Source organism: Salmo trutta, chromosome 21 (assembly GCF_901001165.1).
Source record: "Salmo trutta chromosome 21, fSalTru1.1, whole genome shotgun sequence".
NCBI classification, from domain to species: domain Eukaryota; kingdom Metazoa; phylum Chordata; class Actinopteri; order Salmoniformes; family Salmonidae; genus Salmo; species Salmo trutta.
In genome coordinates, this window is record NC_042977.1 from 26,669,914 (window position 1) to 26,781,860 (window position 111,947).

The 111,947-nt window shown below is 40.5% G+C and overlaps 3 protein-coding genes and 2 long non-coding RNA genes across 11 annotated transcripts; 3 read left to right on the plus strand and 2 right to left on the minus strand.

Annotated features, from left to right (window-relative positions):
- The first annotated feature begins 4,560 nt into the window (after positions 1-4,560).
- LOC115157062 (retinol dehydrogenase 12) lies at positions 4,561-7,571 on the plus strand. The gene is made up of 7 exons (XM_029704959.1): positions 4,561-4,801; positions 5,040-5,155; positions 5,298-5,453; positions 5,603-5,707; positions 5,867-6,076; positions 6,457-6,649; positions 6,783-7,571. Exons 1-7 carry the CDS (start codon positions 4,779-4,781, stop codon positions 6,883-6,885), a joined length of 906 nt encoding a protein of 301 aa, XP_029560819.1. The 5' UTR covers positions 4,561-4,778; the 3' UTR covers positions 6,886-7,571.
- Positions 5,564-6,281, minus strand: LOC115157063 (uncharacterized). The gene is made up of 2 exons (XR_003868377.1): positions 5,883-6,281; positions 5,564-5,722 (listed from the first exon to the last, which is right to left on the minus strand). It is a non-coding gene; the product is annotated as an uncharacterized LOC115157063 (long non-coding RNA).
- Positions 7,572-19,267: 11,696 nt separating the features above from the next.
- Positions 19,268-21,460, plus strand: LOC115157064 (protein transport protein Sec61 subunit gamma). Of its 4 annotated transcripts, none has more exons than XM_029704961.1 (4): positions 19,268-19,433; positions 20,356-20,470; positions 20,881-20,983; positions 21,122-21,460. In XM_029704961.1, exons 2-4 carry the CDS (start codon positions 20,377-20,379, stop codon positions 21,129-21,131), a joined length of 207 nt encoding a protein of 68 aa, XP_029560821.1. In that variant the 5' UTR covers positions 19,268-19,433; positions 20,356-20,376; the 3' UTR covers positions 21,132-21,460. The 4 variants fall into 4 exon arrangements, with proteins under 4 accessions (XP_029560821.1, XP_029560823.1, XP_029560820.1 ...); XM_029704963.1 differs by having other exon boundaries at positions 19,269-19,433; positions 20,359-20,470; XM_029704960.1 differs by lacking the exon at positions 19,268-19,433 and adding an exon at positions 19,808-19,959.
- A 13,328-nt stretch (positions 21,461-34,788) lies between these two features.
- On the plus strand, positions 34,789-108,612 carry LOC115157065 (contactin-associated protein-like 2). 4 transcript variants are annotated; one of them, XM_029704964.1, is made up of 25 exons: positions 34,789-36,012; positions 62,755-62,865; positions 63,027-63,220; positions 64,726-64,873; positions 67,318-67,521; positions 67,974-68,158; positions 68,998-69,141; positions 75,461-75,719; positions 88,443-88,592; positions 90,433-90,595; positions 92,055-92,161; positions 92,399-92,518; positions 92,760-92,875; positions 93,216-93,300; positions 96,324-96,480; positions 96,685-96,812; positions 96,948-97,118; positions 99,350-99,568; positions 99,916-100,152; positions 100,344-100,574; positions 100,981-101,114; positions 101,859-101,952; positions 104,023-104,253; positions 107,257-107,331; positions 107,423-108,612. In XM_029704964.1, exons 1-25 carry the CDS (start codon positions 35,931-35,933, stop codon positions 107,620-107,622), a joined length of 3,945 nt encoding a protein of 1,314 aa, XP_029560824.1. In that variant the 5' UTR covers positions 34,789-35,930; the 3' UTR covers positions 107,623-108,612. The 4 variants fall into 4 exon arrangements, with proteins under 4 accessions (XP_029560824.1, XP_029560826.1, XP_029560827.1 ...); XM_029704966.1 differs by lacking the exons at positions 34,789-36,012; positions 62,755-62,865; positions 63,027-63,220; positions 64,726-64,873 and adding an exon at positions 65,778-65,914; XM_029704967.1 differs by lacking the exons at positions 34,789-36,012; positions 62,755-62,865; positions 63,027-63,220; positions 64,726-64,873 and adding an exon at positions 65,947-66,483.
- Positions 47,083-47,755, minus strand: LOC115157066 (uncharacterized). The gene is made up of 2 exons (XR_003868378.1): positions 47,688-47,755; positions 47,083-47,193 (listed from the first exon to the last, which is right to left on the minus strand). It is a non-coding gene; the product is annotated as an uncharacterized LOC115157066 (long non-coding RNA).
- Positions 108,613-111,947: the final 3,335 nt, after the last annotated feature.

A 111,947-nucleotide genomic window follows, 5' to 3' on the forward strand; every position in this document is an offset into this window, starting at 1 on the left:
GTTGAATCTTGTTTTGTTCATACAAATATTTACACGTTAACTTTTATGAAAATGAACGCAGTTGACAGTGAGAGGACATTTCTTTTTTTGATGAGTTTACTACTACTACTACTACTACTACTACTACTACTACTACTACTACTGAAGGAGGAGAGATTACTAGAAACTATTAGTTTTAAAAATTTAAAAATTATATAAAGATCCAGGAAAAAATGGACCTTGTGCATTTCAGGTAAAATAACAACCCAATATTTATTTCAACCCGCATGTCCTGATTGCAACTGGTGTGGATGGACAAAATCAACATGCGTGCGATGGAGCATGTGGACACACACGTGCCCGGTCTAGTCACCATGTAACATGCTGAACACACCGCTCGCGTTGAGTGCGCAAGTTCTGCAAAATAAATTGACACATGTTATTCAATTATTTCATCTAAACTGCTCACGAGCGTCTGTGTAGCCAGGCGCTAGATGCTTGACACGCTGCAAGTCCCACCTCTCCCATCTCCTCATTGGTTTTTAGGAGCATATACCCAATCACATGGGTGATTGGAAGATGAACTGAGGTCCACACTACAGTCCAGTTTGTGGTGGTAATGCACCTTAAAGTTGGTTGCCAACCGACATATAAAGTCCACAGAAGAAGAACACTACTACTACTACTACTACTACTTCTACTACTACTGAAGGAGAAGAGATTACTAGAAACTAACTAGGTTTCCCCTTGTCAAATTCTATAAAGATCCAGAAAAAAAGGACCTTGTACATTTTGGGTAAAATAACAACCCATTCTTTATATCCCAGGACAAATAGCTAGCAACAGTAAGCTAGCTAGCTAAATGACCATGAATGTTCCATGTGTTTCGACCTGTCCCCAAATTAATATAGTTGGTTCAAAGTTGTTTTTTATATTTCAACCTGTGTGTCCGGATCTGGTCTGGTGTGGATGGACAAAATAAACATGCTCACGATGGCGCAAGTGGACACACGCGCAAGCCCGGTCTAGTCAGCATGTAATAGAACGAATGACTGGGTGCCTTCTCTAGTAAGCTAAAGATGACAGAGTATGAATTAGTTTATACACAGTGGCTTGTTAGCTTATACACAGTGGCTTGTATTCATGGATTCAAGGGAAGCAAGGCTCCCCCCAAAAAAATCTAACATAAAATAATTGATTCTCTCTGTGTTTCATAATTTTCCTTTAATTTGCAAGAGGCTGAATGTGTCTCACAGGAGAAAACGCGTTGCGTTGAGTGGGCAAGTTCTGCAAAATATATTGACACATGATCGAGCGAAACCGCGCCCCTCTGTCTCTCTACGTGTAGGCCATCTATCTGATGCTGTCTGGTCCAAACGAGTATGACATTGTTGCCACCCGTAGCATTGAATGTAACGGAAGCCAGCGAGCAATTGGCCTCGCTTGATAATAACAATAAATAAAAAAAATGCTAAACTGAGCGAGCTCAACTGTGAATGGTCCTGGCGCACCAAAGAAAAGTGTCAAGGGAAGCCAGCTTGGATTTTGGCGTCACTCCTATCAAATCGCATTGAGAGCATACATAATTGATATAAACAACTTGAATTGTTGCATCTCGTTGTGTTGTCCTCCGGTGGCTAGCTGAAATTGGCACTTTCCTAAATTAGCCATGGATGGAGCTAGGGATTTGGACTTGTGGTTTTACTTAATTCTTCGTACTGGCCAATGATTATAATGGTGATTCTGATCCAACCATTAATTCCTACATTGTTGTGCCCCCGACCTGAGAGGATGGAAGTTCAATATGTAGCTAGATGGAGAAGGCTAATGGCAGTTAGGCTAGCGAACAAGCATTTTAGCCAGGTAGACTAGGACAACAAAAATTGTTGTCATTCTAGAGCGTGCATTATTTCCCTATAACGCACAGTATTTTTGCACGGTATAATTCAATGGCTGTAGTTAATTTTTACATGCTATCTCTTTCAGTATTTTTCTCTGCTAGCATGTGGTAGAACACACCTTCCACGTCGTGCATTACTTCCCAGAGAACACATATAGCCCTTCGTTGACTATCCCTTACTTAAAGTATTTTCTAGAATGCCCTTATAGCCAATCAGAAACGTGTATTCTACAGCGCATGTGTTAATCAACGAGGAGCTATGCGTTCTATGGGAAATAATGCAGTGTGTTCCACGACGGGTTAGCATTATTTTCCAGAGAACGTATAGAGCCCCGAGTTGATTATCCCTTTTATACCATGGCTATAATTTAACACATTTGCAGCTCGAAATGTGTTTATTTGTGGGTAATTGTGTTCAACATCCACTGAAGTGGCTAGCAAGATACGAGAGCTACAGTAGTTGCCGTGGTAACCAAACAAACAGACTTGCTAGTTTGGCTAACCAAACCATCAGTCCTAGCTTCTTGCCATATGAAAACCAAATTCAACAATGCCAATAACGTATTCAATTCGACTTTTGCTTTCAAAAGCAGCATTACAATTATACCGTGCGTTTTAGGGAAATAATGCACGCTCCAGTCAAGAATGTCCTTCAAGACAATCAGAAACAAGTATTCAGCATGATGCAACGCGAAGCGCCTGGATACAGCCCTTAGCCGTGGCATATTGGCAATATACCACAAACTTCCAAGGTGCCTTCTTGCTATTATAAACTGCTTACCAATGTAATTACAGCAGCATAAATACATGTTTTGTCATACCTGCAGTATGAGATGGCTTTCAGCCAATCATTATTCAGGGCTCGAACCACCCAGTTTATAATGAGGTGTAAAAGCATATTTATTACTTATTTGTTTCTTTGGGATTCATTTAACTCAGGAAACAGCAGAGGGAGCAGCCCCCTATCCACATCGACGGGACATTAGTGGAGGTGGAAAGTTTGAAATTCCTCGGCGTACACATCACGGCCAAACTGAAATGGTCCACCCATACAGCAGCAGCGCCTCTTCAACCTCAGGAGGCTGAAGAAATTTGGTTTGTCACCAAAAACACTCACAAACTTTTACAGATGCACAATCACCGCCTGGTACGGCAACTGCTCCGCCCACAACCGTAAAGCTCTCTAGAGGGTAGTGAGGTCTGCACAACGCACCACCGGGGGCAAACTACCTGCCCTCCAGGACACCTACACCACCCAATGTCACAGGAAGGCCAAAAAGATCATCAAGGACAACAACCACCTGAGCCACTGCCTGTTCACCCCGCTATCATACAGAAGGCGAGGTCAGTACAGGTGCATCAAAGCTGGGACTGAGAGACTGAAAAACAGCTTCTATGTCAAGGCCATCAGACTGTTAAACAGCCATCACTAACATTGAGTGGCTGCTGCCAACATACTGACTCATCACTAGCCACTTTAAACAATGCCACTTTATATAATGTTTACATACCCTACATTACTCATCTCATATGTATATACTGTATTCTATACCATCTACTGCATCTTGCCTATGCCGTTCGGCCATCGCTCATTCATATATTTTTATGTACATATTCTTATTCATTACTTTACACTTGTGTGTGTATATGGTAGTTGTGAAATTGTTAGGTTAGATTACTTGTTAGATATTACTGCATGGTCGGAACTATAAGCACAAGCATTTTGCTACACTCGCATTAACATCTGCTAACCATGTGTATGTGACAAATAAAATTTGATTTGAACTATAACTATGATCTTGATTTGAGAAAAAAAAACACTATAGCTATTATGTTAACCACTAGATGGTGTTCTTGGTCAGGTTTTTAACTAAACTAGGGAAGTCCAGATATTATTTATTTAATATTTTGTCTACAATAGGCTAGATCTAATACAATTTTTTATTGGATGCTGTAATAGTCTTGTTTGTCATCAAAAGACATGGAGAGACAAACCTACAAAATAATAACATTGGAAAGTAATAGCACTATCTTCTGATCAATTTAATCAGTTTATTAATCATATTTTGTACTTATTCAACTATCCAACAATAAGAAGCATGTTTATTTAAATAGTTAATGCCCTAAACTTCAGCTCAAACTACATAACTCTCATAAATAATGACAAATATTCCTACATACAAATATATGTTTATTGTCCCTCTGCATTCCTGACTGTAATAAAAAGTTATTGTTTTGCCTCTACTTCTTTTGAGGTTGGTCTCAGGATTAGTACAACCCTAATCTCGGTTAACCTAGAAGTAAAATCCTGCGTAAATTGGTCAGCTGTACATGCAGAGTCTGCCCACGGGATATTAGTACAAATCTCTTCATTCAAATAACCATTCCTTCTAGCTGGTATTCACTTGAACCTTTCCAGTTTTAAGAGTGTTGCGTTTATAGGTCGAAACAATATTAATTAACTTTTGTCATTCGTAGTACGTTATCAATGGTACAATATGTTACGTTGTGAAAAAAAAAAATTCAGTATCATTGTCATCTCAATGTTCTCAAAATAGTATTTTTTTGCTTTCTTTAAAAAAAAAATATATTGATTCAGCATGCAGTCTAAAATCAGAGCTCAGTAGTTTTCAAGAATTACTGATTATATATTGAAATGGTTATATGCACAGGCTCCTGCTGATCCTGATTGGATCATGTGACAGAACTTTAGCAGATTATCTAGGATTAGTTGTTACAACCCCAATCCGACCCACTACAATAATCCAGTTCTCAACTCTAACATAGCATACACTACACACTTACTCGATCAGCAATTCAACTAGTGTAATTCTTTTGAGAAAGGACATGCTGTGAGACAACACGGTAGGGAGTCTGTGTGGCGGCCATCAGCTCTAGAATGTCAAACATTTATACAATAAGGTAGGCTGTGCATGCTCTACTATCTACTCATTCTGTTGTTTACTTGGCTCAAGTTGCTGCATTGATTGTACATCATCAGCCAGCTCAGTATGTAGGATAGTGATCCAACATAATTAAGGGGGGTTACACCTCCAAAGTATTATTTGAAATGTATCAAAACCATTTAAAAAGCTTTACTTATTCCAGGTCTGATTTACTGTATCTGCTCACAATCACACGTGTTTCTATGTTTCTCTAGAGATATTCTCTGTGGTCAGTGGTCATCTAGTGAAAGACTAGATGGCAAAACAGTTATCATTACTGGAGCCAATGCTGGCATTGGCAAAGAGACAGCACTGGACCTGGCAAAGAGAGGTAAGTACACTTGCACCACCATGTTATTATACAGTACATGTACCACCATGTTGTGGTGAAAGGATGGGTAGCATGATGCATGTTTGTTGACATATACTGTACATACTTGACATATACTCTGACATTTTTCTATAATCATCAGGGGGCAGGATAATCTTGGCCTGCAGAGACTTGGGCAGAGCTGAGGCGGCACAGAGAGAGATCATTGAGAACTCTGGAAACCCCAACATTGTGACCAGAAAGATAGATTTGTCCGACACAAAGTCCATTAGAGAATTTGCAGAGTTAATCAACAGGGGTTAGTAGAGAATTGTCACTCGTCCAATCTCTTTATAATCTCAATGTGAGGACTTTGTCTAATGTAGAAATACGATATGGAATATAATACAAAACACAATCAGTCTTAACTTCAGTGATTACTTTTTTTATTTGGAAATACTCTTTCAGAGGAGAAACAAGTGAACATTCTTATCAACAATGCTGGGATCATGATGTGTCCATACTCTAAGACCGCAGATGGCTTTGAGATGCAGTTTGGAGTGAACCATTTGGGTGAGACAGAGCAACCTAACACAAATGAAGAGATTCAAATAGGCTATAGGGTGAAATTATATATTATCTATAGTTCTTAACCTATGAAAATATTAGTCAGTAATACATTGTACAAGTAATCTACTGTAGAGTAGCATGTTAGAATGTCATGTATTTTAGGTCACTTCCTGCTCACCTTCCTGCTGATTGATCTGATAAAGAGATCCAGACCAGCCAGAATCATCAACCTGTCCTCCATGGCTCACAAATGGGGTAGGATCCAGCTAGAGGACATCAACAGTGAGAGGATCTACCACTCCAGAAGAGCATATGGACAAAGCAAATTAGCCAACATCCTGAGTATACGGTCCCTGGCTAAGAGACTAAAGGGTTTGTGTTACAATTTTTTTCTCCCATATTGGTGTTGACATTATCAGTGGACCTGGGCAAGCAAAACAAACTGCATTGGAAACACTGTGGTTTATGATAGAAGCTTTGCAAGATTGGCTGGCTTTGCATCATAGAAGTTTTGCAGCATTGGCTAGCTTAAAGATAATACTTTTCTTAAAACGCCTTATCTTGTTCACTAATAAACTTTCTAGTACTGCTGTTCTTTTTCAAACATCTAAGAATGACCTTTTTATGAGATTGTCGATCCATTCCCCTAAATCTTGTTATTTTGTGCTTATTCAGTAAGATAAAAGGTAATATGTGATGCCTGCACTATTTAGAAGAGGTTTGATTCTCTACTTCCATTTTTCCTTTGTTAGACACTGGAGTGACAGTTTATGCAGTCCACCCAGGTATAGTGAGGACTGAGCTAAAGAGACACATGAATTTAGCCCTGCTCATATCCTGGAAGATTGTCAGACCTTTCACCAAAACTATTGTACAAGGTGCCCAGACCTCCATCTACTGTGCTGTGGAGCCAGAGCTGGAGACAGAGAGCGGTGGATATTACAGGTGAAATCACACAATGAAGTGAATTGTTTTTTAGACCACAGTGACATTTTAGATAAATCATAGGTTTACATAAGATATTTAGTATATGATACACATTTTATTTGTTACTGAATTGTATTTGCATTGTTCACAGTGACTGTAAACCCTCCAGCTGTACCAGGGCTGCCAGGGATGATGAGATGGCTCAGAAACTATGGGAACTCAGCTGCCAAATGCTTGGGATAACATGGGACTGAACATCATCCTTGAATATCATTATAGATAGGCTAGAATATGTCAATTGTTTGAAAAGTGCTTGCCTTGAATGCTTACACAGTAGGTTATACTATGGTATCTATAGTTATACTATTGTTATGCTATGCATACTATGAATATGAATGCTGTATACGCAGAGCTTGACTTGGGATGAAATTGGTCCATTAGACTATGTTCACAGAAATTCCCAAATGGCATTAGCCTATGCTATAGAGACCTGATGATTCAGTGTTAAGGGTTCATACTCAGTTTGACAGATGGAATTTCATGACTTTTCCGTTACTTTTAACCAAATTACCATGACCAATAATTGCTGGTATCTCTATGTAGCCTACATGAGCATTTGGACAGAACAAATTAGCCAACATTCTCCATCTGGAAAGCAACTGGGTGTGCAGGCTTTTGATCCAGCCCTGAAACACACTCGCGTCTGCTTATCAAGGTCCTGTTGAGCAGCTGATGTTTAGGCTACAATCTCACTGGACACAGACGTCAATTCAACATCTGTTCAACATCATTTAATTGAACTGACGTGGAAACAACGTTGATTCAAGTCTGTGCCCAGTGGGAATGTGGTGTGTTAGAGTGGGGCTCGAACAAAAGCCTGCACAAGACATTAACCTATACAAGATCGGTGCCCCCCCCCGCAGGACGGTTGAGCTAACGTGCACTAATGTGATTAGTATGACGTTGTAAGTAACAAGAACATTTCCCAGGACATAGACATATCTGATATGGGCAGAAAGCTTACATTTGTGTTAATATAACTGCACTGTCCAATTTACAGTAGCTATTACAGTGAAATAATACCATGCTATTGTTTGAGGAGAGCGCACAGTTATGTCCTTGAAAATGTATCAATAAACTAATTAGGCACATTTGGGCAAACTTGATACAACATTTTGAACCATAATGCAATGGTTCATTGGATCCGTCTAAAACTTTGCACATACAATGCTGCCATCTAGTGGCCAAAATCTAAATTGTACCTAAACTGGAATAATACATTGTGGCCTTTCTCTTGCATTTCAAAAATGATGGAACAAAAAAACAAATGTTTTTTTCTTTGTATTATCTTTTGTGTTATATTCTCCTATATTAATTACAGTAGCTATCACATTTCCACAAACTTCAAAGTATTTCCTTTCAAATGGTATCAAGAATATGCATATCCTTGCTTGGGTATGTCATTTTATGCGAAAATTGAAAAAAGGGTCCGATCCTTTTTTAAGCCTTGAAACATTTCAGACATGAGCTGTGTTCAAATACCCATACTAACATACTGTATACTACATACTTAATGAGTATATACTACATACTATATACTATTGGTTCATTTTAGTATACTGTAAACGAACAGTATCCTTTCAGTGGAGCTTACTAGAGCTACGCCTGTCTACCTGAAGTTGATGCTGTTGCTTTGCAACCTCTTGTTAGAATAACAAATTACTAGGTAGATACTTTATGACTTCGGGTGTGTTCGTAAATTCAGTCTGGAGTGCCAGAGTGCGCTCATAGTGCGCTCTGGGCGTTCGTAAATTCAGAGCTTGTCAGATTGTCAGTTCATAAATTCAGAGCATTTTGCTCTTGGATCGTTCTGAGTGCGCACTGGACGCTCTGGCCAACAGTAGGGTTGATCCAAGCGTTCAGACCTCACAACAGCAGTCAAGCACCTAAACTAGCTGGCTAACGTTGGTTAGCTTGCTAGCTACTTCCAGACATAAATGAGAGAACACCTCACTCTGACCATTTTACTCGCCCTAGCAGAGCTGTTTAGCCTGTTTTCATGTTATCCAGAGCGTTGGTGACTGTAACTGTGCTGCTGGCAACAATTTAATTACGATTTTTTTTTGCCGAAGTTAACTGACACTGGCCATATTCAACGGGTGTTGAGCGTTCGTAAATGTACCAGTTATTCTGATGAACGCACCCAAATTAACAATGTCCATTGAGAATGCACAACGTCTATACCATTTAGCTAAGCATGACGTGCATAATCAAGTGAATACAAGTTGGGTAGTTAGTTAGCATGCATGTTAATATACTGTCAACGTTAGGTAGCTAGCAAACATACCGGTACATACTGCTGTAATGATATGCTAAACTCAGAAAAAAAAGAAACAGCCTTTTTTCAGGACCCTGTCTTTGAAAGATAATTAGTACAAATCCAAATAACTTCACAGATCTTCATTGTAAAGGGTTTAAACACTGTTTCCCATTCTTGTTCAATGAACCATAAACAATTCATGAACATGCACCTGTGGAACGGTCGTTAAGACACTAACAGCTTACAGACGGTAGGCAATTAAGGTCACAGTTATGAAAACTTAGGACACTAAAGAGGCCTTTCTACTGACTCTGAAAAACACCAAACAAAAGATGCCCAGGGTCCCTGCTCATCTGTGTGAATGTGCCTTAGGCATGCTGCAAGGAGGCATGTTGACTGCAGATGTGGCCAGGGCAATAAATTGCAATGTCCGTACTGTGAGACACCTAAGACAGCGCTACAGGGAGACAGGATGGACAGCTAATCGTCCTCGCAGTGGCAGACCACGTGTAACAACAGCTGTACAGGATCGGTACATCCGAACGTCACACCTGCGAGACAGGTACAGGATGGCAACAACAACTGCCCGAGTTACACCAGGAATGCACAATCCCTCCATCAGTGCTCAGACTGTCCGCAATAGGCTGAGAGAGGCTGGACTGAGGGCTTGTAGGCCTGTTGTAAGGCAGGTCCTCACCAGACATCACCGGCAACAACGTCGCCTATGGGCACAAACCCACTGTCGCTGGGCCAGACAGGACTGGCAAAAAGTGCTCTTCACTGATGAGTCACGGTTTTGTCTCAGCAGGTGTGATGGTCGGATTCGCGTTTATCGTTGAAGGAATGAGCATTACACCGAGGCCTGTACCCTTGAGCGGGATCGATTTGGAGTTGGAGGGTCCGTCATGGTCTGGGGCGGTGTCTCACAGCATCATTGGACTGAGCTTGTTGTCATTGCAGGAAATCTCAATGCTGTGCGTTACAGGGAAGACATCCTCCTCCCTCGTGGTACCCTTCCTGCAGGCTCATCCTGTAATGATCCTCCAGCATGACAATGCCACCAGCCATACTGCTTGTTCTGTGTGTGATTTCCTGCAAGACAGGAATGTCAATGTTCTGCCATGGCCAGCAAAGAGCCCGGATCTCAATCCCATTGAGCACGTTTGGGACCTGTTGGATCGGAGGGTGAGGGCTAAGGCCATTCCCTTAAAAAATGTCTGGGAACTTGCAGGTGCCTTGGTGGAAGAGTGGGGTAACATCTCATAGCATGCAGCTGGTAGCCACACCAGATACTGACTGTTACTTTTGATTTTGAACCCCCCCCCCTTCCCCTTTGTTCAGGGACACATTATTCCATTTGTTAGTCACATGTTTGTGGAACTTGTTCAGTTTATGTCTCAGTTGTTGAATCTTGTTATGTTCTTACAAATATTTAGACATGTTAAGTTTGCTGAAAATAAACACAGCTGACAGTGAGGACATTTCTTTTTTTGATGAGTTTATGTGGTTCGTAAGGATAGCGTAGTAAAATTGTCAGCAAAGATAACGTGTAATGTAGCTTATTTGAAAAGTCATTACTTTATTACATTGCTCAACATGTTCTTAACATTTTTCATAATTAGTTAACACAATGAATTTGTATCTGCTGTTGTCGGACTTCGGCTGCATATTTTCCGCCATTTTCTTCAAATCTGAAAACATTGTGAAGCCACGCCCATTTTCTGAAGAATTTAATTATGGGCCCTAAAAGCACGGAAATAGTATCCACTGCTTGTATACTTCGTATTTTGGCGAATGTAGTACGACATCCGGGAACTTTTGACATACTGACTTTATCCATACTATGACCAATAAGCATACTACATACTCAATTTAAGTCATAAATAGTATGGTTAGTATGAGTATTCGAACACGGCTATGGATTATGTGTGCCATTCCGAGGGTGAATGGACAAGACAAAATATTTAAGTGCCCTTGAAAGGGATATGGTAGTAGGTGCCAGGCGCACTGGTTTGAGTGGTAAAGAACTGCAACGATGCTGGGGGTTTTCACACACAGTTTCCCGTGTGCATCAAGAATTGTCCACCCCCCAAAGGACATCCAGCCAACTTGACACAACTTTGGGAAGGATTGGAGTCAACATGGGCCAGCATGCCTGTGGAACGCTTTTGACACCTTGTAGTCCATGCCCTGACGAATTGAGGCTGTTCTGAGGGCAAAAGGGGTTGCAACTCAATGTTAGGACAGTGTTCCTAATGTTTTGTACACTCAGTGTAGTTAGTCTATCATTATTTTATAGCAGGGGTGCTCAACTACTATTTGAGAAGGTCCAGTGACACAAATATGCTAGGTGGCAAAGGTCCGGAGGGATATCGTCCTCTATCAGCTCTGTGGTATGGCGTAGTCACAAACATAGTTGTCTACGACTTAGGAAACATGTCGGTATATAAAATGTTCATTAAATACATTAAATCAATAAATGAGACTAATAACTTGAATTAATTACAACTTATTTTGAATTTAAACGTTTAACATTGCATCAACATTGCTAAAGAATAAAAGTGGTTGGATAATTGTCTATGCAAAAAGTGCACTCTGAACCATTGTACATAGGCCTTGAATGAACTTGTATTATTATTATAACAAAGGCATGTTTCCTGGAGAACAAAGGAGGGTTTAACAAACATAATCTGAATGCACAGAATACCACTGTGGGCCATGCAATATTTATATATAAGTCACTCTGGGCCTTGCATCAATGAGAGAAATGACACTTTCTGTCTCCTGCCAATGCATTGAACTTTGGCACAAATGGTGTGAGAGCCACTCTGAGACACTGGTGCAGGTGTTTATTGGTGAGCCAGGTGCGGTATTTGTTTTTAATAAAGTTCATTGTGGAGAAGGCTGATTCACAGCTGTATGTGGAGCCAAATGGTCAGGATGTATAGTGCCAGTCTCTTGAGCACAGGGACATCAGCTGCAGGCACCATCTTTCCCCAGAAAATGACAGGGTCACAATCACCAGCCTGCACGTTCAGTCACATTTTCTTGCAGCTCTATCAACTTCATTTCTGTGATGTAACATCTACCCATCTGAAGATCTGTTTTGCTTCTTCTGACAACTTTGTCACATTTGTCACATGCATTTCATTAGCTGTGGATGAATCAACAGATAACACTGATAATGCCCAGCTTCTGTGATGCAAGGTAAAGGAGCAATAAAGGGTTTATTGTTGCTCCAACCAACAGCGTTGTGATTAATGCCTTTTTAATTAAACCATCTCACCCAGCATAGCCGGCTGCAGCACCCCCTGATAAATCAGAATAAATAGAAAAATGTAATAACAGGCAGCAGCAGTTCTCTTCCAACAGTGAAGTCATCAAAGCGAGCCTTGAAGTTATCAATCAGCTTCTGGGTGAAATCTACATAGTTGGGAACGTCTTTGTCTCCCTGCGTTTGCACCAGAAGATTGGGGAAGTGGACAAGTTCTCCCTGGAGATCATTCTTGAAAAGCTCAAATTTATTCTGGAAAGCCTGGACTGCTCTTATTATATCACACACTGTGTTTAACCGTCCCTGCAGCTTAACATTCAGTTGATTAAGATGTGATGTAATCTCTGTCAGAAAAGCAACTGTTTTAATCTTCTCCTCATCTTCCAAAAAGTCAGAAAACTGAGTTGCCTCTTTTGCTCTGATAAGAAAGTTTTGATTTCCTCCTAAATGGTCTATAAAGTGTTTCAAAACCCTGCCTTTGCTGAGCCATCTGACATTATTGCTAGTAGTAAGTCATCAAAACTGGCATTGGCCTCTGTCAGAATGCCTCGTAGCAGGCGATGTTGTAGGGATGATGTTGCTCTCAAAAAGTTGATCAGTTTCATCATCGTTGTCATGACCGCAGAATACTATTTTCCCAGACTGGCATTCAGGACAGATTGATGGATGATGCAGTGATTTAATGTCAGGTCAGGGTGGTCATCTTTAAAACGTGCAACCAGTCCCCTCCCTCTTCCTATTGTGGCTGGAACTCCATCTGTGGTGATGGAGACCACTGACTTCAGATCTCTCCCCATTTTTGTCAGCATCCCTTTGATGGCCTCATGGATATCCTCTCCCCGTGTGTGCTTCTAGATGTGTTAAGCCCAACAGCTCCTCACAGAATTCCTTTGTTTCATTATAAAATCTGACAAACACCAGAAGCTGGGCATTATCAGTGTTATCTGTTGATTCATCCACAGCTAAGGAAATGCATGGTGCATTCTGAATGGCCTCATGAATTGTGAAGTTTAATCTTCAGCCAATATTTCAGTTCTCCTCATTGCTGTGGAATCTGACAGTGGCATCTGTTTGATCTTTTCCCTTATCTAATCTCTTTATTTACCTTCAAGGAAGTTGTCAGCAACTCCACACATGCATCATTTTACCATCTCAGCATCTGAAAATGTTTTTTGGTGTTTTCCCAAAACCCAAGCTATCCTCAGTGAACACTCCATTGCATGTTGTTGGGCTGTCACGGAATTGGCAAGGACCTCTCATACTGTGATTTGAGTTGGTTAGTCTTGTATCCCCTGAACACGGAGGTGTTAACAAACATCTGATTTAATATGCCTGGTGTCATAATGGCGCTTAACATTGGCACTTTTCACAAGAGCTACAATCTCGCTGCATATCAGGCACATTGGTTTTGTGCTAATTGTGGGGAGAATGAATAAATACTGTTCCGTCCACTCGTCTTTGAATATACGGTTTTCAGAGTTAACTTTTTTATTTTTTAACAAAGATACTGGTAACGAAGCTCCTTCTATGTCTGATATTAACAGTTGAACAGCGGTCAAATCTTTCTGTTTCTTACTGCCTGCTTGTCCCAAGGTTCCGCAGAGGATATTTGGATTGATGTGATTGGGTAAGACGCGGCCTCTGGTATTTGCATATAACCATGCGATTGGATTAGACGGGGCACTAGAAGGTGGGCGTTTCTTCGAGAGAGAAAGAGTGAAAAAGAGAGGTTGCTGAGTTATATCGGATGGCTAAATTAGACCGCTGCGCCAGGTTGATTTTTTTTAAAGCTGTCTAAAAAATAATGTACTTTTATATAGCAAAATGCAATGTTGTCCGGTCCGGATTGACCCTTCTCTGGGTCCAGACCCGGACCACGGTCCGCCAGTTGATTTTGGCTGTTTTATAGGTTACCTCATGCTGAAATGTCTCTTTCTCTCAATTAAATTCAATTTAAGGGCTTTATTGGCATGGGAAACATATGTTGACATTGCCAAAGCTAGTGAAGTAGATAATAAACAAAAGTGAAATAAACAATAACAATTTACAGTAAACATTACACTCACAGAAGTTCCAAATGAATAAAGACATTTCAAATGTCATATTATGTCTATATACGGTGTTGTAATGATGTACAAATAGTTAAAGTACAAAAGGGAAAATAAATAAACATAAATATGGGTTGTATTTTCAATGGTGTTTGTTCTTCACAGGTTGCCATTTTCTTGTGGCAACAGGTCACAAATCTTGCTGCTGTGATAGCACACTGGTATTTCACCTAGTAGATATGGGAGTTTATCAAAATTGTGTTTGTGTTTGAATTATTTGTGGGTCTGTGTAATCTCAGGGAAATATGTGTCTCTAATATAGCCATAAATTTGCAGGAGGTTAGGAAGTGCAGCTCAGTTTCCACCTCATTTTGTGGGCAGTGTGCACGTAGCTTTCTCAATAGCAAGGCTCATTGAGTCTGTACATAGTCAAAGCTTTCCTTAAGTTTGGGTCAGTCACAGTGGTCGGGTTTTCTGCCACTCTGTACTCTCTGTTTAGGGCCAAATAGCATTCTAGTTTGCTCTGTTTTTTTGCTAATTCTTTCCAATGTGTCAAGTAATTCTCGTTTTGTTTTCTCATGATTTGGTTGGTCTCTCTCTCTCTCTTCTCGGCCAACGCCCCACTCTCACTGGCACACACGCAGATGATACACAGCACACAGAAACACGCTGAAGGGTTGGCCTAATTCTGATCATGGCTGCTATGTCGATTTTTAAAGCTGCAATCAGCAGAAGAAACAATAACAACGTGGCCTCCCTGCCCCTGGTTCGGTAAAAAGGTGAGGGAAGGGGCTGGAGAAATGTAATCACTCTCAAATTCATAGATATAGCTATGGATGCAAGGATTGACCACCCAAATTATAATTTTAACTATGTTGAGGCTGCATAGTGTTTGTTTACATTTTCTTTGTTTACAAACATTGGAGTAAAATAAGTGTATTTTGGGTTCTTATGGGGTACGACAGTTGAAATAAGCTCATGAGGAATTTATAAATTATATTTGTCAAAAATCAATGGGTAGCCAGTCCATAAACTAATGTAGCAACTGCTGATTGCCCTTTCAAGACATTGATAATATATTTAAAAAGCAAAACACAATATTAAAATTCCATTTTAATATTTTCATGACCATAAGAACCCTCATTTGATAACTTGGAACAGCGCAATGTGCACATTCAGGCTGACACATTCTCAATCTGTGCAATTTCAAATTTCACTCTGCTCCGTTTACATCGTGACATTTTTATTTCACTGAGTCTTGCCCCGCCACTGAAAGGACAAGTGAAGTGTTTGTAACACAAAATGGAGGAGAGCCTGTCTCTTATCAGAGATCGCATTTATTTGGGGAGATTGCAGAATATGACCTTTTCATTCAAGAAACATATTTTCATTTTCTTCTGTGGTTTGGTAACTTCCTGTTCTTCAACGGCCTCTGGTTGGACTGAGGACAACACAATTGTGGAGCCTCTGGAGGAATGCAGAGGCCAATTGAGCTCCGTAAAAAGCCAATTTATGCTTGATCTGAAAATGTGGTTGGAGGCTCCGTATGGAGGGGTTGACACAATTGAAGAGCCTCCGGAGGTCATAATGAGCTCCAAACCGCATCAGTGTGTGGCTCCCAAATGTTGTAACATTGCAGAGGGCTCTGTATAGCTCCTCATTAACATAATTGGTTGACGGTAGGTGGGAGCGGGAGGTATTAACACAAAGTTACTTCCTTGACAATTTCCTTCACAACAGCTCTGCTCAGCGAAGGCAAGAAGTATAAATGCCCTGACTTCTGCTGAGGCCGTATCGCAGTAAATGCAAAGCCTTGTACAAAATTTGGGAGGCACACTGCAATGTATTATGGAGCTTGATTTGGCCTTTGCATGCCTCTGGAGGCTCAGCAACTGCGTCACACCCTCCATACGAAGCCTCCGACCACATTTTTGGATCAAGCATAAATTGGCTTTAGTATGCCCCATTCGTCTCGCTATGGAGCCTTCAACCACAGGGTGGCGGTGCATTTCCACTCTGTTGTGGACGTTTCCATTGAAATACATGACATTCAGTGCAACTTAACAGAGTGCTTATGTACTGTGAACTAGGCTGGCATGCTGGATTCACAGAATAGCGGCAAATAAACTTGAACAAAGCGGAATCAAGATATGAACGCCCACTCCATTACAGTGGAGGCTGGTGGGAGGAGCAATGGGAGGATGGGCTCATTGTAATGGCTGGAATGGAATCAATGGAACGCACATGTGGTTTTCATATGTTTGATACCATTCCATACATTTCTTTCCAGCTATTACAATGAGCCCGTCCTCCTATAGCTCCTCCCACCAGCCTCCATTGCTTCATTGCTATTCAATGCAGATCCCACCTTCATTCCACTTTGATCAACCTTTTTTTGATGCTGTGTGTGAATCCGGGCCGGTGATAGACCACTATGTTTTATAGATGAGCTGGTACCCATTTCCCAAAAAATGTGGATGCAGGTACAGCGCTCTGGACAGCTCCGGGCATTTAAACTGTTTTGGCAGCTCACTTTTAACCTCTCTGGCGCATGTGGGACGAACTCGTCCCACCTACGTAACAGCCACTGAAATCCAGTGGCGCGATTTTTGAATCGTTAGAAATACTATTACTTCAATTTCTCAAACATATGACTATTTTACAGCTATTTAAAGACAAGAATCTCGTTAATCTAACCCCACTGTCCGATTTCAAAAAGGCTTTACAACGAAAGCAAAACATTAGATTATGTCAGCAGAGTGCCCAGCCAGAAATAATCAGACACCCATTTTTCAAGCTAGCATATCATGTCACATAAACCCAAACCACAGCTAAATGCAGCACTAACCTTTTATGATCTTCATCAGATGACACACCTAGGACATTGTGTTATACAATACATGCATGTCTGTTCAATCAAGTTCATATTTATATAAAAAAACAGCTTTTTACATTAGCATGTGACGTTCAGAAAAAGCATAACCCCCGCAAACTTCCGGGGAATTTACTAACAGTTTGCTAAATTACTCACGATAAACGTTCACAAAAAGCATAACAATTATTTTAAGAATTATAGATACATTACTCCTCTATGCACTCGATATGTCCAATTTTAAAATAGCTTTTCGGATGAAGCACATTTTGCAATAATCTAAGTACATAGCCCGGCATCACAGGGCTAGCTATTTAGACACCCACCCAGGTCAGCCTCCACCAAAATCACATTTCCTATAAGAAAAATGTTCTTACCTTGCTTGTTCTTCGTCAGAATACACTGCCAGGACTTCTACTTCAATAACAAATGTTGGTTTGGTCCCAAATAATCCATCGTTATATCCAAACAGCGACGTTTTGTTTGTGAGTTCTAGACACTATCAGAATGCTACATCACGGTCTCGCGCATGGCGCATTGGCGTGACAAAAATGTCTAAATATTCCATTACCGTACTTCGAAGCATGTCAACCGCTGTTTAAAACCAATTTTTATGCCATTTATCTCGTAGAAAAGTGATAATATTCCGACCGGGAATATGCATTGAGCCTAAACAGCCGAATAAAATTTCTCCTCAGGAGCGAATCGTGCACGCGCCTCATTCAAAGGTCCTCTGAGCCGCCACTTACCAAAGGCGATAATGTGTTTCAGCCTGAGGCTGCCTCGTCAACCTTCAGGTATTTCCCGGGTTCTGAGAGCCTATCGGAGCCCTGGGAATTGTCACGTTACAGCTAAGATCCTTACTTTTCAATAAACAGATGCAAGACGCACGACTCCTTGTCAGACAGGGTACTTCCTGCTTGAAACCTTGTCAGGTTTTTGCCTGCCATAGGAGTTCTGTTATACTCACAGACACCATTCAAACAGTTTTAGAAAATTCAGAGTGTTTTCTATCCAAACCTGAACAATAATATGCATATTCTAGCTTCTGAGTTGGTGTAGGAGGCAGTTAAAAATGGGCACATATTTTTTCCAAAATTCTCAATACTGCCCCCTATCCCAAACAGGTTTAAGACACTTTATGTTGGTGTTTCCTTTATTTTGGCAGTTACCTGTATGCACTTGTGATAAAATATAATCAACAGTTGTTTTTTTAACTATTGATCCTCTGTGGCTAAATTATGCTCTCTGGTGTATTTTGAACATTGAGAGCTGGCTCCTGTGGTTAGATAAAAAAAAATTAAAAAAATACATGTATTTATTATGCATTTATTTTAATTATATTTTTTATTAACCAATTACCCAGTCAAGGCATGGCCCCCCAGTTACCCACATTGTGTATATATATACTGTATATATGTATTATTATGTATTTTTTACTTTTTTTAAACTTTTGTTTTGCTGCCTCTGTGCCCCCTTTTGTTTTGCTGCCGGTACCTGGACCCAGGGGCTTCAGCCCCGGTAAGCCCTTGCATTATTCTGGCTCTGGCTCCGGCCCAAGTCGAGGTCTGTGTATACAGAACCTTTTGTACTGGACATGTATAGAAACAATGACTCAAGGTCTTGAATAAGGGGTTTTCTGAAACTGCTGCCACTGTTGTGAAATAAGACAGCCATCTGCAGTACCTTGCTGCTATGTAGTGAGTGAGTGACTGCAATCAATCGTACTTCTTCAATGCCTATGCTTGAATGATTGCGTCTAGAAATGGATTTCCATACATTATAGGGGAATAAATAAGTGTATCTATATTTGATTTAACTGTGTCTGGATGAGGGCGGACCTTTAAAAAATATGTTATGTTGATTTAAAAAAAGAATCCTATCTGAACAGGAGGGGATTTTAATTGTATTCACACTAACTGCTTACCACAATAAAATGATTGTTTTTAAACAGTTAATAATGCCCTTTCATCTTTTTGAGCATTATGTTCACAGATGTAGACTACATCATTAAGACCTCCGACATTATCACGGGCACGGTGGGCCAATTTTAAACCACACCCTACGCTTGCTATTATGGTGGCAGAGATTGTATCCGGGTTATGTTTGAGCGCATGCGTATTAATGCGGAAGATCAATTTCTGCATACTTTACATCTCCTCCAGCTGGCTTGGTAACATATTGGTGGCCAAAAAGCAGGGATCCAATTTCTCCTAAAATCGTTCTCCCACTGGGGCAGAATCATCTCGGGTGGTGAGGCTCGGGAGACTTCACACCTGTCGCAGCAGGTACAATAGGCTTTATCATCCCCACTCTCGTCAGGTTCGATTACAGCATTCACTAGCAACCGACTCCATTTTGAGGTTATCAGGGGAGCATGTAGCCTAACCATTCCTAGGTATTAACGTTAGTTTATTCATAATACGTATAGGTTTGTAGCCCAGTCAAGAGATGAAGGTTTATACAAAAAAATGGTTGTCGCAAGTTGCCACAGTCATAAACCCCGACTATTTCAACAATTTATTTTTAAAATCCGATTTAAACCTTATGCCTACTCCTAACCTTAAGACCAAAAGGCTACGTTTTGTTTTCAGAATATTTTTGTTACGATATAGCTAGTGACAACCAAAAACGGTTTACATTGCGCCACTTTTCCTGTTTGCTTGCATCAAGAGTTTGCGTCATACTTACCAATCAAGTCCGGGTTAACTTTTTGCGCATGCGCATTTACACGAAGTCGACGTAGGCTTTCGAGTTAGAACATACGTGGTCTTTACACAGAGCAGTCACAAACTAAGTATTCAGAAAACTCCGGTAAGTCAAGTAGAATTGCCCTATCAGATTAATTCATGGATGTATTTTTGTTCTGTTAATAGTGTTATTTTAAAGTTGCGTCAAGTCGCGCATTGTAATATCTTTACCTTGTATTAAGAAGAACAGTCGTTACAATGTTATATAACTTTCATTGGCAGAGTAGCATTATCAGCTACAATGTAACATGAGTATTACATTGTCTTCACGAAATGTTAAACAATGTTACAAATCAGTGTTTTGAAACATTTACCCAAGGCTGAAGTTTAGGGGACTGGAGGGTTACACTGGTGTAATAGGCTACCTAAAACACATTTTTTTAAAAAGCTTATACTGTATTATGTATATAGGCTGCTAAGTAAACATTTAATTTATACATTTTATTTATTGTTCCCCCAGTAGGACAAAAACCTTTTCAACATGGACCAGGTAATGCAATTTGTGGAGCCCAGTCGGCAGTTTGTGAAGGACTCAATAAGGCTTGTGAAGAGGTGTACCAAGCCAGACAGAAAAGGTAATCTATCCTATATCATAGATATCCTTATAATGAATTGACCTCTACATGATTGGATGTTGTGAAGGGCTGATATCTTACTCAAACACTGTACCCTTGTACAGGAAATTAAATGTAGTTACGTTTGAGGTATTCTCACAAGCCTATCTCACTAGCATGATGTGTCAGTTTAGATGCATCGAACTGACTGGGCATATATTTCTCTGTATTATACATACATATATCACTCTTTTCTGCTTTATTAATCAGTTGACTGTCCAAATTCATATATTGTTTACAATAACAATATTGTACATTTATTGTATTTATTTAATGAATTGTTAGCTTCTGGTTGACCTAACTTTGTAATGTAGCAGCTATCTGAATTTGGCCATGCAAAATCGGATTAAACTTTGTTCTTTCTAATTCAGAGTTCTCGAAGATTGCCATGGCCACAGCGATAGGTTTTGCTATCATGGGCTTCATTGGTTTCTTCGTCAAACTCATCCACATCCCAATCAACAACATCATTGTGTAAGTATTCATCGATAATAGCCTAGTATTACTGTTAATCAACCACTGCACAATGATGATAGATGGCAGTGTTCCTCAATGGAGATTGCTTTTTATAGGAATGACTTTGCAATTAATTCATATAATTTTGTCTTGCAGTGGTGGTTGAATATCTCCCCTGGCTGACTGACTACCTGCAACTGGACATGGGATAAAAGTGCTGAAGTGTTAAATTTTTTTGTATATTAAAATTATCTTCAGTTCATATTTGTTTGCTTTGTAAATAAATTTGGATTAATAAGAGATCAAATCTCATGTTTATTTCCTCTAAATCACAGAAAATATGAACTCCGATCTAGGGCGTTAGCATTGGGCATATTGTTTTGATTAACACATTATTTGTTATATTTCCTGTAAGGTTTGACTGATACTGTCTTCCATGACTGATCTGATTCTGAATGGACTGATTAAATAAAGTTAATTATCTTCTGTTTTCCATTTAATCTCCATGTTATTTAGGGAAGAGTTATTCAGCCTCAGTTTGTTTTGCACAACTTCATATTATAGTCAGATAAGATACGCTTGCAGAGCTTCTGCTGCACTTAACCTTTCTCCATTTACTATGTTCACTTGTGTAGCCCTTGTTCCCTTATAAGGCTAGCAGAAAACATGACCTCCCTGTACACTGCAGAATCTTGAGAATCAGTGAGTATCTCTAGGGAATTCTAAAGGAGTATTATGTGAGCCTGTGTGTTCCACATTCTATGGCTTGGATTTTCCTCCCTTTTACTGCTATAAATAATGCAACACACATGAGGAAAACAAGTAGAGCTTTATATTTATAGGCAGAAGGAAATTAATTTGTAACGTGGTGTGAAAAGGTTCAAAGCCCAGTGTGAGTGAATATATATTTAAAAAAATTACCAGAAGGGAAACCGGTATGGATTACATTTTGAAGAGGTGAGTAAAATCGTAAGCTTCATGTAATGAAAATCATCTCCAAGTATGAATCATTGATGCTGAGGTTGCATTGTCTGTCACATCGCCATACAGTGGGGTTTCAGAGCAATGGTGTGGAAAAAAACAATATATAATATCCCCAGAAAATAAAATGCCATTAGATTTCTATTCAGATCAGGTCATACAAGTGGTTGACAGGCACAGGGAAGAGATAATCACACTTCGAAGATTAACATTCATCCGTTCACTCCCACAGTAGGTGTATTTTACATATTAGGTTTGCTTCAGTGAGACAGACAGGTCTACATCCGTCACTTTTAATTTCCTAACATTTGAACACAAAGGACTTCTCTAGTCATATAGATATAATTCGGACAAGTTTAATGATCTGATGAGGTAAAAAAGTCAAGATTGAGTAGGCTAGTGTAGATTTCTTTGAAGTGTGTGCATCCACTGTTTGACTAAATTACTCATGGATAATGGATGAAAACCTGAGGCAAAAACAAATTAAACATTTAAATTTGAATTGTCCTGCACATTAGTGATTATTCTATGGCACTGGAAGAAGTACAGGATGAGACTATTATTCCTAACACCTTGTAGTATTCACCTCTGTATACAGACTAGGCCAAAAGCTGTGGCCTGCAGACTCCAACGCAGTAGATGTTGTTAGCACATTATAACTATCTATACATGTTAAGTTATGTCATTTCAGTAGTAGGCTATGTTCAAAATAATTCCTTGAAATAGCACATTAGTAATGAAAATAACTGAGTGCCGACAACTCAACATAATCATTCCGGGTAGCCTATAATTCAGAGATACAGTTGAAGTCGGAAGTTTACATACACCTTAGCCAAATACATTTAAACTCAGTTTTTCACAATTCCTGACATTTAATCCTAGTAAAAATTCCCTGTCTTAGGTCAGTTAGGATCGCCACTTTATTTTAAGAATGTGAAATGGCAGAATGATAGTAGAGAATGATTTATTTCAACTTTTATTTCTTTCATCACATTCCCAGTGGGTCAGAAGTTTAAATACACTCAATTAGTATTTGGTAGCATTGCCTTTAACTTGTTTAACTTGTGTCAAATGTTTCAGGTAGCCTTCCATAAGCTTCCCACAGTAAGTTGGGTGAATTTTGGCCCATTCCTCCTGACAGAGCTGGTGTAACTGAGTCAGGTTTGTAAGCCTCCTTGCTTGCACGTGTTTTTTCAGTTCTGCCCACAAATTTTCTATAGGATTGCGGTCAGGGCTTTGTGATGGCCACTCCAATACCTTGACTTTGTTGTCCTTAAGCCATTTTGCCACAACTTTGGATGTATGCTTGGGGTCATTGTCCATTTGGAAGACCCATTTGCGGCCAAGCAAACCTCCTGACTGATGTCTTCAGATGTTGCTTCAATATATCCACATAATTTTCCTGCCTCATGATGCCATCTATTTTGTGAAGTGTACCAGTCCCTCCTGCAGCAAAGCACCCACACAACATGATGCTGTCACCCCTGTGCTTCACGGTTGGGATGGTGTTCTTCGGCTTGCAAGCCTCCCCCTTTTTCCTCCAAACATAACGGTGATCATTATGGCCAAACAGTTCTATTTTTGTTTCATCAGACCAGAGGACATTTCTCCCAAAAAGTACGATCTTTGTCCCCATGTGCAGTTGCAAACCATAGTCTGGCTTTTTTATGGCAGTTTTGGAGCAGTGGCTTCTTCCTTTCTGAGCGGCCTTTCAGGTTATATCGATATAGGACTTGTTTTACTGTGGATATAGATACTTTTGTTCCTGTTTCCTCCAGCATCTCCACAAGGTCCTTTGCTGTTGTTCTGGGATTGATTTGCACTTTTCGCACCAAAGTATGTTCATCTCTAGGAGACAGAACGCGTCTCCTTTCTGAGCGGTATGACGGCTGCGTGGTCCCATGGTGTTTATACTTGCGTACTATTGTTTGTACAGATGAACGTGGTACATTCAGGCATTTGGAAATTGCTCCCAAGGATGAACCAGACTTGTGGAGGTCTACACTTCTTTTTCTGAGTTCTTGGCTGATTTCTTTTGATTTTCCTATGATGTCAAGCAAAAAGGCACTGAGTTTGAAGGTAGGCCTTGAAATACATCCACATGTACACCTCCAATTGACTCAAATTATGTCAATTAGCCTATCAGAAGCTTCTAAAGCCATGACATCATTTTCTGGAATTTTCCAAGATGTTTAAAGGCACAGTCAACTTAGTGTATGTGAAATTCTGACCCACTGGAATTGTGATACAGTGAATTATAGGTGAAATAATCTGTTTGTAAACAATTGTTGGAAAAATTACTTGTGTCATGCACAAAGTAGATGTCCTAACTGACTTGCCAAAACTATAGTTTGTTAACAAGAAATGTGTGGAGTGGTTGTAAAACTAGTTTTAATGACTCCAACCTAAGTGTATGTAAACTGTGTTGTTATGGAAAGGAAGAGCGTGATATATAGGAAGAGGAGTATACACAGTAATTCAAGGAGTTTAAATCACTACTCTACTGGAGTTATCTTTACCCTCAACAGAGTGATACACTCCCTGGAGTTAATGTTGATAACTAGAGTTGATTGGGACTGACTACTTTTAAGGCCAGGCATCAGAGGCTAAGATTACATTTTTGCATCTACTATCACACATTTTGATTTTTTTGTGTTTTGATCCATTAATCTTAGTATTTTCAACAAAAAAGTCAGTTGATAAATGTATATTTTCATTAATTTATCATACTACATAAGTCATGAATTGTAAGCACTTTTAAATGGACATCCATCCATAATTTCTAAGCTAACTGCGTTGAATCGCATATCATGTAAAGGCCCATTTCATAGAGAATGTTACAAACGGGACTATATGTAGTAATGTACTTTGAAGAGATGGTGATTGTGTCGAAATAGGTGTTTGGTAGTCTAAATTCAGTGTACTTGTCTTCAACTGACATTTCCAGAAAGTCAGACTTTTTCTCATCATCAGAAGCATCAGCATACACCATGTTGTGGGGTTATCCTTAGACGTATTCTCCAGATTTATACATAGGGAATTGTTGATGTTGTCCAATTTTTATTCTAGATGACATTTTCCAAGAAATCCACCTAAAATGCATTTTGCACACTTTTTTTTGGCGCTTTACAGATAGAAATATGAAAAGTATTTATCCACAATCTGCAAAATGTCCAGTCCTGGAGTGTCTTAACAAAATGAAACAAAAATATTTAGGCTGACTTCATCCAGTGTCCAGATAAATGTGATTTACATATGCAAATGCAGTGCATTCAGAAAGTACTCAAAATACTTATTCCACATTTTGTTGTCTCACCCATCTACACACATTACCCCATAATGAAAGTGGAAACGTTTTATTTTTTTGCACATTTATTGAAAATGAAATACAAAACATCTAATTTACTTAAGTATTCACATCTCTGAGGCAGTACTTTGTTGATTCACCTTTGGCAGCGATTACAGCTTTGAGTGATCTTGGGTCTGTCTGTCTATCAACTTTGCACATATGGATTTGGGGATTTTCTCCCATTATTCCTTGCAGATTTTCTCCAGCTCTGTTAAGTTAGATTGCTGTTTACCGCTGCTACCAATCTTCATGTCTTTCCACAGATTTTCAATGTGATTCAAGTCTGGGCTTTGGCTGGGTCACTCAAGGACTTTCACATTCTTGTTCTGAAGCCATTCAAGCATTGCTTTGGCTGTATGCTTGGGGTTAATGTCTTGTTGGAATGTAAATCTTCGCCCCCAGTCTGTCGTATGCACTCTGAAGCAGGTTCTCATCAATAATTTGAATGTATTTGGTTCCATTCAATCTTCCTGCTGCTGAAAAGCATCCCCATAGCATGCTTCACGGTAACAATGGTGTAAAACCGTTTTTTTTTTTCCAGACATAGCGCTTTGCATTCAGGCCAAAGAGTAAAATGTTTGTCTCATCAGACCGCAGAATCTTTTACCTTATGCTCTGTCTTTCAAGTGCCTTTTTGCGAACTCCAGGCGTGCTGTCATGTGCCTTTTTTTCTCAGGAGTGCCATCCATCTGGCCACTCTCCTATAAAGCACATATTTGTGAAGTGCTGTAGAGACTGCTGTCCTTCTGGCAGGTTTTCCCATCTCAGCCAAGGAACTCTGTAGTTCTGCGAAAATGGTCATTGGGTTCTTGGTCACCTCCCTGACCAAGTTCCTTCTTGCCTGGTTGCTCAGTTTGGTCTGATGGACAGCTTTAGGCAGAGTCTGGTTAGTTCCGTATTTCTTCAATTTTCCAATAACCACTATGCTCTTGGAAACTTTCAACACTACACATGGTTTTATACCCTTCCCCAGATATATGCCTTATCACAATTCTATCTTGAAGTTAGAAAAACAATTCCTTGGACTTCATGATATAGTTTCTGCTCTGACAACTGTGGGACCTTATAAAACAGGTGTGTTTCTTTCTAAATCATGTCCAAACAATTGAATCAGCCACAGGTGGACTCCAATCAAGTTGTAGTGACATTTCAAGGATGATCAAAGGAAGTTGGATGCACCTGAGCTCAATTTGGAGTGTCATAGCAAAGGGGTGTGAATACTTACACTACCGGTCAAAAGTTTTAGAACACCTATTCATTCAAGGGTTTTTCTTTATTTTGAGTATTTTCTACATTGTAGAATAATAGTGAAGACATCAAAACTATGAAATAACACATACGGAATCATGTAGTAACCAAAAAAGTGTTAAACACATCAAAATATATTTCATATTTGAGATTCTTCAAAGTAGCCACCCTTTGCGTTGATGACAGCTTTGCACACTCTTGGCATTCTCTCAACCAGCTTCACTTGGAATGATTTTCCAACAGTCTTGAAGGAGTTCCCACATATACTTAGCACTTGTTGGCTGCTTTTACTTCACTCTGCAGGCCAACTCATCCCAAACCATCTCAATTTGGTTGAGGTCAGGGGATTGTGGCGGCCAGGTCATCTGATGCAGCCCTCCATCACTCTGCTTCTTGGTAAAATATCCCTTACACAGCCTGGAGGTGTGTTGGGTCATTGTCCTGTTGAAAAAGAAATAATAGTCCCACAAAGCCCAAACCAGATGGGATGGCATATCGCTGCAGAATGCTGTGGTAGCCATGCTGGTTAAGTTTGTCTTGAATTCTAAATAAATCACAGACAGTGTCACCAGCAAAGCACCCCCACACCATAACACCTCCTCCTCCATGCTTTACGGTGGGAAATACACATGCAGGGATCATCTGTTCACCCACACCGCGTCTCACGAAGACACGGCAGTTGGAACCAAAAATCTCCATTGCTCGTGTTTCTTGGCTCAAGTAAGTCTCTTATTATTATTGGTGTTTTTTAGTAGTGGTTTCTTTGCAGAAATTGGACCATGAAGGCCTGATTCACACAGTCTCCTCTGAACAGTTGATGTTGAGATGTGTCTGTTACTTGAACTCTGTGAAGCATTTATTTGGGCTGCAATTTCTAAGGCTGGTAACTCTAATGAAATTATCCTCTACAGGTAACTCTGGGTCTTCCATTCCTGTGGCGGTCCTCATGAGAATCAGTTTCATCGTAGCGCTTGATGGTTTTTGCGACTGCACTTGAAGAAACTTTCAAAGTTCTTGACATTTTCCATATTGACTGACCTTCATGTCTTAAAGTAATGATGGACTGCCGTATCTCTTTGCTTATTTGAGCTGTTCCTGCCTTAATATGGACTTGGTCTTTTACCAAATAGGGCTATCTTTTGTATTCCAACCCTACAGTACCTTGTCACAACACAACTGATAGGCTCAAACCCATTCAGAAGGAAAGAAATTCCACAAATTACCTTTTAACAAGGCACACCTGTTAATTGAAATGCATTCCAGGTGACTACCTCACAAAGCTGATTAAGGGAATGCCAAGGGTGTACAAAGCTGTCATCAAGGCAAAGGGTCGCGACTTTGAAGAATCTCAAATATAAAATATATTTTGATTTGTTTAACACTTTCTTGGTTACTACATGATGCCATATGTGTTATTTCATAGTTTTGATGTCTTCACTATTATTCTACAATGTAAAAATAAAGAAAAACCCTTGAATGAGTAGGTGTTCTAAAACGTATGACCGGTAGTGTATGTAAATTCGATTTCTGTATTTCATTATCAATACATTTGCAAACATTTCTAAAAACATGTTTTCATTTTGTCATTATGGGGTGTTGTGTGTAGATGGTTTAGAAAACAACAATTTTATCCATTTTGATTTCAGGCTTAACACAACAAAATGTGGAATATGTCAAGGGGTATGAATACTTTCTGAAGGCACTTTATGCTCATATTTAATTAGATCACCTAATTTCTATATTTTAGAAAAATTATAATACAAAAATGTAGTATATTTGTGTCCACATTAATTATAAAAGTTGATTGTGATATAAATAACGGGAAAATAAGGGGTTCCTGATAATTAGTAGCAAGAGACTGAGTTGAAACTATGGAGTATCCACAGATGTGGGAGTGGTGTCATTGTAATATTTCCCAGTATGCTCTGTTGCAGGTAGATTTTTTTATTTTTTATTGTTTGTTTCAATATCTGTGTTTTTGCATGTACATTGATTGTTTTTGATCTTATTCATTTTAAACACAATTACATGTAACATGCATTTTGCTAAACTAATCTAATCTGTAAGTGGTTGGATTTATTGCAACTGTTACTGAGAAGGCTGTTCCAGTTTACATGATGTAGGTAGTCTCTAACAACAATACCTAACAACAATACTGTCCTTCGTGCTCTGACATTCTAAATGTAAATTGTGGGTGATGTAAAATTGCTCTACAATCCCGAGTGGCGCAGTGGTCTAAGGCACTGCATCTCAGAGCTAGAGGCGTCACTACAGACCCTGGTTCGATTCTAGGCTGTATCACAACCGGCCGTGATTGGGAGTCCCATAGGGCGGCGCACAATTGGCCCAGCCGTCGTCTTGGTTAGGGTTTGGCTGGGGTAGGACATCATTGTAAATAAGAATTTGTTCTTAAATGACTTGCCTAGTTAAATAAAGGTTATATATATATATTTAAAAAAAAAAAAACAATTTAATGGATAGAACTACAGATTGGTTTCCACTAGTTTCCACAGCCACAAAGTCAAAATTGACTATAGTAAATATTCATGAAAACAACAATTTTATTTTTGGTCTTAATTTAAGATGAGGATTAGGCATAAAGTTAGCATTGTGGTTAGGTTTATAATCACATTTTAAGAAGAGACATTTAGAAATAGGCAGGGTTATTATTTTTTCAACTCTTCAATCTCTGTCAAGTTGGTTGTTGATCATTGCTTAAATGCCATTTTCAAGTCTTGCCATAGATTTTCAAGCCAATTTAAGCAAAACTGTAACTTGGCCAATCAGGAACATTCAATGTCATCTTGGTAAGCATCTCAAGTGTATATTTGGCCTTGTCAATTATTTTTCATTTAATACTGTACAGAGTGAAACGTAATGATGCAACACTAAATTGAGCATATAGAACTCTGAAAATATAACTAGATATGCTTTACTCTTTTAGACTTGGACCAAATGTTATATGTGGCAGAGTAAAATGTTCTCCGCCTGTGCTGCCATCCTGTTAGAAGGTAACAAATTATTTTATTACAATGGTTAAGATGGATTTTCATTGTGTTCCATGGTGTTATTTGTCCCCTAGTGAAGCTTTCTGGTACTTAAAGACTGCATGGTACCCTCGGCACGTGTTTTGTATTTTCATGCAACTTCAACTTGAAATGTATAATGTACAGCTACAGTATGTCGATTTGAATCGAATACTAAAGTATATTCTTTTCTGTATTTTGCAGTTTCACAACATAAACGTTTTCAATATATTCATTCAAGAAAAGTCACGCCTTAGGAGTTTTATTGAAGACTTAGTTGTTAGCTATCTGTCTAGTTTTGCATGGGAACGCAATTCAAGGGCAGAATAGTGAAAAAACATCATCACGGCGGGCTCAAGCACAAGAATAACCACACACGGGTGGTTATGTTTCTACGTTCATCAGCCAACAAAAGCCTCTTATCCTAGGGAAGACCAGCAGTCTACGATGCAACAAGCAGAGCCAGGTGTTCGACAGAGAGAGATGGAGGACCCTCTTCAGCACATTGGGACCAAGTCTCAGTCTACAAGATCAAGGTCATCAAAACAGTCAAGCAGATCCTCAAAGGCGAGTTCTGCAGCCATCAAAGCACGCGCCAAAGCGGACGCAGCGCGTGCTCAAGTCTCCTATGCTGAGAAGGAAGCTTCTGTGATGAAGCAAAAAGCTGACCTCGATGCAAGTTTATATGTTCTCCAATTTGAGAGAACAGCTGCTGGCTGAAGCTGCAGCCCTTGAAGAAGCTGCAGCCCTTGAAGAAGCTGTAGAAGCAGAACGCAGAGAGCATCGCAAAGAACTAGACACAGGGACACAGCCCTTAAGTCCAGTCCAACATACTTGTATGTGCAACATGCTAGGCCCTACTTTGCTGAACTTCCATTTGAAGTAGAGAAACAAGAGCTTAGTGTTGACCCAGCTACGTGCCATAACCCAGAATGTAGCAAACAACAGAGCATGAGCAGAGACTCTCCATTCAAAAGAAATGAACAGCAGCATGGTGGAAATGGAAAACAAGCCCACTTCCAGTCACATACACAAAGTTGCACCAGACCTCATCAAGTACCTCCTACGCCGTGAGATGGTGAGTTCCGGACTCCTGAAGTTTGATGATCGGCCTGAAAATTATTGGGCTTGGAAAGCATCCTTTCTCAATGCGACCAGAGACTTGAATTTATCAGCCAGGGAAGAGTTAGATCTAATTACCAAGTGGCTAGGGGCAGAGTCGTCTGAGCAAGCAAAGATAATTAGATCTGTCCATATTTTCAATGCATCAGCAGGGCGTAACATGGTCTGGCAACGACTAGAAGAGTGCTATGGTACACCTGAAGTGATCGAGAATGCACTGTTGAAGAAAATTGATGATTTTGCAAAACTGGCTAATAAAGACAATCACAAACTAAGAGAACTAGGTGACATTCTTCTCGAACTGGAGTGTGCTAAAGTATAAGGGTACTTTCCAGGCCTCGCTTATCTGGACACATCTCGGGGGTAAACCCTATAGTAGAGAAACTTCCATTCAGTTTACAAGAAAAATGGATAGCACAGGGATCCAAATACAAGGAGGACTATCGGGTAACATTTCCACCATTCTCGTTCTTATCGAGATTCATTAGGAACCAGGCGAAAACTAGAAACGACCCCAGTTTCCCCCTGTACACCTCAACTAACCAGGTGTCTATGAAAAGTGAGAAACCTGCCAGGTACAGCAGCAAAACACCTGTGACTGTATACAAAACAGATGTGTCATCTGAGCCCTCAGACCACCAAACCAAACCCAGTAAGACAGGTTGAAAGCCCTGACCATCACTGCCCAATACATAACAAGCCTCATCCTCTTAAAAAGTGTTGTGGGTTTAGATGCAAAACTCTAGATGAGGGTAAATCATATCTCAAAGAGAATGGAATTTGTTTCCGATGTTGTGGGTCAACTCAGCACAGAGCTAAAGACTGTAAGGTGTCAATCAAGTGCTCTGAGTGCAACAGCGACAGACATCTTGCTGCTCTGCATCCAGGCCCAGCCCCTTCAAATACAGACACTGCTACAGCAGAGAAAGAGCATGGCGGGGAGCAAGGTCACGATGCTCTTCTATCTATCACCTCAAAGTGTACGGAGATCTGTGGTGAGGCAGTCAATCCAAGATCATGTTCAAAAATATGCCTAGTCAAAGCATATCCAGCTGGGAAAAGAGAGAAAGCTGTCAAAATGTATGTAGTGCATGATGAACAGAGCAACAAATCTCTGGCCAAGACAGAGTTTTTCAATCTCTTCAACATCAATGACAACTCTGCTCCATACACCATGAAGACCTGTTCTGGGGTAACAGAGACTTCAGGCAGGAGAGCCGTCAACTTCATGGTGGAGTCTATAGATGGACACATGCAGCTCACTCTCCCTACTCTGATAGAGTGTGACATGATGCCAGATGATAGGATGGAGATTCCCTCCCCCGACATTGCGTATCATCATCCCCATCTGCAACCAGGGATGGAAAAATTCCAGCTGTGGACCCAGACGCTCCCATCCTCCTGCTCTTAGGACGAGACATCCTAAGGGTACACAAGGTACGAGAGCAAATAAATGGGCCCCACGACACTCCTTATGCACAGCAACTCGACCTCGGGTGGGTCATCGTGGGTGAGGTCTGTCTGGGAACGGCTCACCGACCAGCCAATGTTAACGTGTTCAGGACAAACATACTTCAAAACGGTTGCACATCCTATCTGAGCCCTTGCCCTGACATCATCCAGGTAAAAGAGAACTACAACAGCGTAGCTTAGAAACACATCTCTCCCTCTACAGTGCACTCGAGAGATGCAAGCACAACTGTGAACACAGACAGCCTGGGATGTTCCGTGTTCGACAAAACACAAGACGATGATAAACCAGCACCATGGAGGACAAAACCTTTTTGGACATTATGGACAAACAGGTTTTCCAGGATGATGGAAACAACGTTGTGGCTCCACTACCCTTTCGCCCCACTAGACGTCGCCTTCCTAATAACAGGAAGCAGGCCATGAACCGTCTCACATCACTTCGCAGGACTTTAGACAAAAAGCCTGACATGAAGCGTAATTTTATGGACTTCATGCAAAAGATGATGGATAATGACCAAGCCAAACCTTCTCCGCCACTAGAGGGAGACAAAGAACGCTGGTATCTGCCCATATTTGGTGTTTACCATCCACAAAAGCCTGAACAAATAAGAGTAGTATTTGACTCCAGTGCTAAGTGTCAAGGCGTGTCACTTAACGATGTTCTGCTCAGTGGTCCAGACTTAAACAACACACTCTTGGGTGTCCTAATGCGCTTCTGCAAGGATTGCATTGCACTAACGGCAGATGTGCAACAAATGTTTTACTGTTTTGGTGTACGTGAGGATCACAGAGATTACTTAAGGTTTCTCTGGTATGAAGACAACAACCCAGATAGAAACATAACTGAGTACAGGATGAAAGTCCATGTATTTGGGAACAGACCCTCACCAGCCGTAGCCATCTACTGCATGAGACGAGCAGCTCTACAAGGTGAGAAGGAACACGGGTCAGAACCCAAGCAATATGCAGTGAGGAACTTCTACGTCGATGATGGGCTGACATCAGTAGCTACTACAGAAGAAGCTATCAACATTCTAAGAAAAACACAAGCAATGTTAGCGGAGTCCAACATGAAACTACACAAGATTGCATCCAATAGTAAAACAGTTATGGAAGCCTTCCCTATGGAGGACCGTGCAAAAGACTTAAAAGATCTGGACCTAGGAGTGGATCCTCTCCCCTTTCAACAGAGTCTGGGACTTTCCTGGAACCTGGAAACAGACAGCTTCTCATTCCAGGTGTCCCACAATGAGAAGCCTTTTATGCGGAGAGGCATCCTGTCCACAGTGAATAGTCTTTATGACCCCCTTGGGTTCGTGGCTCCAATAACAATGCAAGGCAAAGCCTTAATCAGAGAACTCTCTTCTGATCAGAGTGAGTGGGATGCCCCTCTTCCCACAGAAAAAGAAGAGGAGTGGAAAATGTGGAAGGAATCTTTGATGGAGTTGGAACATGTGTATATTCAGCGGACCTACATCCCAGTCTCTTTGTCTACCACTCAAAGAAGAGAGCTACACATCTTCTCAGATGCCTCTACAGTAGCCATAGGAGCGATAGCCTACCTGAGAGTTATTGACTCGGAAGGTCAATGCCATGTTGGATTTGTCATGGGGAAATCAAAATTGGCCCCTCGTCTGGCCCATACTATCCCACGCCTAGAACTGTGCTAGCTGTTGAGATGTATGAACTAATCAGAGACGAAATGGACATTGATGTAAATGCGACCAAGTTCTACACAGACAGTAAGATAGTTCTCGGTTACATTCACAATGTCACCAAAAGATTCTATGTGTATGTTGCCAGTAGGGTAACTCGCATCAGGAAGTCTACCCATCCAGATCAGTGGTGTTATGTAAACACTGACAGCAATCCAGCAGACCATGCAACCAGGCCCATACTAGCTGCGCTCTTAAAGCACACCAGTTGGTTCTCAGGTCCACCTTTCCTGACCCAAGCAAACTCAAGTGAGCCTGAGTCCATCAATTTTGACCTTGTAGAGCCTCACACAGATGCAGAGATTCGACCAGACATCACTGTCTTCGCCACTAAGGTTTCTGGAGCTCAACTCGGCTCTCATCGCTTTGAGAGGTTCTCAAGCTGGAAAGCTCTCAATCGAGCCACAGCACGACTCATTCATGTTGCCAGATCCTTTCATGACGGTGCGGACAACACCAGCTGCAGAGACGCAGAAAATGGACAGCAGAAAAGCCAAATGTAAAAGTAGGAGATGTCTTATTGAAAGACAGTCAGGCGCACAGAAATGACTGGCCAGTCGGGCTTGTGGTCAAAACCTTTACCAGTAATGACAAAAAGGTTAGGAAAGTAGAACTAAAAATTGTTAAGCAAGGAGCTGCTAAGATGTTTCTGAGAACAATCTCGGAGATTGTTGTTCTTCTTTCTGAAGCATCCTAGAGACAAAAGATAAGAATAAAAGGACATTATTTGTTTCTTAATACATGTTTTATTTCATAGTGGCACAATTTAATTATGCCAGGCGGGGAGTGTGCTGCCATCCTGTTAGAAGGGAACAAATAATTATATTACAATGGTTAAAATGGATTTTCATTGTGTTCCATGGTGTTATTTGTCCCCTAGTGAAGCTTTCTGGTACTTAAAGACTGAACGCAAACAGGAAGTAGAGAATTCGTTCTGCACGCATAGAAGCCGCTAAAAACAACGCTACGGTGCAGGCCTTTCAGTGTAGCTATGTCTTGTCACGCTTCAGCCTCGGAAAATATTTGTTTGTAAATTCGATTCAAGCATTTAGCTAGTGATGATAATCTTGTTACTGATAGAGTTGCTTACATATCAATGTTGGTTGGTTGTATTTACTCACACAAATTGCAATGCTTTTCATGTATTCCGTCAGCTGTATTACTTTGCTCGTGCGTCATATAAACGAATTGTAAAACGTACAATACTGAAGTTTTGTTACTGTTTCTAGTGTAATATGTTATTTTGTCTCTACAGAGATGGTTGTACATTATTATAGTAATGAAAGGAGTTAGCCTATTACCATATGAGTAACAATTAGCTACATGGTTTGGCGTCATGCCAGATGCATGGTACCCTCGGCACGTGTTTTGCATTTTCATTCAACTTGAAATGTACAGCTACAGTATGTCGATTTGAGTCGAATACTAAAGTCTATTCTTTTCTGTATTTTGCAGTTTCACAACATAAACTTTTCAATATATTCATTCAAGAAAAGTCACGCCTTGGGAGTTTTATTGAAGACTTAGTTGTTAGCTATCTGTCTAGTTTTGCATGGGAACGCAATTCAAGGGCAGAATACCGCCGTAAATTTATTTCACCGACGCGTGTCCCCTTGTGTATGTTTGGTGGACCGTACCATCACCGAAATAAAGGGGAACAGCAAGACAATTTCCAATTCAGTACTTGGACAGTGGCGACTCTGTTTGTCCGGTCATAATTAGCAAGCGAGTATCCGTCAATGCAGTTAGAGCTAATGGGGCAGTGCAGTGAAAAAACATGGTTCGTGAGGATATTCTTTGAAAAAGAGGACCGTTTTTGTCTAGTGTTTAGTTTTGCTGGGTGACACTAGAGGTAGCGAATAATGCGCACCAGCGTGTAAGCGAGCCATTGCTTGGTAGCAGCCACTTTCTATATAGCTAATAAAGCCCTATCTGGATAGCTGTCTTCAGCTTGCTTCCGCCTAGAGAGGCGGGTTACTATACGAAACATCCATAGGCAACGGAAAACAACAACTTGCCACAATTTTCTTTGTTTCAAGGTCTAATTGAAGATGCTTCCTGGACCGGAGCTAACATTACTGCTCTGGATCTTCAGTTGCATCAGCAGCCTCAGCTCAACATCTTCAACACCCAGTAAGTAGGCTAACACACACTGTATGATATGTCCTGAGCTCCGTTGCTTTGTGTCCGTCTTGTGCAGGACAAGGACCAGGGTATTCATTGCAGGCTGAGTGTTATGCGTCAAAGTGTTTAACACTTCGACATCAGACCTGCTTGGAACACATGGCAGTAGAATAATACCGGTGTTTTCAGTGCTTATAACCGATAATCGTCTGTTATTGTATTTATTTATGGGGGATGGGGCTATGCTGCTTATTAGGCTACATTTGACCTGACTCCTTGTGTCGTTCGTAGATCCAATAGATGATTCTGAATGGCAGGCTACAGTATAGGCTACGTTTGGTCTGTGTCAAAATAATCTTCCACCTTGATAGATGTTTCTGCAGTTTTGTTTCGGGAGAGTGCGGTTTTTATTACAGTGCACTGCAATATAGTTTATTTTTACTGAAGGCACATTTAAGTCTCCAAAAAGTTTATTTAAAAATGCAATTTAAACGGTATAGATCAGGACACCTACTGTCGTTTTATTCTGTGATAAGTCATAAGTTAATTAAGCCTAATATTTAACGTGCATAAACACATGAAGGATAGCTATCGTAACAGCATGTGTTTTAGGAAGTTCTCTTTGCGTGATTTACTCTTTATTGCTAAACTAGTCTAAGCCAACATAGCAGGCATAAAATTAACTGGATTGACACAGCTTTATTGATGGCTGGGTGAGAGTGCTGGTCCCATGTGACATTAACTTTTAAATGGAACTGTTAAACATTAAGATCTGTACAAGCAAAGTCATTATTTAACCAATATATCTATACTGAATAAAAATATAAATGCAACATGTAAAGTGTTGGTCACATGTTTCATGAGCTGAAATAACGTGTTTCTCTCAATTTTTGTGCACAAATTTGTTTAAATTCCTGTTAGAGAGCATTTCTTCATTGCCAAGATAATCCATCCACCTGACAGGTGTGGCATATCAAGAAGCTGATTAAACAGGTGCACCTTGTGCTGGGGACAATAAAAGGCCACTCTAAAATGTGCAGTTTTGTCACACAACACAATGCCATAGACGTCTCAAGTTTTTAGGGAGAGTGCAATTGGCATGCTGACTGCAGGAATGTCCACCAGACCTGTTGCCAGAGAATTTAATGTTAATTTCTCTACCATAAGATGCCTCCAACATCGTTTTAGAGAATTTGGCAGTACGTCCAACTGGCCTCACAACCGCAGACCACATGTAACTATGCTAGCCCAGGACCTCTACATCCGACTTCTTCAACTGCTGTCACGTCCTGACCATAGAGAGCTCGTATTTTTCTATGGTAGAGTAGTTCAGGGTGTGACTGGGGTTTTTTGTCTAGTTTAATTTTTCTATGTTATGTTCTAGTTTCTTTTTTCTATGTTGGGGTTTTCGTATGATTCCCAATTAGAGGCAGCTGGTCATCGTTGTTTCTAATTGGGGATCATATTTAAGTAGTTGTTTTTCCCACTTGTGTTTGTGGGAGATTATTTTTGAGTTAGTGCATGTTGCACCTCTTCGTCATGGTTTGTTGTTTTGTTTATAGTTTATTGTATGTCTTGCATAGTTTCACATATAAATAAAGATGTGGAACGATACCCACGCTGCGCCTTGGTCTCCTTCATATGACGGACGTGACAACTGCGGCATCGTCTGTGACAAGCCACCCTGACAGCTGATGTAACTGAGGAGTATTTCTGTCTATAAAAAAAGCCCTTTTGTCAGGTAAAATTAATTCTGATTGGCTGGGCCTGGTTCTCAAGTGGATGGGCCTGGCTCCCAAGTGGGTGGGCCTATGCCCTCCCAGGCCCACCAGGCTGCACCCCTGCCCAATCATGTGAAATCCATAGATTAGGGCCTAATGAATTTATTTCAATTGACTGATTTCCTTATATGAACTGAACATCATTAAAATCGCTGAAATTGTTGCATTTATATTGTTCCGTATATTTTGTGTGTGGATGTGTGTGTTTACACATGTACATGTGCAAGAGAGACATTAAGATGTCCTGAAATGAGTGCATAGACGTCCCAGGACAGCAGTAAACAGACAACCAGATCAACTGAAATAAAACAAGAAATAGATCACATAACTCAGTGATATTTGGCTATTTAACAGACAATACATAGTGGTGTACGTCTTCGCCACACACCCCTCCCTTCTTGTCTCAACATTTTTTATTATACACAAGATACTTTATCTTCATGCTTTTCACTGACAGCTGCAACTCAATAATAAGCTAGTCCTACATTTGCCGCATGCGCTGCCCAAGGGGTCTGAATACGAATGCACTGTAGACAGGAGTAATTAGGAATTTTGGCAAATGTATTTCCCTATTGGAGGCGCCGCCTATGCCTGTCTGTGACGCTTGGCCTTAGTGTAACGGTAACCCATGATCATATTTGAGGAACAGAGGAAGGGGTATTACATGTCATTTCTGTCATACTCTATAACTGCCAATAGTCTGCTAAGAGGGAAAGATGATTAGCTCCTCCAAATTAAGCCATACAATTATCTGTCACTGTCATTTCTGTGTATTCAAGAGGTTGTGTACATTGTGGTAAAGTGTTCAGACGTTATGCCCTCGGCATTCATTCAGTGCGCGAAATAAGTTTGTTTCAGTGGCAAACTATCTTATCATCATGCCTGATAGAAAATAGAGAAACACACAGACAAATTAGAAAAACTATGCCCAAACTCAGTGAACACAGCCTGACCATTGACACGACTTCACAGGCAGAGCTGACTGCAGGCTGAGCTCACTGAGGTAGACACTAGCGTTTTTGGGGGGGCAGTGCCCCAGTGACAACAATTTTGGAGCCCGATGTGGCCCCCCTAAATGTGGAGTATGAAATAATTTTTACAAAGCTAATTTTTGCTATCGTTCTTTTTTTACATCCGTTATTAGACAGTGGCAACGCGGAACATGGTCTTTTGCCTGCTAATGCCTGCAATGCAGTGAAGAAAACGATGTGACAACAACGTCTAATGTAACTGGCCCCTCTAACAGTACAACTGGCCCCAGCTTGGCCCCCCCAGTTGAAATGGTCTAGAACCGCCACTGGAGGTAGTGACCTCACTAACACTATTTGAAAACTCTCTTGCCACACCAAAAGGATACATTTTTTCTTAACTCCAAATATACACTTGTTGTTATCATTATCGTCACAACTTGTGTTTGCAATGTTCCTTCAGTTTTTATAAATGAAAACGGAGGGAGAGAGAAACGGAGGGAGAGGGAAACGGAGGGAGAGGGAAACGGAGGGAAACGGAGGGAGAGGGAAACGGAGGGAGAGTTTGTGTGTTTGTGCCTATTAGAGCTACGAAACACATTATTTAATTGCTTTCCTCCAGCCTGCACTGACCTTTCACTATTTGTATGAGTGGAGAGGCAGAAAGTTTAGATTTAATGAAGGTTGGATTTCACCATTCTGAACGTCTCAGATCAGATTAAGCTGTAACTACCTGGTTACGTTCTCTACGTCTTTATACCGATTGTGTTAGACTAGATAAACATTGAAAGCCAAACTTCTATGGAAATACTATTGGATTTCAATTGTAGTGGTTTCCCTGACAGATTATCATGTTATTTAAGTGACTTACGTGGTTAAATAAGGGTTAGTAAATTAACATGGTAAAACCAGATTAGTTATTGTGCTAGTACCTTGTCAGTAGCTATATTTCCATTCATTTGTCCGGTAATTTTTTTTTTCGACATTTAGAAAGTTTGCATAGAACATAGATGTGACAATTGCTTTCTAGGTAAATGTAAACACACCCGTTTCTAGGTAAATGTAAACACACCCTATCTTGTGTCAGTAAAAACAGCTGGACGTAATGACGTCACACCTAAAAAGAACACTTTCGCAAAAACGTAGTGTCAAATAAAAATGTAGTGGTTGAAGTGTTTCCATTACTCATTTAGGCAAATTGCGCATTTAATAAATTGGCGACAGCCTGTATGCCCTCCCACCGATCTGTTTCATGTCTCAGGTAGCCCGCGAAAGCCAGCATGGGTAGAATGCAACACTTTACTAATATTTGCCATAGGTTCTAATAATTATCCTGTGCCAACGTATCGCCACGGTCCGTGCCATGGTGAAACTTACACTCCTGTAGATCTGAATTAATTGGATGGTGAAACTTGCCAGCCAACCAGAAAAGCAAGGCGACGCAATTCAGGCATTCTTGAAAGTCAGGACAATCCTTGTCCTGCAAAGAAAACATAATTTTTGTAGTTTTATTTTGCAAGCACTAGACATTTGGATTGAAATGTGGAGTGGAGATTTATAGTTGTGGTGACATCACCATCAAAATGATTTGGCAATCATAATTTGTCTCAATAAAGAAAGTTACAAATCCATCCATGTCGAACAGATAAAAATGTATATCTTTAGAAAATGTATCCTGTATCTGATGTTTCCATTACACGACGCAATTCATTTCGCAACATTGCTTTTGTTGAATAAACCTGGGTCAATGGAAACCTGCCTAATGAGAAGAGAAGCCAGGGACCAATCACCCTTGACTTCCATTGATGTCTCTGTGTTGACCTTTTGGTATTTGTAGTGACTGGGACATAAAGACCGACTCATTGTGGCCATGTGTCACATTTGTGTGTCAATGATTTCCTACAGTAAGATTCCATTTTAAAGGTCATGAACAGTCAAATCATGTTTTTCATGAAATTGGTAATTTGAAGGAAACCAGATCAAAGTATGACAATCAAAGTATGAAAAATGACTGTTGCTTCTACATTGATAAAATTGATCATGAGGTTACTGGTCCCCTCCCCCATGTCAAACACTTGGATTCATTATTAGGAGGACAAGGTGACATCACCTTAACTCTCATTTTAATACACCAATGGTAACATGATATTCTCTTACCTAATTTAAAAGATCCCAGAAACAGGGTTTGTCCCATATGTACCTCCTTAGTTTAGAGGCAATGGGGCCACACTCAAATGGGTGCTGAGGAGTATTTCTGTCTGTAATAAAGCCCTTTTGTGGAGAAAAATTCTGATTGGCTGGGCCTGGTTCCCCAGTGTGTGGGCCTATGCCTTCTCAGGCCCACCCATGGCTGTGCTCCTGCCCACTATGTGAAATCCATAGATTAGGGTCTAATTAATTTATTTAAATTGACTGATTTCCTTCTATGAACTGTAGCTCAGTAAAATCTTTGAAATTATTGCATGTTGCGTTTATATTTTTGTTCAGTGTATATATGTTTCTCCTTTCATCTGTGTCAGGTGTTAGCTTGCCAGTAACTAGCTATGTCTTCAGGTAGCATGGAACAAAAGGGGGGAAGGGTTGTTCAAAACTTTGCAGTTGTCAAGTCAATATCTGTCAATGCTGCTGTGAACTGCATCACAAGAGACATGTAAAAAAAAAAAAAAAAAAAAATGGAAATAATGATATCATAGGTGCAATTTCAGTGTTGTTTGAGTTGCTTTGTGTATCACCAAATTAGCCTGAGATGATTTTAATGCAACATTGCAACCAAGTTGCTTGACATAGGCGTTTCAAAGAGCTGGTCAGTCAAGGCAAGCTCATAAATATAAGTTCTCCACCCACTCGGCGTGTCTTTTCAAAGTTCCTGGTAGTTAGACATGAGAGAAAGTAATTTTCAGAATGACTGTTCAGGACCTTTAAAAAAGTGGATTGATCAATAAAAAATGCAATGTATAGTTTAAATTCTTAATTTTTTTACACAAGAAATTAAATCTTAGACCTAATCGCTTAATTCATCAGACTCAATATACTTTCCCTGGCTAAAGGATTTAAATAAATCTAAATTTGAGTAATACAATTTGGCCAATTAAATAAGTAAATCCAGTTGAAAAATGAACCCAGTCAACCCTCACTAAGGTAGCTTAAAGACCTGCATAGAGAAGTCATAGGGAATAGACTTAAACAAATCAGGTCTCTCTTTAGTTCACCAAACGAACTATAAAAACAGATGAATCATGCATATGAGGCATAAATACCGGCAATGGACTGTACAATAAACATATGGCACAAAAGAGAGAGGATTATTACTATGTCTGAAAGAGAGACTACTTACAAATGCTGTATGGATTTTATACTTGTGTCCAGTGACCCTAAATAACTAAATGTTAACAATAATATTGAACTGAAGCTGCTGCGTGGGTCATGTAAGTAGGGGAATAATGATTGCGTCTCCAGATAATAATCTTGCTGCATATCACATTTTGAGAATGAACCTCTAGATTGGTGTTTTTTTGTTAGGCAAATGAGAAAGCTCATTAAGATTCTAGACACCTGCCACCATCATTTGTCAAACCATGTGACGACCCTTACCATGACCCTCCCCCCATCCTCCAGGATCCTCCTTTTGTTCACTCTTGGTGGACACCTCCAGAACAAAGACCTGCCCAAAATCAGCCCCCAAAATAACAATACCACAATAAACCACATTAAATCTCTAATAAAATGTTGCCGTTATTCCACTGTCACTGGCATTGCACATATGGAGACAGCTTGGCCTCATGGCCTCTATACATGCATATCTGAAATGTTTACGTATTTATCACATTGTTGTTTGCATTTGGATTGAGATGGGGGATTAAAACCGTAGGAAACACACTCCCAGTCACAATGTCTTGCCATGGCTGATTGCTGGTCACAACTCTCTGTGTGTGATTGTGAAGTGAATCATTGGGGTTGGAGTCCCAGCAAGAGAAGATTAAAAAGGAAGCACTCATGCACCCGCTTTCAGGCAGCAGACCTCCCCGCGGATCACCAGCTTTTGACAGACCATGTTTTCGTAAAAAATCTGTATTCATTTGTGAGCAGTGCGGGCAGATGCTGTGTTCAGTATGATTGGGTCGAACAAAGAGAGGGAGCCGAGGAGGGAGCTATTCAAAGCCTAGCTCAGTCATTACCACTTGATGGGGCTGTGGGTTGGAGAGGCATAATTGACAGCGTTCACAACAAAAGTAATCACCAGTATTAACTCAACATATGGAGTGTCAGTCAGTCAGACTCCCAAGATGACGCCCAACACTGAAATCTGAGATTAAAATCAAAACTTTATAATTTTAGGGAGGTTGTAAAAAAATATATGTTTACTGTAATTAGCTCCAGTTGAGTTAGCTAAATAGTGGAAATTGAATAGCTTTGTTTACCACAAGCTTCAGGGGCTTAACTTAAAGCCAGCTCCTGCTGTGAATAGAGGTATCCAAAAACATGGCCTTGTATGAAATCCATGATCAAATATAGCATGCACAATGATGTTGAACTGTAGCTGCTGTGTTCAGTATGATTGGGTCTGTATTAAACATGATCCTGTTTGAAACATTGTATCTATGCTACAGTGGGGATAGTTGAGTGCATTTGAGTGTGGCTCTATTGCCTCTAAACTAAGCAGGTACATATGGGACTAACAATGTCTCTGACCGATCTTTAGGCACAGAACTCTCTTTAAAGCAACTGCTCTGGTTTACTGTTAAAAACAACCTGTCTCATTAATCACTGTCCCCTTTTTATTGCACATTTTAAACCAAATGTTTTTCATACTGTAGCAGCAGCATAGTAGTTTTAATGTGATGCAGAAGTGGGCTATTTTTTTTCTATTCTTGTGTGTTAATAGATAGTTAAATGACGCATACAGATAATTGTATGAGAAGATGGTAATTATAGTTTGAATTTATTTTGGAGTTTTTGCACATCTAGCATTGGATGGGGGGCAAAATAAACGATAACTGAAAGAAAACATTCATTGAGCTTGCAAGACGGGGGTTCCCAAACTTTTTAACTCAGGCCCCCCTTCCAGTATTGGGGAACATCCCGCCATGTTCATGACACAAACTGTTAACACGCCTCGTTGGTGGAGAGAAAAGTTTTACAGCTTTACATGTAAAACTTATTTCCTGAAATTCTACACATTTTATCATGGAGTGCAGAGAAAATTATGCAGTTTTAAAGCTCATTTTCTTGTAATTCTATAAATTTTGCCATGTGTAATGTGTGTTCATGTGATATTTGAATGACTCAAACATTACAACAAAATCTATGGTCCCCCGTGCCGATGCACCCCGCAGTTCGGGAACCACTGATCTGAGATACTTAATGAGATGACTGTACTTGGTATAAACCTTGTCAAATTTCTCTATTTAAATGAGCTTTTTGATTCACCTCTCCTCATATCCATTCAGACTCATTCACTGATTTCTCCCCCTGCATTACTTTCGAGGAGGAATTCATATTAAGTTTAGACCCACCCAATTTATGTCTGCGATATTAACATAATTATTTTCCTGGTTATTCCAGTTCTTAGAAGGCATCCATTATTGATCAATGTCACATCCATTTCTCTGGCAGAATATCACCTGTAAATCAAATCAAATTTGATTGGTCACAAACACATATTTAGCAGATGTTATTGCAGGTGTAGCGAAATGCTTGTGTTCCTAATAATAAGTAATATCTAACAATTCACAATACACACAAATCTAAAGTAAAAGAATGGAATTAAGAAATATATAAATATTAGGATGAGCAATGTAGGAGTGGCATTGACTAAAATACAGTAGAATAGAATACAGTATATACATATGAAATGAGTATGGTAGTATGTAAACATTCAAGTGACCAGTGATTCCACATCTATGTGGGTGCAGCCTCTAAGGTGCAGGGTTGAGTAACTGGTAGCCGACGAGTGATGGCTATTTAACAGTCTGATGGCCTTGAGATTGAAAAACAGCTTCTGTCTCTCAGTCCCAGCTTTGATGCACCTGTACTGACCTTGCCTTCTGGATGATAGCGGGGTGAACAGGCTGTTGCTCAGGTGGTTGATGTCCTTGATGAGGTGGTTGATGTCCTTGATGATCTTTTTGGCCTTTCTGTGACATCGGGTGCTGTAGGTGTCCTGGAGGGCAGGCAGTGTGCCCCGTTAGGTTATGTCCTTATGGAAGTACTGTACATGAGAAGTAATGTTACCTATACCTCATGTGATATGGATGAATTTTAACTCCTTGGCAGAAGAATTAGCCTCATCAACTCAAAGTAGACATTCCAACAACTGTAGGTACAGTATACAGTACCTATATAGCAGCAGTTACTGAATTCAGATGTAACAAATGTATTACCACTCCTGCAAATAAAGTCCTGTGTCTAAATTGGCAATGATCGAATGGTGTTTGTGCATCTAGCGTTGTGGTGTTAAGGAGCAGCATCTTGAGAGTTATTTAAACACTCAAAAATACCCATTTGCTTTGAAGGACAGCAGTAGGTGGAAGGAGCGTGTTTAATTTGATGCTTGGTTACTCTCTGCAAATCTCACAGGGATGGCTTCTGAAAGCTTGTTGCTTTTGTTCAAACTAATCTAAAAGGCAAGGAAATGTAAATATGTCAATTTGACTGACATGTAACAGAGCAATATGTCATTTGAAGCAGAATTGCTCCACCGTGAATAGAAATGTGTAAATTTGTGATTTGCTGCCACATTTCAATTTGGTATCCCTGTTCTCTGATGTTTTAATGTGTTCTACAATACAGTTCAACATTCAAACATCACTCTATCAAACTTCCCAGCAGAATAAATTATTTAGCTTCTATAATTTCCCACTCAGAGAGCTAAGACTTGGTGCTCAATGAGTAGTAGCTAATTCATTATCACAGCAGAATGAAAGTACAGTAATGGTCCCACTGAGAATAATTATTCTTAGAGCTTAATTTGCTGATATAGTGAATTAAATCTGCTCCAACACTTTCTTTTTCTGCTTTTATATTCATCCTGTGAGCAAGTGTCCTTGCGACACTCATCGGCTTTGCAGGGGCCTACTGTACAGTTTAGTATTGTCTGCACGTGTGGCATCAGCTCCATTCACTCATTGTTGAAAAATAACAGGGGAAGAGAAGGACAGAAGCCTATAAGACAGCTAATTTCCCCTCTCTCTCCCCCTCTCTGGAATACCATCAATACAATAGCTACCTAGTTTGACTCAGGAAAATCTTTGAACAAGGTCAATATACATAGCCTATGTACCGCTGCATAGATCCATATCATTGAACGCATACATTGGAGGTGACAAAACATGCCATTCCATTAGTTTAAGCGGAGGCTATGCTCCAATAACAGCTCAGCTGCAGCCACTGCTTTGGCTGTGCTAATAAGGCCCAGAAAGTCAGAAGCTCCAAATGTGACATATTGAATCTAACCCATGACTTATGCAGTGGTATAAAAAGTACCCAATTGTCATACTTGAGTAAAAGTAAAGACACCAGTACCTTAATAAAAAAAATACTCAAGTAAAAGTGTAAGTCACCCAGTAAAATACTACGTAAGTCAAAGTATTTGATTTTAAATATACTTAAGCATTTTTGCAATTACATTTACTTTGATACTTAAGTATTAAAAGTATAAATCATTTCAAATTCCTTGTATTAAGAAAACCAGACAGCGCCAAAAGAATAGTAATATGGATAGCCAGGGGCACACACCAAGAATTTACAAAGCATGTGTTTAGTGAGACCGCGAGATCAGCGGGAGTAGGGATGAACATGGATGTTCTCTTGATAAGTGCATGAATTGGACCATTGTCCTGTCCTGCTATGCATTTAAAATGTAACAAGTACTTTACACCACTGTACTTGTGTTCCGGTGTGACCATAATAAAAAAACTATTAGACTATTGTCTAAATACTGTAGTATTACTATATTGATTTACTATTCACTGTAGTGTTTCTGCAGACTTTACTGTATTGTTTTTGCAGATATGACTAGTATACTGCAGTATTGTTTTTGTGAAAATTGCTACTAGTATACTGTAGTATTTACTGTAGTGTTTTTGCAGACACGACTTGTATACTGCAGTATTTACTGTAGTGTTTTTGTAGACTAAGGGGTGCTTTTATACATTCCCTGCATGTCCTCCCATAATAAGGGTTCAGAGGGAAACACTGAGAAAACCTTTGGCTCCTATCCGGTCACTCAATATTCTTCAGTTACAAGATTGTAACGATTGAGGTTTAGGGGAGAGTTCTGGTGATGCCCATCCACTGTGGGACTCCAGTTAAAGAGCAGGCGGAGGCAGTAATGCAGTTCAGTGTGAGGCTTTATAGACTCAGGCACTGAGATGATACATGGAATGATTGACAGTTGAGACTTGTCTTGAGACTTGGTTGGCTTTGTATGGAGTATTGTTGATCTAAAAAAAGAGACACAGCAAGGTACAAATAACATGCCATAACAGCAATGAACATACACCATTAATTGTCCATTAATGTCAATAATCAATGACAATATGCAATAAGCATATACATTTTGAAAACTATGCATAAATATAGCAGCAATAAACAATGAATTTCAGAAAGGGGTGCAGTGGCATGCTGCATGGTAGGCCGAAGTTATACAGTAGCAGGATAGTTTAATCAATGGCTACATGCATAGCATAACAAACAATATAAAGCTAACAAAAGTAGCAAGCATAGCCATAAATCAGGCCAAATTAGCATAACAAAAGGCAATGCACAAAAAGTGCAAAATTTATAGGCATGTGTCTATTAACACTACAAGTACCAAAGAGAACAGAACTGTGACTGAGCCGTTAGCATTTCGCAGCCATTAGTGGCCGATATCAACTATACAAAACAAACAATGGCGAGAGAGTCCTCTTTTAAAAGATAAAAGGCTTGTGCTCACATTTCGATGACACGTACTGGTTGTTCATTGTGAGAGTTGTTTGTCGCGCTCAACTACTCAGCTCTGTCTGGGTGAAGGACCCGGATTAAAAAGAGGCACCTTCGAACATGCCCGTATAAATACCTTGCCGTAGAGTTTTATAGAGTGCCCTCTGTCCTCCTGTGATTATAGAGAGGGTTAAGGGCACACCTGCCTCGAATGCCCTCCCCCACATCCATGTCACAGTACAGAATTCCTTGCTCTAAGATTAAAAACCAACCGGCAGTTCATTTGGGCTTTAACAGTATAAATAATCAACAATCACCAGACAACCAATAATACATACCCAGATAGTGGCTAGCTCAACTTTTTTAATTTTTTTAACTAGGCAATCATACAATCATAAATATGCAAAGTATTTTAAATGATCCTCTTTGATGAAATGATATGTGACTTGAAGTCCTAAGTATTTATGATTGTCTGAGTAGAGCAAGGTGTTGTCTGGTCCGTTGCATTGCTTAGAACTGTTGACCCAACTCAATAGGTGGTCTGTCAAGAACCTGTGTCTTATGTTCTTGTCTGGTTGAGATGTTCCCCTCATTAAACAGTAACTCGTATAGTCTGGTAGTTGTGCCATTTTAGTTAAACCTAGTCGGCAGGTGTTACAATATACTAGTCATGTTGTCTACAAAGACACTTAAATAAATACTACAGTATACTAGTCATGTCTGCAAAACACTACAGTGAATACTACACTATACAGTACTACAGTCATGCCCACAAAACACTATAGTGAATACTATAGTATACTAGTCATATCATAGTAAGCATTACGCAATCGAGGGATACTACAGTGGGTAGTATAGAACTCTCCAGTATACTACAAAATTATATAGTTAGCGCTACACGTTTGAGGGATACTACAGTGTGTTGCATAGAATTATATAGTATACTACAACATAAAGTAAGCACTACATGACTACAGTGTGTTGTATAGTATTATACAGTATACTACAACATTCTAAGGTAAGTACTACCCATGATCAAGGGATAGTACAGTTTACTACAGAATTCTATAGTAAGTACAAAAGTATTCTATAGTAAAATGAAGTATTTTTTTATGTGGGCGAGGTGAGCGAGCGGTCTGATTAACATGCCACACTTCTCAGGGTATTACACTGACCTTGGCGCAGCAAAAAGACATGGGTCATCAACAAATTAAAGGAGCATTACATGGTGGACCCAATTCATTAGCCTATCCCCATCAACATTGTCTTGCATATTTAGAAGGCTTCCGGCTTTAAATTGCTTCATAAAATGAAGAAATGTGTCTGACTATAAGTCTTAGGCCTAGCTTGATGACAGCTAGTGGGTGTGTGGCTATAGTCACCAGTAACCACATTACCACTCATGTTTTGTGTAGATAGATATGTAATATAGGCCTAGTTCCATGTGATGTAAATAGAATAAACTGCCTATTCTCCACTAAAACAAAACTCAGCAGCTCATGCACTGTTAGACAAGAAATTACCAATAAGGAAAATGTGCTGATGTACAGAATATCCAGTGGCCATTTTGAAACATTAGCTCCCCTGTAGTCATCGCGCTCAATTAATTTGTTTTCATGTAAGCCCAATGTTTGTTAATGTTGTGCTACTATAGCCACAAGGCTGCTGGAATTATTCTCCCTATGTTTAAGGAAAATATGTACTGCCAGTCCTAGACATGAGATGAGAGTGGGCCTTGCTGCTGCTGATATTGAAGGTCTTCGTTGTGCTCTTAGCAGAAATGAGGCTATCACAGGAGACTGCACTTAGGCTCTGTTGCCAAATCAATAACATTGGACTGTCTACATCAGAGATGGGGAGATCTGGGCTCAGCCTACAGCTACAGTAGATGAACAGCAGTCTGAGAAATGAGCTGTCAGCATCTAAGCCATGCCTTTATGCGCCAAGGAATTCATCTGGTTCACTTAATGTATGTTCAACCATCTGGGACAATCTCACTACAACAGACGGTCATGATACAAGACTTGTCTCGGTGTGTGTGTGTGTGTGTGTGTGTGTGTGTGTGTGTGTGTGGGTGGGTGTGCATACAGCACAATATTTGCTCACAGATGATGAGTAAAACTCAGTCAACACTCAGTGTATGACTAATCTGGTGTATAGAAAACTTTTGTAATGCCAAAGCTACAGTATTGTGATGAAGTTCTTCCATTTTCAAGTTCTGCTCTCAAAACGTTGACAAAGTCTGTCTTGGAAAGCAGTGGGGTATTTTCTAAAACATGGCAGTGTGTTTCAACATTTTCATCCACAAATAATTGTTAGGTTTCTTGGGTCTTTAGAAAGTGTTTGTTGTCTGGATACCTTTATTCTGTTGTGAGGGGCTACACATTCTCTCTCCACCTGTCAAAATACAAAGAGGAAATTACGTGTTTGTTCTTTTGCATTTCTATCAAACAAAAAGCATTCCTTCTTTGTCAGTCTGGGCAGACACTTTGATGGAGGCAATTTTCTGTTAAATGTTAATTGAGGCAAATGAAGGGAAAGTAACAAACAATCAATATAACTCCGTAGGCACTCAGTGTTCCAGCAACATTCTTACTGTAGGGGATTCAGATGTCCACAATCACATTGGTCCTTGTCTAGTGTCATAAACCACGTTTCCATCCAGTTTTTATGTGAGTAAACTCATATCGTATAAAATAAATATATTTTATAAATGCCGACACATTTGTTTGTTGGACATGGTGGGATCTGTTTGTGTCAGTCAAATTAAGTATACAAGAAATGGCGGTGGAAACGCCGCTATGCGCAAATATTCATATAATAACCATTATATCGAAGTAAACTTGGAGTCACGCGATGATATTGTGTGTGGTCCTCCCACTATGACTCGGGAAACCATGCAGTTTATTAGTCTACAGATTAAATATCTTATGAACTTCACAGGGCGGTGAAAGTGCACGGCGATCTTGATGATCCTTTCCAATAAATATTGAGGGTTTTTATCTTGTGACATGATGATCGATGCTTGACTGCCTTTTGACAAATAAAAATATTCTCATAATGTAGACTACCCTACTCGCACAGCCTACCCGCAATGTATCTACTATGCATGCACTGTATCTGCTGGCTAGAGCGCACACGCCAAAACCAGACACATTTGCTGTAAACGCAACAGTTTTTGTGACTTAACTATCGGTAGAGTTCAAAATGCAATGGAAACGCATTGAACTTTAGATTTTTATTCGGTATATGAAAAATTAAGCGAAAAAGTACATTTTGTATGCACTACATCACGCAAAGCCTTTTATCCAAGTCAATTTGATATTGACACTATTCTTGCATTATTTACCAAGCAGTTGGTTTGGTGTTTAGGGAAACCTCAGGAATTTAGACAGCGGAGTTATACAGATAGTTCCTCTATAACAAATTTGGTAGGAGTAGCTACATCGTTAAAATCTGAATCTACATGTCATAGTTTGTTAGTAAAGGAGCAGTGTAACCTTTCCTTAAGTCTATAACGTTGCTTTTGAAGTCAATAAAATGTATCTGGCTTATGGCTACAGATTCAAGAGTGATAATTAACTTTTGGAAATGATGTTGACCTCTGCAGCTCCAATTAAACATGAGTGCATGGTGCATGTTGAGTTGGAGGCCTGTAGTTAATGAGATTGTAGAGTGTGCAGTGAGTTTTGAAATGCAGCCCCGAATTCTAACCGTTGACCTCTGTAGCCAAGCAAGATTGAGCCATTAGCAAAAGTTACGCTAGGAGTCTGTTAGTCTGTTAGACAATAAGATGGCGCCTGAGAAGAAGGCAGACATTTTACGTGCCCCCAACCGATTTGTGTTTTTTGTTTGTTTATTTGCATTGTTTTAAAAAAATGTGTTTTATTTTTTATTTTATGGAATATCCGACGCATACAATATACTTGCAGTGAAGCCGCTCAACAACTACACCATACCAGTCATCCAACAGACTCCCATTCAGAGCGACACACAGAAGCATCCAGGTCAATGCCCTGCTCAAGAGCACGTTGACAGATCTCCCACCAGGCCAAAAAACGTGAACCCGAACCCTCCAAGATCCCCCCCACAGTTCCCCAATAGCTGTCCCTCAACCATTTGAGACCCCTCCCACAGTCCCCCCAAGAAGAAAAATAAAAAATACAATTAATTCCATTCCCAACCCCCAATGCACCAACAACCAAGAGAATGAACTAAAGAGAAAAAAGAAAAAGTCAGAAGAAAGCAGCAAACAACAATGCACATTTTTTTGAAATGAAAAAACAAAGGACATCAAGGACAACTAAAATCATAACAGCAATGCCAACTGTATATGTTTGTGCATGTCTGGCACTATTACATGTATGTGTGTGTTCTTGGATGCGTTTATTAGAATGATAGTGTGTATATATGCATGTGTTGAAACACCTGCACGGCATCAGCCTCAGGCAAACCGGCATTAGCTGTAAAAACACTGCCCATCAGTGTCATTCAAACATACTTTTAATTCTGTTTTATTTTTACTTTATTTTTTATTTTTTATCTTTGACCATCATCTCCCGCACAGCAACTCCACTCACACTTGTCTCCAATTCCACATCCCAAACCTCAGCTTCCCTCAGCCCATCCCACCTATCTCTGCAGGTCACCCTCTTCGGATTTCTACGTAACATATATCTTTCAACTATGCTGTGATGTTTAACGTACAATTTCAATCTATCTAATCGAATGATTTAGAAATTGTACGTTAAACATCACAGCATCCACAGATCACAGAATCCACAGATTGTGAGTTGAAGATAAATACTTTTACTAAGAGTATTAGTAATTGACTGACCCGGTCTCTCCAGATCTCATAACAGTACTATTTCTAGGGTCAATTTTAGATCAATGCTATGCATTTTCAGCCATTCCTGAACCTGAGATCTTCATTCAGTGGGAGAGGATAAGACGGAAAAGAGAACATCTGCCTAAAATATTTAGCTTCCTCTTTTAAAATATAATTTGGAGAATCATAGATGTTTCCGTCTACAGTAACGAGCTTCTGCAAATTCTTTTGTTATCGTTCCTGTATTGGAGATTCAGGAAGAATTTTGTGCATTGTTCTCCATATTCCATCCAGTTTGATTTATTTTTGTAATAGATTACATTAGATCGTTGTTGAATAAGTTCCTCAAGTTCTTTTTGTTTTTCCTCTAACTTATTTTGCATCTATGTAGTATTGTTTTTATTGCTATCTACCTGTACTATTAGTTCATGGATTTCCCTTGTTAGTCTTGTCTCTAGCCAGAAACTGCTTTTTTAATTATTGATGAATATTGAATTGAATGACCTCTGAAGGTACATTTAAAGGTATCCCAAACAATAAGGGGATTTACTGAACCTATATTACACTGGAAAAATTCAGTTAGAAAGTATTTTGTCTTAGTTAAAAATAAGTTGTCCACCAGTAAACTTTGATCAAATTTCCAATATCGCCGTCCACTTGGAAAATCTATAAGAGTTATGTGAATGCCAATTAGATGATGATCCGATCGCATTCTGTCTCCTATTAAAACTTTTTAAACCTTTGATGCAAGAGAGAAAGAGGCAAGAAAGTAATCAAGACGACTAGCTTGATTAAGTCTCCTCCTAGGTTGGGGTTTTTTAGTCTCCGAATATCCGCTATTTCTAATGTGTACATAATATTTGTGAATTCCTTAAGGGCACTGTGATAGTTTGTAGAGTGATTACCTTTACAGTCCATTGAGGTACTTAACATTGTGTTATAGTCTCCTACCATAATTATATGATAATGTGTTGCCTGTAAGTTCAATAAACTTGTATAAATGTTTTCGAAGAAGTATGGATCATCCTGATTTGGACCATATAGATTAATGAGCCAAATCTTTTTTTTGACCACTTTCATATTCAAAAAGATCCACCTTCCTTACAAATCATTCCTGACTATTTGCACATTCAGATCGAAATTCTTGTTAATTAATATCATCACACCTTTTGAGTTCTTTGTCCATGACATAAAATTATTTCACCACTCCATTCCTTTTTCCACACAACTTCATCTAAGGATGTAGAGTGAGTTTCCTGTAAACAGTATATGTTATATTCCTTTTCTTTTAGCTATGTAAAGACTGATCTTCTTTTTTAATAATCCGCTAAACCGTTACAATTATAACTGGCTATACTTATTTCACCCCTTACCATAACTATATACTATTCTCAGTCTAAATTGACCATAATTAGTGCTTGTAAAGTTACTGCCATCAGAGGTATTATGACGGTCAAAATTAGAGCTTTCAAATGTCTGATATTTAAAATTCAAGAAATAGGTTCGAGCAATATTTGTTTTATTCCCTTGCCTGTTTGCCTGTGAGTCAATGCCACAGATGTAAGAACATTGAGACAAGATATTGTGTGTAGTAAATCTGAGTAGGTTGACGTGTATGATATTGGATGTGATTTAGTCAGTGTGTACGATGTCTGTATAAGAGTAAGACTATAATGTGTGCTGTCCAAATTAGAGGTCAACTGATTATGATTTTTTTTTTTCAGCGCCGATACCGATTTATTGGGGGACCAAAAAAAATAGCCGCTACCGATTAATCGGCCGATTTTAATAAATAAATAAATGTTTTATTTGTAATAATGACAATTACAACAATACTGAATGAACACTTATTTTAACTTAATATAATACATGAATAAAATCAATTTAGCCTCAAATAAATAATGAAACATGTTCAATTTGGTTTAAATAATGCAAAAACAAAGTGTTGGAGAAGAAAGTAAAAGGGCATTATGTGCCATGTAAGAAAGCTAACGTTTAAGTTCCTTGCTCAGAACATATGAAAGCTGGTGGTTCCTTTTTAACATGAGTCTTCTATATTCCCAGGTAATAAGTTTTAGGTTGTAGTTATTATAGGAATTATAGGACTATTTCTCTGTATACGATTTGTATTTCATATACCTTTGACTATTGGATGTTCTTATAGGCACTTTAGTATTGTCAGTGTAACAGTATAGCTTCCGTACCTCTCCTCGCTCCTACCTGGGCTTGAACCAGGAACACATCGACAACAGCCACCCTCGAAGCAGCGTTACCCATGTAGAACAAGGGAACAACTACTCCAAGTCTCAGAGCGAGTGACGTTTGAAACGCTATTAGTGCGCACCTGCTAACTAGCTAGCCATTTCACATCGGTTACACCAGCCTAATCTTGGGAGTTGACAGGCTTGAAGTCATAAACAGCGCAATGCATTGCAAAGGGCTGCTGGCAAAACGCACGAAAGTGCTGTTTTGAATGAATGCTTACGAGCCTGCTGGTGCCTACCATCGCTCAGTCAGACTGCTCTATCAAATCATAGACTTAATTATAACATAATAACACACAGAAACACGAGCCTTAGGTCATTAATATGGTCGAATCCGGAAACTATCACGTTTATTCTTTCAGTGAAATACGGAACCGTTCCGTATTTTATCTAACGGGTGGCATCCATAAGTCTAAATATTCCTGTTACATTACACAACCTTCAATGTTATGTCATAATTACGTAAGATTCTGGCAAATTAGTTCGCAACGAGCCAGGCGGCCCAAACTGCTGCATATACCCTGACTGCGTGCAATGAATGGAAAAGAAGTGACACAATTTCACCTGGTTAATATTGCCTGCTAACCTGGATTTCTTTTAGCTAAATATGCAGGTTTAAAAATATATACTTCTGTGTATTGATTTTAAGAAAGGAATTGATGTTTATGGTTAGGTACAGTCGTGCAATGGTTGTGCTTTTCTTTCGCAAATGCGCTTTTGTTAAATCATCCCCCGTTTGGCGAAGTTGGCTGTCTTTGTTAGGAAGAAATAGTCTTCACAGTTCGCAACGAGCCAGGCGGCCCAAACTGCTGCATATACCCTGACTCTGTTGCAGAGGTGACACATTTTTCCCTAGTTAAAATAAATTCATGTTAGCAGGCAATATTAACTAAATATGCAGGTTTTAAATATATATACTTGTGTATTGATTTTAAGAAAGACATTGATGTTTATGGTTAGGCACAAGTTGGAGCAACGACCGTCCTTTTTTGCGAATGCGCACCGCATCGATTATATCCAACGCAGGACAGGCTAGATAAACTAGTAATATCATCAACCATATGTAGTTAACTAGTGATTATGATTGATTGTTTTTTATAAGATAAGTTTAATGCTAGCTAGCAACTTACCTTGGCTTCTTACTGCATTCGCGTAACAGGCAGGCTCCTCGTGGAGTGCAATGTAAAGTAGGTGGTTAGAGCGTTGGACTAGTTAACCGTAAGGTTGCAAGATTGAATCCCCAAGCTGACAAGGTAAAAATCTGTCGTTCTGCCCCTGAACAAGGCAGTTAACCCACCGTTCCTAGGCCGTCATTGAAAAGAATGTGTTCTTAACTGACTTGCCTAGTTAAAAAATATTAACACATTTTTTTTTTTAACAAAATCGGCAAATCGGTGGCCAAAACTTGAAATCGGCCCTAATTATCATTGAAAAATAATTGAAAAACACAATCCCAGCATTTCCATAGCAATTGACGTTTCACATGATCATGAAAGAGACCTTGCATTACTCTAGAGACGGCTTCACTACAGTACAAATGTATTCTGTACAATATTTTATTATTCCCCAATGCCGCTATTCTGATATCTTCCCCTTGCTTGTTGTAAACATATATAAACGTGTAGACAAATACATAGACAAATAAGAAACATATTAAATTATAAAACAGTTCTCGACAATAGGGAGAGAGAAAGTGAGAGAAGAGAGCGAGATCGGGTGTGTGTGTGTGTGTGTGTGTGTGTATAAGTCCGTATGTGTAAGCGAGCATGTAATTGAGTACGTGTGTGTTCATATCCACTTCATAGTGTTCAGATTGTAACCTGAAGTCCCTGTAAAATGTAGTACAGCGATGGTGTTATGGAGCTGTCTCGGAATAGCTGTCCATCTATAAAGAGTTTGTCCACATTGAGAAAGGCACACTTAACCTTCTCCCTCTGTTGCCTTTGTACCGGATACAGTGTCTTACGTCGTTCGTTTATCTCCCTTGGAAATTGGTCATTGAGACCGAATTTGGTCCCTTTAAGCTCCCTTCCCCTGCTTTTGATCAACTCCTTTTGTTGGTAGTGTTCAAATTTTGCGATGATCGGTTGGGGACCCTTGGTCTTGTCGCTCCGATCTCCAAGTGTGTGTACTCAGTAGAAAGCCACCATGTTTCAAGGCGGATTGCATGAATTCTCTGATCGCGCCCTCTGGATTATTGGATGTGTCCTCAGGAATCACAGAAAAAAATGCTTGCTATAACTTTGTATGTCTAGTAGCGACTTCTTAAAGTCCTGTTTTCCTTGAGTAGACAATCCATGTTGGAATTGTTGATTTTTACCTTGGCTGTGAGTGCCTTGTTCTCTGCTTGGAGAATGAGAATTTCACTCTGGCTAAACTCAAAACTCCCCCTCAGCCCTGCTACCTCCTCACACAACTTTTCCAGTGTTGCATGGATTCCAGCCAGAGCACTAGCCTCTACTTCAACGGTAAGTAAATTGTCCGTGTCTGTAGATTAATCTGTTTTTCTTTTTTGGGGGGGGTTAAAGTTCTTTTGTGAGGTAGTCGGATCTTTCCATGATGGAGTATGTTGTTCCTCCATAGCGTAAAGCTGTTGGTACTCGTCGATTTCCCTCAGGATCTCCTTAGTATCCAGGTTGGCTCTTTACTGCAACCAGTTGTTTTACGAAAAGATAACAATGAGTCTTTCTCACGACAACGACAGGTGTCTGTAGTACAGCCAGCTAGCACTCGCGGAATCCACGCAAAAAATGGAACACAGACTTGCAGTCCCAGATGTAAAGGATAACCGCGCCGTGGAATCCTTCGCAACAAAAGTCGATTCAATTAAAAATATTTAATATAAACAACAAACCAAGTGTAGACAGTACAATGTTCTGTTGCGCGCTCTGATGATGTATGTTGCATGTTGATGTCACCTTGTGTTTCTTGGCCCAGTTTATTTGCATTGTTTGTAACTTGTTTTTTTACTGATTTTGTACATAATGTTGCCGCTACCGTCTCTTATGACCGAAAATAACTTCTGGACATCAGGACTGCGATTACTCACCACGGACTGGCAGAATCCTTTTTTTCCTTTAACGAGTCTGACGAGGCCGACACGAGCGATATACTGCTTTCTCTGCTTTCTTGGAAACAGTACCAGATAACCGTGATTTGCGTGAAGAGGCGGAGAAAAAGGGGCCGGAGGGTGGGCTGCCTTCTGAGAATTCGTAGGCGATTGAATAAACCCCCACTTCCTTCCATTCTGCTAGCAAACGTGCAATCTTTGGACAATAAAATAGATGACCTACGGGGAAGATTAAACTACCAAGGGGACATTCAAAACTAATATCTTATGCTTCACGGAGACGTGGCTGAATGACGACACTATCAACATACAGCTGGCTGGTTATACGCTGCACCGGCAGGATAGGACAGCGGCGTCTGGTAAGACAAGGTGCGGCGGGCTATGTTTTTTAGTAAATAACAGCTGGTGCACGATATCTAAGGAAGTCTCAAGCTATTGCTCGCCTGAGGTAGAGTATCTCATGATAAACTATAGACCACACTACCTACCTAGAGAGTTTTCATCTGTATTTTTCATAGCTGTTTACATACCACCACAGTCAGAGGCTGCCACTAAGACAGTATTGAATTAGCTGTATTCTGCCATAAGCAAACAAGAACTCTCACCCAGAGGCGGCGCTCCTAGTAGCCGGGGACTTTAATGCAGGGAAACTTAAATCCGTTTTACCAAATTTCTATCAGCATGTTAAATGTGCAACCAGAGGGAAAAAAACAGGACCACATTTACTCCACACACAGAGACGTATACAAAGCTCTCCCTCGCCATCCATTTGGCAAATCTGACCATAATTATATCCTCCTGATTCCTGCTTACAAGCAAAAATTAAAGTAGGAAGCACCAGTGACTAGGTCAATTAAAAAAGTGGTCAGATGAAGCAGATGCTAAGCTACAGGACTGTTTTGCTAGCACAGACTGGAATATGTTCCGGGAATCCTCCGATGGCATTGAGAGTAAACCACATCAGTCATTGGCTTCATCAATAAGTGCAGCGATGACGTCGTCCCCACAGTGTCTGTACGTACATATCCCAACCAGAAGCCATGGATTATAGGTAACATCCACACTGAGCTAAAGGCTAGAGCTGCCACTTTCAAGGAGCGGGACTCTAACCCGGAAGCTTATAAGAAATCCCGCTATGCCTTCCGACAAACCATCAAACAGGCAAAGCATCAATACAGGACTAAGATTGAATTGTACTACGCCGGCTCTGATGCTCAGCGGATGTGGCAGGGCTTGCAAACCATTAGACTACAAAGGGAAGCACAGCCGAGAGCTGCCCAGTGATACGAGCCTACCAGATGAGCTAAACTACCAATATGCTCGCTTCGAGGCAAATAACACTGAAACATGCATGAGAGTACCAGCTGTTTTGGAATACTGTGTGATCCCGCTATCTGCAGCCGATGTTAGTAAGACCTTTTAACTTTGAGGCTAGCGTCCCACCCACCGTGCACACTATTCAACAGCCAGTGAAAAATCAGAGCGCCAAATTCGAAAACAACAAAATGTCATAATTCAAATTTCTCAAACATACAACTATTTTACAAAAGGCTTTACGGCAAAAGCATAAAGTTTGATTATGTTAGGACAGTACATAGACAAAAAATTACACACAGCCATTTTCAATGCAAGGACAAGCGTCACCAAAAGCAGAAAACCAGCTGAAATGATGCACTAACCTTTGACAATCTTCATCAGATGACACTCCTAGGACATTGTTAGACAATACATGCATTTTTTGTTCTATCAAGTTCATATTTATATCCAAAAACCCCATTTTTACATTGGCGCGTGACGTTCAGAAAATGTATTTCCTCCAAAACATCCGGTGAATCAACACAACAATTTACAAAAATACTCATTATAAATGTTGATAAAATATTAAACTGTTATTCAAAGAATTATAGATAAACATCTCCTGCATGCAACCGCATTGACAGATTTCAAAATAACTTTACTGGGAAAGCACACTTTGCAATAATCTGAGTACTGCGGTCAGAAAAATACATCAGGCAATTACAGATACCAGCCATTTGAGTCATCTAAATGCATAAATAGCATTAGAAATATTCACTTACCTTTGATCTTCATCAGAAGGCACTTCCAGGAATCCCAGGTCCACAATAAATGTTGTTTTGTTCGATAAAGTTCATAATTTATGTCCAAATAACTCCATGTTTGCGCGTTCAGTAAGCTACTCAAAATGTAGGACGCACGAGGAAAATGTCACGACAAAGTTAAAAAAAAGTTATATTTACGTTCGTTCAAACATGTCAAACGTTGTATAGCATCAATCTTTAGGGCCATTTTAACGTGAAACTTCAGTAATATTCCAACCGGACGATTCCATTGTCTTGAAAAACATTTTGGAACACAGCTAACTCTCACGTGAATGCGCGCCAATGAACTGATGTCCTTCCCTGGGTCACCAACTTCCCCATCTTCTTGTTCGCTCTCTGTTCATCATAGATGCCTCAAACAACTATCTAAAGACTGTTGACATCTAGTGGAAGCCTTAGGAAGTGCAAAATGAACCCTAACTCACTGTGTGTCAGATAGGCAATCACTTGAAAAAACTACAGGCACCAGATTTGTATTTTTCTCAGGTTTTTGCCTGCCATATGAGTTCTGTTATACTCACAGACACCATTCAAACAGTTTTAGAAACTTCTGAGTGTTTTCTATTCAAATCTACTAATAATATGCATATTCAGAGTAGTAACCTGTTTAAATTGGGAATGTTTTTCATCCGGCCGTGAAAATACTGCCCCCTAGCCCATACAGGTTAAACAGGTCAACATTCCCAAGGCCACAGGGCCAGACGGATTACCAGGACGTGTACTGCGAGCATGCGCTGAACAACTGGCAAGTGTCTTCACTGACATGTTCAACCTGTCCCTGACTGAGTCTGTAATACCTACATGTTTTAAGCAGACCACCATAGTGCCTGTGCCCAAGAACACTAAAGTGACCCTCCTAAACGACTACCGACCCGTAGCACTCACGTCTGTAGCCACGAAGTGCTTCGAAAGGCTGGTGGCTCACATCAACACCATTATCCCAGAAACCCTAGACCCACTCAAATTTGCATACCGCCCCAACAGATCCACAGATGATGCAATCTCCATTGCACTCCACACTGCCCTTTCCCACCTGGACAAAAGAAACACCTATGTGAGAATGCTATTCATTGACTACAGCTCAGTGAACAACACCATAGTGCCCTCAAAGCTCATCACTAAGCTAAGGATCCTGAGACTAAACACCACCCTCTGCAACTGGATCCTGGACTTCCTGACAGGCCGCCCCCAGGTGGTAAGGGTAGGTAACAACACATCCGCCATGCTGATCTTCAACACGGGGGCCCCTCAGGGGTGCGTGCTCAGTCCCCTCCTGTACTCCCTGTTCACTCATGACTCCGTGATTCCACGGCCAGGTACAACTCCAAACACTATCATTAAGTTTGCCGATGACACAATAGTGGTAGGCCTGATCACCGACAACGACGAGACAGCCTATAGGGACAGGCTATATCAGAGACCTGGCCATGTGGTGCCAGGACAACAACCTCTCCCTCAACGTGATCAAGACAAAGGAGATGATTGTGGACTGCAGGAAAGAAAGGACCGAGCATGCTCCCATTCTCATCGATGGGGCTGCAGTGGAGCAGGTTGAGAGCTTTAAGTTGGTGTCCACATCTCCAACAAACTGACATGGTCCAGCACACCAAGTCAGTCGTGAAGAGGGCGCAACAAAACCTATTCTCCCTCAGGAAACTGAAAAGATTTGGCATGGGTCCTCAGATCCTCAAAAGGTTCTACAGCTGCACCATCGAGAGCATCCTGACTGGTTGCATCATTGCCTGGTATGGCAACTGCTCGGCCTCCGACCGCAAGGCACTACAGAGGGTAGTGCGTACGGCCCAGTACATCACTGGGGGCAAGCTTCCTGCCATCCAGGACCTCTATTCCAGGCGGTGTCAGAGGAAGCCCTTAAAAATTGTCAAAGACTCCAGCCACCCTAGTTACAGACTGTTCTCTCTGCTACTGCACGGCAAGTGGTACCGGTGCGCCAGGTCTAGGTCCAAGAGGCTTCTAAACGGCTTCTACCCCCAAGCCATAAGTCTCCTGAACACCTAATCAATTTGCTACCCAGACTATTGCATTGCCCCCCCCCCCCCCTTTACACAGCTGCTACTCTCTGTTGTTATCATCTATGCATAGTCACTTTAATAACTCTACCTACATGTACATATTACCTCAACTAACCGGTGCCCACCACACATTGACTCTGTACCAGTACCCCCCTGTATATAGTCTCACTATTGCTATTTTACTGCTGCTCTTTAATTACTTGTTACTGTTATTTTATTATTCTTATCTGTATTTTTTTAAACTGCATTGTTGGTTAGGGGCTCGTAAGTAAGCATTTCACTTTAATGTCTACACCTGTTGTATTCGGCGCATGTGACTAACATTTGATTTGATTTTGATTTGATCTTTGGAAGGTTATTCGTCAAGATTGAGTGTGTCTACCAGGAACATGACAGGCTGAACGTTTGATTTATTTTTCAAAGCTATTCATGTATCGCTATTGATGTGTTCAATAATAACCAAACCAGACAGAAATTGGCCTTGCCAGTATTCATATTGTACTTATATTGAATGGCCTTTGCTTCCAGTCATTACCACCACAGGCCTGCTATAGAAAAGGATGTGAATGGTAAGAGACGTCACATGTGCTAGTCTCTCCAAAAACCTGTCTGTGGTAAGGAGCAGTAATGTAATGTAAAATACAATTGTAAGGAAGAAAACAAAACTTAATCAAATACATTGTTAAAACACGCTGAAGTGTCATTTTATGGGACGATGACTCATTCCTCCATTGTCTGTATCTTGTGTTTTGTGTTGCCCTCCAGGGAAATGTGATGAAGTGTTGGCCACACCACTCTCTCACACAGCTTTTACCAGCTCCTCAGTGTACTCCGGTGGATATGGGGCTGGATACGCAAAGCTCAACAGGAGAGGAGGTATTAACTAAAAGAATTCAGAATGAAAGCTTAACATCTCAATATTTTTATCTTATGATTATTTTAAGCTGCAGTCTCATTCACTTCACTCACATATGTTTTGCCACATAGAAGCAGAGGATACTAACAGTTGCTGGTTTGATTGTTTCTCTCATCTCCAGGTGCTGGAGGCTGGTCTCCGGGGGACACTGACCGTTACCAGTGGCTGCAGGTGGACCTGGGCACCAGGAAGCAAGTCACCTTCATTGCCACACAGGGCCGGTACAGCAGCTCTGATTGGACAACCCAGTACAGACTCCTCTACAGTGATACAGGAAGGAACTGGAGACCGTATCGGCAAGATGGCAACATATGGGTGAGTGTGTTAGTTGTAATTTGTGTATCAGAAATGCCTACTTAATCAGCAATCATTTCTATATGTCTGTACTTTGTTAATATAATTATAGCCCAAAGAGAGCAATAGTAATGGCGTATTTTTGTAGGCACTAACGCCATGGTTTGTTGAACAAATCCTATGGGAACATCTTTTGTAGGGTTACTGGATAAATGCGGAAAATAAGGTCTGTGGTGAACACATGCTTAGGAGATCTTATACATTTTGTTCTATGAGATAATCTTCATCAGCTGATGCCACTTTTTGTAAATCTTTAAGCATTTACTGTATGTAATTTTTTAAAAAGCACATAAAAGGCTTCATAATTAATGAAGGTCATGTTAACTGACTGATATTACCTCATAGAACACATATAATTTAAAAAAAACTATACTTTTCCCATTCATTTTCCCCATAGCAATTGCTGAATGTACCAGAAGTAACTAATTTCCGGTTTTTAGGACTACAAACTTTTTGGTTGTGCACCTGTTATACCCCTGAAAGGGGGAAATATAAAAATAAATCACACAGATGTAGCTTCAGCTTCAAGTCACTTCTAATGAGTGTTTTTCATATAAAATCATCAACTATTTACATAGGTACAATATATATATTTTTTTACAAATGCACAAAATATATTCTCTTCAAATTACATAGCTGTTACAATTGTTCAATAAACCAATATTGTCTCATTTATACATTGCAATGGCTCGATTAATCCTTTATTATCGCTCTTTAAATTGACATTGAAATGCATGTATTCCACTTTATTATCACCATTGATTATCCTTGTATATACTGTTCCTATATTTATTAGACACTGTATGGATGAATTCCTATCAGCATGCAAACTCCTCCTAATAACAAAAACATGTATAACCTTGAATTAATTCATATTTGGTTCTTTAGTTTACAACAACATTCACATTTTCCAAAAGTTTTCCATTGTTCCCAATCACCAACCACACACAGGAGCAGTGCTCGGTCTCTCTTGGGCACGCTCTGATCACGAAGTCACCTCGTGTCAGTGAGCAGCCGTCTAGCAAGCTAGCTAGCAAAACGGCTAATTTCAACGTGGTCTAAACATACAAATACACATTTTATGTTTTAAACACCTTTGCTGCTGACTAATTAAAACACAGTAACATTCTGACATAAACGAATATATTAAAAATCGCATTCATACCTGATAGGGGGAAATATAGAAATAAATCACAGAGATGTAGCTTCGGCTTCAAGTCGCTTGTAACGAGCGTGCTGGGAGAAGCCCCGTACGCCCCTGTAGGAATTCCTAGGTATAGCCTATCAAACTCACATCAGACAAATGAACAGCATATTACTTATTGGTCCACATTATGATTCTGTATTATTATTTTGTTATTAAGGCACTTTTAATTCTATCACACACCATCTAAAATGCTCCCCATGAACAGTAATTGGCTTCAAAATGTGGAACCTAAAGGTTATGTTTCTGTTTGCTTTCCAAGGCATTTTCAGGCAACTCCAACAGCGAGAGTGTGGTCCGCCATGATCTGCAGCATGCAATCATAACACGCTACGTCCGCATCATCCCACTTGAGTGGAGCGAGGAGGGGAGGATCGGCTTGAGAGTGGAAGTCTATGGCTGTTCTTACTGTGAGTGTACGACACTGTACATCCATGCACATCTCACACTACTGTACAAGAGATAGTATATGGGAATATCCTTTAACAGAAGAACATTAAAAGGAATCTCTTAATTCAAAACATCCTTTATTGTGTGCAGTTTGGATAATTTCTACATTAAGAAAATATGAGAATAATCAGGTGTTGGCCAATATGGGCTTAATTAATATGTAATACTGAAGGTTTTAATTATCTTGGTATCATATATCATATTTGTCAGGTGGGTGTATTAATATGCTCAGTAATGTAGATTCATTGAGTTTAAATAATTACATTACTGATCTATGTGCCAACAGCGACATTCACACAGCTACAGGTTTTTGATAGAGTAGGAGATAGAGAACAGCAGTTTACCTTGGCTGGTTTCTGTTGTTACCTTCTACTACAGAAAAACACGCTTTACTGATCAATTTCTATCTTCAAAGCTTTCACCTGCCAGACAACCCTTTGCTGTGTCCATCATATGCTGTATTACACACTGTAGAAACTGATAGACAGGAAAAACTGACCAGGAGAAACTTGTTTGCCCTAGTCATTGAACAGTCTAGTTCCCCCTGGCCACTTGTCCTTACTGCAAGTACTCCATCCATGCCCTTAAGATTGAACAGCAAATAGATGTCTCCGACTGTCAGACCGGGTAAAGAGATGAAAGCACCTTTGAAAGGAGAAAGTTGCCACAAGGTGATATCACAATGCCATGCTGCTGTCTAAAGACAAGTAGGCTGGCACATCTCAACAGACAGAAAAGTATTTGAAGTAGGCTTATATACCGTATACCGGGGTATTTCAATACCGCCGGAACTGTTTCTTTTAAGTATATTTATGTAATACATTTAAATATTTGTAGTGATTTTTTTAAGTAAAGAAGATTGCGTTCTTCATTTCACCTGTCACATAACTTTCCATAATGAAGCTTACCGGTAGTCCCCACTCACGTGGTGTTTGTTTACAAGTACAGAACGATGAGAGACCAGAGCCTTGTGTCACTCACTCTTGTGCAGCACGCGCCAGGTAGTTACAGTACTGAGTTCACAACTAAATGTTTGCTAGCTAGATATCTTATGACTATTACGTTAACTGTCTGAAATGTGCTGAATGCTTTACATTTGTGCATTTGGTTTGCTAATTTAGTACCTGGTTAGCTATTAAGCTAAGTAGTTAGCCCTTGATTATGACTCTCAGTTCCATTCCATTACACATAAGAGTCATTGGACGAAGGCGTCTTCTCTTCGGGGGAGTTTTGTTATGAGCCCTGACGCTCAATCTGAAGATTAACACGCATCGCCTGCGGTAAAATGTTGGTAGAATAAGGACCTTATCTTTCATATCAGCAAGAAATAATAAAAAAGAAACTAAAGGTTAAATTGATACAAATCTTGATAGGGTTAGTGTTCCCACACGGCCATAAGTCAATGTTACAGCCCGTGTTTACGAAAATCAGACAGAAGACAAGAGGTGACCACCTGTACTAATTGCTAACTGGTGTGCTCTGAACAACTGTGTCTAAGCATAACTCGGGAAGTGTAGTTTCGTCAGATGGAGGCATCCATAGCTGTATGGATATGTGCAAAACTGCTACAGTAAGTGTATCTTTTTTATTTTAAGGATTGTTTCTCACTGATGAACGATAAGGCCATATGTTTCAAAAGCCGTACAGCAACGATTATTGTTGAAATTTCTAAACTTTAAAACGGCATCGGGATTGTAGTTCACATGAGCCAGTCGGAGACGAAGCTAATGGTTGAACATTTTAGGGAGAAGTCATGCCGCCTAGAGCTTTCGAGAGCTAGCTAAGTGGTTAGCTTCTTCCAAAATCAAGCTTCACTTGGTAACAGCAGAGAATCCACTCCTAAATCAAGAGCTTTGCTGTCTAATATTTGTTTTGTGCTTGCAGAAAACTGTGAGTAGCATTTTTTTTGTTACTTGTATAACTTTATGAGCTGGGATGTCGCAATGCACTCATTAGCATTTAGATAGCATTCTCTATGGGATTTTAGCATGTACTTGTTAGCATTGCTAATCTTCGGATTACAGAGTCACAGTGGTGTTTGAAAATAGCGCAATTTGCTTGTGTTTAGTGCCGGTATTACCGGATATCCCGATATGGCACACGGTCGGTATGACAATCTGGATACTGCCCAAGCTTACTTTGCAGCCATGGTTATATGTATTAGAGACTAAGTCATTTCTCCCTCAGTTGTTCTTTTCCTCCAATTATAAAAAGAGAAATCCGTATAAGCTGCCTCACCTTTTTGACATTGCTTGTGATTGCAGTAGGTGATCTCTAAAGGACTATAGGTTTGTCTCATTAACACTCATATTACCTTTTATGTCAAAAGCCTTGACACAGGACAGTAGAGGTAATTGAGGGGATATTAAGCTCTGTAACCTTTATCACTGTTCGGTGACCTCAGGGGCGGATGTGATCAACTTCGAAGGCCAGGGTGTGATCTCCTACCGCTTCAAGATGAAGAAGATGAAGATCTTGAAGGACGTCATCTCCCTGAAGTTTAAGACCACAGCCAGTAACGGTGTGCTCCTGCACGGGGAGGGACAGCAGGGAGACTATATCAGCCTGGAGCTGAAGAGATCCAAACTGCTGCTCATGATCAACCTGGGTAATGGACCATTATCCGATCCTGTCTATGGGATATCTGTGTGCGTCCCAAATGGCACCCTATTCCTTATTTAGTGCTCTACTTTTGACCAGGTCCATAGTGCTCTGGTCAAAAATAGTGCAAGATATAGGGAACAGAGTGCCATATGGACGCACACCTACTGTAGTCGCTGATAATGTAGCTTCTTATGGCAACTACAGACGCCAGTTGATGAAACTTGATACAATTCCGGCATATTTGCTAATATGACTTGCCCTTATGCATTAATCATCTTCAGTTTTTATTTGATGGATTTCAGTAATGGTTGTTGTCAGAAAGATAATTATTACAGTAGCCTACACAATTGAGCATTTGTAAAATGTTATCTCACAATGTCAGACTGTTGTTTATAGGAAAAATGTCGCCGTAAGCATTTTCTTGAATTCAATCTGTTTATGTCTTGTAAACTTCAGGCAGCAATCAGTATGGCTCCATACTCGGGCACACCTCCGTGACAAGTGGAAGTTTATTGGATGATGACCATTGGCACTCTGTAATTATCGAGCGTTACCGACGGAATGTCAACTTTACCCTGGATCGCCACACGCAGCACTTCCGCACCAACGGTGAATTTGATCATCTTGACCTGGACTATGAGGTAGGCCACAGTTGTATTGTCTTAGTGGTTACTCTTTTTGCTTCCCTCCCTATCAGGGTTGGGGTCAATTCCATTAAAATTTAAGTCAATTCAGGAAGTACACTGAAATTAAAATTAAAATACATTTTCAATTAGGAAAATGTGACATTTTCATTTGATTCACTTTCTAAATTAACAGGAATTTTAATGACCCCAATCCTATATAGTTTGAATATTGTCATGGTTAATTTCTCTATCCATTCCTATAAAATTGTATTGTATATTGTCATTGGTGCATTTGTACAACCCTCCCAATAAAGTTGTATTGTATATTGTCCTGGTGCATTTGTACAACCCTCCCAATAAAGTTGTATTGTATATTGTCCTGGTTCATTTTCTCACATACCTCCCTATCTCTACGAGGAGAGGGGATATGAGAGATTATTTAATTAGATCCTTTGGCTCCTGTGAGTCAGGTTACTCAGAGGTCTGTGTGAAGATGTGTTAGTTCACAGATGCCAAATCGGAGCAAACTCTCTCTGTACTGCGGCTCCCCTGTGCTTACAAAGCTCAGCTTTTAGGTTTGTCTGTGTAATTATCGGTGTGCGATACCGAAGGAAATTACTTTGGCTCCGCAGGGAAAGAGAAGGAAAAAAACACAACACCATACATACATTAATTATAAAGTGGAGATTAATGCAATCAGGCACAAGCGAAAACCAATATACTCTCTGAAGGGATGTATGCTGCTGTATTGATTTGATTCAAAGCGACAAATTGCTCTGAGGTGTGGCTCGTGCTGCAGAGCCTCTTCAAATAATACTTGACCCCTTTTCCTCTTCTCCTTCTGTGTCCTCTAGATCAGCTTTGGAGGCATGCCCTTCTCTGCCAAGCCCAGCTCGGGAGGCAGGGAGAACTTTGTTGGCTGCATGGAGGGCATCACCTACAACGGAGATAACGTTACCAACCTGGTCAAGAGGAAGAAAATTGATACTTCAAGTTTTGTAAGGACCTTTCTCTGTCATGTTTTGTACATCTGACTAGCATCTTTTCTAGGTGGTTTGTGATTCACTGGTATACCTTGAAAACATAAACGGTAGGAACAGCCATGTATTTGTGATTACTTACTTGGAAAGTCCAGTGTTGCAACACCTCATTTCAATATAATGATCCTTTTTCACTGAGGCACTACAATAAAACAGTATAGTGCATCTATCAGTACACTCACTGTAGCATAAATCAGAAGAGAAGGAACTCTTACCTTGTGGTGATTATGACAGAAAACAAATTAATTTGTTAGAAGTCATCCTATATGGAAACATTTTTAAAGTATTTTTAGCTAAGTATTTTAGGATACATGTGAAATATTTTAAATTGGCCAAATAATGTATAAAAACATTTTCATTCATACATTTGAAATAAAATACAACATATATTATGGAATTTATTTAAAGGCCTAGTGCAGTCAAAAATGTTTTGAATATATTTCAACACTGAGGTCGGAATAATATTGTGAAAATGTGACCGACCAGCTCGATTCGGTCTTATGTAGCAAAATTTGAAATTATGTTTTTTACATTGGATAAAAGTAGACACTCCAAGCTAGAAATTGTATATCATACATCACAGTTGAGGAACAATGGGAAAGTAATTCTGCTTTGAAAGTTGATAAACTTGTAACCTTACTTTTGAGAAAATGGCCATTGAATTTTTTGGTAAACCACTTCTTTCTCTACACCCATTCAGCATCGTTCACACCCTCCTAAGCCTTAGCCCCACCAGTCTCTTTAAGGATTCACATGTGAACAACCAAAGATTTCAAGACTAAAGGCTGGTTTATTATTATTTTTTTCACCATTATTTAACCAGGTAGGCTAGTTGAGAACAAGTTCTCATTTACAACTGCGACCTGGCCGAGATAAAGCAAAGCAGTGCGACACAAACAACAACAGAGTTACACATGGAATAAACAAACATACAGTCAATAATAAAATAGAAAAAGTCTATATACAATGTGTGCAAATGAGGTAATACAAGTGAGGTAAGGCAATAAATGGGCCATAGTGACGAAATAATTACAATATAGCAATTAAACACTGGAGTGATGGATGTGCAGAAGATCAGTGTGCAAGTAGAGATACTGGGGTGCAAAGGAGCAAAATAAATAACAGTATAGTGATCAGGTAGTTGGATGGGCTATTTACAGATGAGCTATGTACAGGTGCAGTGATCTGTGAGCTGCTCTGACAGCTGGTGCTTAAAGCTAGTGAGGGAGAGATGAGTCTCTAGCTTCAGTGATTTTTGTAGTTCGTTCCAGTCATTGGCAGCAGAGAACTGGAAAGAAAAGGTGACCGAAGGAGGAATTGGCTTTGGAGGTGACCAGTGAAATATACCTGCTGGAGCGCATGCTACGGGTGGGTGCTGCTATGGTGAGCTGAGATAAGGTGGGGCTTTACCTAGCAAAGACTTATAGACGACCTGGAGCCAGTGGGTTTGGTGACGAATATGAAGCGAGGGCCAGCCAACGAGAGCATACAGGTCGCAGTGGTGGGTAGTATATGGGGCTTTGGTGACAAAACGGATGGCACTGATAGACCGCATCCAATTTGCTGAGTAGAGTGTTGGAGGCTATTTTGGAAATTACATTGCCGAAGTCAAGGATCGGTAGGATGGTCAGTTTTACGAGGGTATGTTTGGCAGCATGAGTGAAGGATGCTTTGTTGTGAAATAGGAAGCCGATTCTAGATTTAATTTTGGATTGGAGATGCTTAATGTGAGTCTGGAAGGAGAGTTTACAGTCTAACCAGACACCTAGGTATTTGTAGTTGTCCACATATTCTAAGTCAGCAGCACACAACATGGTTCAAACATTATTGGGCACAGACAACAGCACAAAGGACAAGAAGGTAGAGACAACAATACATCACACGAAGCAGCCACAATTGTCAGTAAGAGTGTCCATGATTGAGTCTTTGAATGAAGATATGGAGATAAAACTGTCCAGTTTGAGTGTTTTTTTGCGTACCCCCTCTAGCACCAGGGTCAGCGCACTCTCAAATGTTGTTTTTTTGTCATCATTGTAAACCTGCCACACACACACACACTATATGATACATTTATTAAACATTAGAATGAAGTGTGAGTTTTTGTCACAACCCAGCTCGTGGAAAGTGACAAAGGGCTCTTATAGGACCAGGGCACAAATAATATAATAATCAATAATTTTGCTCTTTATTTAACCATCTTACATATAAAACTGAAAATTGTGAATATCTCACCACAGGTTAATGAGAAGGGTGTGCTTGAAAGGATGCACATAACTCTGCAATGTTGGGTTGTATTGGAGAGTCTGTCTTAAATCATTTTCCACGCACAGTCTGTGCCTGTATTTAATTTTCATGCTAGTGAGGCCGAGAATTCACTCTTACATAGGTACAGTGTCTTAACAGCGCGATTTGCCAAGGCAGGATACTCTGAGCACAGCCCAAACCAGAAATCTGTCAGTGGCTTCTGATTAAATAACATTTTCACAGAACCGCTTGTTGCAATTTCGGTGAGGCTCTCTTCAGATATTGGTAAGTGGACTGGAGGCAGGGCATGAAAGGGATAACGAATCCAGTTGTTTGTGTCCTCAGTTTCGGGAAGGTACCTGCGTAATTGTGCACCCAACTAACTCCGGTGCTTCGCTATATCACATTTGACATTGTCCGTAAACTTCAGTTAATTTGCACACAAAAAAATCATACAATGATTGAAAGACCTGTGTGTTGTCCTTCTCCAACTTCTTAATCATAGCCTCAATTTTGTCCACCACATTGAATATACTGTGGAGAGTCCCTGTAATCCTGGATTCAGATCATTCAGGTGAGAAAAAACATCACCCAGATAGGCCAGTCGTGTGAGAAACTTGTCATCATGCAAGCGGTCAGACAAGTGAAAATTATGGTCAGTAAAGAAAACTTTAAGCTCGTCTCTCAATTCAAAGAAACGTGTCAATACTTTGCCCCTTGAAAGATGTTTTGGACACTACAGTGAAAATTGTTAACTTTTTAAAGCAAGGCCCCTGAACTCTCGTGTATTTTCTGCACTATGCAATGATATGGGCAGCGACCATGTAGCGCTTTGGTGACAGCGACCATGTTGTGAAAGCGTTACATGGTCGCTGCCCATATCATTGCATAGTGCAGAAAATACACGAGAGTTCAGGGGCCTTGCTTTAAAAAGTTAACAATTTTCACTGTAGTGTCCAAAACATCTTTCAAGCTGTCAGGCATTCCTTTGGCAGCAAGAGCCTCTTGGTGGATGCTGCAGTGTACCCAAGTGGTGTCAGGAGCAACAGCTTGCACGCACATTACCACTCCACTATGTCTCCTTGTCATGGCTTTTGCGCCATCAGTACAGATACCAACATGAGCAATGGCTACGTTTGGCTACATACAGACCGTTAGTGGAATACCCGCGAGAGTAACGGCTAATGTGATTGGATGTTAATTATTTGACTAGGCTACCTGTATTTGACATTGTGTTTTTATTTTGCTGAACACTAGATGGTTTAATTTTATTTTTGGCAGTGAAACGAGGCTACTCAGGCAAGGAAAAAAAACTTCACCCAAATGTATAGCCCCGTTGGAAAATATAAATGGACTGTTTGAAAATGTGAATATATATATATATATATATTTTTTTTTTTTGTTAATAAAAAAAAAAGTGAATCACATTTTTATTTGGCGTACCCCCGATGGCATTGCATCGTGGGAATAACTGGTCTACCATATCAAAAGCTTTGGCCAAGTCAATAAAAATAGCAGCACAACATTGCTTAGAATCAAGGGCAATGGTGACATCATTTAGGACCTTTAAGGTTGCAGTGACACATCCATAACCTGAGCAGAAACAATATTGCATACCAGAGAGAATACTATAGACATCAAGAAAGCCAGTCAGTTGATTATTGACAAGTGTTTTCTAACACTTTTGATAAACAGGGCAAAATAGATATTTGCCTATAACAGTTAGGATCTGCTTAATCTCCCCCTTTTTAAATAAAGGATGCACCATGGCTTCCTTCCAAGTAATGGGAACCTCCCCAGAGAGGAGAGAGGCTTTGCGATGATTGGGGCATCATGAACATTCTGTTGAAATGGTTACTTGCATATTGGAGTCTTTAAATGAAAATTACTTTCTGACAAAATTAGAAACGTGTAATATCTGAAAATGTAGCTAGCTAGACTATCTTACCCGTGTACATGGATAGACGCTTCTTCCTCTCTGTCACGGATGCCATGGTTGCCCTTAAGTTTGAAGATGTAATCTGGAGACAGGTGTTTTATACAACAGCTTTCTGTGTGTTCTAATTTTCGATTCCCTTTGCATATTTACAATCAAACGGCAGAATTTCCTCCATCTCCTTAGCTATCATACTCTAATTCCACAGGGCATTCCACTAATTTCAAAACTCTGTCTTCCAGAAAGTGGAGAGCAACACTTTTGCAATTCTACTATGTTATATCTTTTAAAAAAAAGCACCATTTACCGAATTACCTACACATACTGGTCAGCTCATGTTATAGACAGAAGCGTGCTACATGGCAGACCAATCCGAACTCATCTCTCGGCATGCCTCATTATCTCAGACAATCATGGCTTAGCCTTTGTTATTTTGTTGCTTTGACAAAGTTATTTCGGGAAGATTATTATTAAGTTAGACGTAAATGAATCTAATCACACTATCTCTCATTTTAAGGTCAACCCTGTTACTCAAACTAAACTCTTTAATGTGGTGAAACTATTTCTTTTAAAATATTTATTTCAAAAGAAATATTGAACATCTACAGCAATAGTCAAAAGAGTAAAACCAGGTCAGCTGGTTTTACTCTTTTTGGCCATTTTCTGGTGTGTTGTGGTAAAAATCTGAACGGGTCGAGCATAACACGTCAACCCATAGATAGACAGGCAAGACATTTTTTAACAACTATGTTTTTGTGGTAAATCTTGCATTAATTTGCCCCTCCTTGTTGCATACAACAAGCTTTCAAGGGGATTCATGGCTGATTTAACTAGTAATTACCTGTTGGAGGGCCGTTCAAGTGGATTTTTCCCGTATGTGGTAAATTCCCACTTGGTTACGAATGCACCATAACACCGGTAAACCATCCACTGTAGAGCCGTATAATACACTCATTGGAAGCGCAAGATCTAGACCTACACTTTGACATATTGTGTCTTTGTTTAAATCGATAACTAACTAAAATAAAAACATATTAGGAAAAACCTTGAGATGGGACATGTCTTTTATTAAGTTAGACATGTGCTCTTTATGACAATGTTAAAATGAGGTGAAATCAAATGTAAAAAAATAAAAACATCACTGGCTAAGTTTTGGCTTGGTGGCCCCCAAAAAAGTTCTCCATTGATCAATACATAATTTAAGAAGCCGAATTAGGAACCACTTTGGCAACCCTATAGACTAGATGTCATAGCCATGCATTTCTGGAATATTGTCAGGCATGCATATGAGCAAAGATGCAAATGTATGTACATGCATCTCTGGAATACATTTAAAGCATTACATTCATTTTAGCAAAGATGCAAAAATATTTATTACGTGTCGTTAAATATATTGCAATGTTTTTTTTCCATTTCGTTTGGAAAATGTTGAATAAAAAAGTATTCCATGCAATGGGATCGAACCCACTAAATGTATCAAGCTTCAGAAGTCCTCAGCGCTTGGCACAGGACAATTACTGCTCAGTTGTCAATGGTATGTGATGGTGTGTGAGCCATTACTGTGCTGAAGTATGGATCCAACCATTATTATTGATTTCACTTATGTGCCTCTTAGCTTGTTTTTTTTTTTTCTTCCTGTGAGCAAGTTCCTTGGTGTTGAACTGCATGCTTTGTGTTCAGCACAAGTAGCGGGAGAAAGGTCAGCTTTGATGATAAGAAAAGCCAAAATTGTTTTTTGTCAAGTGCTGCTGTATGATGAGTGATTTTCTGTGTCGCTCTGAAATAATGCAGGCGTGTGCATTTTCTCATGCATTAAACCGCAAAATGTACATTTAAAAAGCACCTTAGGTTTTCTGATGTTTATATGGTTGTGCCAATGTCTTGAGCTTATTAAATCAACAGGGAAAATCTGCCCTAATTTACAGACCTGTTTGCTATCTAAAAAGCACCTAAAAAATGGTATATATGCAAAATATATGCTAGCTTTGTTTATACGTTGTGTGAATAACATTTTTGTTGTTGTTGCTAAAGTCAAGAAGGAAAAGCTCCCCTAATTTGTAGACCCATTTACTATTATACTTTCTTTTCACCTTACAGAGGAACCTGACATTCTCCTGCAGCGAGACACAATCCTTCCCCTTGTTCTTCAACGCCACCAGCTTCCTGCGTCTTCCGGGGCTGTCGGACAGTGACACCCTGTCGGTCAGCCTGTCCTTCCGAACGTGGAACCCCAGCGGTCTGCTCCTCTACACGGCACTGGCCGACGGTGTGGTGGAGGTGGGCCTCACCGAGGGGAAGGTCACTGTCTATATCAACGTCACCCAGAAGAAGAACACGCGCATAGACATCTCCTCAGGTACGGTCTAGTTCAGGGCTCTCCAACCCTGTTCCTGTCGGTTTTCAATCCAATCCCAGGTGCGCTAGATTAGGGTATGAACGAAAACCTACAGGACGGTAGATCTCCAGGAACAGGGTTGGAGAGCCCTGGTCCCGTTAGTACTGCCATGCTGGCTAATGCACTACAGTAGACCTGTTAATTTAGCATGAAGACCTTCCCCTCCCTTGAAAGCATGAATTGCTTCTCTCTATCGATCTGGGGAGGCCCACCCCAGGAGGGTCTTCTATTGCTGATTCTCTGTCTGTTAGGCCCTGTCTGTTGGGCCCTGTCTCTTAGGCCCTGTATATGTTTATATTTTTGTCTTTAATATTTCAGATGGACTGAAGGTTCTGTAAATTTCATTGTTTGCATAATTTATTTTCTCTATACATTTTTCCTCCTACCCTACCATCCATACCCTAATTGGAGTAAACTAGCAACTATATTTATACTGCTACTTACAGCTATTTTGCTCACATCTACGATACCTGTAGTTCAATAATTAGACATATATTCCTAATTTACCTTTTCTTCAAGTGCTGGATTTTCACGCACAGCGGGAAATCCACCATTTTTATTTAAATTTTAACTCCAACCCTTCGATGTCCACAGATTAAACCATCTTTCCAGTATAATGCAATTTTGCTATTTACTTTTGCAATACAACTCTCCATTTTACTATGTCTTACAAGGCTCCTGAACCTTCCTATTTGTAACATTTCTACCGATATTGCCCTAAAAATAAATACTTTACCCTAGAGTATAATGATATTTCCCACTGACTGATTGTGGTTTTTCAGATCCCCTAACAATATGGTTTGCAGGTCCATCGGAACCCTGATATTATGACATAACAACCATTCCTGGACCTGACTCCAAAAGCGAGCCACCAATGGAGAGTACCAGAAAATATGTTCTAATGATTCTGTTTCCTTGTGTCTGAACAGGGCTGACTGTTCAATGCCCCATATATTGAACATTATTTTTTGTATGTGCCTGCCAATTTTAGTTTTACAGTGCCTTCAGAAATGATTAACACCCCTTGACTTTTTCCACATTTTGTTGTTTTACAGGCTGAATTAAAATGGATTTAATTGAGATTTGTTGTCACTGGCCTACACACAATACCCCATAATGTCAAGTGGAATTATGTTTTATTTTTCTTCAGTCAATAAGTATTCAACCCCTTTATGGCAAGCCTAAATTAGTTCAGGAGTAAACAGTTGCTTAACAAGTCACATAATAAGTTGCATGTGTTTTAACTTTATTTTTGAATGACTACCTAATTTCTGTACCCCACACATACAATTAACTATAAGGTCCGTCAGTCGAGCAGTGAATTTCAAACACAGATTCAACCACAAAGGCCAGGGAAGTTTTCCAATGCCTCGCAAAGAAGGGCACCTATTGGTAGATGGGTACAATTTTTTAAAAAGCAGACATTGAATATCCCTTTGAGCATGGTGAAGTTATTAATTACACTTTGGATGGTTTATCAATACACCTAGTCACTACAAAGATACATGCGTCCTTTCTAACTCAGTTGCCCGAGAGGAAGGTAAGCGCTCACAGATGGTGACTTTAAAACAGTCCCAGAGTGTAATGGCTGTGATAGGAGAAAATTGAGGATGGATCAACAACATTGTAGTTACTCCACAATACTACTCTAATTGACAGAATTAAAAGGAAGAAGCCTGTACAGAATAAAAATGTTCAAGCATAGTGGTGGCTGCATCATGTTATGGGTATTCTTGTAATCGTTAAGGACTTGGGAGTTTTTCAGGATAAAAGAATAAGTGGAATAGAGCTAAGCACAGGTAAAATCCTAGAGAAAAACCTGGTTCAGTCTGCTTTCCACCAGACACTGGGAGATTAATTCACCTTTCAGCAGGACAATAACCTAAAACACTAGAGTTGCTTACCAAGAAGGCAGTGAATGTTCCTGAGTGGCTGAGTTACAGTTTTGACTTAAATCTGCTTGTCTAGCAATGATCAACCAATGTGACAGAGCTTGAAGAATTTTGAAAAGAGCAATGGGAAAATGTTTCACAATCCAGGTGTGGAAAGCTCTTAGAGACTTACCCAGAAAGACTCAGCTCTAATCGCTGCTAAAGGTGATTGTAACATGTATTGACTCAGGGGGTTGAATACTTATATTAGTGGGGCGGGGGGTTATTATATGTATTTTTCTTCCACTTTGACATTAGTATTTTGTGTAGATCATTGACAAAAAAAGACAATCAAATCAATTTTAATCCCACTTTGTAACAACAAAATGTGGAAAAAGTCAAGGGGTGTGAATACTTCTGAAGGCACTGTTTACTGCAGTTCGTTGACCTGATTCCAAGGATTTGAGACAACAAAAAACCAACTGACTTGAATTTTATATGGTATTGCTGTCAAACCTTTAGACTTTAAGTTAAACAAATATTTTGTATTTATTTATACTAAGCCATTTATGATTTTTATTGGGTGGCACACTAATTCTTAAATTTCTTCTTTCATCAATTGTCTCTTCCAATTTTGTGGCTGAGCTTGGTTATAATTTTGTATTGAGCATACAACTCCATACACTGTTAGTTGCTTGTGTGCCAATTTTCTGTTCTCGTTTACAATGGCCTTCATAAATATTATTGTACATTTAAAACATTTATTTTTATTTTTTCTCTATCAGTATATTGGAGTTTAGACATATCATTTGTTGTAATACTAGAGCTGCCTTTTCTGGAGGAGGACATTTTAATTGTAGACAACTCTGTATGTGTAATGAATACTCCGGGAGAAAAATGTATAGATTCATGCGCAGGAATCGTGGTCACAGGCAGGCAATGGTCAAACACAGGAAGGCAGTCAAAAACAGACAATACCATACAAACAGAAAGAACTGAACTAGATAGGGAGCTGATGAGACCAGGTGAGAAACGAACACAGGTGAAATCAATGAAAAAAAGAAAAACGAACGTTGACTAAGAAAAGAAAAGCAGAACCTTACAGTATGACTTCATTTAAAAAGGAGCATACTTTAAACGGGGATCCATTGTCGATCCACTGAAAATGTAAGGTTTTAATCTGCAAAAAGGCAAAGAGCCCACTCTTAAACATAGGATGGACCTCCTCTTAGTGTCTTGCTAGAAAACCAATTTGAATTTAGATACAATGGAGGCTTTGAGAGGTTTAATGCCTTAATATTAAAAAGTTCTAACCTTCCAAACTTATGTTTGTTATATAAATATGCTCATTTAACTTTATCTGGTTTGCCATTCCAAATAAAGTGAAAAAATAAATCTTGCATGATTTGAAAATGGATTCCCCTGGAGTCAGTAGAGCCATGAGTAAATATGTAAACTGCGATATCAGCAGAGAATTAATCAGGGTAAACTTCCTGTAAATGGATAAGTGTTTCCCCCTCCAGGGTTTCAAGGTTCTATATTTTTTGCTAAGTTTTTGAACAAAGTTAATTGTTGCAAGATCGCTAAACTTTTCCTGGATATGTACATCGACTTCACCATCCGCCCATTTAAATCGGGAGACCATATGGCAATCTAATGTTTGTATCTTTTAGACACCCAATATGTAATATAGTACACTTATCATAGTTTTAGTAGAGAGAAACTAGAGAAATTATCCAGGTCTTCATTGAGGCCCTGCAAGGTTGAAGATTGAGGATTCAAGAGAGAACTTGAATCATCGGCGTACATTGATACTTTTGTCTCTAATCCCTTAATAGTTTGCCTCTTAATGTTATCATTAGATCTGATTTTTAAAGCTAACAATTTAGGGGGCTACCGAGTGGTGCAGCGGTCTAATGCACTGCATCTCAGTGCAAAAGGCATCACTACAGTCCCTGGTTCAATTCCAGGCTGAATCACATATGGCCGTGATTGGGAGTCCCATAAGGCGGTGCACAATTCCTCCAGGTTTGATCGGGGTAGTCCATCATTGTAAATAACAATTTGTTCTTAACTGACTTGCGTAGTTAAATAAAATTTCCATATATAAATAGGTAAGGTGACACAGGGCAACCTTGTTTTACACCTGTTGACAATTCAAAGTTCTCCAAGAAGTAACTGTTATTTATTATTTTACATAAAGGATTGTTGTACGTAACTTTTTTACCCATTTTATGAAAGATTATCCAAAGTTGAAAAAATCCAGGCACTTATAAACAGATTCTAGACGTACTGTATTAAATGCTTTCTCAAAATATGTTAAAGGGATTATACCTGGTTTACTTCTATTCTCATAGTTTTCCATTATTTTTAGTAGTTGTCTAATGTTGTCTCCAATATATCTTCCTTTTAAGAATTCCGTCTAATTGTGATGAATAATGTCCGGTAGGACCTTTTTTTATTCTATGAGCGATACATTCAGCCAAAATCTTATTTCTCTCTAATTTTGTGCACACATTTGTTTATATCCCTGTTAGTGAGCATTTCTCCTTTGCCAAGGTAATCCATCCACCAGACAGGTGTGGAATATCAAGAAGCTGATTAAACAGCATGATCATTACACAGGTGCACCTTGTGTGGAGAACAATGCAAGGGCACTTTTAAATGTGCAGTTTAGTCACACAACATTATTCCACATACAGTGAGGGAAAAGAGTATTTGATCCCCTGCTGACTTCGTACGTTTGCCCACTGACAAAGAAATTATCAGTCTATAATTTTAATGGTAGGTTTATTTGAACAGTGAGAGACATAATAACAATAAAAAATCCAGAAAACGCATGTCAAAAATGTTAGAAATTGATTTGCATTTTAATGAGGGAAATAAGTATTTGACCCCCCTCTCAATCAGAAAGATTTCTGGCTCCCAGGTGTCTTTTATACAGGTAACGAGCTGAGATTAGGAGCACACTCTTAAAGGGAGTGCTCCTAATCGCAGCTTGTTAACTGTATAAAAGACACCTGTCCACAGAAGCAATCAATCAATCAGATTCCAAACTCTCCACCATGGCCATGGCCAAAGAGCTCTCCAAGGATGTCAGGGACAAGATTGTAGACCCACCGAAGGCTGGAATGGTCTTCATCACCAAGCAGCTTGGTGAGAAGGTGACAGCAGTTGGTGCGATTATTCGCAAATGGAAGAAACACAAAAGAACTGTCAATATCCCTCGGCCTGGGGCTCCATGCAAGATCTCACCTCATGGAGTTGCAATGATCATGAGAACGGTGAGGAATCAGCCCAGAACTACACGGGAGGATCTTGTCAATGATCTCAAGGCAGCTGGGACCATAGTCACCAAGAAAACAATTGGTAACACACTACGCCGTGAAGGACTGAAATCCTGCAGTGCCCGCAAGGTCCCCCTGCTCAAGAAAGTACATACAAAAATACATGCCCGTCTGAAGTTTGCCAATGAACATCTGAATGATTCAGAGGACAACTGGTGAAAGTGTTGTGGTCAGATGAGACCGAAATGGAGCTCTTTGGCATCAACTCAACTCGCTGTGTTTGGAGGAGGAGGAATGCTGCCTATGACCCCAAGAACACCATCCCCACTGTCAAACATGGAGGTGGAAACATGCTTTGGGGGTGTTTTTCTGCTAGGGGGACAGGAGAACTTCACTGCATCAAAGGGACGATGGACGGGGCCATGTATTGTCAATTCTTGGGTGAGAACCTCCATCCCTCAGCCAGGGCATTGAAAATGGGTCGTGGATGGGTATTCCAGCATGACAATGACCCAAAACACACGGCCAAGGCAACAAAGGAGTGGCTCAAGAAGAAGCACATTAAGGTCCTGGAGTGGCCTAGCCAATCTCCAGACCTTAATCCAATAGAAAATCTGTGGAGGGAGCTGAAGGTTCGAGTTGCCAAACGTCAGCCTCAACCTAAATGACTTGGAGAAGATCCCGCCAGAGATGTGTGCAAACCTGGTGGCCAACTACAAGAAACGTCTGACCTCGGTGGCAAAACCCTTGTTGGCAATCACAAAGTACTAAGTCATCTTTTGCAGAGGGGTCAAATACTTATTTCCCTCATTAAAATGCAAATCAATTTATAACATTTTTGACATGCATTTTTTGTTGTTGTTGTTATTCTGTCTCTCACTGTTCAAATAAACCTACCATTAAAATTATAGACTGATCATTTCTTTGTCGGTGGACCAATGTACAAAATCAGCATGGGATCAAATACTTTTTTCCCTCACTGTATGTCTCAAGTTTTGAGGGAGCAAGCAATTGCCATGCTGACTGCAGGAATGTCCACCAGAGCTGTTGCCAGATAATTGAATCTTAATTTCTCAACCATAAGCTGCCTCCCAATGTCGTTTTAGAGAATTTTGCAGTATGTCCAACTGGCCTCACAACCACAGAGCACGTGCAACTAAGCCAGCCCAGGACCTCCACATCAGGATTCTTCACCTGCGGGATCGTCTGAGCAGGGGTGGAGGTGCTGCGGAGTGTTTCTGTCTGTAATAAAGCGAACTGGATGGAATATGGGGGAAAATGCACTAAATTATTTAAAAATCTTTAACATAGAAATGCTACCAAATTGTTTTATTGAAATTTGTTACAAATGATGGAGTCTCGCATAATTCACCGAACAATATTTTGAAAGAGGAAGTAAAGTACTTTAAGGATATGTTTTCGTTTCAGTCTCCTCCATCTCCACTAACCGAAGCTAATTGTATGGAATATAATGTAAAATTAACATCTGTACAGAAAGACTCATGTGAAGACCAAAATACAGAGGAGGAACATCTTGATGTAATTAAAGCCTTTAAATCTGGGGAAAACTCCAGGGCTGGATGGCATATCAGTGGAAGTATACCAACTTTTTTGATATACTCAGAGGACCATTATTAGCATGTTTTAACCACTCCTATGTAAACGGTAAAGTAACGGACACGCAACAAGAATGTCTGATTTCATTATTACTGAAACAGGATCCAAGTGGTGTGTGTATATATAAAGATCCAGTCCGTTTAAAAAATTGGAGGCTTCCTACACTTCAGTGTTGTGATGTAAAAATTCTAGCTAAACGCTTGGCACAGAATTAAAAAAGGTATTGTCATATCATTAATCCTAATCAGACAGATTTTTACATGGACGATACTTTGGAGATAATATAAGACAAGTACTGGAAACAATAGAATACTATGAAATATTGGGGAAACCAGGCCTGGTTTTCATAGCTGATTTTGAAAAGGCTTTTGATAAAATACGACTGGAGTTTATATATTAATGCCTGGAATATAAACATTTTGGAAAATCTCTTGTAAAATGGGTTAAAGTTATGTTTAGTAACCCTAGGTGTAAAATAGTAAATAATGGCTACATCTCAGGAAGTTTTAAACTGTCGGAGTAAAACAAGGTTGTCCACTATTGGCATATCTATTTATTATTGCCATCGAAATGTTAGCTGTTAAAATTAGATCCAACAATAATATTAAGGGATTAGAAATCTGTGGCTTAAAAACAAAGGTGTCATTGTACGCTGATGATTCATGTTTTCTTTAAAACCACAATTAGAATCCCTCCACAGCCTCATAGAGGATCTAGATACTTTTTCTAACCTTTCTGGATTACAACCAAGTGCACAATACTACGTATTGGGTCTCTAAACAATGTAACTTTTACATTACTGTGTAGTTTACCAATAAAATGGTCTGACGGGGATGTGGACATACTCAGTATACATATCCCGAAAGAAAGAAATGCTATCACTCCAATACATTTTTATAGAAAGTTAGTAAAAATAGATAAGATCTTGCTACCATGGGAAGGACAATACCTGTGTCACGACTTCCACCGAAGTCGGTCCCTCTCCTTGTTCGGGCGGCGGTTGACGTCACCGGCCTTCTAGCCATCGCAGATCCACTTTTCATTTTCCATTTGTTTTGTCTTTGTCTTACACACCTGGTTTCAATCCCCCAATTACCTGTTCATTATTTAACCCTCTGTTACCCCATGTTTGTTTGAGTGATTGTTTCTATGTAGGAAGGTCCGTTATTGTGGGCTCTGTTTTTGTATTGCATTTGTTATATGTTGAGTAAAATACGGTTATTTACTGATATCTGCTGTCCTGCGCCTGACTCCTATACACTAGCTACACACAGACTTCCTTACAACCTGTATATTTGTGGAAAAATCACCCTGATTTAACTCTTTAGTCATATCACAGTTGACCTCTTTCCTTATGGTTTTGCCTACACCTAGTGACCTACTTTTTAAGTTATATGAACAAAAAATATTCCATTTTATTTGTAATGGCAAACCAGACTAAATTTAAAAGGCGTATTTATAAACTTTTGAACGGTGGTGTGTATATAGATATATAGTGGGGAGAACAAGTATTTTATAGACTGCCGATTTTGCAGGTTTTCCTACTTACAAAGCATGTAGAGATCTGTATTTTTATCATAGGTACACTTCAACTGTGAGAGACGGAATCTAAAACAAAAATCCAGAAAATCACATTGTATGATTTTTAAGTAATTCATTTGCATTTTATTGCATGACATAAGTATTTGATCACCTACCAACCAGTAAGAATTCCGGCTCTCACAGACCTGTTAGTTTTTCTTTAAGAAGCCCTCCTGTTCTCCACCTGCACCTGTTTGAACTCGTTACCTGTATAAAAGACACCTGTCCACACACTCAATCAAACAGACTCCAACCTCTCCACAATAGCCAAGACCAGAGAGCTGTGTAAGGACATCAGGGATAAAATTGTAGGCCTGCACAAGGCTGGGATGGGCTACAGGACAATAGGCAAGCAGCTTGGTGAGAAGGCAACAACTGTTGGCGCAATTATTAGAAAATGGAAGAAGTTCAAGATGACGGTCAATCACCCTCGGTCTGGGGCTCCATGCAAGATCTCGCCTCGTGGGGCATCAATGATCATGAGGAAGGTGAGGGATCAGCCCAGAACTACACGGCAGGACCTGGTCAATGACATGAAGAGAGCTGGGACCACAGTCTCAAAGAAAACCATTAGTAACACACTACGCCGTCATGGATTAAAATCCTGCAGCGCACGCAAGGACCCCCTGCTCAAGCCAGCGCATGTCCAGGCCCGTCTGAAATTTGCCAATGACCATCTGGATGATCCAGAGGAGGAATGGGAGAAGGTCATGTGGTCTGATGAGACAAAAATAGAGCTTTTTGGTCTAAACTCCACTTGCCGTGTTTGGAGGAAGAAGAAGGATGAGTACAACCCCAAGAACACCATCCCAACTGTGAAGCATGGAGGTGGAAACATCATTCTTTGGGGATGCTTTTCTGCAAAGGGGACAAGACGACTGCACCGTATTGAGGGGAGGATGAATTGGGCCATGTATCGCAGATCTTGGCCAACAACCTCCTTCCCTCAGTAAGAGCATTGAAGATGGGTCGTGGCTGGGTCTTCCAGCATGACAACGACCCGAAACACACAGCCAGGGCAACTGAGTGGCTCCGTAAGAAGCATCTCAAGGTCCTGGAGTGGCCTAGCCAGTCTCCAGACCTGAACCCAATATAAAGTCTTTGGAGGGAGCTGAAAGTCCGTATTGCCCAGCGACAGCCCCGAAACCTGAAGGATCTGGAGAAGTGGGCCAAAATCCCTGCTGCATTGTGTGCAAACCTGGTCAAGAACTACATTACATTTTAGTCATTTAGCAGACGCTCTTATCCAGAGCAACTTACAGTAGTGAATGCATACATTTCATACATTTTATTTTTTTTCTGTACTGGTCCCCCGTGGGAATCGAACCCACAACCCTGGCATTGCAAACACTGTGCTCTACCAACTGAGCCAGACAGGAAACGTATGATCTCTGTAATTGTAAACAAAGGTTTCTGTACCAAATATTAAGTTCTGCTTTTGTGATGTATCAAATACTTATGTCATGCAATAAAATGCAAATAAATTACTTAAAAATCATGCAATGTGATTTTCTGGATTTTTGTTTTAGGTTCTGTCTCTCACAGTTGAAGTGTACCTATGATAAAAAATTACAGACCTCTACATGCTTTGTAAGTAGGAAAACCTGCAAAATCGGCAGTGTATCAAATACTTGTTCTCCCCACTGTACATATTAACCACAAAAATATATGGGGTGTTGGAAATTATGCAGACAATTACATTGCTGGAAGCAACAATCTATCCTCAATATTAAATTTGATCCACCACCTGAAAATAAAAAAAGAAGGGGTGCTATACAGAAGATACCCCTATTTAGTAAAAGACCATGTACATATTATGGCAAGAACAGCTCCAATAAGCAAAGAAAAACGACAGTGCATCATTACTTTAAGACATGAGGAACTTTGAAAGTTTCTTCAAGTGCAGTCGCAAACCCCAACAAGCGCTATGATGAAACTGGCTCTCATGATGACCGCAGAGGATAAGTTCATTAGAGTTACCAGCCTCAGATTGCAGGCGAAATAAATGCATCACGGAGTTCAAGTTACAGACACATCTCAACATCAACTCGGCTCCCGAGTGGCGCAGTGATCTAAGGCACTGCTTCTCAGTGCTGAGGCATGACTGCAGTCCCTGGTTTGAATCCAGGCTGCATCACATCTGGCTGTGATTGGGAGTCCCATAGGGTGCCGCACAATTGGCACCAGCATTGTCCTGGGAAGGCCGTCATTGTAAATAAGAATTTGTTCTTAACTGACTTGCCTAGTTAAATGGAGAGAAAAATACGTAAACTGTTCAGATTTGCATTTTTTGGTTCCAACCGCCGTGTCTTTGTGAGACGCAGAGTAGGTGAACGGATGATCCAGAGCATTCTGCAGCGATACGCCATCCCATCTGGTTTGCGCTTAGTGGGACTATCATTTGTTTTTCAACAGGACAATGACCCAAAACACACCTCCAGGCTGTGGAAGGACTTTTTGATGGAGTGCTACATCATATGACCTGGCCTCCACAATCACCCGACCTCAACCCAATTGAGATGGTTTGGGATGAGTTGGACCGCAGAGTGAAGGAAAAGCAGCCAACAAGTGTTCAGCATATGTGGGAACTCCTTCAAGACTGTTGGAAAAGCATTCCAGGTGAAGCTGGTTGAGAGAATGCCTCGAATGTGCAAAACTGTCATCAAGGCAGAGGGTGGCTACATTGAAGAATCTAAAATAAAACTTTTTTGGTTACTACATGATTCCATATGTGTTATTTAATGGTTTTGATGTCTTCACTATTATTCTACAATGTAGAAAATAGTACAAATAAAGAAAAACCCTTGAATGAGTAGGTGTGTCCAAACTTTTGACTGGTGTTGTATTTTTCAATTCATATATCAATTTCTCCGTTATCATGCCTTAATTGGGCAAAATGAAATAAGAAAAAGGAAGGGAGAGAGAGAGAGCAACGGAAATAAAAGTACAGCGTGCTTACAATTTCAGCGTCTTCGGCTCTATAACATTTTATCTCTCCCAGTCTTTTTTCATATTTGGCCATTTAAATTCATCCCATCTACTCAGGCCTTTATAGCCTGTCTGCGAAGGGAACATTCAATTTTTTTTTCTTCAGATCATAGCAATCATCATGTTGTCCTGTTCCCTTGTCAGTTCGTTACATAAAGAAATAGATCATGTCTATAGCCTACCAATGAATGGGTTGCCATTTAGGCTGCATAGCCAATAGTCATTGAAGTGTTATTCATTTAGACAGATCGCTTGAGTGGTACTGTGATTGTCTTTTCAATAGGTGTGTGAGTGCAGGCATTAACAACACAGACCTTTCTCTTTTGTGTTATTGAAATGACTAGTTTTCATTTATTAAAGTGGCCAGTGATTCCAAATATATGTATATAGGGCAGCAGCCTCTAAGGTGCAGGGTTGAGTAGCCGGGTGGAAGCCGATAGAAGCTGTTTTTCAGTCTCTCGGTCCCAGCTTTGATGCATCTGTACTGACCTTGTCGTGTGGATGATAGCGGGGTGAACAGGCCGTGGCTCGGGTGGTTGATGTCCATGATGATCTTTTTGTCCTTCTTGTGACATCAGGGGCTGTTGGTGTCCTGGAGGGCAGGTAGTTTGCCCCCGGGGTTGCGTTGGGCAGACCCCACCACCCTCTGGAGAGCCCTGCGGTTGCGGGCGGTGCAGTTGCTGTACCAGGTGGTGAGACAGCCCGACAGGATGCTCTCAATTGTGCATCTGTAAAAGTTTGTGAGGGTTTTAGGTGCCAAGCCAAATTTCTTCAGCCTCCTGAAGTTGAAGAGGCGCTTTACCATACGACGGCCAGTGGCATAACGTCTAGTGTGGGTGGACCATTTCAGATTGTCAGTAATGTGTACAGTGTGATTTTAAGGGTTAAGCCAATTTCAGCCTCCTCCACACGTTTGCCCAGTTCAGTCATGTCAGTTTATATTTTTTTGACATTGGATATTTTCTTCATATGCTTAGACAGTTTCTCATTGCCAGTGCAAATTTCTGTTAGTAGTGACTCTAAACTCACTTTAGTCGAGTCGGTAGCTACTTGGTCCATGGTCGTGTTGTTTCGTTGTTTGTCTCCATTTCTCAATTTTTTGTTTGCCATAACATGCAGTTGCCAACATAACATTTCAGTTATTTCTGAACTTTAGAGTCAAGTTCTTTCATATTTAAGAAGGATATTTTAGTAAAGAGAGGGAATGCCAAACAGATCTGTATATCATAGTCTTTCTCAGAATGTATTGTTGTTTTTCCTGATGTTTCAGTAATTGCAGTTGTCTGCTTATCACCCACCGTGACTGTGAATCATGAAGCCATATTGTGGTCACTGTTAAGGTTCGGGGCTCAACGACGGCCAGTGGCATAACGTCTATCTCCATGCTCTGGAGAACTGCGCCATGCTGACCATCGATGGTGACGAGGCGTCCACGGTCAGAACGGTCATTCCCATTCAGATTAGAACAGTGGGCCAATACTACTTTGGAGGTATTTACACAGATTGTCTATAACAGAACCATATAGCTCTATACCGGACAGGTATATGGCTCTGGGCCCGATTTCTCAAAAGCATATTAAGGCTTAATTCATCGTTAGAACCTTCGTAAGAGCATCTTTACATTGTCGGGCCGTTTCCCAAACCCGTATTTATTAAAGTTGCCCTTCATATCGCTTGTACTCTAACGCCTGCCTCAGACCACTTGTTGAACAGTTTAGTGCATCGTTAAATCACAGTTTGTCCTCCCTCGTCACTTTACACACAGGAAATATCTGCTAAACATAGCATGAAGATGTTTATCTGTCTCTCTGTGACCGCCGAAAACTTCCTAATTGAATATAAATAGCCTAAAAAGTGTACATATAGGTGCAGAAAGCATGCATTAAGATATGCACAACTGCAACGCGTTTCGACTTCTAGTCGGCATCTTTCAGGCAGCGCGAGGAAGATTCTAGAAGTCGAAACGTGTTGCCGTTGTGTATCCTGATGTGCACTGCTGACTGCCCCTATATGTATTATTTTGTAAGTATATTATGTTAATAGTTCACTAAAGTTTGTTGCAATGTAGTGGCCGCATACTCGTCTTTCTTGGATTACCTGCCATTTAGGGGCCTACCGCCCCACTGCCATATCTCACCCTGCTATGCATCGTTAAAACACTCGTAAGCGATGGAATTTAGGCTTACAAGTGTTTTAACAATGCATCGTTACTATAACGAACTCAGATGCATTTCCCAAAACACCTCGTAGTGAGAACTTTCACTTTCGTACAATCTTGTTTTGATATTGATGGGATTGAAACAGCGCTGCTATCAGATCAGCTTTCTTCATTCACATTAGAATTATTGACTATATGGCTGCAAATATTGAGACAGTTTATTCCAATGCTTAGCCTACCCTATAATAATAAACTATCGTAGATTTGGCATATGATTGTGCACATGTTGTTACAAATTAAATATTAAGGGAAACAACGACAGCCTACAGTTAGCAAAATAGAACCCAATGGAATGAACATGAAATTGATTTTAATATGATTTCAATATTGTCCTATGTAGCCTATAGTCCTAATGTATTCAACACTGCTTTTTATTTGAAGCATGGTATTATCTTTTGCTAGTTTGTAACAATTGCAAAGACATTGGCAACTTTGTATTTGTAGTCAACTTCATTCTGAAGTTATCTGCGGTCACAGAGAGACAGATACACATCTTGATTCTATGTTTAGCGGAGATCTTATGTGTATAAAGTGACAACACACTTAGCTGTTCTACTAGTGGTCAGAGGCAGTCGTTAAATAACACGCTTTTTCAAGTGCAACTTTAGTTAAGACGGTTTTAGGGAAAAGCTCTGAGATTTAACGATGCGCCTACGAAGGTTCTTACGATGAACATACTCTTTAAATGCTTTTGGGAAACCAGGCCCTGGCCTATAATGTGTAAACCCTCGTAGTGGGCTTGTTACTTACTTATTCATGATGACATTTCTATAATTCAGTCTGACAAACAGTCTTGTGATTTGTTGAGTGTACAGTACATGTTTTTTTGTGTTTGATGTCATGCTTTGTATGAAAATCCTCTTTGTTACTTTTGATTGGTTGCCTTTTTGTTTTCTTTGTGTTTTGTTAGCCTTTGAAGTTGTTTCCTTTAAGACAGTGTCTTAAATATTGAATGAAACTCTTCCCTAATGATTCAAACCAAAACACAACACTCAGAAGGAATGTTGCTTAATAGTTGTAATGTGTCTCTAGAGTTTACTTTTCAAACAGAAAGCTCTGTCTTGATCATATGGTTAACTTTGGGACTCTTTCTCCCTCTTGTCCTCATGCAGGCTACTTCCTGCGTACCAACACTCCCCCTGCCCAGCGCTCCTTCCAGGGCTGTATGCAACTGATCCACGTGGATGACCAGCTAGCTGACCTGGTGGCGGTAGAGCAAGGCAACATGGGAACCTTTGAGAATGTCAGCCTGGATATGTGTGCCATCATAGACAGGTAATATTCTATACCATTCCCCAAAGATCTGATTGAGCGTGATAAACTAAGCAGCCTTTTTTCTTTGCTGTTGATCATGAAAGTGAACGTATAAACACCTACTGTGACATTACCTGAGGGGCTGGTTGCTCATGGGCATGCATTACACAGTCTTTTCATAAAGACGGTAGGTGGCCCATCAAGATCAAGAAAGCATCTCACACAGCGACACAGCGAGAGGCAGGAATCAGAGGATCACACAAGGCTTTGCTAGTAGATGTCTTAGTGTGCAATCTCTGTGCTCCTGCTGGTAAATGCCTGTGTACACCAGCACACAGCCAAACAGGCACACATCCCCAATGCAAAACTCATCAAAACAATGAAGTGGAAAAGCTCTATTGCTTCTCCCGAGATATGGAAATGCAATTTTAGCAAAAGGTTACTCAGTCCGCCTGGAGAATTTGGACATGTGCTTACATTCTTATCAAGATAAGCACATAAAATGTATTCTCACAGTATGTTGGTTCACTCCAACACATGGTTCTGGTTCATAAATGGAATCTTATCTCTGCTTCTTATTCTCCGTTAGTGATTAGGAGTCAAACTGTAGATCCTGTTATTCCAACCTTTTGTGCTGGAATTGTTAACGACACCCTTTGTAATGTCAGAGGAAGACATTTTCAAGACCGCAAAAAAAAGTTCTGGACGGTCATGCAGATTTGTTTTCAGCTTAACGTCCTTAGTCAAATCAAACTATATGATTGTTCTAGGGAGATTTGTGTAATATGTACGTATGATAAATCCATTTATGGTTGAATACTCTTGATGTGTAGTTCATTTGACTGATCTATTATGGCGAAGGTTATCCGATACACCAGATTTTCTCTTCCATTAAATAGGAACGTTCTAACATCTCTGCCCTGTGTAAATTTAAAGGATTGTGGTGATGAAATCCTCATTCTAAACTATGATAGCAGGGGGAGTTCAACTAACTTCAAAGGGAACTCCATGTTACCACAGCCCTGTGATCACACCAGCAGGTTTAAGGAGGTCCTGCACTGGAAATGGACTAAGAGAGTACAGTGATACACCCTAACGTTCACCATGAAGTGGTATCAAAAATACATGAAACAAAGGTCACGAACCTCCTCACAGCACCGTGTGTTGGCTGATTACTGTCATGACACGGCGACAACACGGTAACATCCTGTTGTCTCACAAAGGTCAACGTATTTCAATTAGATGTCTTCTTGTTGAATTTGATTTGAAGAAGTACCGAATGAATGTATCCATTCATTTCCAATTAATTTGTTTTTTAGGGTAAATTATATTTGAAATATGCACTCTATGAAAGTTCTTCCTATGTTGTCCTATCTATTCTCTTCTGACCCATCTGTAGTTTCACAAAGGTCAAAGTAGTAATATTAGAGGTCACTTCTGCTTCTTCTTCATGTGAGAATGATCTCCCCCCCACACACAGATGTGTCCCTAACCACTGTGAACATAGAGGCCGCTGCTCCCAGACCTGGGATAGTTTCAGCTGCTCCTGTAACGGGACAGGATACACCGGGGCTACATGCCATACCTGTAGGTATCCTCCCCTTCCTCCTCCTTAGCCTATCAAGACATCTTCATCGATGGTCTGTCATTATTCATACCCTCAGGGACCCATCTGAAACGTCACTCACATTTTTGCACATCATTCACCTCCCTTACAAATGGGGAAACACCTGGATTTGTAATGATGAATAAGTCATTCTACTGCAATGTCAGCTTCATAATACATCTAGTTTCCTCTCTCGCGTGTGTGTTCCTCCTCTCCAGCCGTGTATGAACAGTCCTGTGAGGAATACAAACACCTTGGTAAAACATCTGGCACGTACTGGATCGACCCTGATGGGAGTGGTCCTGTTGGCCCCTTCAAAGTCAACTGCAACATGACTGGTAAGAGTCCTCTCAATAAGACCCAAGATGAAAATCAACCTAACCTTCTCTGCGTCTGATAATTCTGTCCCATCCCAGCGGGCCAATCATGTTAAAATTATGTCATTATAACCAGATTACAACCAAATCTGGTATCTGGTTGGAATGATGTCATTGCAACCAGTTTTGACTGCCGGGATGGCTGACCCACATTTAATTATTCCCCTGTAAATATTGTACACGGCTGACTGGTTTGTTGCAGAGGACAAGGTGTGGACGACAGTGAGAAACAACCTGTCTCCCCAGACTTCAGTGACTGGCTCAGACCTGGAGGGGAAGGCTGTGCTGCAGCTCAATTACAACATGTCCACAGAGCAGGTAACCTTATGACCTTATGACATCTTCACCCATTGAATCATTCATGAAGGAACCATCTCAATGGGAAATAAATATGTATTTTATCAGTGGGTTTAATGGACCCGGATTAAGCCTAGTTTCATACAAAAAACAATACTCAAAGGAGAAACTCTATATTTTCAGTCTAGAGAAACCAGCCCTATGTGTATTTTCTATGTATTTTGATGTTACAGCCGAAGACACTAGCTAGCTACGTTGTTTATTAAAGGTGTTCTCACTGTATTTTCACTCAGCTCCACTAATATTACTAAACGTTATGCATTCTGCATTGCTTAAACCCTATTTTCTCTCCCTACGACAGGTGACAGCCATCACAGGCAGTGCGGAGTACTGTGAACAGCATGTTGCCTACGCCTGCCGAATGTCTCGACTGCTCAATAAGCCAGGTAAAGAGGACATTGGTGTTTGTATGTTAATTGTTGTGTACATCTGAGAATATTTTAAGGATCTGTTTCTATTGGACAATACTGTAGTATCCTTTCCAACAAAGACACAGCAATTTAGGCATCTGGAGAGAGAAAATGGCAATAATATGTTGTCTTCTCTTTCCCCTTCCCAGTGTTTGTTATTGATGAATGTCCATTTAGGTGTTGCTAGATTGTTTAGCCGATTGTTATTAGCATTATGGCTACATGTGACGAATACTCTTATCTATTTGATTTGGCAAGTGTTTCACGAGATGTGTAGGCGAGCTGGCATACATTAGACAGCTTGTCGCTGTCGTGCATTAGACAGCTTGTCGCTGTCGTGCATTAGACAGCTTGTCGCTGTCGTGCATTAGACAGCTTGTCGCTGGCGTACACTAGACAGCTTGTCGCTGTCGTACACTAGACAGCTTGTCGCTGGCGTACATTAGACAGCTTGTCGCTGGCGTACATTAGACAGCTTGTCGCTGGCGTACAGTAGACAGCTTGTCGCTGGCGTGCATTAGACAGCTTGTCGCTGACGTACACTAGACAGCTTGTCGCTGGCGTACATTAGACAGCTTGTCGCTGGCGTACATTAGACAGCTTGTCGCTGGCGTACATTAGACAGCTTGTCGCTGGCGTACATTAGACGGCTTGTCGCTGGCGTACACTAGACAGCTTGTCGCTGGCGTACATTAGACAGCTTGTCGCTGACGTACATTAGACGGCTTGTCGCTGGCGTACATTAGACGGCTTGTCGCTGGCGTACATTAGACGGCTTGTCGCTGACGTACATTAGACGGCTTGTCGCTGGCGTACACTAGACAGCTTGTCGCTGGCGTACATTAGACAGCTTGTCGCTGGCGTACATTAGACAGCTTGTCGCTGTCGTACACTAGACAACTTGTCGCTGGCGTACACTAGACAGCTTGTCGCTGGCGTACATTAGACAGCTTGTCGCTGTCGTACACTAGACAGCTTGTCGCTGGCGTACACTAGACAGCTTGTCGCTGACGTACATTAGACAGCTTGTCGCTGTCGTACATTAAACAATGTAGTGTTTTATTTTTTACCTTGTTTGATTTTTATCTCATCTGGCGTTATCAAGCAACAGCCGTTCCCCCTGAGGGTCCATAGAGTTCTGAGCCTGAGGTTTTGTCAGCAGCAGGGTAGCCCCAGCTCCCAGCCTCTAGAGTAGACACTGATTTGTGCATCACTCGGTGTATATGAGCAGCATAACAAGCTTTCATCATGTCCTTTGGATGTGTTAGGATCTGAGACAGGGGCCTGACTGACTGGAGACGTTGACAGATAAAACCCACACATCATTAGTGTTCTGGTGAGCTCTGTACACCTTGCTGCTCGACAGCCGTTTAGCATGGTGAAAGGGAGCGTGTTGGTTGGCAGGATCAGTGAGCTGAAAGAGAAGAGGAGTCAGAAATTCCTGGTCAGAGCTGCTGGTCGGTGGTAGTACCTCTCCCTCATTTGGTAGTCTTATTGTTTTGGCCCCAGTGGTGCCCATTCATCCAGTGTTGAGGAATACAAGCTTACTCTACCTCCCAGTATCACCGCTGCTGGTTTGTCTCTCTCCCCTCACACAGACGGGACACACTTGGCCTCCAGGCCCTCAGCTTAGCCTGTTTCCCTTCTCATCACCATAAAGAACCTGAATTATTGATTACTCTATAGCCAGGGAATACCCAGAACCCCACAATGGTCCATACCGCTCCCCACAATCTCTCTCTCTATCCACCCTCCTCTCTCCATCCACCCCCTCTCTCTGTCTCTCTCTCTCCCTCTTCACCCCCCCCCGTATGTGGACCAGTGTGGAACATGGGTACCTTGCAGGGGAACAGCCTGTGTAACAGCCTTTGTTCTCTCCCTGGAGCCTCACCGCCTCACTCTGTGTCCCCTTGGCTTTTACCGAAACATTTTTAGCTGATTTCTGAGGCATGTGATGAACAGACTACCCCTGTGGCTACAAACAGCAGTCCCATTGTCCTTCCACTATTATTTCCCCATTGATGTAAACATTGCGTAAATATTTCACTGTCAGTGGTTTGATACCAGACCCCTTCGATAATGTACTACCAGCCAATTATTATTTTTCATAAAATTATTATTTGTCATTCACTGGAGGGCAAATTCAGCCAGGTGCTTCTGATAAGTAACAATGACAAGATGGAAAATGGCAAATGAAATTATATTTTCTTGTCTTTCCCAAATTACCGTCGTGTAAACATTTGTTTTTACCCACTGCTTATTGTTAAGCATGCCTGTTGTTTGACTACTTGAAATTCAAAAGCATAATTCACATTGTAAACAGCAAAACACAAGAGTTGTTCAGAGATCCCACAGTAGTCAGTATGACTACACAAGCATGGTGGAGATGTTGAACAAGAACAAATGCCCTGGGGAGTGTTTGTCTTGATAAATGATCTTGTTTGTCCATCTATACAAACAGACATTTCCACTTGATGTGATTCCTCACACCAGTTATTTTCCCGTTCCTTAGAGCAAGTCATTTGTGATTACCTGGAGTGCTGAATAACACTATCGGTCTGTGCTGCTGTTGGTGTGGGGGTGGAACAGGATGAATAGCTGATTAATAGACCACATAGCTTGTCTCAATCAATACAAAAGTAAAGTGTCAAATAGAGTGAAGGGAAATGGATCAGCTGGTTACACTTGTTTAAGGATCTTAACGTAGGACTGCACATAACATAAGCAGTATATGACCTCTGACGTATTCATCAATATGCATCAATAGACTCTTCATCTCAGTTTCAAGGCTATTTGCCATGCGAGTTTGACATCAACAAAGGTAGCATGTTATTGTCTGTGTACCAGTAGAGCAGAGTACATGAAAAAAACTGCTTAGACTATCTATGGTCATTTGTTTACTGTAGATATACACAAATATTGTAGCATCATGCTTATGTATTGAGTATGTTGTTGTTTTGGTATGTTCTGTGCTGATTCATGTTGTTGTTATTTTGCAGAGGGATCTCCATTTACATGGTGGGTTGGCAGGGCCAATGAGAAGCATTTTTACTGGGGTGGTTCAGGCCCAGGGATCCAGAAGTGTGCCTGTGGAATCGAGAGGAACTGCACCGACCCCAAGTACTACTGCAACTGTGACGCTGACCAAACGCGGTGGTGAGGGACTGAACAAGACCATAGATTCGATGTTACAGTATTAAAACGTAGTTTTATAATCTAGTTATCCTGAAATGTCATCCATGAAGTTAATCAAGATGTAATACATTGTAGCACAAAGGAAATGTTACAATCTTACTGTTGTGCCTTTTGTAGTGAAAATATTCCTCTGTATCTCACATATTTGATTTATTTTGAATATAGGAGAGAGGACGCTGGTCTCCTGGTGTATAAAGACCATCTGCCTGTGAGTCAGGTGGTGGTTGGTGACACTAATCGTGCTGGCTCTGAGGCTAAATTGACTGTGGGTCCACTGCGTTGTCAAGGAGATGGTGAGTTTGTTATAATTTCCACACCTATGGTAGTATTTTGGGCCATCATTCTCTGCTTTGTATGACAAGAATGCACAATCAGTGATGTGGATAGGCAACACGCTGAGTGATTCATGTTTCCTGTCTGTTTCCCAGGTAACTACTGGAACGCAGCATCCTTCAACACGCCTGCATCCTACCTGCACTTCCCTACCTTCCAAGGAGAGACCAGTGCTGACATCTCTTTCTATTTCAAGACTTCCTCCTCTTATGGCGTCTTTCTGGAGAACCTTGGCAACGCTGACTTCATCCGCCTGGAACTAAAAGGTGAGTATACCACTACTCAGTAACAGGTCGATGTACACTACCTGTAGACTTATATTATGGAGGTGTGTCTGTGCAGTTCAGTATCAAAGCTCTGGGTCCACATCTGCAAAAAATGATCCCATTACAATATATAATGTATAAATTCAGTGGTTTTGGACAGTGTTGGTAAGGCTTATTCACAGTAGATATCAGTAGATATCGACTTTGACTTTCCACTATGACTTTCCACTTGTGTCTGTCTTGTGGCCACAAAACAAGAATCTCGTGTTCCTACTAAAAACAAACCACCAGCCACTAAGCAATTGTCACCTGCCATGTTCCCTGAGAGCTACCATTCAGTTCATAGTACAGCTCCTCAGTCAACTCTTGAGGACTGTAACAAGATGGTAGATTGAATTTTGGGGGACAAGTGTGCGAGTACTGTAGAGTCTCAGTCTAAGAACATTGTGAAGGTGAAACCTCCCAAGGTAGCTCTAGGGCTCTCCATAAAGGCTGCCATCCATCTCATCGATCGCAGTCCTTACTTCTCTCAGCTTATATTCAACTTCAGTGCTTTAGAAATCTCCACTTAGAAATGGCTGGAAGTCAGTATTAACTTAAAGTTCACCAGCACAGTGGGAACCCTGTTTGGAAATGGTATTGTTAGATGAAATTGGTTTCCAGTGACATTTAAGCATGATTTGTGAGCTGGTGGGAGAGCAGTTTCCTTCCGCTGGGAAAGATCAATGGTCAGAAATATCTTTGAGCTGCTTCCGTCGCCTCAGAACCCATTGTTATTGTTTCTGACCCTTTTTCTCTGGCAGGTTTGAAGCTTTACTGACGCCATCTTTTGGTGCAATGCGTTGACAGTATTTGAGCAGTATTATTAGTGATTCAGTTGCTCTGAAGAAACACGGTCTCTTCTTTGGAGACAGAGACCGACAATATTCAGTAAAAAATACATTTTATATTTAATATTTTCCCCCCATTTTAATATTCACAAAGTATAGTATTAGTCTGCCAAGGGAAATAGATTTACTAAGCCTCTGGTGAGCTTTTGTATTTTAAACAGTTTTAAACACTCTTGAGTACTGGTACACATTAGAATTTCTCTTTAGAGCTTGGCACTGGCAGTTGTTTTAATGAGACTTGGCTCCACTTCAAAATTCCGCTCTGAGCTTCAGAATGTTCTCTGCCAGTCCTGCAGGCCAAGCATCTGCTCTGAACAGGTGGATCTATGATTGACAAGGCTCCCCCATGTCATCTCCACAGCTTCAGTACATGCTCTGAATGGAGAACAAATGCAGTCAGACAGCTCCCTTTTAATATAGATCTATTGAGTCGGTTGGGAAATAAAATCAAATAATGATTCTCCCAATGTGGTCCAGGGTGAGACCCCTGGTAAGTGGAAAAGAGCTCAATCACAATCGCTGTGAAATCTCATTACTCGATGGCAGCCTGGAGTCTGTGATTTATGTGGATTAAGCAATCGGACAGGGTGTTGGGTGATTAGACAAGTTGTCAGTATGTAACGTACGTCTGTAGAATTGGACCCAACAGGAGGTATGATGATACCTGTCAACAGGGTTTCAATAAAGTAAATGATGATAGAGGCGGAAATGAGAGAACTGTGTCGTTGTGAAAGGGAGAGCTATCTCACTGCTCCATGAACTATTTGTCTGCGTTAGACATTTATAAGTGTTAGTTGATAGGTTCTTGTCAAATACACATCTAGAAAGTGATCAGTTTTTCAGAGCTGTGAATTATACATACTGTCATTCATTTTTATTTTGAAGTCATCATGATTTCAACAAGGATATTTCAAATCATCATGATTTCAACAAGGATATTTCAAATCATCATGATTTCAACAGCAACGGAAATTATATAACAGTTTCCTTCGCATTCATGGGAAAAGTCAACACTTTATGTAAGCAGACTTTCCATTTCGGTAAAAATGCTTGTTAGCTTTTCAACTACTCCGAAACAGACCAAGGTCTTTCAAATCTCCTGTATAGCCCAAGCCTAATCCTTGTTTCAAAAACTACCTCGTTGACACACATTTCCACCTCTTAATTCAGTTGTTTCGCACCGAAAATGACTGACTTAAACTCTTACTTACTTATCCTCTTTGTGCCCACCTGCTCATAAGGCAGAGACAAGGCCTCTCCACTTCTGACGATCCAAAACCTGTTTGGCAGCACCCAAAACCTTGTTATCTAACTCCTTGCCCTTTCTCCCCTCCTGCCCAGCTGCCACGGTGGTGTCCTTCTCCTTTGATGTGGGCAACGGTCTGGTGGAGCTGAGTGTGAGGTCGTCCACTCCTCTTAATGATGACCAGTGGCACAGGGTGGTGGCTGAGCGCAATGTGAAGGAAGCTGTGCTGCAGCTGGATGGGCACTACAAGGAGGTTCGCCCTGCACCCACGCAGGGTCACACCCGCCTGGAGCTATACAGCCAGCTCTACGTGGGTAAGATATCCTGCCTACCTGCCTCCCACCACATAGCTTAATGATGATCCAGTTTATATGTCTATGTGGGTTAGACTACTGCTGCTCAGCTCATGGTGTTATGCACCGACTTATACAGGCTGCACTGTTGGATACAGGCCCACACAGTTTTCACATTGCACACAGCAACAATGTCAAAAGGTATAAGGATGTCAATTCAACAACTTCAACAACAACAAAAAACTTGCGTTTAGGATTAGTTTAACTGTTTGTTTGTTTTTTTTTTTACCAGAAGTGTACTTTGTAACATAAGTTGTTGTAAACCAAAATACCTAATACAACTTCTTGTCATAAACGTTATTATTCAGGTGCATCGGGTGGCCAGAGGGGGTTCCTAGGATGTATCCGTGCCCTGAAGATGAACGGTGTGACCCTTGACCTGGAAGAGAGGGCGAAGGTCACCCCAGGGGTTAAGCCTGGCTGCTCTGGCCACTGCACCAGCTATGGGCAGCACTGCAGAAACGGTGGCAAGTGCATGGAGAAATACAATGGTTACTCATGCGACTGCACCTTGACTGCCTATGATGGGCCCTTCTGCACTGAAGGTAAAATACAGTCACAGTCATGTGAGAGAATAGTAACTCTGAATATGTCCGGGTATTTTTTTCTCAACTTTACACTGTGGTTCAACTATAACTTTACACGGTGCTTTAGGGAGGCTAATATCGATTCGCTTGTCAATCTCTCAAACTTATGCTGATGTTTTGTATTGCTGCCAAATGTCTCTGTGTATCAGATGTGGGCGGCTACTTCGAGAGTGGAACACTCGTTCGTTACGACTTCCTTCCCGAGAGGGGCCTTCCAGCCATCAGGGATGTGAAGAGCCTGTCTCCCTTGCTGCCCACAGAGGGCAACCTGACCCAGGAGGAGCTGGTGTTCAGCTTCAGCACCTCCAATGCCCCGAGCATCCTGGTCTACATTAGCTCTAGGACCCAGGACTACCTGGCTGTGGTGCTCAGACACAATGGTGAGAGAGAAACTGCTCAAAGGGTTTGAAATGCTTGAAAGAACAAGAGAGCAACCCTGGCCGTTCGTTTATAGGGTTTGAAACGCTTGGAGGGTGAAGTTAATGGCTCGGTCAGCAAAGAACCACAGAATGTACTGTAAATTAGCTCAATAGCTAATTATATAGTGCAACACACAGGTTGGGCATGGTCCCAGGCACATACATATTTCACTGAAAAAGCAGAAAGAGAGAGTGATAGTCAATTTAGTATTTGGCAATGTAAAACGTCATTTAAAATACAATTTCCACTTGAGTTTGATACTTTTACCATGTTACTAAGCCAATCAGAATATGGACTGACAACCATATGAATTACGATGGTGATGGAACATTAGGACTGACTGTCCATTCCATCTCCCTCTGTCAGGAACACTTCAAATCCGCTACAGCCTGGGAGGCCTGAGGGAGCCGTTCACCATCGACCTGGACCAGCGCAACATGGCCAACGGGCAGCCCCACCACATCAACATCTCCAGGCAGGAGAGGAACATACGGCTGCAGGTAATAATAATGACAACAGTAATGTGGTTTTATATCTCTATATAGCACTTTTCAGCTGCAGGTCCAGTATGACCCTAGTGTTCCCCTGTCACAAAGGGGGATCTAACACACAGTGGGATTTGCTGAAGTCATGAAATTCAAAACGATATGTTTTATTTCCTCTCAGACTACGTTAGGCCGCAGGTAAAAATCATACCAATGATGTAGCTTTATTTAAAGAACAATTTTCATCAAGCAGTTGAAAGGTTGGACTTTAATGTTCTACTTGTCCCAGGGAGGGCACTGCTCTCAGTGGGAGATTTGCTGACGTCATGAAATCCAACAAAATCCAACCTTTCCCTGTCCTCTGACTACATTAGGCTGATTGATAGCTACGTAGACAATAGATGAAGCACTTCATTAAGGAGTTGAAAGGTAGGACTCTAGTGCTCTCAGGAGGGGAGGACACCACTCTCAGTGAGAGTGTGCTGTCCTCTCAGACTGTGTTAGGCTGTTGACACACCTGACCCACCTTGTCTGTGGAGATGGTTTTTAGTGCAATGTGCTATTAGCACAGTTTTCTTCTCTGTGTATCTTATTTGGCCAATGAATGATACTGTGCACTGGCAACAGCTCAGATTTTCAGAAAGAGACTCTCTAAAGTCTACCACTAGGGGGCAGTAATAACAATACAGTACAGCTGAACTGGGTTAATAACTGACTGGAATACATCATGATTCATGACCATATGGTATTATTTTCCAGTTGGATCATTACCCCCCAGTCAGCTACACTCTGCCTGATGACTCTGACACCCAGTTCAACCTGGTCAAGACCATATTCCTGGGGAAAGTCTTTGGTAAGTGCAGATATAATCCATGTATTACTGGAGTGCAAATATAAGAAATGCCATCAGAGGTATGTGTACAGATCTCTTAGAATTTGCCCCTAAGTAATTTTAGGACTTTGGTTCTGTGTGTTCTGATACAAATCAGAACCATCATTTGTGTTGCCCATCCGTGGCTAAAAAGTGATGAGTCCTGGTTTGGTCAAGGTGTATTAATATCTGTAATGAGGGTATCAATATAGATGGTAAAGGTGATGTTGCCTTGACAGAAAATCATGCGGTGATACAAAGACATGTACATGTATTTTAGTGGCCATATTGTCTAGGTCTTAATCTGACTGATGTAGTACACCTCCCCACACCACTCAGAAAAGCGCAGGACAAAACGCCTGTATCATAGGACCATCAGGAACCACAACACGTCAGTATTCTGTAACCAGACGAGGGATGGAATAGGAACTGGAATAATGTGATGTGGCGTGGTGGGAGGGAGCAGTACTGTGTCAGCAGGAGTCAGACACCAGTACACTGGGCCTGTTCTGAGAACAGTAGAATGCCACATTCTGCCTGGCTGGTAAAGCCTTACGACTCCCCAGAGTGCTTTGCTGCTGCACTCTGTGAATAAATTAACAACAGACCCACCGATCTCTGACATCATCCTCAGGGAGGGAGGGAGCACAGAGGCCCGATCCTGATCCCCCATCTTGCACTCCTGTACGCACATCCAGGTTTTCTCTGAGCCGCGCTGTGAATGTATTAGCTCACTGATCCATGACATCATATTTTCTCCATGTCTTCTCTGGTCTGGCTGTGGGGAAGGTAGGGAAAGGAGGTGGACTGAATAACTCGGGGTGCATTCATATTCAGAGCTCGCTGGCTAACCAAGGCTGCAGGCACGTAGACACCCTGGCAGGTACATAGACAGGCTGACAGACAGGTATACACACAGGAAAACAGACAGAGAGATTGATAGATGTATTGGCAGGAAGCCAAATAGACTACCAGCTGGCAGGAAGGCAGCGAGGCAGATACAGAGGTAAATGGACCTGGTGACTGACAGACAGACACGGACAGACACGGACAGACAGACAGACAGACAGTGATGGACAAGATCATAGACAGGTGTACAGCGGCCAGTGGTAGCACTGTATAAGGCAAGGACTTGTGCTCTGGATAGAGGGTCTGCAAGGTGGAGGCAGAGCAAGCATCACTACATTCAGGGAGGACAACAGGGCAAACAGGTACTACTCTTCTGTATTTGACTAACTTGAGGTGGCATAGTGTTTTGGATAACAACATAACTGTAACTACACTAAATACATAGGTATTGGGGAGACTTATTGTAAACCTTGACCTTGTGATTTGTGGCTGCAAGATTTGTTTTAGATTGGCATTTCCTATACAGGATATACTGTAGGTTAGGTCTATGTTGCTTTTAACAAACCTTGCCACTGTAGTTTTATCATTGGTTTAAGATGGTGAATTTTCTTCTTGTAGATATTGGGATGTGTTCTCAAAAGTAAAGATCATAAATGGCACAATGCATGGCTAATGTTCCAAACTGGGTGTGGTTTGTATTTTTTTTAACCCGGGGGCATATGAAACATCCTTCTTACAAGTAACCTTAAAATTGTGAAATTACTCTTCTTTAGCCGCCTTTGGGGAATACGGTATTGCAGTAGAATTGGATACTTTGTTTTCCCTGGTCTATTGGGAGTATATATCTGCGGTAGGAGCTTGTACAGTAGCTGCCTGTCTGTAATGTAGGGGAGACTAGGGATTGGGAATACAGGATCACCAACCAGAGGCTAGATTCCAGTGAACATAAATCAAACTGGAGAGGCTTACAGTATTGCAGTGTGCTGAGTAGTAGTGCATCATGGTGGTAGAACAGTATTAAGTGGTCAGATAGCATCAGTCAGCAGCTCCACACAAGCAGAAGATGATAAAGCTCTACTGTGCACTGATACACTCAAGGTCTATACATTTCACATAGGTTGACAGGGATACCATAAGGAAGAACTCCTATCTAATCCAGAACTGCTGTTATGTTTTAAATGAATTTGTCTTGGTTTTGATCAGAAACTGGCCAGATTGATCCAGTCCTCATAGAGAAGTACAACACTCCAGGGTTTGTGGGCTGTCTGTCCAGAGTTCATTTCAACAACATCGCCCCTCTGAAGGCAGCACTGAGGTCTGGCATCGTTGCCCCGGTGACCACCCAGGGCATTCTAGTGGAGTCAAACTGTGGGGCGTCTCCTCTCACCATCTCACCGATGGCTGCTGCCAACGACCCCTGGCACATGGACTCAGGTACAGTAAATCATTGTGTATCTATCTGTCTATCTCCTTTGATTGTCCGACCAATGGAACCATTTATTCATAGTGTCATGGGATTTGATTCTATTCTTGTGGTTTTACGTCTTGTTCCATCATCTTGAATATTGCGTTTTTACGATAAGCACTGTAAGGCCTTTACAGTATGTATAGTAGATGAATTGTCAGTGGTCAACTGGCAGCACCAGCGGTCCACTCAGTTCTCCAAAGAGATCTGATATTTCATAATAACTTCAAGCCGTTACATTTAATGGTGGTATTTTTCTTCTTCTCCAGCTATTGTACCATTTAAACCCATGTGCTGTGCTGTTTAGCTCCTGTGGATAGCTCTACAGGGTGGTTATTACTGGGTCAGTGTATTGATCCTGGGTGAGCTTTTCCAGATACATGAGATATATTGCTGGGAAACACAAGATCTATCTCCTGCCTGCTCTGAGAATGGTCTGCTCTGTACTAGGGTATGAAACTCCATCTCTCAGGGACTCTCAGTGACTATGCTGTATGTTTAACCTATGGAGGCATATGTGAGGTTTCAATAGGTCAGATAAATAATTTTAGTGATACTGCTTTGGTAAGGATTAATATTAACAAGTTCAGTTGTCCTACAGCTAGGCCTAATGGAAGTAGTGGGTTGATCTTTTCAGTTATTGATTTTTACACCACTGTTAGTAAAAGACTAATAGAATTTTAGATAAAATATGAGAATAAGATCATTTGATCTTAGCCTTGCATAGTGCTCCAAAGGCGACAAATCAGCCTTTGTAAGCTCCCTGTGAGAGGCATCTGTGATCCCTGCCCCACTGTGTGTGTGTGTGTGTGTGTGTGTGTGTGTGTGTGTGTGTGTGTGTGTGTGTGTGTGTGTGTGTGTGTGAAAATAACAAAAAAACAAAGTCTTTCATGAACTAATTATTGCGCTTGATTTTTCCCCTACTAGCTCTGATTTTGCTGATAGCTATTTTATTGAAGAACAATGTACTTACTATGACTGAGATATGTGGTTGTCCCACCTAGCTATCTTAAGATGAATGCACTAATTATCTTAAGATGAATGCACTAATTGTAAATCGCTGGGAAGATATTTTTGATGTACCGATTCCATGGACAAGGTGTATGAGTTGATATATAAAACAACGCAAGATTCAAGACTTCATGCTTTTCAGCTAAAATTATTGCACAGAATTCTTGCCACCAACAAAATGTAGAATATTTGGGGCATACAATCATCGCAGCCCTCCAGATTTTGTTGTGAGGATACAGAATCAATAGACAATATGTTTTGGTATTGCACTTCAGTAGCCTGTTTCTGATCTCAGGTTCAGGAATGGCTGAAAATGCATAACATTTATCAAAAATGTACCTTAGAAATAGCATTGTTGAGAGATCTGGAGAGACCTGGTCAGTCAATTACTAATACTCTTAGTAAAAGTATTTATCTTCAACTCGCACTCTGTGGATTCTATTCGATTAGATAGATTCAAATTGTATGTTAAACATCACAGCATAGTTGAAAGATATATGGTGCGTAGAAATCTGAAGAGGGTGGCCAGCAGAGATAGGTGGGATGAGCTGAGGGAAGCTGAGGGTTGGGATGTGGAACTGGAGACAAGTGGAAGTGGAGTCGCTGGGTGGGGGATAGAATGATGGTCAAGGATAAAAGTTAAAAAAAAGTCAAAACAAAACAAAATAAGTTAGAATGACACCGACAGGCATTGTTGTTACAGCTAATACCTGTTTGCCTGAGGTGTTTGTACACATGCATATACACACATAGTCATTCAAACGCACACACACACACATGTAAATAGTGCCATACATATTCAGTTGGCCTTGCTGTTATGATTTTTGTTGTCCTTGATGTCTTGTTTTTTGCATAGAAGTTTTCTGTTTTTCTTTGTCTTTCTCTTCGCTTTTGTTCATTTTGTTGGTTGTTGAGGGGCTGGTGTCTTGGGGGAAAGGAATTATTTTATTTTATGATTTGTTTTCTCCGGGGGGGGCACAACTATGGCGGGGTGGGGGTCTCTCAGGGAACTCTGTGTGTGTGGGGGGGGGGGGGGGGTCTTGCAGGGCTGGTGGCCTGGGGTTGGGAGCTTAGTCCGGGGGCTGATAGTTCTCTGGTTCAGGTCCCCGTTTTTGACCTTGTGGGAGGTCTGTCGACGTGCCCTTGAGCAGGGCGTTGACCCTGGTTGCTTCTGTGCGTCTGCTAAATGACTAAAGTGTGTGTGTGTTTTTGGGGGGTGGGGGGGTGATGAGGGATTTTCACGGATTCTGCAGGATCCACTCAAATGGACTAGTGCTCACAGAGATGTCAGCTGAAAAGATTAGACTGCCCCTTTTGACTCTCAGCCCAAACCTACTTCCCCCATAGACTCACATACTGTGCATATACTGCATGCTATACACACAGTGAATACCAAACATTAGGAACACCTTCCTAATATTGCGTTGCGCACCCCCCTCCCCTTTTGCCCTCAGAACAGCCTCAACTTTTCGTGGCATGGACTCTACAAGGTGTTGAAAGCGTTCCACAGGGATGCTTCCCACAGTTGTGTCAAGTTGACTGGATGTCCTTTGGGTGGTGGACCATTCTTGATACACACGGGAAACTATTGAGTGTGATAAACCCAGCAGCGTTGCAGTTCTTGACACAACCTACCATACTCCGTTCAAAGGCACTTATGTTTTTTGTCTTGCTCATTCACCTTCTGAATGGCACACAATCCATGTCTCAATTCTTTCAAGGCTTAAAAATCCTTCTTTAACCTGTCTCCTCCCCTTCATCTACACTGATTGAAGTGGATTTAACAAGTGACATCAATAAGGGATTTCATCTGGATTCACCTGGTCAGTCTGTCATGGAAATGTTTTGTATACTCAGTGTACATCTCCTGTCCTTTACATTTACATTTTTGTTAGCATTGTTGGATTATTTTGGGGTGGAGATATTTTGTAGCTGAGATTTGTTTTTGTTTACTTTTTCAGCTGGTGCTGTATTCCCATTCAATGAGGAAAGAGTTAGCCGGGATGGAGTTGATCAGAACTCTGCAGTTATCGGAGGTGAGTAGGAGCAGTAACCAACTCGCCTACTATACAGGGTTGTTGATGTTTTTAAAGGTCAAGTTGCTGATAATGGACGTTGTACTTGCAGGTATCATTGCTGTGGTCATCTTCACCATCCTCTGCACCCTGGTGTTCCTGATTCGCCATATGTTCCGTCACAAGGGCTCCTACCACACCAACGAGGCCAAAGGGGCGGAGTCTGCGGACTGTGCCGATGCAGCCATCATTGTCAATGACCCCGCCTTCACAGAAACCATCGATGAGAGCAAGAAGGAGTGGTTCATCTAATCGGACATTCACATTTTGGTACTGGGCAGAGGTGTGCCCATTGCTCTTCGCTGTATGAAGGCAAGGCTTTCTTTGATGAGGGATGAATGATGTGTCATTGTGGACTAGGGAGATGTTCCCATGGACTAGATGTGTGCTTTGGCTGGCTTGTCTATAATGTATTTACATTGAGTGAGGAGTTTTGTCAACATGATATCAGTCATTCACATGGAGCCATTATTTCAATTACTGCATCCACTGAACTGAGAATGGGGGGAGATGAAGTTATTACTTTATTTCTTTTTGCATTACAGTTGATATGTCTTAATGATTTGAGCTTTGATTGTAGAGATGTTTATGCCTGCATTTAGTGGGTCAAGCACAAACTGTATACTTATATTTCCTTTGCTGCCAAAATGAGACCAAATGAGTTGCTTAGAGACAAGAATATCCCTACACAGTTTAAAAAACACAAAACGAAGGTTTATGTCATAGACATTGACATTTGATTGTATTGTAATGTGTTAATTTGATTGCACTGCAGTCCTTTTTTGTGTGTATAATACAATGGCATGCTTCAAGATAATGGCATCCCTTCATTGCACCATTCCACACAGTAGCACTTGTATTTCCTCACAAATGTGTCTTTTATCTTGCAAATGTTTTTTTTGTACCAAATTATTCAGCGTGCTTTATCTGTTTTGCCCAGTCTTGCTACATGATGGTTCTTCCTGGAAAGATTGTAATCTGGTATGAGATGACAGGTTCACATTTGGGGACATTGTGACATTTGTGACTTTTGAAAGGGAATCGCTGTAATATTGTTATGAAAAGGTTTATAGCACAAACAAGCATATCAGTTATAGAAATGACAATATCTGGCTTAACCCAACGTGCCTTCAGGGTTCAGCCACTTAGCCTTCTGTTTTGGACTATTTCATTATGGGCCCAATATCTAACAATAGAAATACTAAGGCCAATAGGGACGTATTTATGATGGTTGCTATTTGCTAAAAGGAAAATGAAAGAACATGGCATAAGTTCAGCTGTCTCCATGGACAGTGATACACTGCAGTCGTGGCCAAAAGTTTTGAGAATGACACAAATATTAATTTTCACAAAGTTTGCTGCCTCAGTGTCTTTAGATATTTTTGTCAGATGGAATACTGAAGTATAATTACAAGCATTTCATAAGTGTCAAAGGCTTTTATTGACAATTACATGAAGTTGATGCAAAGAGTCAATATTTGCAGTGTTGACCCTTCTTTTTCAAGACTTCTGCAATCCGCCCTGGCATGCTGTCAATTAACTTCTGGGCCACATCCTGACTGATGGCAGCCCATTCTCGCATAATCAATGCTTGGAGTTTGTCAGAATTTGTGGGTTTTTGTTTGTCTACCCGCTTCTTGAGGATTGACCACAAGTTCTCAATGGGATTAAGGTCTGGGGAGTTTCTTGGCCATGGACCCAAAATACCGATGTTTTGTTCCCCGAGCCACTTAGTTATCACCTTTGCCTTATGGCAAGGTGCTCCATCATGCTGGAAAAGGCATTGTTCGTCACCAAACTGTTCCTGGATAATTGGGAGAATATGCTCTCAGAGGATGTGTTGGTATCATTCTTTATTCATGGCTGTGTTCTTAGGCAAAATTGTGAGTGAGCCCACTCCCTTGGCTGAGAAGCAACCCCACACATGAATGATCTCAGGATGCTTTACTGTTGGCATGACACAGGACTGATGGTAGCGCTCACGTTGTCTTCTCCAGACAAGCTTTTTTCCGGGTGCCCCAAACAATCGGAAAGGGGATTCAGAGAAAATTACTTTACCCCAGTCCTCAGCAGTCCAAAATCCCTGTACCTTTTGCAGAATATCAGTCTGTCCCCTATGTTTTTCCTGGAGAGAAGTGGCTTCTTTTCTGCCCTTCTTGATACCAGGCCATCCTCCAAAAGTCTTCTCACTGTGCATGCAGATGCACTCACACCTGCCTGCTGCCATTCCTGAGCGAGCTCTGTACTGGTGGTGCCCCGATCCCGCAGCTGAATCAACTTCAGGAGACGGTCCTGGCGCTTGCTGGACTTTCTTGGGCGCCCTGAAGCCTTCTTGACAACAATTGAACCGCTCTCCTTGAAGTTCTTGATGATCCGATAAATGGTTGATTTAGGTGCAATCTTACTGGCAGCAATATCCTTGCCTGTGAAGCCCTTTTTGTGCAAAGCAATGATGACGGCACGTGTTTCCTTGCAGGTAACCATGGTTGGCAGAGGAAGAACAATAATTCCAAGCACCAGTCTGTTATTCGAACTCAATCAGCATGACAGAGTGATCTCCAGCCTTGTCCTTGTCAACACTCACATCTGTGTTAATGAGAGAATCACTGACATGTCAGCTGGTCCTTTTGTGGCAGGGCTGAAATGCAGTGGAAATGTTTTTGGGGGATTCAGTTCATTTGCATGGCAAAGAGGGACTTTGCAATTCATCTGATCACTCTTCATAACATTCTGGACTATATGCAAATTGCCATCATACAAACTGAGGCAGCAGACTTTGAAAATGTATATTTGTGTCATTCTCAACTTTTGGCCACAACTGTATACACACTCTTAATTAATGCCTGAACTTGTATGGCTTTGTTGGCATCATGTGGTACTATATGTAATATTTTACTGTATATGATAGAGTACAGTGACAAAATGTATGTTTAATGTCTAATTTTATTTCCTTATTTATTTGCTTATTTTCAGAATGCCCCACAATATTAAACGGTTCTCCCTTACAAGTGCCAACAAGACTCTAGTATGGTTTCTATGTCAGCCTTTCCCACGTTAAGATGCTCATATTCACATCATGTGGGTTGGGTATTTATGTGATTAATTCAGAGTGGCAAAACACAGAGTGTGCGGAAGACAAGAACTGGGGGATTAGAGAAGCTAAGGGGAATGTAGACAGCATGAGAGAGAGTAATGAAAACCTGTGCAATGAACATGAAATTATTAGCGTTTACTGCTGAAGGCTGTAACAGCATTCTGCAAACTGAAGGCATCCCTCCTTACATATAATGTCAGCGTTCCACATGCCCACAGCAATTTTGCACCACTTATTATTTGGTAATTGCTTCATTGTTTCTTTGTTGTTGATATTTTGTCATGTAGGCTATTATGAATCAACACAAAACCCTCTGCATCTCACAAGGGTACAGTTTGGTTTATTGTTGTAAAGGGGAGCAAAACTTTGATTGTGCTTCAGATAGTTTTGCTCATTTGAATATCACATACTGTATGTAGTAATAGTCAAGTTGCAACTGTATCACAATAAAACTTACTATTTTATAAGCTAAAATAGTCAGACATCATTTTACTGTAGAGCAACACTATGACAAAGCATGAGCTCACGCCAGACTATCTAACACTTCAATATTATAGCATACTGATATTATAGAGAATACACTTTTTATTTATGTTGCATTACCCATAGCATATGTTTTGCTGATAACCACTTTTGTCAAATGAAAGATTGGTATTGGATTTCAAATTTTTACTTTCATTAGCAGCATGATATGTAAACTAAAAACAGTACCACATTGCAGTACAATATATTTTACATTAAATATTTTGTATGTTTCTATCTGAGGGATGATGTGCAAAAGCCTTTTTATAATATATTTTCATTTATTTCATTATAATTAAATGGCAGTTTTCTTTTTATTACATTCTGTGTGAAAAACATAAATTGTAAAAAATTGTCTTTTACAGTGGCTTGAGATCAAGTCCCCAAAAATGCATTTAATTTATTGTTATTTATGTTCAGTATTGTATGTTAGGCCTGAGATTTCATACGTAATGTGATTTTGTCTTAATATAAATCATTAAACAAGCCTTGCCATACAAAGAGTGTGGTTGCTTTATCATCAGATGCCTCCCCATCAGAACCTTCTCCCCCTGACATTTATGGTAGACACTAGCCTGGTCCGTCAAACTATGCCGGACCTAGCCTTTTGGGGGCCCTAAGTGAAATTTGGTTGGGAGGGCCCCCACCTCGCATTAAAACATTTTAGTGGCCCCTCTTGACAGTGGAGAAAAACATGCTTTAAAACTAACACGTTTTCTGCAATTCTATACATTTTGCCATGGGGCAATGAGAAAATGTTGTAATTTTATAAAATTCCTACAATTCTACCCATTTTACTATTGAGGGGATAATATATATTTTTTCAGTTTTAAGGCAAATTTCCTGCAATTCTACACAGTTTGCCATGACTTATACCATGTTAATATAATATGAGTGAGAGTGACCAATGTGCCCGGTGGGTATTTGGCTATGATTACTATACATTTAGATAGCTGACTAG

Excerpts from the sequence above, each read along its gene's own strand:
- LOC115157062 (XM_029704959.1), top strand. The coding sequence starts at position 4,779 with ATGTCAAACATTTATACAATAAG. Across the intron at positions 5,454-5,602 it reads TGCAGAGTTAATCAACAGGG|AGGAGAAACAAGTGAACATT; the intron begins GTTAGTAGAGAA and ends ATACTCTTTCAG. Across the intron at positions 6,650-6,782 it reads GAGAGCGGTGGATATTACAG|TGACTGTAAACCCTCCAGCT; the intron begins GTGAAATCACAC and ends CATTGTTCACAG.
- LOC115157064 (XM_029704961.1), top strand. The coding sequence starts at position 20,377 with ATGGACCAGGTAATGCAATTTGTGGAGCCCAGTCGGCAGTTTGTGAAG. Across the intron at positions 20,471-20,880 it reads TACCAAGCCAGACAGAAAAG|AGTTCTCGAAGATTGCCATG; the intron begins GTAATCTATCCT and ends TTTCTAATTCAG.
- LOC115157065 (XM_029704964.1), top strand. The coding sequence starts at position 35,931 with ATGCTTCCTGGACCGGAGCTAACATTACTGCTCTGGATCTTCAGTTGC. Across the intron at positions 64,874-67,317 it reads AGTCTATGGCTGTTCTTACT|GGGCGGATGTGATCAACTTC; the intron begins GTGAGTGTACGA and ends CGGTGACCTCAG. Across the intron at positions 99,569-99,915 it reads ATACAGCCAGCTCTACGTGG|GTGCATCGGGTGGCCAGAGG; the intron begins GTAAGATATCCT and ends GTTATTATTCAG.